At 55.6% G+C, this 131,609-nt stretch overlaps 4 protein-coding genes and 1 long non-coding RNA gene across 34 annotated transcripts in view; 3 read left to right on the forward strand and 2 right to left on the reverse strand.

The window, feature by feature from the left end:
- Positions 1-3,345, forward strand: part of COX19 (cytochrome c oxidase assembly factor COX19) — a 5,721-nt gene extending 2,376 nt beyond the window's left edge. The window contains exon 3 of the mRNA XM_020882330.2: positions 944-3,345. Coding sequence (XP_020737989.2) covers positions 944-1,015 — 72 coding nt within the window. The 3' untranslated portion in view covers positions 1,016-3,345. The remainder of the gene's footprint in view (positions 1-943) is intronic.
- A 6,740-nt stretch (positions 3,346-10,085) lies between these two features.
- Positions 10,086-48,934, forward strand: ADAP1 (ArfGAP with dual PH domains 1). 3 transcript variants are annotated; one of them, XM_020882325.2, is made up of 11 exons: positions 10,086-10,170; positions 25,780-25,910; positions 32,387-32,478; positions 35,350-35,432; positions 43,440-43,552; positions 44,026-44,172; positions 45,822-45,905; positions 46,200-46,262; positions 46,555-46,626; positions 46,797-47,025; positions 47,105-48,934. In XM_020882325.2, exons 1-11 carry the CDS (start codon positions 10,107-10,109, stop codon positions 47,131-47,133), a joined length of 1,107 nt encoding a protein of 368 aa, XP_020737984.1. In that variant the 5' UTR covers positions 10,086-10,106; the 3' UTR covers positions 47,134-48,934. The 3 variants fall into 3 exon arrangements, with proteins under 3 accessions (XP_020737984.1, XP_070316743.1, XP_070316742.1); XM_070460642.1 differs by lacking the exon at positions 10,086-10,170 and adding an exon at positions 10,309-10,631 and having other exon boundaries at positions 46,558-46,626; XM_070460641.1 differs by lacking the exon at positions 10,086-10,170 and adding an exon at positions 10,310-10,631.
- Positions 48,935-49,189: 255 nt separating this feature from the next.
- On the reverse strand, positions 49,190-62,067 carry GET4 (guided entry of tail-anchored proteins factor 4). 3 transcript variants are annotated; one of them, XM_020882327.2, is made up of 9 exons: positions 61,809-62,063; positions 58,246-58,324; positions 57,950-58,031; positions 57,432-57,581; positions 55,676-55,814; positions 54,350-54,490; positions 54,140-54,215; positions 53,821-53,893; positions 49,190-49,456 (listed from the first exon to the last, which is right to left on the reverse strand). In XM_020882327.2, the coding sequence occupies exons 1-9, from the start codon at positions 61,961-61,963 to the stop codon at positions 49,371-49,373; spliced, it is 981 nt and encodes a 326-aa protein (XP_020737986.1). In that variant the 5' UTR covers positions 61,964-62,063; the 3' UTR covers positions 49,190-49,370. The 3 variants fall into 3 exon arrangements, with proteins under 3 accessions (XP_020737986.1, XP_020737987.1, XP_070316741.1); XM_020882328.2 differs by lacking the exon at positions 61,809-62,063 and adding an exon at positions 61,119-61,668; XM_070460640.1 differs by lacking the exon at positions 53,821-53,893 and having other exon boundaries at positions 61,809-62,067.
- Positions 62,068-62,140: 73 nt separating this feature from the next.
- Positions 62,141-71,606, forward strand: LOC139032758 (uncharacterized). The gene is made up of 2 exons (XR_011485360.1): positions 62,141-62,579; positions 69,165-71,606. It is a non-coding gene; the product is annotated as an uncharacterized lncRNA (long non-coding RNA).
- Positions 71,607-71,694: 88 nt separating this feature from the next.
- SUN1 (Sad1 and UNC84 domain containing 1) lies at positions 71,695-115,338 on the reverse strand. Of its 26 annotated transcripts, none has more exons than XM_070460626.1 (24): positions 115,264-115,338; positions 106,074-106,210; positions 101,844-101,940; positions 98,233-98,382; positions 96,481-96,665; positions 93,996-94,052; positions 93,701-93,886; positions 88,950-89,150; positions 88,443-88,526; positions 88,154-88,264; positions 87,096-87,194; positions 86,490-86,583; positions 85,849-85,907; positions 85,557-85,702; positions 84,679-84,855; positions 83,942-84,028; positions 82,908-82,951; positions 81,478-81,613; positions 79,886-80,140; positions 79,262-79,346; positions 76,800-76,915; positions 75,518-75,685; positions 73,746-73,838; positions 71,695-73,390 (listed from the first exon to the last, which is right to left on the reverse strand). In XM_070460626.1, the coding sequence occupies exons 3-24, from the start codon at positions 101,918-101,920 to the stop codon at positions 73,277-73,279; spliced, it is 2,724 nt and encodes a 907-aa protein (XP_070316727.1). In that variant the 5' UTR covers positions 101,921-101,940; positions 106,074-106,210; positions 115,264-115,338; the 3' UTR covers positions 71,695-73,276. The 26 variants fall into 26 exon arrangements, with proteins under 26 accessions (XP_070316727.1, XP_070316720.1, XP_070316718.1 ...); XM_070460619.1 differs by lacking the exon at positions 115,264-115,338 and adding an exon at positions 114,718-114,805; XM_070460617.1 differs by lacking the exon at positions 115,264-115,338 and having other exon boundaries at positions 93,996-94,022; positions 106,074-106,160.
- Positions 115,339-131,609: the final 16,271 nt, after the last annotated feature.

Consider the following 131,609-nt stretch of genomic DNA (forward strand, 5'->3'; position numbering starts at 1 on the left):
ATGTGTCTGCTGCCGAGGGCGGGGGCTACGCTTCTTCACAGCAGCTAACATTGGGGTTGCACGGTCAGCAGAGACACAGCGAATACACGTGGGATCCGAGACCTTAAGTCCAGGGCCCGCCCTGGCATGTATGGTGGCCAGGCCTCCTGACCTGGTGCGGAGCGTGTACAGCGTCCGGTCCTGGGAGAGCGCCCGGCCCGACCAGGTGCGGCCCAGGCGCTTCCCTCAGGAGGGTCTGTCCTGACCTGTCCGTTCCCGGGCTTCCTGTCCTTGGCCTGTGGCCCATCCTGCATCCTCACGGTCCACAGTACTGTGTCTTCGGATCCTTCCTCCTCTTTACATTTTTTCTTTCTGACCAGAGGCACCCAAGGTTCTATGATTTTAAGATCCTGGGATTAGGTTGGGTCCCCTTGGATAATCCAAGGTGGCCTCCTCTCTTGAGTTGGCTGATGGTCAGCCTTGTTTCCTCAGCAGCCTTAATACCAACCCCCTTCCGCTGGTATCAGGTCTCACTCACAGATTCCTGGGGCTCAGGGCATCACCTGGGGGCCCAGGCCCTGTCAACCACGTTATGTCTGAGCGGCCGGTTCTAAGAACCGTGTTCTGACAAGGTGTAGTGGGAGTTCATCGTTACTTGCCTCCTAGGATTTTAGGAGCGTCCCGTGCATTCTGTCACTGTGAGGATAGTGTAATCTGTTGCCGGGTAGATTCCACAAACTGGTGTTTGTGATTCTGGGGATGTTGTCCTAAGGGCTGTTGCCAGGCCTCTGGGTTTTGTGGGCATGGCGGGCAGGGGCCTGCCTGCACACGGGAGCATGTGATGAGGAAAGTGGGGAGCACAGCAGGGTGCGGGTCTGAGGGTGCTGTTCCCAGGAGGGGGTGGGGCTGCCCGGTCTGAGCGGCCGCATGGACCCTGACAGTTCTCACTTTTCCTTTCAGGCAGCTGATGGCACAGGAACCCCTGGAAAAGCTGGGCTTTGGAGATCTGATTGATGGAAAATCAGACAAAAACTGAGCTGTGCTGGGAGGAAGCCCGAGGCTGTGTGGGGTCGCTCGGACTCCTCTGCCCCCACAGCGTGCTCATAGGTACCGTGGCTCAGAAGGGGACTGTGGGGGTGCCCGCGAGATGCTGCTTGGGACCACGCCAGACGCCCTCCCTGGGGACGTGCCTTGAGGCCAGGAAACGGCTCCTCTTCTGCAGCTTCTGAAAGGATTTTGGAAAAGTGGTATCCCTTTAGATTCCTGTTTCCCTCAGGCTTGTGAAGGTTTATCCTGAGTTCGTGTGGGTGACAGGGCTCCCGGGGAGGTGAGGTGTCAGGTGCCCACCCAGGGCACCGTGGGCGCCAGTGAGGTGCCGGGTTCACGTCGTCAGCTATGTGTGTCCTTTCTGCGCTGGTAGTGTTCAGCACAAACGTTACATGGAAGTTACGTAGACATTGTCAGGAAAACGTTCTTAGCAAGTGGGTTGCTCTTTGTACTCATAAGCCTATACTCTGTTTCCTTTTCTTTTTTTTTTTTTTTTAAGCAAAAACAGAGGATAAGCCTGGAAGGGGAAACTGGTTTTGACACATCTGACTTCTTGATTTTTTTCTGGTGATGCCTGAACACCATGTGTCTTTCTGATCCGTATCAGGTGACACTTGTACAGTCAGATGTTTAGTTTCAAGAAGTCGCCTGCTGTAACTGAGGAGCAGGTCGTCTGCCCTTGTCAGGCGACGTGCGCAGCGGCCTCTGGCGCTTTTCCTCTGAGGAGCCGCCGAGCCTGCAGCCAGCCCTGCTTCTTGGCCAGGAGGGCTCAGGGCAGCGTGGGCCCGTTGAGTGCTGCCTGAGTGCTATCAGACCCCAGGGCAGTGTTTCATGGGCTCAGAGCCTCAGCGGAGACCCTGCACCTGCCCGTGACTGCCTCCCTGGCCCCAGTCAGCTGACTTTTGTCCCAGTGTGGCCAGTGGCGGGGGGGGGGGCTGTGCCAGGAAGACCCAGGTGAGTGCCCTGACCCCCTCCTTCCCGGTGGCCCAGGCCGGCTGCAGGGAGCCCTCGCGCCTCCCCAGCCACGTCCCGTTGTCTGTGTGGCGGCCCTCCCCTCGGTCCTGCGGCGGCGCTGTGCTCACTCAGACCTCCCCTCGCTCCCTCCCGGGCCGGCCGTCTGCGGGGCTCTGGCACTGCTGGCCCCGAGGGGTTCCGGCCCCCGGCGCTCCGTCTGTGCCTTGTCACTGGACCATCGTCTCTGTCTACGCTTCTAGCTGGTTTATGAAAAGCCTTGCTTTTTATCCCCAAACCGAGCTGTGGAAGTGTCCAGTGTGACGTCGCACATGTACAGGGTTGTCCATTGCAGCGGCGTTTGTAGTCGTAAAGCGTTGGTGCGACCCGGCCACCCGTGCTTGTCCCCGAGGCAGGGCCCAGGCGGCTGCAGGAAGGACTGGGGGAGACCACGGTGTGCCCTGCATGGCCCTGCGTGAGAGGGAACTTGGGGCCCAGAAGGCAGCGTGGTGGGGGAGGGCCGTGGGTAGGGAAGCAGATGTACAGAAGCGTGTGCAGAAGTGTGTGCATGCACTCACCTGTGTTCATGCGGACATCGCTTCGCTCTAGGTCCCGGGGGCCTGGGGTCACTGACCCCTGGCAGCCAGGGGCTTGCCTGGCGGCTGACTCTTTGATTTGAGCCTCTCTCCAGCAGGAAGACCCAGGGCCAGAAAGTCCATTTGACCCTGGACCCTCTTGTGTTAGACAGTAGGGAGTTGCCGAAGCCTTGATGGGCTTGTCAGGAGCGCGCGACAAGGCTCCCAGTGGCCTGGTTGGCAGCAGCAGGAACAACCGTTGGGTTTGGCTGCAGCATCAGTTCTTGCCCGGGAGTACCTGCTGAGGGAGGGTAAATGTTCCAGCGCAGGAAGGGGACAGCCCTCTTCCCGACCCCGGCCTGTGTGGAAGGACGGGGCGTCGGGGCATCGGTGTGTCCGGAGGTGGGTGGGCAGTGTTAGGTGGAGCGGGTTCTGGAGGACACCCCAGGAAGCACTCAGCCATCAGACGAAACCTCTGGGATGTCACCGACGGCAAGGTCCCCATGGCACCCACCCTGATCTGCCCCAAGGAGGCGGCATCACTGCTGTTTTCTCTTGAGTGCATCACCTCCATCTCCGAGGACACACCGATGTGCCCGGCCCGAGGGCCGAGCCTGGCATGAGGATCAGCGGTGCCGTCCCCGAGGACGGGCGAGGGTCTGCGGGTTGGTTACATCACGTCATGTTCGTGCACACGGAGATGTCGTCAGGAGAAGCGGGCAAACTCTGGCCTGTTCCTGCAACTTTTTGGAAGCCTGGAGTTATTTCAAAATAAAGAATTAAAAAAATGGTCCATGCTCATCTCTTTGTAGTTGAACTCTGTACATACATGACTGGGTGAATTCGTGTTTTGAAACACATTTGGGAATCCCACAGAGAACTCAGCTGCGGTGGCGTTGGAGTGGGTGCGGGGCTGGAGGACACCCCACGTGGACCGAGGACACCCCACGTGGACCGAGGGCCGCTCACGGAAGCGCAGTAGCTCTTGCAACTGCTGCTAAAAGTACGAGGCTTCGTCTGGTCCTGCCAAAGCTCCCGTGAGGGATTTTTGGTTGTCATCATTTGTCAAGCAAAGAATGCATTTTACTTGTTGTATGTACTTGTCTCAGTGAGCCAGTGACATTACTAGAGGGCACCTGAAGGCAATGGGCAGAATGTTATCCAAGCGTCTTTAGGGTTATGCCAGGGCAGTCTGATGGCCACCGTCAGCCCTGGGCCCACAGCCACCTTCCCGAAGTGCAATGCTGACAGAGCCCCTGAGATGGGAGCTGGGGGCGCAGGGCCGGGCCCCCCGCCTTAAGAAGCACGCCAGCTCCTTGTAACAGCTCTGGGAAACTCAAGCAGAGGAAAACAAGGTGGTTGGAATACCTTTTACTCTGTATTTAGGGAGGTAATGCTTTTATTAAAAGCAAGTTAGGTTCCTTCCCCACTAGCAGATCAGCACAGACTCGGTGGCTTTGAACAACACATTTATGCTGCCTCATGTTCAAAAGCTACCTTGAGCTGGCTCCTTCCGGAGGTGCTGGGCAGGGTCCACTTCCTGCTCTCCCAATTCCTTGAGGTGCCATGCTCCGTGGCCCGACCTCGTCCTAAGCTGCTGGCTTCTCCCTCCCTGACTGCCTCCTCCCCTGTTCTCTCTCTGGCCCGGGGCCCCCACCTCCCTCCCAGAGGGTCCTTCGTGATGACACTGGGCCCCCTAGGCACGGGCAGCTTAGAACTGGGGGACACAACAGAACCCTGCTTGTTTCCTATACATGAACAGCTTAGAACTGGGGGATACAACAGAACCCCGCTTGTTTTACACACATGGCTGACGTGTTATCGTGTGCGGTGCTTTGCAGTGTGTGGTGGTTTTGATTACTCAGTAGACGTTCTTCAAAGGAAACTGAAGGGTGTGCACGTTGGCCTCTTCACTCCTGATGCAGAGAAGCCCGCAGCCTCTGCCCTCCCTGCGTCCTGGATGGCGCGGCCCTGGCCTTCAGGAGGAGTGGGTCTTAGGTGGCTGCTCTCTGCCTTGGGAAGCACGTGGGGGCAGCGGGAGCCCAGAGCAGGACAGCCCCCCAGCCCTGGGGTCTGGGAGGGCTTCCAGGAGCGTGTGGAGTAGGACCCGGGCGGCCCTCGGCAAACAGGGCCATCTCTGCACCGTGCACTACTGGCCAGCTGTTTTTCTTTGTAACTGTTTATAACAAGCATCTATCATTTTTATAGAAGCAATAGAAACATCAGCTAGGGGAACAGCCTTCTGAAGGTGCCAGGCCGTGTTACCAAGCTCGGGGGTATCACGTCGCAGGGGGTTAGGGTTGGCGTGTGCAGGGCGCCAGCCGCCCGGTAACAGAAGCCGGGTATGGGAAGGGCCCTTCTCCCTCTCCGAGGCCGCGGCCGGGCACAGACTGTGGTGGCATGGCGGCCCCTGCTGGCCGGCGGTGGCGCCGCAGTGCCTGGGTCACCTGTGGGAGGGCCGTCCCCTGGGGCCCCCAAGGGCGCAGCGAGCGTTCAGTGGCCTCCACACTCCGGGAGCAACACATCGGGCCAGCCTGTGTGTCTCTGAGGCCCTGGTCACTCCTGACATGGGGGCCAGGCTGGAGGCGGGAGCCCCAGGTGCAGTGGGGGCCCCAGCTGAGGGCCAGCCCCCCGCGCCTGCGCCCCCGGTCACCCCGGGCTCAGGGACCCGTCCACAGGGGCTCGCCGTCCACGCCTGAGGGCTCTGTGCCCAGGGCGCAGTGGAGCCGCTGCAGAGGGGACCACCCTGGGGCAAAGGCCCCGGGGCGGGGGCGGGGGGGGGGGGGGCAAGGGTCGGGTTTCTCCCCGCTCTGTGAAGAGAGTCCTGGGCGTGATGATGGGGGCAGGGTTCTGGAGAGGAGAGCCCTGTGCCTGCGCTGGTGGCAGCTGCCCCAGACTTGGCTTCTGACCCCAGCGCCTGATGGTTGCCATCCTCACGGCCCCGGATGGGCTGTGGTCAGATGGCGGCTGAAGCCCCTATGACAACCGTACCCGTGTGCCTGGCACAGGAGCCGGTTGGGGGGCGGGCTGGCGGTGGGGGACCCCCACGGGGCCTTGGCTGGTGGCGGCTCAGGAGAGACTCTGGGAGACGGCGCGCCAGCAGGAGCTGAGTCCTCTCCAAGTCTTGGAGGCGGGGGTACTGGGTCCTCCTGGGTTGGTGGCTCATGGCTCCCCGGCCCACACCCATCGGGGCGGGGCATCCGTAGGCCCCACCTCTCGGTGGGCGGGGCAGTCGGTAGGCCCCATCCCTTGGGGCGGGGCAGGTAGCTCCTGGGGGAGGGCCTGTGGGAGGCGGACGGGTGGACAGGGTGGGGCGCGGACACACAGACCCTGCCTGGGAAGGCGAGGACCCCTCACACCCCGCTCACCCCCCTGTCCGCGGCCTGACCTGACCTGCCCGCGTGTCACCCCAGGACCTGGCCTTGCCATATGCGCAGCGTGCAGTGCCTGGTGAGCTGGGGGGTGCTTCCACACGGGCTGTGGACTCCCGCCGCTTCGCCCTGCAAGACCTCGCAGCCTCGGCTCCCTGCCCTGAGGACCGCTGACCCGTCCATTCCTCGGGCCTGGTGGCTCAGCACGGGCTGGAATCGACAGGTCCGAGGCCTCGGGAGCACTCCGGCATGCCGTGGGCGTTCACGACCGGCTGTTCTCACTGACCATTTCGGTTTGTCCAGGCTGTAGCGTTGTAACCCTGCTCTCTTTTTCGCGGCCGAGTCCTGCCCCGCTGTATCCACGCCTCCGCCGCCGGACAGGGCTCACCCCACTTTGGCTCCTGTGAGGAGCGCTGCTGTGAACATTCATGTACACGTTTCTGAGTGTGTGCGTGCTTTCCGTCTCGGGTCGTACTTGGTGGAGTGGGTGATGCTCCGTTTATGGGTCTGCGCGGGTGCAGCTGTCCCCGTCTGCCGACAGCCGTGATGCTGGGCACCTGCACGTCCGTGTGTCTTCCTGGGAGAAAGTGCTGCTCCCACTGGCTTGTCAGAGTTCTTTGTGAGTTTCGAGTCGCACTCATTTGTGAACTTTAAGTCCCCGGCTGGATGTCAGTGCTCAAAGAGCTGGGGCCCAGGAGGCTGAGCATCACTGCGGCCGCAGCCCGCTCCCCAGACTGCACTTGGGCTTCCCCCGGCTCCCATACCCGCCCCAGGGAGGCACCCTGGGAGCCCAGGCCCTCCAGGAGCCCCAGGGGCCTGCAGACATGTCCCCCTGCCGCATACTGGTTCTCTTCGGGATACCAGACAGAAACTCTTTTTAAATGTCCCCACACCCACTGAACCAGCCCTGGAGCTCTGCCCCCACGGAGACCCCACCCCACCTGCCCCCTCTGGGGACCCCCCTGAGACCCTCCTGGGTCTCTAGAGCCAGCTCCGTTCATAGATGGAGACACAGTCCTGGTGCCAGGACCGTCCCCGCTGCCCTGGCTGTGGGGCAGGGAGGGGTGCACACCCCGCACACCGAGGGTCGCCTCTCTTTGGGGTGTCTCTGTTTTCCTTCGTCGGGTTGGAGGCTGAGGCTCAGGAATTACAAGGGTGAGGGCTTTAAAACAGGAACTGTGCCAGCCACACCGGAAGCCGCCGCTCGTGGCCAGGCATGTCAGCCGTGTCTCTGCGTCTCCCACATTCTGGGAGGTGCTTGCTTCCTCAGCCCCCGGAGTCCCCATGGGGACCTTGCCCTCAGCTGTCACCCAGTCCCCAATGGAAGACTGACCCTGACCCCCCGGCTCATCCACTCCTGGGAAGACCTGGGTTCCCAGCCCAGGTGCAGCTCAGAGTAGGCCCAGTGGGGGGGGGGGGGAAACGGAGGGTGCCGGGAAGGAACGCCCATGGCCCCCCCAGGCCCAGGAGGGTTCGGGCCCAGCCGGCTGCTGGCCGGGTGCCTGTCATGCTCCCATCTTGCCCAACACCACCCCGGAACCTTGCGGTTGCTCAGCCCCAAGCCACGATGTGGCCAGGAAAGGCTGGAGGGCAGTGCCCGCTCTCCCTCCCCCACGCACCCGAAACCCAGGTCTCAGGCAGGGGGGCTGGTGGGGGTGGTGGACATGGCCTGGGGCTCCCCGTTTTCTCCCCTTGGTAGACGGGTCCCCACTGCTCAGGGCTCTGCACAGAACAGGCACGCCGAGGAAGCTGTCGAGGGCCCAGCCGCCCTGCAGTCTCCTCTGGGCGCCCCGCCCCGCCCCACCCAGGCCAGAGTGCCAACCCCTCTGCCCTGCAGGCCCCTCTGGGCGCCCCGCCCCGCCCAGGCTGGAGTGCCAACCCCTCTGCCCTGCAGGCCTCTCAGGAGTCTGGGCACTGCTGCCAGGGGCTGGCGGCCGGCACCGCGTGGGGCTCCTGCCAGCGTGTGTCCTCTGCACCAGCACCGCGTGGGGCTCCTGCCAGCGCGTGTCCTCTGCGCTGGCACCCCGTGGGGCTCCTGCCAGCGCGTGTCCTCTGCGCCTGCACCCCGTTGCCCTGCAGCCCCTGGGGCTGGGATCCTGCCTCTCGGGCCCTCCCCTCCCTTGCCCTCCACCCCATCCTCGTGACTCCCCCACCTCCTGCCCGGCCCCCCTCTGCCCGGCCCTGCTGGGGGGCCCACCGCAGCCTCCATTGCTGTCAGCTGCCCTGGACTCTGTCTCCAGCCCTCAGGAGGACCCCTCCCCGGTTTCCCAGGTTCTGCGCCCTCCCCCATCCTCACAGCCTTCCTCAGGCCACGAGGCTCTGAGTCCTGGGTGTTTGCCTGTCCGCATGTCCCCCAGACCTCGGCGGGCACAGCTGGCTCCCATCACCCTCACGCACCCCCTCCCACAAAGCAGACAGAGTGGTCACTACCCTCGCTCCCATCCCCTCAGCATAGGGGCCCCCCAGGGCCCTGCCAGGACACTGTGTGCTGGCCTCCAGCCCCTCCGACAGCCCCCGGAGCCTGGGCAAGGGCCTGTCGGGCGTGGCCCGCCCGAGGCTGCGTGTGCCCTGCGTCCTGGGAGCCCCACGCCAGCCCACTGCACCCTGTGCTTCCCTTTGGCCGGGGTGCCCGGGTCGGGGGCTCCAGAGCTCCGTCCTGCCTGTCTCTTTAAGGCTCTCACATCCTGACCTCTGTCCTTGAATCCGCCCCCCTGGACCGTGTCATCACCCCCAGAGTCACATGGGAAGACACAGAAGCAGAAGGACCCGATGCCAGACAGGGCGCGGCTGTGTGCTCAACCGCCTGCGCCTCTCCTGCTCGTGCTCCGAGCCCCTCTGGCTTCCCTGGCCCCACCGGTCCCTCCTCGGCCCCCAGCATCCCTGCCGCTGGGGGCGGGGGGAGCGAGGGGCTCGGCTCTTTGTTCCCCAGCTGTGTGTTCATCCCAGTCCTTCCACCTAGAAGCCACTTGTGGCCTTGGGTGTGACTGAACACCTCTATGCCTCTGTTTTTCAGCATCTGTAAGATGGGGATTAAATGGGATGGGGTTTGACCTAATGCCTGATGTAGTGAAAGTCGCTCAATCATGAGCGACTCTGTGACCACACGGACTGTAGCCCGCCAGGCTCCTCTGTCAAGGGATTCTCCGGGCAAGAATACTGGAATGGGTTGCCGTTCCCTTCTCCAGGGGATCTTCCCAACCCGGGGACTGAACCTGGGTCTCCTGCATCGCAGGCAGATGCTTTACCATCTGAGCCACGGGTCAGTGAAGCAGTTACTGTTGTGACTGATGCCAGTGTGTCTTCGTGACACGCTGTTCCCCACTCTGCTCTGTGGCAAATTCTGACCCTGGCATGGGGACCCCGAGATGAGGACACCACCCATCCCTCCCAGAAGGGCGCCATCTGATGAGGGAGAGAGGAGGCCAGCTCAAGCACACGATGACGCAGGACCTGTGGTTTAGAAACTCAAGCCCAAGTGGGCTCCCGTGTCCTGCCCGAGAGACCCTCAGGGCTCTAGAAGCACCGCGCCCCCGTGCTGGCCAGAGTAGGCCTCGGTGGACAGTGCCCACACAGCCTCTGTGTAGGGCGAGGTGGCAGGCCCTTCCCCCTGTCCTGGAGGTGCTCTCCTGGTTGTGGGCCCCCCAGGACTCCGGCACAGCATCCAGCTGAGACCCTGGCAGGTGGCACACACCCGCAGTGCACCACCCACCGCGGACTGCCCGGCCGAGGACCGTTCTGGAAGAATGCTAGCAGTCGCTGACAGTGGTTGGCTCAGTCACGGGGTGGGGGGGGGGGGGGGAGGCTGTCTGCTGTTTCTAACCAGCTGCATCACTGCATTCGTAATTTAAGAAGAAAAGGGAAAGAACCTGGACAGAGACCTGTCCCCTCCTCTCCCCCATGCTGTGTGCTGGCCTCCTGACTCAGAAGGCTGTATCCAGAGCACCCTTCTCCCTGCACACCCCGCCCTTCCCGGCTGGGTGCAGAGCAGGGCCCTTCTGTGGCCTGAGCGCCCCCTGCCAGGCAAGCCCCCTGGGGCTTGTCACCTGCCAGCCTCTCCTCCGAGGACAGGGAGGTAGTCCTCAGGGCCGCGCGTGCACCCCTTCTTCCTGCATTCCCTGCTTGCCCGCTGGGCCTGGTGCACTGCCCCTGAGGGCACAGTAGCTGTCAGGTGCTGTCAGGGCGAATGACTGGGGACAGTCCCACCCTCAGTACCCCCGACCGTGGCTGCTGGTGTCTTGCCCCGCCAGGTGGGCCCGCTGCAGGGGGATAGGGTGGGCGGCGGCCCGGAGACCGCCCCTGCGGGTCCCTGGGCGGGTCCCGGGAGCGCGGGCTGGGGCGTCGGGCCGGCGCGGGAGGAGGCTGTTCGCCCGCCCTTCCGCCCGCGCCGCTGGGGGCCGCCCGCGGGCCGCGCCGGCCAGAGCGCGCCGTGCGCCCCGGGCCCCGCGCCGGCACACGCTCGGCGGCCGCGGCGGCGAGGAGAGCGGCGGCGGGGCCGGGCGGGCGGTAGGAATGCGGAACCGGCGCGCGGGCTGAGCCGCCCAGGATGGCGCAGGGGTGGCGGCGGCGGGCGGCCTGCGTGGGGCCCTAGTGCGGCGGGGCGGGCGCTCCCCACCCGGCGTCGCGGCCATGGCCAAGGAGCGGCGGAAGGCCGTGCTCGAGCTGCTGCAGCGGCCGGGGAACGCGCGCTGCGCCGACTGCGGCGCCCCGGGTAGGTGCGGGCCGGCCGGGCGCGTCGGGATGCTGTGGGCCCGCGTGGGTGCGGGCCCGGGAGGCTGCGGCCCGGGCCGGGTGCTGGCCTGGATGCCAGCCCTGGGCCGGGAAGGGGTGCTGCGGCGCCCGCAGGGCTGGAGGGCGCAGGCCGTGGAGCCTGGCCCCCGCTCCGGTGGGGCGCGGGCCCGATCCCCGCTGGCCCCCGGCCCCCGCCCCGCGGCTCTGTCGCCGCCTCCCCTCCCCCAGGCTGCGTGTCTTGTCAGCCGCCGGCAGCCGCCGCCTTGCGAAACCTGGGGCTCCGCAAAGAAAAAGGAAATCGCGGCGGGAGACCGGCGGCAGGGAGGGGATGGGTGAGCGGGGCCGCGGCTCCTCCGCGGGGATGGAGGGTCCGCCGGCGCCCCCACCTGCGGTGACGTCATGGCCCCTGCCTGCAGCCGCCCTCCGGCCCTGCGCTGGGAGCGGGGGAGGAAGCACCTGCCGTGGCCACGTGGACCCGCTGGGAAAGGGGTCGCGGGCCCCCCGCCCCCAGCCTCGCTGCCCTGAGCAGGTGGCCAGTTAAGGTGGGGCCCTGGGCAGGTGCAGTCTCCTGGCGGGCATCTCCTGGACTTCGCTCCTGGGTGGTGCTCTGGGGTGATTTCCAAGGCCCCGGAGTCCTGGGGCTACTGTTCAGGGATTGGCAGGAAGAGAAAAGGCTCTGCTCTCAGGCCCCGGGGACCCTGCTAGTGAGCTGGCGCCCCTGGCAGGTCTTGGCTGCAGTGGGGGTGGGGCTGGAACAACCCCAAGCAGCGAGGGCGGCCCCCTGGCCTGCAGGGACACGCTGGACGCGCCCCGGGGGCGCCTAGCCTGAGCCCCTCAGAGCAAGCCGAACAGCATGGAGTGGCTGAGCCCCCAGAGAGGGAAGGTGGGGACACGGACTGTGGACATTCAGTGCCCGGCTCTTGGCCGCTGCTTGCCCACTGGGCTGGGAGGGGTCTCTTTCCTCCCGCCGCCTCCTGTGCAGGGAATCTGGAGCGGAGCGGCCCCGAGGCGAAGCAGCGGCAGGCTTCCCTGGAGGCGGGCGGGCTGAGGGCCTTCCCCACGCCTCCCTCCCGAGCTGCCCAGGGCCTGCGGCTGTGCCCTGAGGCTGCATTGCCACTGCCTGCTGCTGCCCGCCTGGCCACCCCTACTTCTCTCTCCCGGGCCTGTGTTTCCACTTGTCAGGAGGGTGAGCTGTGCCAGGGAGTGGTCTGGGGAGGAAGGCAGTTCGCACCGTCTCCTGCCAGGCCTGGTCTGAGGAGCCGGGCCATCAGGCCACCCTGCCCAGAGGAGCTTCTTGGGACCCCGAGCCTCCCTGGCAGGAGGGAGAGGGGCCTCCTTGGCTTGGTGATCCTGCAGCCGCTGCACCTGCCCACCCACTCCTCCAGGGGCACTCCACCCCTGCCCCGCGGGCACAGGTGCTCAGGAGGGCCGCCGTCTGGCACTGGGCCACACCTCTGCTCTTCAGACTCTGTCCACGACCTCAGATGCTCGCCTCGTCTGTCTGGCAGCCTGAGGAGCAGCCAGGATGTGGGCCCCCATTTTACAGCTGGGGACGCCGAGGCCTGAAGACCTGGAGCTGACTCAGTGGGCCTGAGGCCTCAGGGGTGATCGCTGTCCAGGTGCCCGGCCCCCTGACCCATCTCTCGCCTGCCGTGTCTCTGCTGCAGCCCCGCGGCTCTGTCCGTGGTGGGGGCCGCCCTGGGTTGCTGCTGTGGCCTCCTGTCCCCGCCGCGGCCAGCTGGCCAGCTGGAGCCCTTCCTGGCCTCGGTGGGGCTGGAGGAGGACAGCGCCCTCCCACGGCGGCCGGTGCTCCTGCTTCTCTCCGCTGCAGCCCACCCAGAGTGGCGCCTCGGGGCTGGGGGTCCCCGGGGCCTTGGCTCTGCACGGCAGGACTCGGGTGGGCCCCGGGCCCCCAACCGCCAGGCGTGGGGCTGTGGGGATGGATCTGGGCAGGCCGCCATGCAAGGGCTGCCGGCAGGGAGGCTGTCTGGGGGTGGTTGCAGCCCCCAGACCCTCTGGTTGTCTGCCCCAGAGTGGGTGCCGCTGCCCGTGAGCACAGGGCCTGGTCTGAGGCTCCCGGAGGCGCTCCTCAGTGCAGGCCTGGATGGGAGGGTCTCCATCCCAGAGGGAGGGGCTGCAGTTCTTTCCTCTGGGTCACCCGCCTCGTCGGTCACCTGCCAGGTGACTGTTTGGCCTCCGATAGGCAGGACGGGCGAGGCCTCCACGCGTTCCCTGGGTGAGGTGTGGGTGGTCCTCCCATGGGGCTTTGATGCCTGTCACCTGCACCACCAGGTAAAAACAGTTCTGATTGGCGAGGTCTGGGCTTGTCAAGGAGCGCTTTCTGGGAGTGACGGTGGTGGGACGGTGGTGTGGAGACCCTGCTGGGAGCCCGGGGCTGGGGGCCAGTCCTCACTGCTCAGCCGGGGCTGGAGCGTCTGCCTGCCAGACCTCAGAACAGGAGGTCCGCACTCCGCCCCGGGAGGCTTCAAGGCAGAGGTGACTTTCAGACGTTGCTGTAAAGTGGGGCAGGAGTACCCGGGCTGGGAGGGGCTCTGCAACATGGCTTAGTTTGGGAGAGGGTCCCCTGAGAGCGTGGCCAGCAGGGGGCTGCCGAGAAGTGGGCTGGGCAGATGGTCCCCGCTCCCTGGAGCCGCAGCCTGCTTGGGTTTTAGGTCACTTTTTTTCCATTGTGGTGAAATCCATGTAAGTCACGCTTCTCACTGTTGTGCAGCGTGCCGCTTGGCGCCGTTAAGTACGTCCACGTTGTCATGCAGCCGTCACGACCGTCCGTCTCTCAGTCCATCTCGTGAGCTCTTTCCATCTTGCAAAACAGAGATGTGTCCAGTTAAACACCGACGCCCTCCTCTCCCCAGCCCGCACCCTTCCCCTTGCCGTCTCTGTGGTTTCGAGCCAGACAAGTAGACTCACACAGGACCTGTCCTTCTGTGTCTGACTTGTGTCGCTGAACATAACGTCCACAGCGTTTGTCCTGCTGCGTCAGGTGGCACGGTTTCCCACCTTTAAACAGTTGAGATGTCGTTGGCTGCAACATTGTATTAGTGTCAGGTGTAAACAGTGATGCAATGCTTGTGCTTACTGAGAAACAGTCACCACAAGAAGTCTAGTTAGCATCCCCCACGCAGGGTTTCTTCCTTGTGACGAGAACTTTTAAGATCTGCTCTCTTAGCAACTTCCTGGTGTCTGCCTACTGCAGTGCTGGCGGCTGCAGTCACCATGCTGTGTGTTTGTCCGCAGGCCTCGTTGATTCTGTAACTGGAAGTTTGTACTTTTTGACCCCTCTTCACTCAGCCCCACCTCTGAGAACTTACTTTCTCTCTGTGAGTGTGGGGTTTGGGGTTTTGTTTTTTAGATTGCACATGTTAGTTAATACAGCATTTGTCTTTCTCTGTCTGGTTTATTTCACTCAGTGTGATGCCCTCAGGATCCATCCACGTGGTCAGGAACGGCAAGGTCTCCTTTTTGATGGCTGAATGGTACCCATATGTGTCACACCTTGATCCAGTCATCCGTATCTCAGCTGTGGTAGATGGCGCTTCCGTAAACATGGGGATACAGATATCCTTATGAATTCATTTTCGTTTCCCTCAATGAAATATCTAGAAGTGAAATTACTAGATTGTATGGAAGTCCTATTTTTAATTTTTTGAGGAACCTGCATCCTGTTTTCTATCTGCAGTGTCACCCAAATGTATCCTTGTGTCCACTGCCACCCCTGGCTTGTTATTTCCTGTCTTTTTCTTGCTGGCTCTGCTCATGGGTGAGCTGATGCCTCACTGTGGATTTGATCTGCATTTCTCTGGTGGTTAGTGGTATGAGCATCTCTCCACACACCACGCCATCTGCATATCTTCTTTGGAACAATGTCTCCTCAGAGGCTGTGCCCAGTTTTTAATTGAAGTGTTAAGTCTTTTGTTGTTGGTTTGCTATCACATGAGTTCTTTGTGTATTTTGGATGTATTTAGACCCACTGTTAGGCATGTGATTTACAGATATTTTCTCCCGTGGGTTGCCTGTTTGTTTTGTTGAGGGTCTTCCTGTGCAGTCTTCAGTCCCACTGGTTTATTTCTGCTTCTGCTGCCTTTTCTTTTGGTGTCAGGCCCCCAGACTCATCGCCAGGACTGACGTCAGGGAGCTTGCTGCCTGCGTTCCTCTAGTTCTGTGGCTCCGGGCCTTGCACTCAAGTCTTCAGTCCATTCTGAGTTAACTTTTTGTAAGATAGTGGTCCTGGTTTTGCACATGGATGTCCAGTTTTCCTGTTTATTGAAAACACCGTCCTATTTCCATTGTATAATCTTGGTTCCTTCATTGTAGATTAATTGACCGCATAGGTGCGGGCTTATTTCTAAGCTCTCTGTTCTATTCCATTGATGTGTATGTCTGTTTTCACGCTAATACTATACTTTTTTATGTACTCTCTTGATTCCTATAGCTTTGTAATGTAGTTTGAAATCAGGAACTATGATGCCTCCAGCGTTGTTCCTCTTTCTCAAGTTTGCTCTGGGTGTTTGGACTTCGAGGTTCACAGAAACATTCAGATGGTTTGTTCTGTGGTGCTGCTGGGGTCTTGACAGGGATTTCTGTGTTGCCTGCTCTGACACCGAGGACGGCTTTGGGTGTGCGGATGCTTTAACAGTGTTAATTCTTCCAGTGCGTGAGCACGGCGTGCAGTCCCACCGGCCTGCGTCTTCAGCATCTTGTAGTTTTCAGTATAGGTGTCTTTCACCTCCTTGCCTAAATGTGTTCCTAGGTATTTGATTCCTTTTGACGCAGTTGTAAATGTGTTGTTATCTTTCTTTCTCTCTCTGATGTTTCTATTTCATTTGTCTTGCTTTTGGCTGTGCTGCGTGTTGTCGCTGCCTGGGCTTTTCTCTAGCTGTGGCGAGCAGGGGCGCCTCTCTGGTTGCGGCGTGCAGGCTTCTCGCTGCAGAGCGCGGGCTCCGGCGCGCTTGGGCTTCCGTGGCTGTGACTGCCCGCTCTAGTGCACAGGCTCAGTGGCTGTGGTGCTAGTTCCGCGTGGCATGTGGGATCTTCCCGGATCAGGGGTTGAACTTGGGTCTCCTGTGTTGGCAGGTGGATTCTTTACCACTGAACCACCAGGGAAGCCTCTAATCATTTGTGTCTGTGGGTTTTTTTTTAGTGTAAAGAAACACAATAAATTGTTGTATATTGATTTGTATCCTGCACCTTTACTGAACTCATGTTCTAACAGTCTCTCCATGGAGTCTTAGTTTTCCATGTATTATATATTGTCATATGCAGACAATGACAGTTTTACTTTTTCCTTTCTTGTTTGGATGCCATTTATTTCTTTTTCTTGCCTGTTTGCTCTGGCTGAGATTTCCAATACTTTGTTGAATAACAGTGGCAAGACTGGGCACCCTTGTCTTGTTCCTGATCTTAGAGGAAAAGCTTTCAGCTTTTCACTGTTGATTGTGATGTCAGCTGAGGGCTTGTCATTTATGGCCTTTGTTATGTTGAGGTGAACTCCCTTTATACTCACTTTGTTGAGAGCTTTTATCATAAATGGATGTTGGATCTTGTCAAATGCCTTTTCTACATCTATTGAGATGATCGTGAGTTTTATTCTTCATTTGGTGTGTGACATTGACTCTCTTGCTTCCCTGACTCAGTTGATAAAGAATCTGCCTGCAATGCAGGAGACAGAGGAGACTCGTGTTTGATCCCTGGGTCAGGAAGATCCCCTGGAGGAGGAAATGGCTAACCCACTCCAGTATTCTTGCCTGGGAAATCCCATGGACAGAGGAGCCTGGTGGGCTACAGTCCGTGGGGTCACAAAGAGTCAGACACGACTCAGTGACTAACCCACCACCATTGATTGATTTGGGAATACTGAACTGTCCTTGCATCCCTTGTGAGTGTTAGACCATAAAGAAAGCTGAGCACCGAAGAATTGATGCTTTTGAACTGTGGTGATGGAGAAGACTCTTGAGAGGCCCTTGGACTGCAAGGAGATCCAACCAGTCCATCCTAAAGGAGATCAGTCCTGGGTGTTCATTGGAAGGACTGATGCTGAAGCTGAAACTTCAGTCCTTTGGCCACCTCATGCGAAGAGCTGACTCATTGGATAAGACCCTGATGCTGGGAAAGGTTAAAGGCAGGAGGAGAAGGGGACGACAGAGAATGAGATGGTTGGATGGCATCACCTTCTCGAAGGACATGAGTCTGAGCAAGCTTTGAGAGTTGGTGATGGACAGGGAGGCCTGGCCTGCTGCAGTCCATGGGATGGCAAAATGTCAGACACAACTGAGTCACTGAACTGAACTGAATTTGCATCCCTAGAATAAATCTTAACTGATGATGATGATCCTTCTAATGCATTGTTGAATTTAGTTAGATAAAAATTTGTTGAGGATTTTGTATCGGGGATATTGGCCTGTGATTTCCTTTTTGTGTATCTTTATACAGAAAACCAGGTATCTTTATCTGATTCTGGTATCAGGGTAATGCTGGCCTTGTTCACTGAGTTTCAAAGTGTCCCCTCCTGTTTCTGGAAGAGTTTGAGAAGGATTGTTGTTAACTATTTTTAAGTGTTTGGAAGAATTCACCAGTGAGGCTGTCTGGGTTGCTGGGAGGCTTTTGATTACCCACTCAGTCTCCTCACTAGTCACTGGCCTGTCCAGATTTCTGCTTCTTCATGATTCAGTCTTGGCAGGTTGCATGTTTCTAGGAAATAATCAGTTTCTTCCAAGTTGTCCAGTTTCTTGATTTCTAGTTTCATACCACCATGGTTAGAAAAGACACTTGATGCAATTTCAGCCTTCTCAAATTAGCCTTGTTTTCTGGCCTAACGTGTGATTGATCCTGGGGAACACCCGTGTGCGCTTGGGGAGGGTGTGTGTTCAGTGTGGCTTCTGGACAGAATTTCCTACGTGCGTCCACAGCTTCATGTGTTGTCCAAAGCCAGAGTTTCCTGATTGGCTTTCTGTGTGGATAATCTAACCGCCGAGGAACATGGGTTTTAACGGCCCCTCCTCTTACTGTATCGCTATCTCTTTCTCCATTTACGTCTGTTAACATTTGCTCTACATTTTGGGGTGTTCTTATATTGGGTACCTCAGTTCAGTTCAGTCGCTCAGTTGTGTCTGACTCTTTGTGACCCCATGGACTGCAGCACGCCAGGCTTCCCTGTCCCTCACCAACTCCTGAAGCTTGCTCAAACTCATGTCCATCGAGTCGGTGATGCCATCCAACCATCTCCTTTGGGTACCTAAATATTTACATTGTCTTGTTGGGTTGACCTCTTTATCATTCTGTAACGTCCTTCTTTGTCTCTTACTGCAATACTTGTCTCAAAGTCTTTTTTTTCTGAGTATTTTTTCCTAAGAATAGCTATCCCAGCTTTCCTTTGATTTCCATTTCCTTCCATTTTACAGTCAAATCATATTCCATTGTATGGATGGACTATTTTCCTTACCCATTCTTCCATTGATGGACACTTAGGTTGCTTCCACATTTCAGCTGTCGTGGACGATGCTGCTGTGAACGTGGGTGAACAAACATTTCAAGAGTCTGCTTTCAGTTCTTCTGGATGTGTGCTGAGAAGTGGACTTGCTGGGTCACATGGTTAATTCTCTTTTTACTCTTTTGAGTAATCTTGTGCTGCTTTCCAGAGTGGCTGCGCCGTTCTCTCCACTCACCAGCAGTGCGCACAGGTGTGACTCCCTCCCCAGCCTCACCGTCTCTTGTTTGGTTTGGGGGGTAGCGGTCACCCTCATGGGTGTGAGGTACTATCTCATGGTGGTCCTGATTTGCATTTTCTTAATCATGCATCATGTTGAGGATCTTTTCATGTGCTGACTGGCCATTTGTATATCTTCTTTGGAGAAACGTCTTTTTAAACCCTTTGCCCATTTCGAAATTGGATTGTTTTTTGTTGTTGTTGTTGTTGAATTTTGGGAGTTCTTTTCTTATCAGATATATGATTTGCAAATGTTTTCTATGTTTCTGTGGTTTGCATTTTTACTTGGTAGATAGTATATTTTGATGCACAAAATTTAAAATATTTTCATGAGGGAATTCCATGGCAGGCCAGTGGTTAGGACTCCATGCTCTCGCTGCTGAGGGCCAGGGTCCAGTCTCTAGTCAGGGAACTAAGATTCCACAAAGCCGCGTGGCATGACCAAAAAAAAGTTTTTATTAATTTTCATGAAATCTAGTTTGCTGGTTTTTTTTCTTTTCTTGCCTTTGCCCTTTGGTTTCCTATCCAAGAAAGCATTTTCAAATCCAGTGTCATGAAGGTGTCATCCCGTGTTTTATTCTCAGAGTTTTATTGTCTTAGGTCTCACATTTAGGTCCTTGATCTGTTTTGAGTTGATTTTTGCATGCGGTGTGAGTCAGGGTCCAGCTCTATTCTGCATGTGATAGCCAACATCCCAGCACTGTTTCTTTCTTTTTTTTTCTCCCAGCACTGTTTCTTGAACAATTTTTCCCATTGATCTTGGCACCTTTGGCAAAAAATAATTTGACCATAAATGTGAGGGTTTATTTCTGGGCTCTCTGTTCTATTCTTTTGGCCTCTGCCTATTTTTATGCCAATATATTTTGATTATGTTTTGATTACTGTAGCTTTGGAGGTCCCTTCAGATTGCATAGTAATTTTAGGATGGGTTTTTCTATTTCTGCAAAAAAATATATTGCTTTGACTTTTTAGATAATTTTGGGTAATGATGGCATTTTAACAATATGAAGTTTCCACTCCATGGACATGCGATGTGTTTCCTTTTATTTGTTTCTTCTTTAAATTCTTTCAGGTATGTTACATTGTACAAGTCTTTCTCTTCCCTGGTTAAGAAAATTCTTAAGTACTTTATTCTTTTTGATGCTAATGTAAATGACATTGCTTTTGTGGTTTCCTTTTAAAATTGTTACATGTATATACATACATAGTGTGTGTATATATAAATTCAGTTGATTTTTTGCATGTTAACTTTGAATCCTGCTGCATTGCTTAGTTCATCTACTAGTTTCAGTAGCTTTTCAGTGGAGTCTTTACGCGTGTCTGCATGTAAGATCATGTAAGATCATATAAGATCATGTAAGATCATGTAAGATCATGTAAGATCCTTTCGTTGGCAAATGAGGTAGTTCTGCTTTTGCTTCTTCCTTCCTAGTTTGGATGACTCTCACTTCTTCTTGCCCGACTCCCCGGGCGGGAGCTCCCGGTCTGCTGAGCACGAGTGGTGCTGTTCCCACTGTTTTCTGCGTGTCTCGTGTGTTTTGTGGAACACCGGCCGTTTGAATCTAATCACATGGAGCCTCTGGGGTGGGTAGGCACTGCTGTGCTCAGAGCTGAAGCTATGCGGCACCAACGCCATTGATGCCAGGCCTCCCCTTGAAGCTGTGAGGCTTCCGCAGGCTCTGGCGCTCAGGACAGTTCTGTCGTCCCATTCTGCCAGCACCATGGTTCTCCAGGTGGAGAGACTCTGGGTGCTCCCTGCTCCACCAGCTTCCCGGAATCTTGTCCAGGATGGGCCCTCCACCCCGGCTGTCCAGGACAGCGTGTAGGCCCGGAGGTGGCCAGCAGGGTGCCAGCCTCGCCTGGCCCATGGCAGCCCTGCCCAGAGCCAGGGGCCGGCTGGGGCTGACCTTGGATCCACCCCAGAGCCGGCGCTGCCCGGCCCCGTGTGTGAGTGGTGGGGTGCCTTGCCCTGCGCCTCACTTGAGCTCTGTGCTCTGGTGGCGGTGGCAGGCGGCCCCGTGCAGAGGCCAGGCGGGTAACGAGCGCGGCGGCCCCCTCTTCCCGGAGGTCAGGGCAGATGCTGGCCGCTGGAATCTGGAGGATGAGCTTTCGAGCTGCTGGAGCCACTGCCCACCTGGCCATGTTGAGGCCGCTACAGGGACCTGGGGATGATGGGGGAGCTCGGGATCACCTCAGCTAAGGGCCGGCCTGGGGTGGGTTTAGTGGGGAGCAGCCTGAGCCGCGTCGGGGGGCCCAGGGCAAGGGGGCTGGAGGACACTGTGAGCCCCGGGCACTCCTTGTGGGGACCTAGCCAGCCGAGCATTCGCAAGACCTTGGGGAGGGGGACCCTGCTGTTACCAAGGGGCAACTCGGGGTCACCAGTTGGTGGGACCCGGTGTGGGAGCTGCCCCGTGGAGGGAGCAGGGCCCTCACCTGCTGTGACCAGGACCCCAGAGGCAGCGGCGCTGGAGGCGTTTCTGTCCGGGGGGTGGGCAGCTCTGATGGAGGGGCCGCATGCCCCTGCCTGCCTGCCTGCGCGCAGCCCTGGGTTAACCAGGGTGTCTCTTTGGGCTGGGCTTCCCCTGCCCATGGGCCCCCCACAGGCCTTGGTGCGTGAGAGTGGGCGGCATTGGGCAACGGGGGCCGTGGAGCCTTGGCCAGGCAGCGGTCAGAATGGGGCCCCCGGGTGGGGGTGAGTGGCCTCAGTGACAGGAGCAAGTGGGTGCAGCCGGGCTGGGGGCGCTCACTGGGGGAGGCTGTTGCTGGGGTATGACCTGGGCACAGGTGGGTAACCGTGGCTGCCAGGGTCCCCCAGTCACGGGGGCGCGGCTCCTCCCGAAGCGGGAACCCGCCGGGCCCCCGCGAGCTTGCTTGTTGCAGGGGGAAGCGGAGAGCCCGTGTGTCCAGTGCCGGGACGCAGGCTCAGGCGTGATGGCGGTGCAGCAGGGCCTCCGCGGGGCGGGGCGGCAGGGGGAGGCCGGAGGCCGTCGAGGGGTGAGGGGTGTGGGGGGACCGTCAAAGCTTGGAAATGCTTGGAAGTCTGAGGAGCTGGGTGTGGGCAGAAGGGCGGGAGTGGCTGCAGGAAAAGGGGCAGCCGTCCGGGCCCTGGGGACACTGTGGGACGGGACTGCAGTGGAGAGGCCCTGCGCTCACGGAGGTTCTGAAGCAGAGAGGGCAGGGGCGGGGGCGGCCGAAGCGGCAGAGGCTGCTTCCCCGTTCGCTTTCCTTCACCTTCGCTGTGGCGAGATTCACGCGAGGCAGAGCTGACCGTGGAAAGGGAAGACTTCCCGGCCTTTAGGACGTTCCCTGGTTGCGTGACCACTGCCTCCATCGGGCTCAGATCTTGGGCTTTAGAGCCACGAGCCCAGATGGGAAGCCAGAGGCCTGGCGGGGTGTGCATGTGGCCTCGGGGGCTGTGGGCAGGGGACCCAGGAGGGTCCAGGAGGGCTGGGCTTGGTGCCAGGGAGGCCAGGGTCTCAGAGGGCATCCGGGGAGCGGCGGAGGGGCGGCTGGGAGGCGAGGGGCCCTCGGGCCTGAGAGGGACTCTGACCGCTGGGTCTGCCTGCTGTTGGGGGCGATCTGAGAGCTGGAAAGACAGGCCCGAGATAGAAGGGAGCGGGGGCTTGGCGGGGAGGTCACGCCAGGCCCGGGTCCACTGCTTGCGTCTCTGGGGACTGGGCAGGAGGAGAGGCGAAGGTGTGGCCGCAGACAGGCGCTGAGCGCCTGCTGTATGCAATGCCATCTTTAGTGACGGAGCACCGGCCCCCGCCCAGAGCTCGGGCTCCAGTGGGAGGTGAGGGTGGACCCCCAGCGGCTCAGCAGGGGGCGCCTGCGATGGGCGTGGGCAGTGCACCCCCGAGGCCAGCGCCCGCCCCCTGCCTTGATGCCCCTTGGGCCCCCCAGCTGTCCCCTCAAGAGCTTAGCTCTCCGCGCTGCAGCCCGTGGCCTTGCCGGGGCAGAGGCCCTGGAGCTGGGCCACAGGCTCTGGCAACCCTGAGTCCCTCTGCGGCGTCCCCCGCATACCTGCTCCCCCTGCCTCAGCCCCAGGACGTGTCTCACCTGCCCTGGAAAAACCAGGGGCCTGAGTCACGCGGAGTGTCTAGGAGAAGACAAGGCAGGAGGGGCAGCTGGGGGGGGGCAGGAAAGCGGGGTGCGGGGCAGAGTCTGCCTGACCACGGGCCTGGCCACCCCTGTGCAGGAGCCTGGAGAAGCACAGGGCAGCCCTGATGTTTGCAAGGCCTGGGAGGAGTGCGGGGGGCTCAGGCCCGGCCCTGCTCCCACCCCTCTGCCACAGGGCCCTGCGCTCCGCCCACCCTGGCTGTGCCCTCGGCCAGAGCTGCTGACCCACGGCTTCTGCTGGGGACACAGGTCCTGGCGGCTGAGTTCAGGCCGTTGGGAAGGGGGTCCCTGCATCCTGGGTGCGCAGAGGGGCAGGACAGCCCCTCGCCCTTGGGGCTGGGTGGGGCGTGCCCCCAGAGCAGAGCCTGGGCCGGGGGTGGGGTCCTCTGCTTGGGACTGCGGGGCTGGTGCCGGGGCGCCCGACCGCTCTCCCGCCCTGTGCCCTCCACCCTGGGGCTCAGAGTGTGAGGCTCTTGCACGGACACGCACACCCCAGCCCTGGCGCGTCAGCCGCCCCCGGGAGCTGAAGGCCACCCCTCCCGCAACCGCCCCCACGCCCTGCCTAGGCTTTTGGCTGCAGGGTGGACATCGAGCCCCCCCAGGAGACTGTGCTGAGAAGCTGCTTCCAGGAGGAGGGAAGGGCTGGGCGAGTGACTTGCTGATCTGCTGAAGAGCAGACGCCCAGACGGACCGGAAGTGGTCATCAGTTATGCCCAGCGGGGCTGCAGAGTGCCGGCTCACCTGAACAGCTGCACACCCGCTCGTCTCCACTTCCTGCTCTGGTGGCTTCGGGGGTCTGGGGCAGTCCCTCTCCTGACCCCCGAGGCCTTAGTCTGCTGTTCAGTCACCCCCAGAATTCTTCCCCCAGGGTCTGAACCCTTCCTTCAATCACCTGACTGGAGCGCCTTCCCGGGCCCCCCAGGGATGCTCTGCGCTCCGCCTGGAGGGCTTGAAGCCGTCCGCAGTGAGCGGGCACACAGGCACGCACCCGGCCGGCGGGCGGCTTGAGCGCCCGTGCTGCGGGCAGGCGGGGCGGCCAGTGCCTTTCCGCCCAGAGGTGGGGGCACATGGAGGGGCACTCCTGCAGGCGGACCGTGTGCTCCGCAGGCTGTAGTGTGGAGGCTTCTGGCTGAGACACCCCTGCCTCCAACTAACTCAAAACCATCTCCCTGCCCCGGCGCCACCAGGGGACCCCAGGCAGGAGGAGGGCAGGAGCCGTCCGCTCCCGAGATGAGGACGGGCTTCCTCACGGGCAGGGGCCCCTGTGGACGCTGGCCAGTGTACCCTCCTGGCACCCGCCCGCTCTGAATCAGGAAGGTGGTTCTGGGAGACCCGGGCCAGCTGCCCGCTGCTGCGTGACCCCAGGGACCCTCCCTGGGCTTTGGTGTAGCCGCAGCGGGAGGCGGGGCCGCAGCCCGGCAACGTGGCCAGCAAGGGTGAGCAGGCCGCGGACCCCAGGACCCCAGTGGCTGGCACTGCATCCCGAGCGGGTGTGGGGATCCCGGGGAGGCTGGTACGCGCCTGCGGCTGCTCCTCCAGGCCCAGCTGCCCGATGCCCGTCCAGGAGGACACAGGAGCCGCCAGCCCTTCAGGCCCAACCTTCCTGCTTCTCTCTCTGTTGGGACGGGGCTGGGGTTTTCAACACACAAATGGCACTTTCTCGGGTGTGATCTGCAGAGGGTAAAGGGAGCCCTTTTGAGTGTGAAAAAGTGGCCACCATCACCCCGAAAGGCTCTGTGGCAGGTGTGATGGAGCTTCGGGGCCATGAGCTCTCCTGGGCCAGGTCCCAGAGGGAGGCCAGGCGGGCGCTCAGGCGAGGGAGCCTGGCCCTCACCCGCCCCCGCCCCGTGCACGTGGGCTCCCCATGAGGGCCCCAGTGCGCATCGTCCACCTGCACGTGCCCGCGGGCCTGCTGGCCTCCCCTCCCGGTTTCCTCATTCCCTGCGGGGGCCACACTTTGGCGTGAAGGGTGCGCTCCTGGACCCAGGGTGGGGGCACTGTGGCCGTGTGGGCTGGGCCCGGCGACGCTCGCGGAGAGCTCTGAGGCCCCAGGGCCCTTGGGGGGGCGCGTCACTTCCTGCAGATGGTCCCACCAGCCGATAGAGAGTGCTCGTGGGTGGGGCTCTTCTGTCCAGGAACCCTGGCTTGGAGGTCATCTGGGGGTCCCTGACGCACAGTGTTTCCTCCCACCGCTCCCCGGGAGGCTCAGAGCCGGGGGTCGTGGCGTTCTCCTCCCTCCCTAAGCCCGCTGTGTCTGCGCTGGGGGTCCCCACACGCCCGGGGGCCCAGGAGCTTGGAAGCCTGGTTCTGCCCGTGGGAAGGCTCTTGCCGCCAGAGCGCCTTCCTGGGTCGCGGTGGGGGCCGTGGGGTGGGGCCTGTCCCTGTCCCCCCAGCAAGTGCCGGGGCCCAGCGGGTGGTCACGGAGGCCTGGGGGTCACAGCTGAGTGGGACCTGGAGGCACAGGGGCTGTGCCTGGGGTGCCACCTTCCGGCTGGAGAAGTCCCCGGGGTTCCACCCGGAGAACTGACGTGATGTCTGTGGGCCCCACAGGCAGAGGTGCAGCTGGGGGATGTGGGCAGCGGACAGGAAGCTGGGGGTGGACGGTGGGTGTGGGGAGGATGGGGCCCCCACTCACGGCCTTCTGAGCTGGCTGAGGCCTCAGGTCTGGGCCGCCCCCGCACCGGCTCTGCTTGGGACCCGCCGACGTGCGGGGGGAGGTCAGGGCCGGGCTCCTGGTGGCCTCAGAGAGCCAGACCCTGTCCCCAGGCCAGGCACTCTCCCCCCAACCCGTTGCCCCAGCTGCAGCAGGAGCCCCTTCCCGCAGCCACCCGCCCTGTCAGTGGCCAGAGGCCCTTATTAGGGGTTGGGGCTCAGCCATGCCCCCAGCCCCCCAGCCCCCAGTGGAGAGTCTGCAGGGGCCGGATTGAGGGCCCTCGTGGAAACACGGCCGTCCTCCTCCCGCACCTTGCCTGTTCCGTGCACCGCCTGTGCCGCGGGTCTGGGGCTGGAGCCCAGGCTCCCGGCTTCCAGTCTCTCCCCTGGGGCCCTCAGGGGACAGCTAGCATGACGGGGGGTTTCTGGGATGACGGGGGGCTGGTCCTTTGTGGGGGCGGCCAGGACCCCTGCTCGGGGCCTTCAGACCCCATTCTCCTCCCATCACTCCAGTGAGGAAATGAAGCCCAGAAAGAAGGGTGGGCGTGCAGGCCTGTAGGCCATGGTGCAGTGCCCCCGTCTCAGGGGAGAGCCTGGGGGTCTGCCGGCCCCGCTGACGTCTGGCCTTGTCTTGCAGATCCTGACTGGGCCTCGTACACCCTGGGGGTGTTCATCTGTCTGAGCTGCTCTGGGATTCACCGGAACATCCCCCACGTCAGTAAGGTGAAGTCCGTGCGCCTGGACAGCTGGGAGGATGTCCAAGTGGAGGTACGCCTGGGCCGGGTGCCGGGTGGGGGGGGCCTGCCCGCTGCCACGGGGGCCTCAGACCCAGCCCGTGGCTCGGCCCGCGCAGGCCCCTCGTGCCTGCTGCCCCACCTCCTCCCCGGGGTGTCCTGGTGCCCAGGGAACCCACACGGGCATCTTGTCGTCAGGGTTTCGTGGGTAACTTACACAGAGTCGCAGAAGGTGACAGATGTCAAGGCCTTCACCTGCCGTCCACCCACCCAGAGTCCCGGGCCCAGCCCGGCCTCCATGCCAACTCAGAGTCCGCACGTACCCTGGCGAGGCCACGCTGTGTATGTGGACACGCACCACGTGGCTGGAAGCACCCTCACCCCAGGCCCAGGCAGCAGGGCGAGGCTGCCTTGACCCAAGCCAGCAGCGCATGCGCCTCATGAGCGGGGAGGGACAGGGAGGCCCAGAGAGGCTGGGCTGGGCTGGGGGTGAGGGGCTTCGGCCCCTTCTGCTGTCTGCTCGTCTGCTCCCATCGTGACTTCGAGGGGCCAGTGGGGCTGGACCTGCAGCATGCCGGACCCCCACCCGGGGGCCCAGTGGCTGTGGACGGGGCTGCTGGACCCCGCCCCGAGTCCTCGGCCGGCGGGCACGCGCTAGGCCGGCTCCCGGGAGGCCCAGGGTGTGGAGAGCTGGATGCGGAGACCCTTGTCTCTGCTTTGTTTTTGTCTTTTCACGTGTTTCCCTGAAGTCTGTATTTTTCTATAGCACATGCTTGAAAGCAGCTTTATTGAAATGTGACTCACAAGTTGTATAACTCGCTCTTCTAAGTGCGCCTCAGTGGTGTTTGGCACACTCGCCAGTCCTACAGACGTCCCCATCGTCAGCTTTAGGACATTCCCCTCACTTCAGACGGAACCCGGCCCTCCGCGCCACCCCTGCGCCGGGCCTGGGCCCCCGCACATGTTCCTCCCCCCAGTATGAGGCTGGGGACACCCACCACGCGGCTGGACCCGGGTCATGTCTGCGTGCGTGGCTCCGGGGGCGCGGGGGCCCTGCTGAGGCTCGCTGTGCTCCCGGGGTTGGGGGTGGCGTCCTTCCCAGACGACCCCTGGGCCAGTGGACAGCCCCATGGACTCATCGTCCCGCCGGGCAGCAAGGCGGCCTCCGTTCCTGGAGGGGAAGTCGGAAGGCTCTGACTGTAACTTTAAGGATTCTGCCCAGCTTCCCCTCGAGGCCACGCCCACTGGCCTCTGCCTGGCACCCTCACTCCTGAAGACCCTTCCCTCCGGGCTCCCCTTCTCTCCTGGCCCTCCCCCACCTCGGGAATGTGGCAGAACCAGGTGTGACCTCTGGGGCCCTGGGCCGGGCTGCTTGCTTTCGTTTTGTGGGGGTTTCACAGAGGTGGGTTCATGGCCCTCACAGACAGTAGGTGGGGATGTTTCTCGGAGGTTGTCCTGACTTTGCTCGTGGCGGTTTTCACGGTGGAAACTTTCAGATTTTGAAGTGACCAAGTTTATCAGCCTTGCCTTTTGTGGTTTCAGGGCTTACGGCACACCAAGATAGGCCTGCCTTACCCTCGATTATTTTTACTCAGAGCTGCTTGACTTCTGTCGTTCACACACCGCACCCCTCAGCCTTCTAAAGTCTACAGTTTGGTGGTTTTTGCAAATTCTCAGGGCTGTGTGACCATCGCCATGATCTAATTTGAGAATGTTTTCATATCCTCAAATGAGCCCGCACCCACGGGGGCCCCTCCCCGGCCCCCCGCCCCGGACCCTGCCGAGAGAGGGCCCCCGCCTGCCCTCGGGGGGCCGTCTGTCCTCGACACTGCGTGTCGGTGGCCTCACCCGTGTGGTCCCAGGCCTCTCCCTCCTCTGGCTGAGCCTCGGTTTCTAGACTCATCCCTGCCGTCGGGGTGTCAGCGCTTGACTTCTTGTCACGGCCAAGTTCACGTGGTCGCGTGGGTGGACCACAGCTTGTCCACTTTCACCAGCTGCACACCTGGGTTGTCTCGTTTTCCGAGGCCTTCAGAGCAGCGGGCTTCAGAGCAGTTCTGTGCCCTCAGCGCTCTGGGAGGGCGCGGCGCTGCCTGACGTCTGAGGGTCGGCTGGCTTTGCCCAGCACAGGGGCCTGGCCCGCCGGCAACATGTGAGGACTGCAGCCCCTCCTCAGCCCTCCTGCCGGGCGTGCGGGGCGTGCGGGGCGTGCGGGGCGTGCGGGGCGTGCGGGGCGTGCGGGGCGTCTCCTGGTGGTGTCGGCCCCATCTCCCTGGTGCTGGGTGATGCTGAGCGCTGTTCCATGTGCCTCCTGGCCATTTGTGTATCTTCTTTGGAGCAATGTTCATTCAGATCCTTTGCCCAATTTAAAAATGGGTTGTCTTTTTATTACTGAGTTAGGAGACTTTATTACTAAGAGCACTTTATATATTCTGGACACAAATCCTTTATCAGATTCAGTATTTGCAAATAATTCTTCTCATTCTGTGGGTTGTATTTTAACTTTCTTTTTGAAATGATATTTTTAAAATGAAAAAGTATGGTTTATATTTTTAAGGAGCTATCTATGTAATTTTTTGAATCATTGAGGGGTGATTCATATAAAATCCATTTTAAAGTGAACAAAGTGGTACATATATATGCTGGAATATTATTTGGCCATAAAATAGAATAAAATAACGCCATTTACAGCTATATCGATGAACCTAGAGATTACCCTACCAAGCACAGTAAGTCAGACAAAGACAAAATACCCTTTGACACCACTTACTTGCGGAATCTAAAACATGACACGAATGAATCTATCTACAAAACTCACGGACGCAGAGCACAGACTTGGGGTCGCCCAGAGCGGGTGGAGTGGGGAAGGCTGGGGAGTCCCGGGGCAGCATGTGCAGACTGGCACCTGTGGGATGGATAAACAAGGTCCTGCCGTGCAGCTCGGGGCTCTATGCAGCACCAGGAGAGTAAGGTGCATGTGGCCGAGGCCCCCTTACCTTACATCAGAAATCAATGCAGTGCTGTGAGTCAACTACACTTCAGTAAGATGAATGTTTAAAAAGTGAATAATCCAGAGGCAGGGACGTGCAGTGGGAAAGGAGAGTCTCTTCTATGAAAGGTGCTGGGAGGACTGGATGGCCCGTGCAGTGTCACACCATGTACAAAAAGTGAATCAAAAGGAATCAAAGACCTAAATGTTTTAGACCCAAAACCATGCAACTTGTAGAGGAGAGCACAAGCTCTTCGATGTTGCTCTTAGCAATGTCGGTTTTGGGTCTGCCTCCTCAGGCTGGGCTACAAAAGCAAAAATGAACAAATGGGACTGCGGCAAACCAAAACGCTTTTGCACAAAAAGAGAACTATCAACAAAATGAAAAGGCCACTTACTGAATGGGAGAAGTGTTTGCAGATGATACATGTGTTAGAAGGGTTATCGCACAAAATGCACAAAGAACTCATACAACTCAGTGTCAAAAAGAAAAAAACAAAAATTACCCAATTAAAATGGGCAGAGGACCTGAACAGACACTCCCCTAAGAAGACATACGGTTTGTCCACGGGTGTATGAAAAGGCTCTCAGCGTCACTGTTGGAGAAACGTTAATCAGAGCTGCACCGAGGGACCACCTCACAGTGCTGAGTGGCCTTCATTAAGAAGTCGACGAATAATAGGGACCTGCCTGGGGGCCCAGTGGTTAAGACCCCTCGCTTCCAGGGCAGGAGGGGGCGTGGGTTCCATCCCTGGTGGGGGTACTACTAAGATCCCCTATGCCATGTGGCCACACACAAAAAAATATTCTACAAATAACAAATGTGGAGAAAAGAGTGCCTACTGCACTGCTGGTGGGAATGTGGACTGGCGCAGCCACTGTGGAGAGCAGTGTGGAGTTTCCTCAGAAAACGACAGACCTGCCATGTGATCCAGCCGGCCCACCAGAATGAGGGCTCCCCTGGTGGCGCAGGCAGTAAGCAGGACGCCCGCAGTGGTTTGATTCCTGGGCCGGGAAGGTCCCCTGGAGAAGGGAACGGCTGCCGCTCCAGAATTGTGGCCTGGAGAATTCCGTGGACAGAGGAGCCTGGTGGGGACAATCCCACGAGAACACCTTTAATCAGAAGGATACATGTACTCACGCGTTCCCTGCAGCATGAGTTACAATAGCCAAGATGTGGAAGCATCTACAGGTGACTTGATAAGGAAGATGTGTACTTATACAATGGAATGTCCCTGAGCCAGGAGTGGTATTTTACAATCTGCGACGACAAGGGTGGGCCTAGAGGGTCTCATGCTAAGAGAAACCTGTCAGACACAGAAAGAGAGTAGGTCTGATCTCACTCCCATATGGAATCTGAAAAAGACAGAAACAGACACAGGCACGGGGAACAAACAGCGGTTGCTGGAGGGCAGGGGTGGGGGAACGGGAGACGGAGGTGTGACTCCCGTCCTAGGACAGAGAAGTCACGGGCAGTGACAAGAGCACAGGCCCCCAGCGTCTCAGACCTGAACGAGCGCCGCAGCACCAGGTCTCACGCCCAAAACCAACACTGCGCATCCGCCTCCCAGCAGTGAAAAGCAGATAAAGCACGTTCACAACCCGGTTCCGCCGTTGCCTCCGGCTGCCAGGACATCTGTTGTCCTCACCTCAGGGGAGACCCCTTCCTGAGACCCCCAGGCGGCTCTCCTGTCTGGATTCGCCCGTCTGGGACATTTCACACCAACGTGGTCCTCAGCTGTGTCTCAGGACCTGAGAAGTCTGCTTCTCAGGAACCTCATGTTTTTAAGGTTCATACATCTTTTCCCTTTCCTGATGGTGTCCCTAGAAGCACAGAAGTTTTAAGTTTTGGTGAAGTTCTGTTGATTTTTTTTTCTTTTGTTCCTGTGGTTTTGGTGTCACCTCTAAGAAACCTGAGAGGGACCTCAGGGCTTCCCTGGAGGCTCAGCTGGTAAAGAATCACCTGCAGTGCAGGAGACCCTGGTTCGATTCCTGGGTCGGGACGCTCCACTGGAGAAGGGACAGGCCACCCGCTCCAGTGTTCTTGGGCTTCCCTGGTGGCCCAGCTGGTAAAGGATCCGCCTGCAATGTGGGAGGCTCCAGTTCAGTCCCTGGGTTGGGAAGATCCCCTGGAGAAGGGAAAGGCTACCCACTCCAGTATTTTGACCTGGAGGATTCCACAGACTGTATGGTCCATGGGGTCGCACAGAGTTGGACACGACCGAGCGACTTGCACACTTCACAGACAGAGACCAAGAAACCATTCCCAACCCCAAATCCTGAAGATTTCCTTCCATGTTTTCCTTGAATCGTGTTTTAAATCACCCTGTGATTTTCATCTATTTTTTTTTAGCTGTGCCATGTGGTATACAGGGTCTTAGTTCCCCGACTAGGGATCGAACTGCCTTCTCCACTGGAAGCTGGACTGCCAGGGAATTCCCTTCGTCTACTATTTTGATTGCTTGACTTTGGAAATTCAGCCTCTCATGAAGTTGGAGTTTTGTTTTGCTGAAAGGCATACCCCCTTTTCTCTGACGGTTTCCAGTTTCTCATTGGTTATCAGCACCCATCGATCTGAGACGTTACCACTACTGTGTACCAGCTCGTCCTGCTGAACCTGCTGATACTGGATATGAGATCCCATTGGATCTGCTTCTGGACCTTTTAGGTTTTCTGGTTGGCGCTGTTTGACTCAGTAGCTTTATAACAGGCTTTAATATCTGCGAGGAAGCGTCTTCCTTCTCACAATTTTCTTCTGCTTGTTAACTTTCAAATGAACTTTAGAATCATTCTAGCTCTTGAAAATTCTATTCCTGGTTTTCTTTTTTTCGAATTGCTAAACATAGATGAACAAAGGAGACTGCGTGCTTTCTGTCCCCCTCACCTGGAGCATGGCCTGACTTTGTTCAGTGTCTTCTGCTCCTGGGGGCGCATGGAAGTTTCTCTGTAGAGACTGAAGGGCCCTCGTCCCGCTGGTCCTTAGCGATGATGGGCTGGCTGCTGTCCTCAGCCAGCTTTCTCTCCCGTCAGGCCTCTGACCAGATGGCGCTCTGCGTGGAGCAGCCTCTGCTTTGAGGATCCCATGTCGCTCCCAGCCTTTGCTGAAGGGTCTCATCGTTTGTGCTCTTCCTGGTCATCCTTCGCACCCTTGGCTGGACGGGCTTGGAGCCCCAGGGCCCACGCTCTTCCCAGCCCTTGAGTCCTGCGGGAAGCCCCCCCCCCCACCCCTGACACCAAGGGCCTCCTTCCGGCTCACCCAGCTTGCTCCACCTCAGGGCTGTCGCTCATGCTATTTCCGTGCCCAGACACCCCGCACACTGGCTGCTTCAGAGACCCCCGTCGCCCCCACCGCAGGGCAGCCCGTCCGCGCCCCGCAGGCTTGCTCTCTGCGCTCAGCCCCTGCCTGCTCTCTGCAGCCCGGCCGCCCCACAGCCCCTGGGCCTCTGCTGGGCCGGCCTGGCCTCCGTGAACCAGGGCCGGTGGGGTCAGCTGTGGGCCGGGCCCTGACGCTGTTCCCCTTGCAGTTCCTGGCCTCCCGCGGGAACGCCGTCGCCAGAGCCACGTTCGAGTCCCAAGTACCCCCGTTCTACTACCGGCCCTCGGCCTCCGACTGCCAGTGAGTACGAAGGGCCCTGTCTGCGTCGCTGGTCCGGAGACGGCTCTGGGCGACTGTAGGCGGGAGGGTGGGCCGGCCCATGTCCGGGAGTCCTGTCCTGGGGCTCTCCCGCTTGGTTTTGGTTCCTGGTGTGGTGGCGGTGGTGGGCAGCGTGGGGACAGCCGGCCTGGGCTCCAGGCAGCGCAGGTCTCCGCGGGAACCCCAGCCTGGGTTCTGGGGTCCCCATGGCACCCCCGGCCCTCTGGAGGGCTTGCTGGGCGGCTGTTCCAGCATGTGGCCGGCCTGGCTCGGTGCCCAGGGCATGGACGCGGGAGGGTTGGGGGCACGACCCCACACGACCCCAGTCGCCAGCCTCTCTGAGCCTCAGTGTCCCTGTCTGCCCACCCCGCGGGCACCCCTGGGTTCTGGAAGGTTCCAGAGGTCAGGGGAGGTGCCTGGGGTGAGGTTGGGACCCCAGCCCCTGGGGGAGGCCCCCATGTCAGGCTCAGCACCAGTGGGAGGTGCCCACCAGGGGTCTCAGGTACTTCGTGGGGACTGCCTGTCTCACGAGCCGCACCCTCGGCACGCCCACGGCGGTGCTCTGCCCCAGCACTTCTCACCCCCCCGATCGGCCTCCTCGTCCACCTCCCGCTGCCGTCAAGCCGCTCCTGCTGCTTGGAGAGGAGGGCCGTGTGATGAGGCTCCTCCTGGACCATCCCTTCCTTGGAACGGATGGTGGGGCCGCAGCCCAGCCTCCTCCCAGGCCCCCCACATCCGGCTCCCACCCCCGGGCGGCACCTCCTCCTTTTTGCCCCGCACTGTTGCCCCCTGACTCACTTGGTGAAGCCCACACCCCGGGGACCCTGCCCACGACACCTGGACCCGGGCTGCATGCTGGGCTTGTGTGTTTCTAGTTCTGCTCAAATGAGGGGTGGGAGACGAGGGGGCTGCCGGCCGCCACAGAGGGAGGGGCTGGGAGCGGTGACCCAGCTGCAAGCCTGGGAGGCGGGCCAGTTCAGACCCCACTAGACAGGTGGGGAGCCAAGGCTGACCTCCCTCTGCACGCTGCGTCCCGCCCTTCAAGCCCTCGTGGGCAGGCCCCTTGCCCGGCCCCACCCCTCCTGGCGCCCCATGCCCGGCCGCTCTGCCCGGCTGTGAATCCACAGGTCAGCAGCTATTCTGCGGCCTGACGGCCTCGCATCTGCACGCTGCCCTGTGGTTGGCCCACTGCCTGAGCCGGCGCCACGGACAGGCTCCCACAGGCCTGGTCCCTGCGAGGTGCCCCTGGCAGGGCTGTGTGGTCAGGGCCTCTCGGGTGACCTGGCGGCCCCAGCGGGAGGGTGCTCTGAATCCCAGTGGGCCCCACTTTCCGGAAACCTCTGCTGGGGGAGGGCTCACAGGAGCCAAGCCCACTCCACTCCCCAGACTCAGGTGCTTGGGTCTGCTGGGAGGGGTGGGGTCCTGGGAGAGGCCCCTCACTGGGCTGGTATCAACAAGGAAACCTGACCTGGCGGCCATGAGACCAGGAGGGTGTGGGGCTGACAGCTGAGCTCACCGTGGAGACCATGCAGCAGTGGAGGGGGTGTGAATGCCCGTGTACACTGTGGAGTGCCATGCAGGTGTGGAAGGGACGTGTGAATGCCCGTGTACACTGTGGAGTGCCGTGCAGGGGTGGAAGGGACGTGTGAATGCCCGTGTACACTGTGGAGTGCCGTGCAGGGGTGGAAGGGACGTGTGAATGCCCGTGTACACTGGCATGCCATGCAGGGGTGGAAGGGACATGTGAATGCCCATGTACACTGTGGAGTGCCATGCAGGGGTGGAAGGGACGTGTGAATGCCCGTGTACACTGGCATGCCATGCAGGGGTGGAAGGGACATGTGAATGCCCATGTACACTGTGGAGTGCCATGCAGGTGTGGAAGGGATGTGTGAATGCCCGTGTACACTGGCATGCCATGCAGGTGTGGAAGGGACGTGTGAATGCCCGTGTACACTGGCATGCCATGCAGGGGTGGAAGGGACATGTGAATGCCCATGTACACTGTGGAGTGCCGTGCAGGGGTGGAAGGGACGTGTGAATGCCCGTGTACACTGGCATGCCATGCAGGGGTGGAAGGGACATGTGAATGCCCATGTACACTGTGGAGTGCCGTGCAGGGGTGGAAGGGACGTGTGAATGCCCGTGTACACTGGCATGCCATGCAGGGGTGGAAGGGACATGTGAATGCCCATGTACACTGTGGAGTGCCGTGCAGGGGTGGAAGGGACGTGTGAATACCCGTGTACAGTGTGGAGTGCCATGCTGAGGTGGAAGGGACGTGTGAATGCCTGTGACAGTGTGGAGTGCCATGCAGAGGTGGAAGGGACGTGTGAATGCCCGTGTACAGTGTGGAGTGCCATGCAGAGGTGGAAGGGACGTGTGAATGCCCGTGACAGTGTGGAGTGCCCCTCCAGCTAGGCCCACTTAGTGCAGGGGCTGCAGCAGCCTCTCACAGGCAAAGGCTCTGGGGTGCCGCTGGGATGAAGTGAGGTGGTGAGTCAGGAGGCCGGGGTCTGGCCCGAGTGGGGTCTCTGGACACAGGGCCCAGCCCCGCCCCCTGGGCAGAGGGAGGACCGGGCCCCGGGGACACGTCAGCTCCAGCAGCAGGCCCGTGACGAGAGCGGCCGGGACCCGCCGCCTTCCCGTGCTCCTGGTGCCTGTCCTCGGGCTGCGGGAGGTTGGGCCGGCCCCTCCTGCGCCCTGCGTCAGTGGGCCGGGGGGGCCCCCTGCTCCTGGAAGCCATGGTCTGTGGTGCCCCCCTCAGTGGGTGTGCCCGGCCCACCCGCCCATCGGAAGTTCACCCGGGCAGCTCTGGCCAGGCATCGCCCAGCACATGCCCTCTCTCCTCAGACTCCTGCGGGAGCAGTGGATCCGGGCCAAGTACGAGCGGCAGGAGTTCACCCACCCTGAGCGGCAGGAGCCCTACTCTGCAGGTGAGGCTACCCACACCTGGGCGTCCTGCCCCGCCCCCCAGAACAGGAGCAGGACCCTGAGCAACCTGGGCAGCCGCTTCAGTGTTTGAGCCCGTGTCCATCCACCGGCTGTAGGCACTGGCTGGCTGACCTGGCCGCAAGGGCCCTACAGCTGCTCACAGCTCTGCCCTGAACCCTGGCTGAGGGTGGGGCTGCCCGGGGCCCTCTGGGCCCCTGGGGGCTGTGTCTTTGCCCCTGCAGGGTGGGCGGAGCTGTCTGCAGGGGTGTGGACAGGCCTGGGCCCGGGTGGGCCTGCAGAGGGTGGGCCAGGCCCCGGGGGCTCAGTCAGCACAGGGGCTTCTGCTGCTGTGGTGATCAGACACAGGCGGGAGCCGCGGGGCTCTGCGTGCGCCCTGCTCCTACGTGGCAGGCGGTCACAGGATTGGGTTGTGGCCTTGGTTCAATTACCATCCGCCCCTGAGAGCCACGAGCTCGCGGGCACAGGTGCCTGTTCAGCCCCAGCACTCCCACACTCATCCTGCCTGAGACCCGGCGCTGCTCTGGGGCCCCGGGACGCTCACCCCACAGCCTGCTCCTGTCTCCCAGGTACGAACACCTCAGGGGTCTGGAGCGTATGGCGTGTGACCTCGGTTCAGAGCCAGAGGCAGGGTGTCGTCTGTTCCTGCATCAGGACCTCTGGCTGTGGGGGTCCAACCCAGCGGGCGTCAGGCAGAGAAGAGGGTGGGCTCGCAGTGGCGCTGGCTCCAGGCCCAGCCTGACCCCAGGGCTCAGTCAGCAGTCAGTGCCCTGAGGACGTGGCCCGTCTTCCCCGGTTCCACCTCGGGTGGCACCAGCCCCCCGGAGGAGGCTTCTCTGCAGCGGCTCCAGACTTCCCACCTGGCTGGAAAGGCCGTCGGGCCCCACTTCCACCGGGTGAGGGAGGGGCCTCCGCTCTGGTCCTGACTGCTCAGGGGGCCCAGTCCCAGGGCCCGGGGGTGCGTGAGCCAGCCCCGCTCTGGAGTCTCCTGCGGCAGCAGCACGTTGACCCTCCGTCAGGGGCGTCTGCAGGTGCCGCTGGGTGCAGGGCCTGGGGCCCCTTGTTTCAGACCCCCGGTCCTGGGGTCCCCCGATGTTGCTGCCATCCCTCTCCTGAAACATCCCCCGGACCGCAGGGCGCTGGACACGGGCCTGTGGGGTGCGTGTGGTGGGGTGAGGTGCGGGCGGCCGGGTCGGCCTGCGGAGGCGCCCTCATCTCCTGTTCGGTGTCAGGCGTGCAGGGCCGTCTGTGGCGTGGGGGGCAGCAGAGGGTCAGCCCCGCTCGGGGCCACGTGCGGCGGGCAGGCTGCGCTGGCCCCAGGGGCACTGCAGCGGGGGCAGCTGCCATGGCCTGCCGGGCACGGTGCAGGCCTCGCAGGGGACAGGGCTGGCCCCACTGGGCGTCAGCTCCTCTCCGGGAGGCCACCCCCTTTCCTGAGCACTCGGCCCTGAGTAGGGAGGCCCTGACCTTGGCTGCGTCTCTGCCCCCGGGCTCAGGGCAGCGACCCCTGGCCAGGCTTTCTTCTCATTTATTCAAAGCCACCACCCCCTGAGGGTAAATGCCGCCGCCTCGAGCCCTGGGAATCGAAGCCTGTGGTCACCCACCCCCCTCACCCAGCGAAGTCCAGGGTGCCCTGAGATTCTCAGGAAGTGTCCTGGGTGTGCAGGACCCCATGACAGCCCTCCGCAAGCACCCTTGGGGTGAGGCCCCCTCAGGGCACTGTGGGGACGTGCCCTGGGGATCCAGAGGTGCCCAGCACTGCCCTGAGTGGCCTGTCTTGTGGTCATGATGGGGCTGCCCCTTCCCCACCTGCCTTCCCAGGCCTCCCGGGGAGAGGGTGGTGGCCAGGGACACTCGGGGCACTGCTCCCGCTGCCCACCTAGCTGGCCGGAGACCCTGAGACTGGAGCCCTGCCTGCGCTGTGCCCGGATGGAGGGGGCTAGGCCCCCATCTCCTGCCCCCGGGCCCAGCCGCATCTCCCCGTGCCCCCGTCCAGGGCGGTGGAGCAGCTGCCCTGGCTGGTCAGCCCCCTCAAGGCACAGCCCCCGCGAGGAGCGCCAGGCTTCCTGCGGGCCTCTGACATTCGTGGGGGGCTGACACACCCACGGCCGCCGGGAAGGAGGCCCGCGGCCCGGAGGGAGGGGGCGTGGGCTGAGCCGGGCAGCCTGAGCAGCAGCATGGCGTCGCGGGGTCTGCAGCGGGGGGACGCCGCACGTCCCAGCATCCAGGGACTCAACCGCGAGGGGCGGGGGCACCATCCCGCCCAGAAGCCACCGTGGACGAGGTGTCCGTGAGGACAGAGGGGCAGGGGTGACCTCCCGTCCCGGGTCAGCGTTGGCTCGCCTGGGGGTGCTGATGTGCCCCCGTCAGGCGGGATCCCCCAGTGTGTGGCCGCAGCCGTGGGGGGGACCGCAGGCGCCAGGCCCGTTCAATGGCTCTGCTGCGGCAGCAGCGAGACAGCAGGTGCTGCCCACGCTGCCCTCGGCCAAGGTCAGCGTGCGGGAGGCGCCTGCCCCGAGATAACGCGGCAGAGATACGTGGCGCCCGGGCCAGGCCGCGCCTCCCGCCACCCACAGGCCCCTCGGCCGGCTGACCCCAGGAACCGGCCGCTCCTGGCGCCGTCCCCAGACCGTCCCCGCCTGTACCGAGCCTCAAAGGCCGCCTTTCACAGGCAACAGGGCTCCTGTTGTCCCGAGGACCGCCCGTCACCCACACCCAGTGCTTCATGCCGTGGCCCAACTGGCCCAGCCTCTCGGGTCCATCCCTCAGAGACCGGGCGGGCCGGGGCCGTGCGTGAGGTCCATCCCCTCAGAGACCATGGAGCCCGTGGCCGTGCGTGGGGTCTATCCCCTCAGAGGCAGAGGGGCCCGGGGCCACGTGTGGGGTGCACCATTGATGGGGCAGCATGCAGTGATGTGGGGGGGGGGCACATGGGCGGAGGCGGCCCTGGTGGGGCGAAAACATGCAAGGCTAGTGAGTCTGTAGCACCCTGACACAGCCTGTGTGTGTTCACACAGGGCTCACATGCGTGGCCATACACAGCTGCATGCACATTCATGTGCATCCACGTGTTAACACGTGTTCCTGCAGTGCGTGTAGCCACAAATCACACATGTTCATGTGTGTGTGCTCACTCTGGGCTCAGATAGCCCAGTCGCATGCAGTTCTCAGGTTCACACGTGTGTCCACACCCAGAAGCAGACACCCTACATGTGGTCCCCAAAGCCTGGAACGTTCCCAGAATATCCCACGAGGGGGGCCCGCCTCCCACCTTTCCCTTTCCCCATTCTGGCTAAAGCAGCCTGGAACCCAGGTGGTAGAGGCCTGGACTCCCACGCTGACCTTCGGGGCACGGAACCTAGAAACCAGGTCCTGGCCCTCCTGGGAAGGCGGTGAGGCGGCTGTCCTGAGTGCCTCCTGCCTTGGGGCCCCCTGCACCTTGGCCCCCCAGACAGAAGTCACCGTGTGGGGACCCATCTACCCCCCAGTGCGGCTCTGTGCGCAGAATCCTGGCCTGGGCCCCAGCAGGCCTGTCTCCTTGGAGGAAGGCCGGGCGGTCCCTGCTGCAGTTTGTAAAGGTTAACATGTGGTTTACACCCTGAGGGAGAGGTCTGCCAGCGGGGAACACGACCCCCCACCCCCACCCCCGGTCTCCGCCTGCGTGCCCCTCTGCTCACAGACGGCCGCTCCCGGCGCCCCGCGTCCACGTCTGACCGGCAGCATCCCTGGTGGGCAGCGCCCAGGGTTGGGGGACCAGCTGGTCCCCAGCTGAGGGGCGTCTGTCGAGTCGTGTGAGACGCGAACGAGTGAAGCTGCTAAAAACACGTGAGCGTGTTTTCGTCGCGGTTGTGTTTTCACGTCTCCCGGGGTCGCGTGGGACGTGCGTGTTGAGCTTGATGAGAAGCTGCCCACTGCTTGCCCCCTCGGGGACAGTCAGCCGGGGAGTCGGCTCCCGTGTGCCACCCCCGGCGTGGGCAGCACTGGAGTCCTGGCCGCTCCACGCAGGGCTTCCGGAGCAGAGGTGGCTCTGAGTGGGGGGCAGCCCAGCTCCTCCCGCGGCCCCGCGTGGGGCACGCAGCTGGCGCCCAGCAATGCTGAGTGAACCCTGTGACCCCTGGCCCAGCACTGGCCAGTCCTTCGGGAGCAGACGGTCACGCTGCACAGCTGCGTTCCCGGGCTGGGCCTGCTGGCGGGCAGGTGGCCCGGGGCAGGGCCTGGGCTGCCGCGTCCTGCCTCTCGGGGCAGGGGCGCAGAGAGAGGGTGGCTGGGCCGCCGGCTTAATGCTGTGGCCGAAGAGCCGCCCATCCCCCGGGGGGCGTCGGAGGCTGGCGGGTGCCCACCCGGAAACACGGCTGCCACGTCACACACCCGAAACCAGGCCTCCTGGCCGCTCGCCGTCGGGCCTGGGAGCCTGCCCCGTTGCGCGGGCCGCGGCGGGTCAGCGGGGTCGGGGTGACCGGCTGGAGCTCCATCTGGGCCACAGCGGGGACGCCCCGGCCCAGGCCGGCCTGAGGCGCTGCTGCCCCCTGGCGGCCCCGGCCGGCAACTGCAGGCTCTCTGGCCGGCGGCCTTGGACAGGACCCCGGGCCGCCTCAGCCGCGTCCTCGGCTGGGGGGTGACCACAGGACTGTCCGGAGGCCCATCTGGGGGCCATGAGACAGCGGAGTGCATGCTTGGCCGGCTGTGTCCCGTGCGGACGGCGTGCCGGCGGGGATCGTCCTCGCAGAAGGGCTGCGCCGCAGGCACTGCTCTGTAGCCGACTCCGGGTCTGGGAGGCCGGCAAGGGGTCTTCCGGCCTTGCCCTGGGCCGAGCGCTCGTTTAGTCAGTCAACACCTGTGCCAGGGTGGGCCCGGCTTCAGCTGGGGGTGTGGACACAGCGCCACACAGGGGACACCGCTTCTCTGTGCAGGGGACGGGGCAGGGGGGCCTGTGCCAGGCGCCGAGGCGGCAGGGGCTGTCCGAGTTGTGGGGGGTGGGCGGAGGCCCCACCTGGCCCGTCACACTGCAGACTGAGGGGCCAGCGGCCCCAGTGCCAGGCCGCCACCTTTTTATAGCCGCCCGTCTGGAGCGCAGAGGAACGCCCCGTGGCCATGGTGTCCAGCGGCTGGCGGGCAGGGAGCTGGAGGAGGGGGTCTGCACCTCGTGGCAGCCCGACTGGGACAGCTGCAGCCTGAGGTCACCGCCAGCAGGGGGCAGCGCCAGGCAAGGCCGGCCCAGAGGGCCAGCTGGGGGCCCCAACCCGTGACTGCCCGTGACACTCAGACAGGGGCCCCGACCCGACCTGTGACACTCAGACAGGGGCCCCGACCCGACCTGTGACACTCAGACGGGGGCCCCGACCTGTGACACTCAGACGGGGGCCCTGACCTGTGACACTCACACGGGGCCCCGACCTGACCTGTGACGTGACTCACAAGGGGCCCCGACCTGACCTGTGACACACGGGGGCCCCGACCTGTGACGTGACTCACACGGGGGCCCTGACCTGACCTGTGACGTGACTCACACGGGGGCCCTGACCTGTGACACTCACACGGGGGCCCTGACCTGTGACGTGACTCACACGGGGGCCCCGACCTGTGACGTGACTCACACGGGGGCCCCGACCTGTGACGTGACTCACACGGGGGGCCCCGACCTGTGACGTGACTCACACGGGGGCCCTGACCTGTGACACTCACACGGGGGCCGTGACCTGACCTGTGACGTGACTCACACGGGGGCCCTGACCTGACCTGTGACGTGACTCACACGGGGGCCCTGACCTGTGACACTCACACGGGGACCCCGACCTGTGACGTGACTCACACGGGGGCCCCGACCTGTGACGTGACTCACACGGGGGCCCCGACCTGTGACGTGACTCACACGGGGGCCCCGACCTGTGACGTGACTCACACGGGGGCCCCGACCTGTGACGTGACTCACACGGGGGGCCCCGACCTGTGACGTGACTCACACGGGGGCCCTGACCTGTGACACTCACACGGGGGCCGTGACCTGACCTGTGACGTGACTCACACGGGGGCCCCGACCTGACCTGTGACACGACTCACACGGGGGCCCCGACCTGTGACGTGACTCACACGGGGGCCCCGACCTGACCTGTGACGTGACTCACACGGGGGCCCCGACCTGACCTGTGACGTGACTCACACGGGGGCCCCGACCTGACCTGTGACGTGACTCACACGGGGGGCCCCGACCTGACCTGTGACGTGACTCACACGGGGCCCTGACCTGACCTGTGACGTGACTCACACGGGGCCCTGACCTGACCTGTGACGTGACTCACACGGGGGCCCTGACCTGTGACGTGACTCACACGGGGGCCCTGACCTGACCTGTGACGTGACTCACACGGGGGCCCTGACCTGACCTGTGACGTGACTCACACGGGGCCCCGACCTGACCTGTGACGTGACTCACACGGGGGCCCTGACCTGACCTGTGACGTGACTCACACGGGGCCCTGACCTGACCTGTGACACTCAAACGGGGCCCCGACCTGACCTGTGACGTGACTCACACGGGGCCCTGACCTGACCTGTGACACTCACACGGGGCCCTGACCTGACCTGTGACGTGACTCACACGGGGGGCCCTGACCTGACCTGTGACACTCACACGGGGCCCCGACCTGACCTGTGACGTGACTCACACGGGGCCCCGACCTGACCTGTGACGTGACTCACACGGGGCCCCGACCTGACCTGTGACGTGACTCACACGGGGCCCCGACCTGACCTGTGACGTGACTCACACGGGGCCCCGACCTGACCTGTGACGTGACTCACACGGGGGCCCCGACCTGACCTGTGAGGTGACTCACACGGGGCCCTGACCTGACCTGTGACGTGACTCACACGGGGGCCCTGACCTGTGACGTGACTCACACGGGGCCCTGACCTGACCTGTGTCGTGACTCACACGGGGCCCTGACCTGACCTGTGACGTGACTCACACGGGACCCTGACCTGACCTGTGAGATGACTCACACGGGGACCCTGACCTGACCTGTGACGTGACTCACACGGGGCCCTGACCTGACCTGTGACGTGACTCACACGGGGGCCCTGACCTGACCTGTGACGTGACTCACACGGGGCCCTGACCTGACCTGTGACGTGACTCACACGGGGCCCTGACCTGTGACGTGACTCACACGGGGCCCTGACCTGACCTGTGACGTGACTCACACGGGGCCCTGACCTGACCTGTGACGTGACTCACACAGGGCCCTGACCTGTGACGTGACTCACACGGGGCCCTGACCTGACCTGTGTCGTGACTCACACGGGGCCCTGACCTGACCTGTGTCGTGACTCACACGGGGCCCTGACCTGACCTGTGACGTGACTCACACGGGACCCTGACCTGACCTGTGAGATGACTCACACGGGGACCCTGACCTGACCTGTGACGTGACTCACACGGGGCCCTGACCTGACCTGTGACGTGACTCACACGGGGCCCTGACCTGACCTGTGACACTCAAACAGGGCCCTGACCTGACCTGTGACGTGACTCACACGGGGCCCTGACCTGACCTGTGACACACGGGGCTGAGAACAGGCAAAGGGGAAAGAGAGGGCAGAGGGGTCAGGGTGCGCCCCGTGAGGGTCTGCCTCCCCCGCCCGCCGCTGCGGGCCCAACCGCAGGCTGCCTTCAAGCGACGTGACAGACCCCAGGCCGGGTGGTCAGGGCCGGCTCCCCGGTTGTTGGCCAAGGCCGCGTCTGGCGTCTCTGACCCCGCCCCCTCTCTCTGGGCCCGTGGTGTTCTGCGTCTGGGTGTTTGGCCGCCACCAGCCCCAGGCCCACAGAGCCCGTGGGCGCCACATGCCTCCCGCCCACCTAGGAAAAGGAAGAGGGCGACCCGCGGTCTGGAGACGCTCGGGAACCCCCCACCCCTGGGGGGCGGGCCCCTGGACAGGAGTACGACCACCCGGCCCCCCGTTGGGGCAGCCATCCGACCATGCCCTCCCCGCAGGGTACCGAGAAGGCTTCCTCTGGAAGCGCGGCCGGGACAACGGGCAGTTCTTGAGCCGGAAATTCGTGCTGACGGAGCGCGAGGGGGCTCTGAAGTACTTCAACAGGAGTGACGTGAGTGGGGTCCGGGGGCTGGCGCCACACCCCCAGCTGCCCCACGCTCTCCCGGGAGACACACTGCCTGCCCCACCCCCGTGGGGACCCTCCGCCCGCTGCTGCTCACAGCCATTTCCTCTGGCCCTCGAGGGACGGGACTGGCACCCTGCGGGCAGGTCAGGGGGACCCTGGGCAGCATGTGGAGGGGCTGGCTGGCCCTGCCCGAGGGCACCAGGGCATCTGCAGCCCCAGGGCAAGGAGAGGGGAGAGGTCAGGCTAGCAGGGTGAGGAGCAGGAAGGAGGCACCCGGCCTAGGGTGGGGTGGACCAGATGGCCCGCCCTCACACCTCCTGGCAAGGCGTTCCCTTAGATGAGGAAGCGCAGACCCAGAAAGGGTAAGTAAGTAACTTGCTCAGAGCCACACAGCACCCAAGTGTGGGGCCAGCACCCGCCCCGCCTGCCTAGTGCTGAGGCCTGGCCCTGCTCCCCAGGCCAAGGAGCCCAAGGCTGTCATGAAGATTGAGCATCTGAACGCCACTTTCCAGCCGGCCAAGATCGGCCACCCGCATGGCCTGCAGGTCACCTACCTGAAGGACAACAGCACCCGCAACATCTTCGTCTACCATGAGGACGGGAAGGTGGGCGCACGGCTGAGTGGTGGGGCCGGACCTCTACTGTCCAAGCAGAGTCTGCCTGGCCCCGGACCACCGGCCGGGGCTGCAGTGGGAGCCGGCTGGGCCCTGTGGGGGAGGGGACCTAGGAGCCCCGCCCCAGGGCCCGGCGAGGGTGGGCCTCTGGGCAGACCCCCAGGTCTGGCCTCTGGGTCACTCCAGCGTGGTCTCCGTGTGCTTGGCCGCTCTGTGGGCTGTACGCACTGCAGTCTTTTGATGCACAGTATTTCAAAATGTTTTAAAATGTGTTCCTTTGGCCGCATGTGCCTTTGGGCTCATAGTCAAGAAGTCACTGCCAAGTCCAGGGTCGTGGCCCCGTGTTCTTGTGAACTCTGCTGCTTTGAGGCTCACGTTTCAGCCTTTGATTCATGCGGTGTGAGTTAGGCTGCAGTCTCATTCTCCGGCGTGTGGACATCAGTTTCCCAGCACCGGCTGTTTGTTGCGGCCCGTCCTGGGCTTCGTGTTTTTGCTGTTTAGTTTCACTGAACTCTAGTCGCCTTAACTTGCTCACGTTCCCGTCCGCTGCGGTCTGCCACAGCGTGTGGATAGAGCTCCCTGAGCCCAGCAGACCGGCCCTACCCTTCTGCAAGCACGTCTGCCACTGCGCGGCCCAGCCTCCCCTCGGCAACCCCAAGTCTGCTCTCTGTGAGGCTATTTCTGTTCATGAAAGCTCGTTTCTGTCATATTTTAGATTCCACGTGTAAGTGGTATCAAATGGTTTTGTCTTTTCCTGACTTAGTGACTCTCTGGGTGCATCCACATTGCTGCAGATGGCATCCATCTCATTCTAAAATGGCTAATATTTCTGTGTGTACACAAATCTGCACCCATTCATCTGTCCATGGACTCGCAGGCTGCCCGTACGTCTTCAAACGAATCTGTCTGAGTCAGCTTTCTCTACTCCTGCTCCCAGGAGTGGGACCGCAGGATCACATGGTAGTTCTCTTGAGTTTTTTGAGGAACTTCCACACTGTTCTCCACGTGGCTGCACCAGTTTACACTCACACCAATGAAGGTGATTCCCTTTTCCCCACAGCCGCTCCAGCATGTTATTGGTAACTAACGACGGCCATTCTGACGTCTGATGGCGCCCCCCTAGTTTTGACTTGCAGTTCTCTGACCATGAGTGATGTTGAATATCTTTCCCTGTGCCTGTTGGCCACCTGCATGTTTTCTTTAGAGAAATGTCTGTTTAGCTTTCCTTCCTGTTTCTGGATTGGGCTGTTTTTCTGTGGTTGAGTTGAATGAGTTTGTGGGAATTAAACCCTCATGGGCGGCACTGTTTGCAGGTATTTCCTCCCAGTCTGCAGGCTGCCTCTTCATTTTGTTCAGTTTCCTTTCCTTTCAACTTTTATTAGGTCCCACTGTTTATTTCTTTTATTTCGAGTGCCTTGGGAGACTGACCTAAGAACACTGGTGCAGTTGGTGAGAGCAGGCTCTGGGTAGGTCTATAAATAGACGCGCCTCCTTCCAGGCCAATGTCCAGTCATAAAAACAGCCCCATCTGAGGAAAGGCCGGCGCACAGGGGAGCTGCTCTGAGGGCCGCAGGCGGGCGGGGCTGGGGGGGACGTGGTGGGGCCCCACAGCGTGGCCCTCACCCAGCCTCTGACTCCAGGAGATGGTGGACTGGTTCAACGCGCTCCGCGCTGCCCGCTTCCACTACCTGCAGGTGGCCTTCCCGGGGGCCAGCGACGCAGACGTGAGTGGCAGCTGCTCCCTGTGACTCCGAGGGGGGGGATGTGTGCCCTCGTCTGGGATGGGCGGCTGGGAGCTGATCGAGGGGCACGTGGCCCCCACCAAGTGGCCTGAAGTCCCTGGAGACTACTGGCGGGGGGGGGGGGGGTTGTTCCGGGGGGCTCAGCGTCACTGTGGGGAGGGGGGAGAGGAGGGATGGGAGGGGTGGTGGCTGGGGGGGGAGGGGACAGCGCGGGGCGGCTGCGACCGGGGCAGGGTGGGGAGGCCCCCAGGCCCACGCCGCCTGGTTCCGCCCTAGCTGGTGCCAAAGCTGTCCAGGAACTACCTTCAGGAGGGCTACATGGAGAAGACAGGGCCCAAGGTGGGTCTGACCCAGCGACCTGGACAACTGGGCCTCACAACGAGGTCCCATCCCCATCACCCGGGGCTGGGCGGGACAGGGTCGGGGATAAACAGTGCCAGCAACCCCCCGTGTGTTTTGTGAGCATGGGCTCCACTGACCCGCGCTCCTGGGGCTTTGGATCCGGTCTTGTCAGCTCCGAGCCCTGCCTCCTGCCCCCGTGCACCCGGGGTCTCCGCCGCGGGGGTGTGGAGGGCAGGCACGGGGCCTGGGGAGGCAGCGCCTCCAGCCGACCTGTGCCCTCGCCCCCCAGCAGACAGAAGGCTTCCGCAAGCGCTGGTTCACCATGGACGACCGCAGGCTCATGTACTTCAAGGACCCGCTGGTAAGGCCAGACGCGGCCCATGAGGCGTGGCTGTGCCCTCCCGTCACCGCAAGGCAGGCGGGCCCGGGTGGTCTGCTGGGTGAAGGGCCGGGCCGGACCGGGGGCCGCATGCAGCTGAGTGACTCAGGCGGGCGCAGCCGCCCCGTGCAGCCCACCCGGTTCTCCCCCAGGATGCCTTCGCCCGCGGGGAAGTCTTCATCGGCAGCAGAGAGAGTGGCTACACGGTGCTGGACGGGCTCCCACCGTCCACCCAGGGCCACCACTGGCCACACGGGATCACCATCGTCACGCCAGAGCGCCGGTTTCTGTTGGCCTGCGAGACAGAGTCGGAGCAGCGGGCGTGGATGGAGGCACTCCGGAAGGTGGTGGACAGGCCCATGCTGCCCCAGGAGTATGCAGGTGAGGTGGGCGGGCTGGCCGAGGGGGAGCCCCGCGGCCCCGCGTGGCCGTGACCCGGCAGGGCCCTGTCCTTTCGCAGTGGAAGCCCACTTCAAGCACAAGCCCTAGTACGAGAAGGCCCCGGCGGCCTGAGGACTCGACTGCCTGGACGTGGCCGCAGGAGGCCACGGCCAGTGGGGCCCGAGCTTCAGCCACGAGCACCCGTGTCTCTGGAACCTCAACGTGGGCTGGCCCAGCCTGACCCCGCCACGCTGCTGCCCACCCCCCATGGGACGCCCACAGCCCCCCACCGACCTCTGCCCGCCGGAGCCCCGTTCCTCTGAGGACCACCCCCCAGCTGCCACTGCCCACCTGAGCGGGAACCCCCCACCCGGAAGCTGGGCTGTGGGGACAGAGGGCCAGCCTGCATGCCCCCCTCCCAACACGTATTTATTGAAACCCGCTGTGTCTGTCGTGGGGTCCTGGGGGCCAGAGTGGCAGACGTGGACCCCAGCCTCAGTGAGCTGACCCGCACCGATGTGTGGGTCTGGGGGGTTGGGCCCCCACGGTGGGAGCCCCAGGGCCTCCAGCCTCAGGCCTGGCTGCCCCTGGGCGCCTACCATGCCAGCTTGGGACTCTGCGCTGACTGTGATCCCCCGTCTCTGCCCGCCCTCACTGTCTCTGACCCCTCGGAGGATGGAGCCTGGGCCCAGCTCACGTCTGCAGCCCAGCAAGCTGCTGGCCTGTGGTAACCGCCCCCAAGCCTCCCCATGTGCCCGGGCAAGGGGGACGGGGCCGTGGTGGAGCGGGACGTGGGTGGGGGTCACCCGCTAGGTCATCCAGGTGCTGTCCTGTGTGCCCACGACATGCTCCCAGGGGACCTGGACCAGCTGCTGGGACCGAGAGGGCGGGCGCCGGGCCTGGCCTGGCTGGTGGGCCCACAGCCAGAGATGGGGCCAGGCGCCCTCCCGTGAGCCTGTCTCCCCTCACACCTGCGTGAGCACCTACAGTGCAGACCCGTCACAAACCCGCACCCTGGGTGGGGGCTGCAGGCTCCAGCGGGGACCACAAGCCCCCCGCAGCCCCCACTGGGGCCACCGCCAGGGCTTGCCAGGTCAGGGGTCACCAAGATGGCTGCGCTAGGTGAGGACCACTGTGAGGTCACCCAGGGCCAGAGCCCCAGACACCCTGCCCCTGGCGCCTCCTCCAGCCCAGGTCCCGGGGAGCCCAGGTCCTCGACTTCCAGAGCAGGCAGGAGGGCTCGTCCAGGGTCCCCAGACCTTCCCGACCACGCAGGGCTGCCCAGCACGCACCCTCGCGGACTCAGCCTCGGGCCCTGGGTCAGCGTGGGCTCTGCACGTGTGTGTCTGTGTGCGCACACCCACGTGCTCTGCCAGAAGGCTGCATGAGGCGCCAGCAGGGAGGACTTCTCAGAAAAAGCAGAACCCACACGGGGGGGCGGGAGTCAGAGGCGCACGTCCTGCTCGATGAGACCAGGGCTCAGGGCACCCAGCCCCGCCGGCCGCTCACAGGGCCGGGGAGGCCTCACCTGTCCGCAGATTTAGATACGACACTGTTCATACCTAAAACCCTGACTCTCTCCCAACACGGCCACCTGGTGCCACCAAGGATGCAGTCCAGACAGCTGGAGAAACACTGGCCCCGGCGCCCGCAGGCCTCCCGGGGCGTCCGGCCGCGGCTCCCCGCCCACACCCGGCCCCAGGAGCTCCCTCAGAAAGGACCACTGCTGCTGAGCCCAGTATAAAGGATTTATTTAAACTCAACAATGAACACAAACCTTCCTTTAAATTCCATTTTTACAGTAAATAAAATTGTGTACTGCGTTCCTTCCCATGCATGATCACTGGGTATTAATCTACAACTCTTATTATAATTGTGAAAAAATAAAGTGTTTCCCCTTTTGTAACCATCCCGGGCATCTGGTGCAGCGTCAGTGACGGACAGGCCCTCGTCCCAGGCCGCTCACCTGGGTAAACCTGAACCGTCAGGTCAGGGCCTCAATCGCCCAGTGACAGTAACACTGCCCCACGAGGCTGGGGGTCCCGCAGCCTCCTGCGAGACCCGCTCTGGTGGCTGGGCGCTCGGCCGCCCAGCTGTTTCCAGGACACGGTGGCCAGGCCCCCCGCCCCGCCGAGCCCTCCCCAAGCAAACCAGACACAAGGGCGGGGAGGAGGCGCCGCAGGGCCTGTGCTTTATTGGGGTCATCAAGGTACACGGCCACGGCCCGGGCCCGGGACACCCAACACACAGCCACGGGGCCCTGGCCAAAGCCTGGGGCCGCGGTCTGGACTCGCGCTGGGAGCCTCCCCGCCACGGTCCCGGCCGAGTCTGCAGGTCTGCGGGCGTCAGTCGAGCTCAATGGGGCTGCTGTCGTCCTGACTGTCCTCACCCTCCTGCTCCGAGGAGCCCATGAGGCTGCTCAGAAGGTTCCCTGGAAGGAGGCGCACGGCACCGTCAGCCCACAGCCGGGCCCCGCGGCAGCCCCTGCCCCAGCACAGCCCGGGGTCACAGGTGACCAAGCAGCAGGTGAACTCACTCGCAGGCTACCTCTGCAGTGACGGTTCTAAAGCCACAGGGAACGACACTAACTGCTGTCACCTGTGGGCCTTGTTGGGCCAGACACTTCTTTTTACCTAATTTTTATCCAAAGAACCACTTCTCCATCAATACCAGAGCCAAGTTTATAAAGTGCCTGAAACCAACCCACACGGGAACAAGGAGGCAAGGGCGTGTGGTGCCCCCGGCCACGTCCAGCCCGCTGCAGCACTCTGGGACCCAGGACAGGTTCTGCGGGGAAAGCAGGGCTGCTGCTGAGGCCCGAGGCATGGGGGGGCTGGACGGGGCCCCCGAGCTGAGTGGCCACGGTGAGAGCCTAGGAAAGGGGAGTAGCCCCCACCCCACCACACAGACTCTACCTACAGGTCAAGTCCAACTTGTATCTAAGGGGAAACAGCTTCTCAAATGATTCAGGAGACAGGAAGAGCTTCCCCCACGGCAGCACCGTTTGACGACGCTCACCCCAGCCTCCCCGCAGAGCCCCATGGGGCAGGCTCGCCAGGGATGGCCTATGGGGCAGGGGACGCTCCGAGGGACTCGCTCTCCCAGGCCTGCGGCCCTGGGGCCCACAGCAGTTCCAGAGCGAAGGACACGGGCTGTGGGTTCATGGAGAAGGGGCTGTCTGCATGTCTGTGAAGTTCCCCCCAAGGAAGCTAAGAAGACAGGCTGCCTGGCTTGCACTTCCCCCGGGGACAGTGGCGGGGCCTGGCACATCTGGACTCTGCGAGACACGTTTTATCTACTCAAAAGTAAACCTAAAGCATTAAAGATGTCAAAACCCACGTCTGAGTGCAGGACTCTGCTGGTCGGCAGCTCAACTGGGAGTCGGGAGTCGAGACGGAGGCAGCACAGACAGCAGGGCAGGATGGGGAGAGGCCCGGCCCCGAGAGGCAGTGTCAGGGCCTGCACCCGCCAACGCCCAAGACACACACTCGTGACAGGCTCCAGGGTCAGGAGACTGACTCTGGAATCAGGCTCCAGCAAAGAAAGTCCCAGAACCTCACGGCTTCACTGGTGAAACTGCTTAAGTAGGACCACTTGTCTTTCAAATGCCAGAGTCAAAAGACACTACAATGAAAGAAAACTACAAACCAATATTCTTTATGAACACTGATGCAAAATCCTCAACAAAACACTAGCAAACCAAATTCAGCAGCATGGTGGAAGACTCAGACACCATGGCCAAGTGGGATCTGCTCCTGGAACGGAAGGATGGCTCAACATGTGAAAGTCAGTCAACATGATACACAAGAGATGAAGGAAAAAACCGATGATCATCAAGTGATGCACATAAAGCACTTGACAAAGTCAGCACTCCCACGAAAACACTAAGAAAGGAAACCATCTCACACCATACATGAACCCATAGCAAACATCACAGCAGTGACAGACTCGAAGCTCTTGCCCTGAGACCAGGCACCGAGCAAGGGTTGCTCCCGCCACTTCTGCTCCACGTGCTGCAGGCGACCCTGAACAGCACAGGGAGCGCCGCCCAGGCCCCTCAGGTGCGCACTTGTTTCCTAGGCTCATACTGTGCCACCTGCCCTGCAGCTGGCTGAGCCACGAGCAGGGGACCAACTCTGAATCATACACCAGCTTTCGACTGCTCGGGGGGTCAGCATCCCAACCTCTCCACATTGTTCAGGGTCAACTGAACTTGAAGTTACTAGCCAGAGCAATTAGGCAAGAAAATAAAAGGAATTACAAATTGAAAAGAAGTAAAATTATCTGTCTGCAAGTGGTATGATTTTACATGTAAAAATTTCCAAAGAGTACAAAATAAACAGAAACAATTCTATTTACAATAGGGTCAAAAAGAATAAAACAGTAACTAGCTGAACCAAGAAGGTGAAAGATTTCACAATGAAAAGTATAAAACATTTCTGAAAGACACTTTAAGTGAAGACACATCCCATATTCCTAGACAAAAAGACTTAATATTGTTAAAATGTCAATACTACCTAAAGCCGTCAACAGACTGAATGAAATCTCAAATCCCCAAAACATTTTTTGCAGAAATAGAAAAACCCATCCTAAATTTCATATGGACTCACAAGGGACTCAAATAGCCAAAACAATCTACTCTCAAGGCTCTTTGACTGAAGGAGCCAAAACAATCTTGAACAAAACTGAAGTATCACACTTTTTCATTTAAAAACTTACTACAAAGCTATAGTCATCAAGGTTGGGCTTCCCAGGTGGCACTAGTGGTAAAGAACCTGTCAGCCAATGTAGGAGACACAGGTTCGATCCCTGGGTCAGGAAGATCCCTGGAGAAGGAAATGGCAGCCCACTCCAGTGTTCTTGCCTGGAGAATCCCATGGACAGAGGAGCCTGGCGGGCTACAAACAGTCTACTGGGTGCAAAGAGACAGACACGATTTAGTAACTAAACAACACAGTTGTCCAAACAGTGTGGTCCGAGCATAAAGACATAGCTCAACCAGTGGAAGAGAGAACCCAGAAAAGAACCCTCAGATATGTGGTAAGAGATTTTTGACAAGCAGCGTATGCCCACTTGATAGGGAAAGGGTAGTCCTTCCAACACGTGCTGTTGGGAAACTGGAAATCCACATGCCAGACAACACAGCCGGACACTCATGTAAGTAAACCACCAGAGAAAGACCACCTCAAAGGGATCCAGGACCCACATGAAGGCCTAAACTAACACAACTCTTAAAAGAAACCACAGGGCAAAAGCTTTGTGACACCGAACTTGGAAATGACACCAAAGGCACAAGCGACAAAAAAAAAGTAGACAAACAGAATGAAAATTTTAACATCTGTGCATCAAAAGACATGCCAGGGGTTCATGCTGATGTGTGGCAGAAACCAATACAGTATTGTAAAGCTGTTATCCTCTAATTAAGAATTAAAAAAAAAACACTCCAGGGAATAACACAGTGATGAGGGAGAGGAGGCAAGAACAGGTGGGACAGCAGGTTTTCAGGGCAGCAGGACAGTAATGGTGTGTATATGTCACTGCACGCGCGTCCAGACTCAGAACACAGACGCCAGAGTGACCCTGATGTACTCAGCTCTGGGTGATGAGGTCCTGTCAGAGCAGGCGCATCATGACAGGTATACCTGGTGGGGGGGGGGGGGGGGATATTTTTGTGAAACCTTTGTACCTTCCTCTTAATCTTGCTTGGACGTAAAACTGCTTAAAAGCTTTTTAAAAAAAGTCTTAAAAAAAAAAAAGCCAATCCACAGAATGGGAAAAGATACTTGCAAATCATGTATCTGGTAAAGAAAGTACCCAGTATAGAGTATATGTACATACTCTATATGTATACAGAGTACTCAGTATGAAGAACTTGTACACCAACCAACCTGATTCAAAACCAGGGAAACGATAAGAACAGACCTTCACAAATGGCCGACAAGCACATGGAAGAAACACAAGGTGCTCAGTCACTAAGAAAACACAAATCAGCCCCGTCACGGCAGGCCCAGCGCCCACACACTAGGTCAGCTGCCGTCAACAAACAAAACAGCAAGTGCTGCCGGGACGTGGAGGTCCCGGATCCTCAGCCCCACTGGCAGCTGTGCAGAACACAACAGCTGCTCTGGGAGGAGGGTATGTGCTCAGAAATGACACAGATCCAGCAACTCTGCTTCTGGGTGTCCCAGAAGAACTGACAGCAAGGCCTCACAGAGATTACTTGCACACCCATGTTCACAGCGGGCAAAGGGGAAGAACCCATGCACCTACTGATGACTGAACAGATAAACAAGACGTGATCCATCTGCATGACGGGACACACATCACCTTAAAAAGGAAGATCACGGCAGCTGCCGCAGCCAGCACAGCACAGCCACTGTGGCTCGATTACACCAGGTGCCTGGAGGAGGCAGGGTCACAAGGACCGAGGGGAGGGCTGGGGCTCGGGCTGGGGACAGTGTCGGCGTGGGTCGTCGCCCAGCACAGGAGTCCACGGAAGGGCAGCCTCATGGCACGCGGCATGGCTGAGGTGGGGAACGGCACGTAATGTGCGTTTCACCACAACACACAGCTGGCTTTGACTCTGTGGCCAACAGACAGGAGCCCAGGGGAGAGCATTCACTGGGGGCAACAGGCCCTACAGCTCCGCTCAGGAGGTGGGGCACTGGGGCCACCAGGGTGGGGCTGGGGGCGACGAGCCAGCAACCCTCCTGCCAGCATCGGGCACGCTCCAGCCCCGGACGCGCCCTGTGCTCTGAGACGCACCCACAGGCCCCCACCCGTGAGCCCCCTCACCTAGCAAGCCTCCGTAGGATGACGTCTGCTTGGGTGGAACACCAAAGAAGAGCTGTCCTATCCTGTCGAGGTACTGGGGGAGGCAGACACTGAGCTGGGGCCACGCCAGTAGCTTCTCCCCATCCCTTCTCCCCACCCCTCCCCCAGCTTCTCCCCACCCCTCCCCCAGCCTCTCCCCATCCCTTCTCCCCACCCCTCCCCCAGCTTCTCCCCATCCCCGTTCTCCCCCCTCCCCCAGCTTCTCCCCATCCCCTTCTCCCTCCCCCAGCTTCTCCCCATCCCCCTTCTCCCCCCTCCCCCGCCCCGCCCTGCCCCTCACCTCATTGTACATGGGGTCCCGACGCAGGGCCGGCTGGTACTGCTCACACAGCACCGTGAACACCGTGAGCTTCCCCCTGTAACAGGAGCGGCAGCACACTGCAGCCACTCGGGGCCACGGGCACGGAGAGAAGCCACACGTCTCTGCACACACGCGTCTGCACACCTCCAGTGACTGTACACAACCACACGCCTCCACGCACACACTCACCCCTCCACGGCCAGCAGCAGAAACCAGATGAAGTTGAGCAGGGGCTGCACGAAAGGAGGCCCGCTCTCGATGGACGGGTGTTTCTGCGTGTACGTCGTGAACACCACCGATGCGCTGCTTTTGTTTTTCAAACAGAGAAACCTGGAAATAAGAAACATTCCAGTCAGCGGGTGCACCCAACCATAGGAGGAGGAGCGGAGGCCCCGCCCCCGCCCCGCCCCCCAAAGGTGCGTGCCAGGCCCTTGGCAGCGCAGGGAGTCGGGGTTGACAGCGTGGGGACTGACTCCAGGGGGCGCACGGCAAGGGCAGCAGAGCCACGCGCAGCGGCTCCGGAGCCTGGGCGCCGGCCTGCACCCCCAGCGAGCACACGGGCTGGGTGCCGCCCAGCACCAGTCTCCTTCCTGTGGGGGACGTGTCTGCGGCCAGACTTCAGCGTGGTGGGGGCCCACGACACAGCCAGATGGACAGGGAAGGGCGGAGGCCGGAGGGGATGTTGGCACCACGTGCAAAGCTGGGGTCAGGGCGCTCTGGACGGTGAACAGGTTTTCTTCTCGGAGTCGCAGATTCAGCAGCAAGTGGTGCGAGTGGAGCTCTGAAGCTCCCTGTGCCCCAACTCACGAGACACAGCCCGGCCTGAGGCCTGGCCACCAGATCTAAGTCCTCTTTGGGAAGACTAATCTCATTCACAACAGCGGTGTGTCTGCTGGGGGAGAGGCTGGGCCCCAGTCACCTCATGTGAGCTCCCCACCATGTGGGCCTGACACGGCGCTCACGCCTCCAACGACTCTGCTGTACCGCAATGTTCTTAAAACAAATGGTCCAAAGAACACAAAAGATCAAGACTCAACTGGGACAAAAGAGCAGAGACACAGAGCTGGGTGGGAAGCTGGCAGGTGTCGCCCATCACTGTGTCTGGACACATCAAACGTCTGGGAAGACAAGCCGCCTTTGAGCAAAATCCGTGTCATACGGACATGTCACATCCCAGGGTGGTGCTGAAAAGCCAGTAAATGTGTGTGTCCCACCGAAAAAGTAATTCTCTCCCAACTAGACGTGATGGATAAGTGGGAAAACAAAATTGACGGCAACAAAAAAGTAACTTAAAGCATAAAAAGAACTTCCACTGTCAACAGAAACATCACAAGTTGATCTAAGAGGGCAGGTCTGGAGTCCCCAGAGAACAGCAGCAGTCATGCTTGCGGACGTGAGCTGTGTGTGGGATGCCAAGTGACTTCAGACCTGTCCTTGCGTGAGGTTCGGCCAGAGGCCGCCCTCAGACCCCGGGAGACCACACACACGAAGGCAGGACAGCAAGTGGGTACCTACTGGAGGACAGCCTGAGCCACAAACATGTCCACCTCGCTGCGGAAGCCTCGGGCCGTGGAGTACTCCACCAGCATGTTGGCGCAGCCCTCACCGTCGCTCGAGTGCAGGAAGTGGTACCGCGACTCGCAGTAGTTCTGTTCTGCGGACAGAGAGCAAGGGAGGGGCCGTGAGTGCGCTGTGAGCACAGGGCCCCATGGCATCAGCACAGACTCCACCTGGGTGGTAGACCCGTGGGGACAGCTGGAAGTGAGTCAGGAAGGCAGAACCCGAGGTGCCCAGGAGCGGGGCACACAGGACGGAGCCCAGGGGCCCTCTGCCCACGTCTGCCACCCTGACGAGGAGCCAGGATTGGACGTGGGCTCTTTGGGGACCAGCCGTCCTCTGCCGCTCAGCTCTTCTGAGCCTCTGACTACACTGGCTACTGTTCTCTGGATGGGGGACCCCAGCCCCAACCTGCACTGTTTCAGTAAAGGACTGGAGCCGTGAAGGGCTCCTCCTCAGATACACAGGCCCCCCTGTCCCCTCATCCCACCTTCCAGCCAGCAGCTCCCACCCAGAGCCACTCAGCTCCTACCCCAGACACTGGGATGTCTGGAGCTACTGTTGGCCATCACAGTTGGGGGAGCCCATGGCACCCAACCCCAACCCTAGACCACCCAGCAGCTACAGACTGGGCGGGACGCCCAGGGTCAGTGGCACAGAGGCTGAGACCCAGCTACAGGGCAGGGACCCTAGGTCCCGCTGCTCACCCACCACACTAGGCCCCCCCTCCTCCAAGGGAGACTCCATGGCTTCGGGTTAAGCCTTCCCCACCCCCCAGCCCCAGGTCACGGCCAGCTCCTGGCTGCCTCCAATACAGTGCTAGTTCTGGGGTCTCCTCAGTCTCCTCTCCCTCCAACCCCAAAGGTTTCACAGCCTCCAGGTGAGAGAAGAATCCTGGCAAGTCTCCAGCACTCTCCAGCTCCTGGCAGGCTGCTGCGCAAGACCCCAGGGGGCCAGGGCTCCTGCGGCCCTTGCACAGGACGTTGGGCCTGCCGCACACCCCCCGGAGGCCGCCCATCGCAGGGGCACAGGGCGTTGGGCCTGCCGCACACCCCCCGGGGGCCGCCCATCACAGGGGCACAGGGCGTTGGGCCTGCCGCACACCCCCCGGGGGCCGCCCACCGCAGGGGGCTGCACACAGCCCTCAGCACAGCGTCAAGTGCGCAGCATCCCACCGACCCACCCACGGTCTGTGCCTAAGACCCTTCAAACGCCTGCCCCGGTCTTCAAATCCTTAACATACGCGTGCCAGAGCTGCACAGCTCCCAGCCGCAACAAGGCCTCTACGCCGGCGCCGGCCACACAAACCAGGCTCCACAGACACGGGCCGGCTGGGCACGCAGGCAGACGAGGCAGCGCAGAGGGGCCTGCCAGCCCAGCCAACCTGCGGGCAGAGCCCGGCCCGCGCGTCCACAGCAGTGGCCTCTGACCAAGGCCTTCTGAACTGCCACAGGCTGAGGCGGACGAGGCTGCCCGTTGGTGCAGTGTGACGGCACCTGCCCGCGGCCGCCATGCGTCCACCCAGCCCCGAGGGCTGCTGCCGCCGCGCTGATGGGGCAGCGACGCTCAGGCCACACCAGCCCTTGGAGACGCCCGCCCCGGCCGCGATCGCCCGTTTAGAAGAGAGAGGTGAGTGCGGACGGGTGGGTGGGGGTGGCAGACGCAGGGCCCAGAGCCCGCGGCCTCCTCGGGGCCACCCCCTGGGCCCACCTACCTTTCCACAGGGTGAGGGCCAGCAGCTGGTGGAGCCGGGGATGGCCCAGCTTCCCTGACCCGCCACTGGACCACTTGAGGGCTCGAGACACGAACGCCACTCGCTCCGGGGAGTTGGGGTCCATCAGGCTGAACAGCTTGGCCAAACTTTCTGCAAACGACAGCACATAGGCCTGACCCGGAGGCACGTGCGCCGCTTCGGCTTTGTACCTGGCGTCTCAAACAAGTGAAAACCCACCGCTTCAGGGTGCAAAAGCGAAGCAGCGCTGGAAAGGTGGTGGGGCCCTGGGGCCACCCGACCACCTGCCCTCACCAGGCGCCTCCCCAGCAGGGCCCGCGAGGGGCGCAGGTGGGCGGGAAATGGGCTGCGGATACCCGGCGCCCCCACGCGGTGTCCGTGCAGGCGTGAGTACATGAGCACGTGAATGCGTGAGTGTGCAGGTGTGAGTCTGTGAACGCATGCGTGCGTGCATAAGCGCGTGCGTCTGCGCACGCACGGTGGGGCTCGCGCCGCCTCACCCAGCAGTTCGTTGGCCACCTCGACCTCCGCCTTCTCCAGCGACTCCAGGACGAGCATGGACAGGTCAGCGGCGCTGTTTTGCTGTAAAGCATTAGAGAGACTGGTCAGTGGGAAGAGAGGCTCCTGCCAGTTTTCAAAAGGCGGGGAAGCTGGCCGGTGGCTCTGGCTGCCAGTTAAAAACAGCAACTGACCGCACCTAAGAAACAGCTCCGAGCACCGAGGCGGGACACGGGCGTGCCAGAGCCGCGCCCTCCAGACCTCTCCCCGGCCGCTCCTGGTCGCACTGATGGCTCACCTGGCCGTGGCTGAAGAACAGCAGGGCTCCGGAGCACATGAGTTCGCGGGCCTCCGCGTGCTTGCTCTGGGCCATGTACCTGCGGGAGAGAGGGCGGGCCGTCAGGTCCCACCACACAGGCCCGCTGAGCTCGGCTACCCACCACCGTCTGGGGACACTGACACCCTCTCTGACAAAGCAGTGCCTCCCTGGAGCAGGGCAGGGGTCTCAGCAGAGGTACCAGAGAGGGGCTGGGGGCCACTTCCAGCTGCAGGCACAGGTCTGACCATGGCAAAAGGCAGGGAGAACCTGGCCAGGGCCATGCGTAGGGGCCAATGGGCTGCTAGGCCGTCCCCTCCACCCTGAGTGCTTTCCACCGGGAGCGCGTCTCACTGGGGACAGGAGTTGGGAAAAGCTGGCTTCCCAACTGCAGACGGACAGGAACCTGATGGGCAACGAGGTGCACACAGCATAGAAAGGATGTTTCCTCCACAACAAGTGAGACAGAGATCCGGGGTGGCGGGACTGGGCCTGAGCTGAGCACAGGACACCAAGTCCACTGGCCACATGTCCTCTCAGGGACAAACAGGCAGGAAACCTGTCCAGCCAGTCAGACCTGCGTCCCAGCCCAGACAAGCCGAGTCAGAGATGTGAGAAGTGTGCGGCCAGCAGGTGCGCAGGAGAGGAGACACGGGAGCCCTGCTGCCCTCCGGCTCAGGCCAGGACCAACCACAGAAAAGGGCTTTTAAGCACCCAGCTCGGGAGCAGCAGCCTCAGCGCACAGGGTGGGACCAAGAGGAGAAACCCACAGCCTGAGAAGCACCCAGAGCACCTGTGGGCATGGGCTGGGCACGGACATGACACAGGGCTTCTGGAAAAACAAGCCCTTGCGCGGCCACTGGCACAGACGCTCACACAGCAGGCTCTGCTTCAGGGACATGACAGGCTCCGGATCCTCCCCCTGAAGCACAGCTAGAGATTAGCACCTAAAAAGCCAGGGAGGGACGGGAGGCCCGAGAGGCAGACAGGCCGCATTCCTGGGGCAGCAGCTCCGGTTCCCAGTGACCACAGCCACACAGTTCTGAGCAGCCCTGCCCGTGGGAGAACCGCCAGCCCCTTGGGTCTGGAGCCGCCTGCTGCTGGAAACCCCACAGCAGTGACAGGTGCCCCAAAGCCCAACGGGCTTTCTGGACACCGCAGAGGGACATGTCTGACCCCGCCTGTCCCGGCAGAGAGGAGGCCAAAGAGACAAGGGGGTGCCCGTGGGGGCACCTGAGACAGAGCTCAGCCTTCCTTGGAACCAGCAGGTCCCGCCCTCCTGGTGCAGCACACCCCCCGTTTGTCCAACCTCCTGGCCTACCCAATTCTTCTCCCCTCCTCAGGCTGCTGGGGACGCAGTGTAAGTGGATTAGAATAGCACAGATTGGTGAAGTTACCCAACAGGTGAATGGATAAGATGTGGTCCACCCACACAACGGAATACCTCTCAACAACAGTTAACTAATGACACATGTAAGGGTGAATCTTCAAATGATCATGCTAAGGAAATTCGAAGTCAGATAAAAACAGGACATACTATATTATGCTACTTACATAAAATTCCAGAAAATGCAAACCCATGTATTGTAACAAAAATCAGTGGATGCCTGGGGGCAAGGGTGAAAAATTCATTATAAAGGCAGAAGAGAAAGCTTCGGGGCATGAGGGGTATTTTCAGTACTTTGGTGAAATTTCTTGGGTGAATACGTATGTCAAAACCCATCAAATTGTACACTTACGTAAATGCTTAAAAGCACTTATGGCACCCTGCAGGCCGACTGAGCTGGCCCTCTGGACAGCCACTAGTGCCACCCTGCTTGGGTCCACAGCTGACCATTTACTTCTCAGGAGTCCTGAACTCCTGTAGGAGCCCCTCAAAGACCAAAGAGGAAGCCAAGACTTGGAGAAGAGGTTCAGCAAGTTGTCCTGGGTTACAGGTCACTGAGCAGAGAGGACATATGAACCCGAGTCAAGGCAGGTCTGGTGGTCACCACAAGCACACTTTGGGCACAGGGAGGCTTCTTGAAAGCTAATCAACAATCACGTTCCTGGTACAGCAGTGACTGCAGAACTGGCTCAAAACAAGGAACGCTGTGTTTATTTTTGGGACGATCCAGTTTTGCTGATTAATCATTGGGGAAAATATTTATATACAATTCCCTGAGAACAGCAAACACCGGACAAATCTCAAGCACTACAAAGCTCCCATCCTACAGATCTGAGTGGCTGAGCAGAAGGCTCAGCGTTAGAGACTTTAAACCTGCTCACACCTTTGGCTCATCCCCCGAGGGACAATTAACTCCCTCCTACCTGGTCCTCTGGGCCACTGCGCCGAAACACAGCCTGAGGCAGACGCACTACGTCTCCACCAACCTACAACCAAAGCAGAAGGCACTACCAGAGTTCCCAAGACCCTGATTCAACTTGCTGTTAAAAGAAAAAATTTATATCTAGGCCTAAATGGTGTAAGGCAGACCTGACTGCCCATAAACATCACAGCAAAGTATCTGCCGTCCTGCGACAGTTTAGGGAAAAAAACTACGCAGATCAGATTAAATCCTCCAAAATTATCTTTAAATGCTAACAAATGGCCCAAATGTTTTCTGGCAAGAAACCTGAAGGCTGATTGCATTTGTGTAATATACAGGGAAGCCTGACGCACGTAGGGACAACTAAGAAACTACAACATTAGCTTGTAGTGACAGCAGAAACCGTGTGACAGACTGAAGTCCAGAACAAAACTGAGCTAGGCAGTGCCCTGAGAGCTCCTAAGGCCACACTAAAACGACATCTTATTTAATCCAATACATCCAAGCGGCGCTTCACCGTGCAATCAGTACTTCCTGAAGAGTTACCTGACGTTTTCTCTGCGCTGAGTCTTTGAAGGCCGAGTTTTTACACTCACAGCCCATCCTGTGAGGGACTCACATTCCAGAAGCTCAACTGCCGCACGTGGCCAGCGAGCCGCACAGGTACAACAAAAATACTGGCTTTATGGAAGCAGCCGATTTAGTAACAAAACAAGGTGAGCAAGGGAGACACAGAAAGAGAAGCAATATGTTTACAGCCTCGCGGCCGGACCGGGAGGGAAAAGAATCGTGGGACTCCGAGCGAGGGTTTCAAACTCAACGGCGCTCAGGGCGGGGGAGGGGAGGGCGGCCCGGCCAGGGTCCGGAACCCTGGCCGTCTGCATTCTCGGTCAGGGTTTCGGGTTGGGTCTGGGGTCTCGGCCGGGGGTTGGGGTGGGAGCACGGGTGGGGGATCCAGCCTCGGCCGGGGCTCTGTGTCGGGCTCTGGAATCCGCGGGCCCGAGTCGGGGCCCCGGGGTTGAGTGAGGGGCCGCGGTATCTCTCCCCATCCTGCAGCCCGCCCCCGGCCGCCTCACCGCCGCCCGCTCCCACCGCCCAGGCGACGGGCAGTGGCGCGGGCCAATGGCGGCGCGGGGCGGCGCGGCGCGGCCAATGGGGAGCGGCCGGGGGCGGGGCGCCGGCCTCCACGGCCGGGCGGAAAGCCCTGGAAGGCGGCGGCCGCGGCGCAGCGACTACCTGAAGAAGAGGGTCCGGTACATCTGGTGCGCCTCGTAGTAGTCGCCCTTCTCGACGCTGGCCCGCAGCTTGCCCTCCACGCGCTGGACGCCGCCGCGGTTGCGGGCGCCGTTCCGGGCGTTCTCCTGCTCGGCCATCGCCGCCGCCGCCGCCATCGGGCCGGCGCTCCGCGCAGGGCTGACGCTGTCGTAGGCGCGGTCGGCAGCGCCTCTCGGCTTCCGTCCCGGCGGCCTCCGGATGCCCTCTACGGTGGCCCGCGAGGGGCCGCGCGCTGCCGGGGAGGCGGGGCCCGGGCGGGCACGTGACCACGGGGCGGGGCGCGGGGATGGCAGGGGTCCACGGACGACGCCGCGGGGCGGGGCGGCGCCACAATGGCGACGGCTGAGGCGCCGCATGCGCCGTCTGTCCCCGGTTGTGGCGGGAGGGCGCGTCCCGCCGTGACTGCGGCCGCTGAGACACCGAGGTTTTCCGGGGAAGACCGTGCTCCCAGCCCTTCACCGGGGTGCTGGCGGCTCGGGGTATGGGGACAGTGCTCGGCCCCGGCGCCCGACACCCGATCCCGCCGCTGTCTGCTCGCGGGTAGTTCGTGGGAAACCGTGGGAAACGCGGAGACACGTCTGCGACTGGGGCACGCGCCGCCAGGGGGACGCGCACGGCAGAGGCGCGCGTGCCGCGAGGCTCGCTGCCCGAGGACCCTGCCCCGAAAGGGTCGGGGGAGGGGTCGCTCAACGCGCTGCGTCTCCCTCATCGCCCGGGGCAGAGACGAAGCAGGTAGAGAAAAGAAACATACTGTTTATTGTAAGGCTGTCAGGGCTAACGCCATGACAGGCAGCCTAGATTAGGAGTAGGCCTGGTCTTCCGGGGTAACACGAGTATCAGGCCACCCGGAACCAGCCAATCAACATACGCCTAGTAAGAAAGAGGGAATCTATCAGGGGAAAGCTGAAAAGCCCGAATGCCCAAGTTTGAAAAAAGCCCGCGAAGGTTCGGGCCAATATGATTGCTTTGCGAACATGTAACTAATCCGCTTAAAGCCAGCTACCAACTGCTTATGCTCACACTATAAATTTGTGTGACAGCTCAGGCTTGGGGCTCTCTGACCCCGCACCACTGCGTTGGATGCGGCAGGAGCGGCAGGAGCCCTGACTCGAGTCAGCAATAAACTTCCCTTTTTTTTTTTTGCGAGTTGCATTGTCTTGGAGGCCTTCTCTCTTCCTGCTCGGGGATTCGGACAATCGGGCATAACATTTGGGGGCTCGTCCGGGATCCCTTGACCGGGGAAGGAGAACACTTCCAGGACAGAGGGGAAGGATAGATGTAGCACCAGTGCCCAGGCAGGACAGGAAAGTCCAGTGTAAATCCGAGGCCCTGCTGAGAAGCAGGAAGGTATCTGGCGCAGGAGAAAGCTTTCTATAAAGGGGGAACGGATTGGATGTTCCAGCCGGCGCAAGACCGAGGCCAGCGAGTGCGCTGGAAGGCAGCCGGCTCTGCGGACAGGAGAGCTCCTCTCCTGATTCCGAGTCTGGTGAACAGTGGACGCCATTCGGTAAGGTAAACCTTGTACCGGGAGGCAAGAGGACTCAGGGGGCCCGAAAACCCAGCGCTGTGTTGTCGGCCAACATTTGTCTATCTGTGTGTTTGTCTATGAATCTCCGTGTTTGTGTGTGTGCCGGCATTGTCTCTGGTCTCGTTCTCTTCTCTCTCTTCTGACTTACTCTCCTTTCCTCTTCTTCTCAGATCTGCCCTCAACTCCTTTTGTTTTCGGGAGTTTCAGTGAAAAGGCGAACGGTTGTGGGGGCAATCAATTGATGAGTCCCGGCCAGGGCTACACTCTGGCGGACTCTGAAGGCCCTACAATAAGTGAGCCTCAGTAACGGGAGCCCGATCGAGTGAAACTCTCCTTCAACATCCCTAACTGAGGACGTGGCCTAAAATTCTTCGTGTGGGCACAGGTCAGGCACTTAAAGGCCATTAGGGCGCCTGCCACTTGAAGACTCCCGTGAGAGGATAAGGGGGTCACGGAATGGGCTAGAAACCCCTAGGGTGCCCGGCCCCAGCAAGAAAACTTCCGTGCAATGACACAGGCGCATAAACAGTTCCAAAAGCAAACCATAAGCCCAATCTCTTGGCCGCCACCACTCCCGGTAGGATTTTTTGGTGGTCGTTCTCAGTGAATTCTTCTTTCCCTCTCTCCCCTACCACTTACTCCTTGACCATGGGTCAGGGCGAATCTACCCCACTTTCTCTCGTGACTGACCATATTTCGGATGTCAGGGCCAGGGCCCATAACTTGTCTCTGATAGTCAAGAAAAGTAAATTAATAACCTTTTGCTCTGCAGAGTGGCCCACTTTCCAGGTTGGATGGCTTCCAGAAGGCACCTTTCAACCGTCTATCATACAGGCTGTGAAGGGGAAGATTATGGCTCCTGATCCATGGGGCCATCCGGATCAGGTCCCCTATGTCATGGTCTGGCAAGATCTAGTGGAAAATCTGCCTAAGTGGTTAAAACCTTTCGTTCACAAACTTCCTAGTTCTTCCAATTCACAGGTCCTGGTGATGGAGACCCCCCCCCCGGAAGAAACCAAAAAGAAAGAGGACCCCAAACCAGTCCTTCAGGAATCATCTTGTCCAAACCTGATAGACCTAGAAACAGAGATGAGGCCTCCGCCTTATGTGCCCTCCTTGCAATCCCCTCCAAGGAGAGAAGCTCCCACGGGTGAACCGGGAGGATTAAGAGGGCCAATGGGAACCGACCATGATGGGGGGCCAGCATTGGGGACCCGGGGGAGAACTAGGGGTGATAGGGGTGGACAAGACTCTGGGGGCCCAGAGTTACCTTCATCCACTGTTCAGGCGCTCCCCGTCCGAGTGGGACCAGCTAACCCGGACGGAGAGCGAAACTATCAGTCCTGGCCCTTTTCCACGAGTGACCTGTATAATTGGAAAACCCAGAACCCTCCTTTCTCAGAGAAACCCCAAGGCCTCATTGACCTCCTAGATTCCATTTTGTTCACTCACAACCCCACCTGGGATGATTGTCAGCAGCTGTTACAGGTGCTCTTCACCACAGAAGAATGGGAGCGAATCCTGGCAGAGGCGCGGAAATGGGTCCCGGGGGTCGACGGGAGGCCAACCGCCCAGCCTCATCTCGTGGACCAGGGATTTCCTCTGTTGCGGTCTAACTGGGATTTTGAGCGAGCGGAAGGTAGGGAGCGTCTCTGAGTGTACCGCCAGACTCTGATGGCAGGCCTGTGGGCCGCAGCTAGAAAGCCGACAAATTTGGCGAAAGTAAATTTAGTAAGGCAGGAGCCCGCTGAGAGCCCGGCAGCCTTCCTAGAGAGGCTGATGAAAGCCTTTAGGCAATATACATCTATGGACCCCCAGGCTGAGGAGTCACGCGCTGCAGTTCTGTTAGCGTTTGTGAATCAGGCAGCCCCAGATATTAGGAGGAAATTACAAAAGATAGAGGGATTGGGAGAACAGACGATACAGGATTTATTGAAAGCAGCTGAAAAGGTATTTAATAATAGGGAGACCCCAGAAGAAAGGGAAGAGCGAATTCCACGGGAGGAAAGGGAATTAGCTGAGAAGATCAGGAAGGAAGATAGAGAATATAGAGCGAGGGAAAACCGGAAGAACCAGAGGGAGCTAGCCCAGATTCTTTTTGCGGGGTTGAAGGCTGGAACAGAATTGAGGGAGCCTCGAGACCCCCAGACGGGAGAAAAAGAGAAATCAAAAAGCCAGGCCCTAAAGAAAGATCAGTGCGCCTACTGCAAAGAACAGGGGCACTGGAAAAACGAGTGCCCTAAGAGGGACCCGAAGAGGGGAACAACCCAGAGAGAGAAAATCTCCCCTGGAACTCCAGTTCTATATGCGGGGGAAGACAGTGACTAGGGGAGTCAAGACTCGGCACCCCTCCCTAAGTCCTGGGCAACCATACATGTGGAGGGGAAACCCGTTGGCTTCATGGTAGATACTGGCGCCCAACACTGTTTTAAATTAAAGACTGGGACCAATGTCTAAGAAAACCAGCTTAGTGCAAGGAGCCACGGGGACAAAGAGATATTGTTGGACCACAGAACGAAAAGTAAATCTGGGGACCCACCAGGTGTCCCATTCGTTTTTGGTGAAACCAGAATGCCCAGCCCCTCTACTTGAAAGAGACCTGTTGACTAAAGTTAATGCTCAGATCCATTTTGACCCTGGGGGAATGTCAGTCACGGATGGACTTGGACAGCCGATACATGTCTTATCCCTAGCCTTAAGAGATGAATACAGACTTTTTGCGCCTAAGCCCTCAGAGACCATAGCACCAGATGTACAACTGTGGGTCACAAATACCCGTTGGCCTGGGCAGAAACAGCAGGAACGGGACTGGCCAAACAGAGACATCCAGCCGTCATAGAGCTAAAGGCTGAGGCGACTCCTGTGAGGGTGAGACAGTACCCCATGAGCCAGGAAGCTCAGCAGGGGGTCACTCCCCACATTCGACGGCTCATGGATGCCGGAATTCTCAAGTGGTGCCAATCCCCTTGGAACACCCCCTTACTGCCGGTGAGGAAGCCGGGGGGACAGATTACAGACCTGTCCAGGATCTGCGAGAAGTCAACAAACGGGTGAGTGACATACACCCCACTGTCCCTAACCCGTATACCCTCCTGAGCAGTCTGCTGCCTGAGTACACTTGGTACACTATGTTAGACTTGAAGGACGCCTTTTTCAGCCTACCCCTGGCGGCCCAGAGCCAGGAGATATTTGCCTTTGAGTGGACCGAGGGGGAGGGCCAACTGGTAGTACAATTAACTTGGACCCGCCTCCCACAGGGGTTCAAGAACTCCCCTACCTTGTTTAATGAGGCTCTGAGTGAGGACCTCTCCGAATATCGGGCTTGCCACCCAGAGGTCATTCTGCTACAATATGTAGATGACCTTCTGTTGGCTGGAACCATGGAGGAGGCATGCAGCCGTGCCACCGGGGACCTCTTACAGACCCTAGGCACCCCGGGGTATCGCGCTAGCGCAAAGAAGGCGCAAATAGCCCGGCAAGAGGTCATCTATTTGCGGTATAAGATCAGGCAGGGGCAAAGGTGGTTAACCCAGGCCATGAAGGAAATGATATTGCAGATACCAGAGCCCAAGACCCCCCGCCAGGTGAGAGAGTTTCTGGGGACTGTTGGATATTGCAGACTGTGGATCATGGGGTTTGCTGAGAAGGCCCGGCCCTTGTATGAGGGAAGTAAAGAGACCCCCAAACTGGACTTGGACTGAGCCAATCAAACAGGCTTTCCAGACACTCAGACGGGCCCTACTAGAAGCCCCAGCCCTTTCCCTGTCTAACCCAAATAAGCCATTCCAGCTGTTTGTAGATGAAAAGCAAGGAATAGGAAAGGGGGTCTTGACGCAACAATAGGGACCATGGAAGTGGCCGGTGGCATACCTTTCGAAGCGATTGGACCCGGTGGCCGCTGGGTGGCCCCCTTGCCTTCGCATCATTGCAGCCACTGCCCTCCTCGTCTGAGACGCTGACAAGTTGATGTATGGACAGCAACTCTTGATTTACACCCCCCACGCCATAGAAGGGGTTTTAAAGCAGCTGCCGGGCAAGTGGATCTCCAAAGCCCGCTTGACACATTACCAGGCCTTGCTGCTTGATGCCCCACGGGTGCGTTTTCAGACCCCTTGCTTCCTGAATCCAGCCACGCTCCTACCTAACCCAGAGAAAGATCGCCCTCTCCACGATTGCAGTGAGATACTGGCTGAGGCCCTGGCGGCACAAAAAGACTTAACTGATGTACCCCTAAACAACAGTGAGCTAGTATGGTTCACCGATGGGAGCAGCTATGTAAAAGATGGGCAAAGGAAGGCGGGGGCCACCATGGTTGATGAGTCAGGGCAAACGATATGGGCTGAGACACTTCCCCCAAACACTTCTGCACAAAAAGCAGAGTTGATTGCCATAATACGGGCTCTGGAGCGAGCCAAAGGGAAGAGAGTCACCACTGTCACTGACAGCCGATATGCTTTCAGCACTGCCCATGTTCAAGGTCCCATATACCAAGAAAGGGGATTTCGGACAGCTGAGGGAATGGAGGTCAAAAATCTGCCCGAGATTCGCAGGCTCCTGGAAGCTGTCCAGCTGCCCCGGGCAGTAGCTATAGTACATGCCCCCGGTCACCAGAAAGGAGAGGACCCAGAGGCACGGGGCAGTCGTGCCGCTGATGCGGCCGCTCGGGAAGCGGCTAGCCGGGACTACGCCGCCCCTTGTTAGCTGTGGGACTTCCACCTCCTCGTATGGGGGCCTTGCCACCAGTTCCCGAATATTCCCTCCCTGATCTCACCTGGATCCACGAGGATACCACCCTCCAGAAGGATGACAAAGATGGATGGTACCGAGACCAAAACAACAACCTGATATTGCCTGCCACCCTGGGTCGTCACCTGTGTGAACACCTGCACACAACTACACACCTGGGAGAAAGAAAGACCCTAACACTTCTCCAGACGGCCTGCCTGAGGTTCCCTCGCCAAAATACAACTGTACGAGAGATAATCCAGGCTTGCAAAGCGTGCCAGCTGATGAGGGCAGAGAAGAAGCAGCACTCGGGAACGAGGTACCGAGGGGAAAAGCCAGGGCAACACTGGGAGATAGATTTCACTGAGGTAAGGCCAGGCAAGTATGGGTACCGCTATCTGTTGGTTCTGGTAGATACCTTCTCGGGGTGGGTGGAAGCTTTCCCCACTAAGGGAGAGACAGCAATAGTGGTTGCTAAAAAGATCTTAGAGGAAATAGTGCCTAGGTATGGGCTGCCAGTGACTATGGGCTCTGATAATGGACCTGCCTTTGTGAGCCAGGTTGTACAAGGGCTGGCCCAAGCTCTGGGGACAAAATGGAAGTTACATTGTGAATATAATCCCCAGAGCTCAGGACAGGTTGAGAGAATAATCGGACCCTAAAAGAAACGTTGACAAAGTTGGCAATAGAGACTGGCGGGGACTGGGTGACCCTCCTTCCCTTCGCACTTTTTCGGGCGCATAACACCCCTTATAAGGTGAATCTTACCCCTTTTGAGATTCTCTATGGAAAACCTCCTCCTGTGTGTCCTATTTTCGAGGGAAAGTGCCTGCCACCCCGTACTTTGGGACAATTCCAGCAAACTGATGGCATTAAATAAGGTGCATAGCCATGTTTGGAAATTGACTCGAGAGATACACGAGGGCCAGAATAAGAGGGCCCTCCCCTCACATAGCATCGGCCCAGGTGACCGCGTTTGGGCAAAACGGCACCGATCTAAAGTATTAGAACCTAGATGGAAAGGCCCTTATGTTGTTCTCCTTACCACTCCTACCGCCGTTAAGGTTGACGCGATCGGACCCTGGGCTCACTGCAATCACGTGCGGCAAGCTACTCCAGAGGAACAGGAAAGAGCGCGAGCAGAATGGAAGGCGAGTCCTCACCCGTCAAATCCTTTGAAACTGAAACTCGTTCGACGGGAGGTCTCCTCTAATTCTTCTGCTGATGGCAGCTCTCATCGACCCAGGAGCGACCAGTCGAAGCTTCTCAGCCCAGAATCCCCATCATCCAGCTAACATGACTTGGATAGTCTATAACCCGGAGACCGGAGAGGTGATCAATTCAAGTTCAGATGTGGCCCCCAAAGGGACATGGTGGCCCCTACTGACCTTTGACGTATGCATCCTGGCGGCTGATGGATTCGGCCGTGGTCCCCACGGACTGCGTGACTGTTTTGCTCGTGGCTCCTATGGTTTATTCACCCATAATTGTGACGGGGAGGGCCCACACTATCATGAGCAAGTGCCTGTTTATGTTTGCCCAGGGGGAGGAAGGGATAGGAACCAAACTGAAAAATGTGGGGGAGCTGATTCCTTTTACTGCACCGCCTGGGGATGTGAAACGACAGGAACAGTCCATTGGCTCACCAATCCCGTCAGGGACCTCATTCAGGTAAAATCGCCCCCACACCTTCCAAAATGCAGGTTAGGAATATCGTCTAAACCAGGACAATGCTTTCCATTGCAGATTGAGTTCACAGACGAAGGGAAGAAATATACGAGGTGGGAAACTGGCCGGGCCTGAGGCCTACGTCTTTATAAGACCGGGTATGATACAGGGGTCCGATTTAAACTTAAATTAAAATTAGGACCCCTCTATCTAGCCCCCAAGGTTGCTTTGGGGCCAAACCAAGTGATAGCCCCGAAACCTTCCCCTCAGGAGGTGACCCCGAAGCCCTCCAAAAATGCAAGTTAAGAGATAGGCTCTACTCAACACCCCACTGCCCCTCACATAATCAGTGGACCCCCTATGGACCCCCTTATGAAAATGATCTCTCTAGCTTACCTGACTCTTAACGCCTCTCGCCCAGATCTAACAAATGGTTGCTGGCTCTGTTGTAACATTAGACTTCCCTATTATGAGGCAGTTGCCTTTTCGTCAGGATTCAATGACGGCTGACGTCTCAGCCTGTAGATGGCAGCAACAGCCTGGTGCGGGCCGCCTGACAGTAGGCTCCATTACGGGTATAGGCACCTGCATAGGCGCTGTCCCCGAAATTGATCAGCATCTGTGCAACCACACAGTCCCTACAGCTAACCCCACCAACCCCACCCATCAGTGGATCATCCCACCAGAGAACGGGTGGTGGGCTTGCTCCGCCGGACTAAGTCCGTGTGCCCATCAGGCGGCACTAAAAACCTCCCTAGACTTATGTGTCCTAGTCCATCTAAGCCCCCGGCTGAACTGTTGCTCAGAAGAAGAACTGCAACTAAGGTTGGAGACGCCAGGTCAGTACAGGGTAAAAAGAGAGCCCGTCACTGCCCTCACTTTAACCGTCCTGTTGGGATTGGGGACTACAGGAACTGGAAGTGGAATTGCAGCCTTAACGCTCCAAGATAAACAGTATAACCAGTTAAGGGCTGCAATAGATGAAGATACTGAACAACTCGAAAAGTCCATTTCCCACCTCCAAGAATCCTTAAGTTCTCTGGCTGAGGTAGTGTTACAAAATAGAAGGGGTTTGGATCTGCTGTTCTTACAACAAGGGGGACTATGTGCAGCCCTAGAAGAATGCTGTTTTTATATTGACCATTCAGGAGTAGTACAGAAATCTCTTCAAAAGGTTAGAGAAGGCCTAAGCAGGTGAAAACAAGAAAGAGAAAATGAACAATCGTGGTTTGAGTCTTGGTTTCAATGCTCCCCCTGGCTGACCACCTTAGTTTCCACCCTCCAGGGTCCACTTATATTGCTGTTATTGATACTCACGTTTGGCCCTTGTATTTTAAACTGGCTAGTGTCTTTTATTAAAGAACGTCTGAATACCATTCAGATTATGGTATTGAGACAGTATCAGATGGTAGCCCAGGATGAAGAGAAAGATTCCTCTACAGAAACAACAAGACAGGGGGGAATGTAAGGCTGCCAGGGCTAACGCCATGACAGACAGCCTAGATTAGGAGTAGGCCTGGTCTTCCGGGGTAACATGATTATCAGGCCGGAGCCAGCCAATCGACATATGCCTAATAAGAAAGAGGGAACCTATCAGGGGAAAGCTGAAAAGCCTGCAAATGCCCAAGTTTGAAAAAAGCCCGCGAAGGTTCAGGCCAATAAGATTGCTTTGCAAACATGTAACCAATCCGCTTAAGCCAGCTACCAACCGCGTGTGCTCACCCTACAAATCTGTGTGGCAGCTCAGGCTCGGGGCTCTCTGACCCCGCGCCACTGCGTTGGTTGCAGCAGGAGCCCTGACTCCAGTCAGCAATAAACTTCCCTTTTTTTTTTTGCGAGTTGCATTGTCTTGGAAGCCTTCTCTCTTCCCGCTCGGGGATTCGGACATCTGGCATAACATTTATTATTACTCTGAAATGTCACATGCACTTTTAAAAATTAAAACTCTTTATTTAAACATTTCGGTAGCGTCTTACCAATTTGGTGGCAGCAAAGAAGCTCTACCAAAGACAAATATGTTGAAAAGCATTTACAAAAATACATTGCACAAAGTCCTGTCTTGCATCTTTAAAAATAAATATTCAAAATATTTCCACCCCATCTCCCAAATTTAGCTTTATAGGAAATTTTGATTTATATATTTATCCTGTAATATATGAAACATATGTATATATTTTATCCAGCTTAACTACATAGGCATTAGTTTCAATTCTAACAAGAGTGAAAAAAAAAATGCTAGTTTATGTAGTTTTTGTATATTTGAGGACTGTTGTGCAATATACATAAAACTCTTCAGAAAACCAGTCAGCACCATCATTTTGTCTTTTTCTGAAAATACAACATTTATGGTACACCAAAAAACTGTCTTAACCCAAAAAAACTTAAATAATTTTTAAGGTAAAACATCTGTAACTTTAAGTGCCTTGCAGATACCTCATTTACAAAGTCTGCTCAGTAAAATAGCCTAAATATTAAATATTAATTATAACCAAAACAAAGAGAATGGCCAAGTCGTAATAAAAGGCGAATCCAACCAGAGCCAGTACAAAGTGCTGCTGTAAGAAAAACATCACCAAATGTCCTGGTGTCATGAATTTGCCACATGGGACAATCTTCTTTAATAACTGTAAGTGGAATAAAAACATAAGCCTCTGAAAGAGCATGTTAGTGTTTGTTTGCTTTTCAGCAAAATTCAAAACAAAACCTGAAAATATCCAAAAGATTGGATTTCTTGGTTCCTATTCATAGTGTGAAGTGAAACTGTAGGGAGAATCCGATGGGATGAGCCCAGTGGAGACCTGAGAACTCTATTTACATGTCTGTGTAGATCCAGACCATCCCCTCTCGAATCAGACACACTTCAAACGCGCAACACAGGGAAACTCTCCAGGGTTCCTGAATGGATGATGGGACACACGAAGCAGGAAATCCATTTCCATTACTTCCGCACCTGGTGATACTAAAGAGCCACTTTTGCCAACAGAGGAGTGTCTCGCCCTAAAGGGAGGGGGTTCAGCTCTCAGCTGTGGTGACGCCGCTCTTCCCTGAGAGGCGTGTGCTGGGCGAACACACATCTGCTCCCAAAGGCCCTTCCAAGGGGCTGGTGAAGGCTGCTGTCAAGGCTCCAAGAACACTCCAAACTTACTTTCTTTGCTTTGTTCCTGATGTCAAGCAAATAGCTTTATGTTCAAAATCAAATCCCCCCACCCCCAAAAAATAAGTGTCTGTGTGAACCATACATTCAAATGAATTTCCAGAGACCACCTGCAGCTGGCAGGTCTCTGAGCCCAAGCAGTCAACATGCAGTGTTTCCTGGGGACAGAATAGCAAGCTGGGTATATGCAGCTGGTCAGCATTCATCACTTGTACCCTGTGTCCTGCTGGCAGCTGGTACGTTTACTTCAGGGGTGAATTAATGCTGCACTCTCTATGCCCGAGTCCATGAAGGAGTCCAGTGTTCCAGGCTGTCCAGTATATACAAAATGTACAAGGATAGTGACTCATCTCTTTACTTGACAGGCTCTCCATGAACTCTGAACCGGTAAAGACACGTGTATTCAGGATGGCCCCAGTTAGAAAAAATCCGCAGTTCCACTATTTGGAAAGCTCTTTCCGGTTTTTTCTGCAATTGAGGGGAAAAGAGAAAAATCACACATTTCATATTAATACGCCCAAGCCCCAACACTTCCCCAGCTATGAGACTTGAGATTAAGTAGCCAAGTTGGAGATTAAGCTTTTAACATGAAATATATCATTATAGGACCCAAAGTTCAGGTCATTACATATGACACATTTGTGCAGAACAAGTTACATACTAAAAAGGCTCATTCTACAACAGAGAAGCTAGGAAGCTCGGGTCCACTTGGTCAGAGGCTGGCCCTCACGCCCCGTGGACAGTTCTGTTAAGTATCTGTGGGTCCTGAGGCCGGGACTGTGGCAAGGGGCCCTGGAACACGCAGGGAGTGCGAGGTCCTTACCAGGGCCACGAACATCTGGAGAGACTCCCCTTCCTGATCGTAGGTGAACTGTCCCAGGAGCTGCCCTTCTTCCTGATACTCGTTCTCTAACCCCTGAAACAGAACCATCTAGTCACTAAATAAAGGGAGAAGACAATGAGGTGGGGGGATTACGTTCCCATTAAAGCAGGGAGAAGCGCCCAGGAAGGCTTGCTGTCTGCTGGGCATTTTGTTAAGGGCTTCTCACAGACCACAAAGCCTGTGAAGCAGGCATTACTTTCCCATTACATAGATCAGGAAAACTGAGGCTGGGAGCGGGCACACTAACCAGGCAGCAGACCACACTCAACAGCCACGTGGCCCACTGTTGCCCTCCACACTCCAAAGTGGAACCCAGGGCACCTGATGCGTCTGGGAAAGGAGAGCCGGCCAGCAGAGTGTGGTGGACTCACTGCCAGAACGAGGACGGTGGGTGCCAGGGGCCGAGGGACGGGAGTCAGTGTCTGTGCAGACAGCCTCCGCTTGAGGTGAGGGAGCTCTGGAGATGCCGGTGGTGACGGCTTCCCACGGGGCCAGTGTGCCTAATGCCCCTAAACCGCACACTCATAGATGGTTAGGGTGCTAAGCTTACGTTCCGTGTATTTTACCACAGTAAAGAAGTAAGCCGGTAGGAAACAAGTGACTACTTAGATGTCTGTTTCATAAAAGGAAAAAGGACTTTCTAGGTGTAAAAATGCCATGGAAGAAATTACAGGTAATGAGCAGGTGTAACTAAATATGGAATTAAGACTGACAGTAGGAAGTGTATCTGTAACAGAATGACTCATGATCAATATTTTTATATTAGAAAGCTAAAATATTCATAAGGAAACTAAGATACCAAAAGATACATAGATAAAAACAAACCAGACTCTACAAAAAAAGGAAACATGCATGTGCAATACACAGTCATGAAGATCAAAACAAGAACCATCAGGTGAGTGGGGATTTAAAAAAAAGACTCAGAAAGGGAACCACGAGATGAGGACTGCCTCTCATACTAACACCACATGCGGTCTGATGAATCAAAGGCCCCTCGTGCCCCCGAAACATCACGCCGCCTGAGTGTCTTTCTGGGGACTCACTGAAGAGGGAAGGCAGCTTTGGGGAAGCTGGCACATGGACAGGGGCACTCTGGGGAATCGGCCCAGTGTGCAGTGGCAGGAGGCGATGCTCCAGTGTATCCAGGTGTCAGATGCTGCTAAAACTCGTACAGTGACGTTCACTGCCATGGACAAATTCTTAGGGTCAATTTGCTTTTTTAAGGTAGGAAGTGAAATTTTATGAATGGTGTTGTCTCAAACTGTGCACTTCTTTTGCCAAGCTACGCAGCTTGTGGGATCTTAGTTCCCAACTGGGGCCTGGGCCCGTCAGTGGAAGCACCGCCTACCCGTTGGACGGCGGGGAATTCCCTCAGCTGTGTGTGTTATGGGAAAATGCCAGTGTTAATGGTGACTGCTGAGGTGCTGGGATCTGGGTGTCCTTTTCCCAGCACCCTCACCATGTCCTCACATCGGAATCAGAACAGACTCCACGCTGAGCAGACAAGAGGCGAGTCCTCCCACAGCCTCCCTCCCTGGAAAAGTCTGGGAACGTCTCCCTTCACGTTTACTGGATACTCAGAGGTCAGCGGGCAGAGGGGAGGATGCGAGGGGCGACGCTGGCAGTATACTCGCGTCCCAGCCTTCTTGGGGCTCATCTCTGGAAGAGTCCCTGAGGGCTGAGGCGGGGTCTCGGAGTTTGGGTGCACTCACAAAAACCGCGAAGTCCTTGGGGGCGCTGGTGATGCTGCCCGTGGGCGACAGCGCTTTCGGTATGTGCTCCAGGGTGAAGGCGGTCGGGCGGATCGTCATTGACAGCCTCACCACCAGATACCCCTGGGAGCCTTTGAACGCCCAGCAGTTCCCTGGGTAGATGTCAGGCTGAGGAAAGGCAAACACTAACACTTAAAAGCTGAACAAGCTCCTAACCACTTGAAAAACAGGAGTAGTGAGAGAAAAGACTGGTTAATATTGAAAAAAACAAACCATAGAATTTTTGTTGGTAAGAAACGGTCATCCGTAAGATCAAAAATAGGAAGTGAGGAAAGGCACCCGTGACTTCATCCTCAACGGCCACGTGCACAGTGCGAGGTGACACCTGGCAGGTGAGCCTGAGAACAGGCGGCACATGGCGCTGCGAGCGCCTCGGACGCAGGGAGAGACTCCCCATTCCCAGAGCAACGCAAAAACCACAATTTAAGCAACACCTATGCCCCTCTCTCACCTAGCAGGCAGACAATAATCCCCACCAGACAAAACCTGCTGTATGCGCTGGGGATGCACACCCCACACACCAAGCCCAGAGCAGCGAGACGCAGCCCCTGGCATCACGGAGCAGACCATGCATGCCGCCACCCTCCGGCTGAACAGAGAGCCCACGTTCACGCCCTGTGTGTGGGGACAGCCCCAGACGACAGAGGCGGAGCACTCCCCTGAGAGAGGGCTTGTACTGCGGCGGAGGAGCCCGCAGCCCTCGCCTGGGGCGTGCCGTCCAGAGGTCAAGACCACCCTCCCGTTCATCCCTGTGTTCATCTCCGCCTCTCCAAGCGCACCAGCTGCCCGTCCTGTGCCTGAGGCTCCGGGTCCCCGGCAGGGTCCTTCCCGCCTGCAGAAAGGCCAGGCTCCCCAGGGGCAAGCCAGGCTGTGCCCTCCCAGACAGGCCTGGGTCTGAGCCGTAGGGGACACCCCTGAGAGACGGTGAAGCCCAGCACGGGACAGCACGGGCAGCCTCGCCTGCCCCGAATCCAGAAACAAGGAGAGCCAGCAGAGGCGTCAGAAATCGCCTCTGAGCGAATGGGGATGGCGGGGACCGAGAGGTGCATGCCTCTGCTCCTGGGTCTGGGGCCACTGCGCGGGGCACACCCCGGACCGTGGACTCAGGACTTGCATGCTCCAGCCTGCTCCTTTGTGGAAGTGGAACGCACACACCCCCAAACAGCGGCACACGACTGCTCAAGGCCGGGACACGCATGCGGCACCTGGATGGCCTGCTCACCTGGATGGCCACACGGGGCGACTGGGAGAAGTACCAGAGCGGCACGCCGAACAGGCTGAGGAGTGCGGTCTTGGTCTCGTACGTCTCGGAGCAGCGGGTACTCAAGACGCTCCCCCCTGTAGCAGAGCGGAGACACGACTCAGCATCTCATCCTGTTTCGGAAGCAGCATCACTCTCACCTTAGGGATCTGTTTGTAATGTTCTAAAAATTCTCATGTTTCTAGTCATGTAAATAATCTTACATGAAGAGCAGCTCCAGTCTTACTTTTTTAGTATTTATTTACGTGGCTGACGGGGTCCAGATGCAGCACTGGGGAGGTTCGTTCACAGCCGTGCTTGGCCCCCTGGTTGTGGTGTGCAGGCTCCAGAGCACAGGCCTTGCTGCTCCGCAGCACGTGGTCTTCCCAGACCAGGGGTCGCACCGGGTCCCCCGCACTTCGAGGTGAGTCTCTAACCACTGGGCCACCAGGGAAGCCCCTCCATTCCTAACTTTACTTTTTCCATATTCAGAGTCCACGGTTCACAAATGTTTTAGGACACACAGTCCTAATGCCAACAAGACACTGGGCTCCCCACCTGCCACGATGAGGGCGGTGACTCTGAGTGAACCACTGTTCTCATTTTAAAATAAAGAATAATGAATCTAACCAGGCATCAGGAGTTTTCAGATGGCCTACTTACTGCTGGGGTAATGGGAAGTGTCTGCTAACAGGACAGGACTTCTATTTGGAAATAAACAGAAATGTCCTGGAAGTAGATAGTAGTGACCGTTGTAACAGGATTAAGTATACTAAAAGCCACCCAACTGTACACTTGAAAATGGTGAAGTCTGTTACATGAATTATATCTCAATAATTATAATAATAAAAAGTGTTAAAAAAAGTCCAATTTGCCTCTCAGTAGGAAATGGGATAGGATGTTGGTGTCAAAACAAGTTGGTGCAGGAAGAAACATCAACTAAAATAAACTACAAAGGAAACAAGTGAGTGATTAATAAATCCAAGCAGTCCCGAGCCGTCTGTCTGCTAGGACCAGTGGCGCCTCAGCTGGCTGCACGCCACCACCCCGGGGACACCAGCAGAGGCAGCCCCAGCCCCTCTTGGGGCTTCTCACCTCCGAACAGGAGAGGCGCGCATGGGACAGAATTTTAAACAAGAAAATAATGCGATTTTGATCTAGCTGACCGGCAGGTCCAAACTTCTGAATTCTTTTAAAACATCTTATTCTCCATCTAAAAAAGTGTCTCCTTGGATACAGTGACTCAGTGTTCTCACTTAGGAGGAGCCAGTAAATGCTTTGCTCAGTAACAGAACATTCAGTTCAGCCTTCTGGGGATGATGAGAATTCTGAATCAGTGACATACCAACCTGTGAGGACTTACACCTCTAAGAAAACATGACAACTACTGGTCCCATCGAACTGGTAAAAATCACGTGCTGTCTCTGAGTTGTGAAAGTTCCCTCAGAAACCACTGAATTTCAAAACACAAAACTAAAATCATTGAATATTCTGAAACAGTCATTCTAAACAAAAGACACACAAGGAGCAGCTGGGCGCCTCACTGCTTTCCGATGCTGGAAGAACCTGGCTGCCTCTGGCAGGAGCAGCAGCCCCGAGAGGCTGCGTGAGGGGAGGCCCGCGGCCCCCACGGCCCCCCAGCCCCGCCCGCAGCCCGCCAACTGCCCTCACCCGTCCCACAGGTCCTCACACGGTTAATGATGTGTGTCAAGAACCTCCTTTCCTCCAACCAAGAGACCCTAAACATTCAGAAAACCAGGGTTTTCTCCAACGCGTCTGGTGCCAAATGCTCCCTGGACTGACGTGACGTCACTCCCGTTTTCACACGCATCCCCATGTGTGATCCCAGCTGCTGTCCTGCAGGTCACCGAGGCCTGGCGACAGAAGGCCATGAACATGCTGCCTCGCTGAACCACAGGCTGGCTCTTCCAGCACACCTGGCCCGGGGCCACGGCCATGCAGCACCTCCAACTGGCCTTCCTGAGAAGCCAGAACAGTGCCCATCCTTTCTACCCACCAGCTGTGGCTTCTGACACAGTGACGGCCATTGTTCTGTCGTCTGTCTCCCCGCTGGAGGGGAGGTTCTGGGGGGCAAAGTGTGCAATTCACTGTTGTGTCCCTGATGCCCCCAGTGGGCCCTGCACGTGACTGACAGGGAGCACTACTGTCCTGAGAAGCAGTCTGAAGAATGCTCTGCAATCAGTGGACTTCTACACTTTAAAAACCCACACACTTTACAACACACAAGACTGTAAGTGAATAATCAGTAGTTCTGGGGTTCCGCTGCGGCCTGTCATCTGGCTGCACCCACAGCCCGCGCTCCGGGGAGCGGCCGTGTCTGCAGCAGGCCGCAGGGACACACCTGCAGTACTGCTCCCCCTCAGGCTGTGGCGCGCTCGCCCACGTCCCCGCCCCTGCCCTTGGCTGAGGAGTCAGGCACTCACCCCCGGATTCCAGGGCGAAGTCCACCATGCCTGTCTTGTCCTGGGAGTACAGCTTCAGGGCATTGTTCACGATGACCCGTGCTTGCTGGGCAGAGGCAGCGCCCACAGGAGCAGAAGACAAGACTCGTGTTAGTGACAGAAACAGACTTTCAGTGAGCTCTATGTGGGGCATCTCAGCAACGCCAGACTTGAGTCCTGCTTGTGACCACAGGGACCCTGGCGAGGGGGCCAAAGCCAGACACCCGGGCTCAGACACGGCACAAAAGGCTCAGAGCCAGAACCCCTGGTGCCATAGAAAGTGGACAAGCAAGGACTAGCATTAGAGATGGTAACTGGGACTGCACTGTGGGAAATTTTTGTGTAATTCCAGAAGGTATGTGGCCACCCAGGTAGACAAAATCTTTGGGACAAAAAGATTAATGAAGTATGAAGTGTAACACTTCCAAGAAGTAGTCTGACAACACGAAGCCTACTTTCCCCACGCCCACCCGGAGCTAAGCACGCTTCACACGGTCGCCACATCCTTAAGAGACCATCGTCGGAGCAGGGCATCAGCGTCAGCCAGCTCAATGCCTGCACGGCAGTTCCGTCACCACGTGGCCTGAACGTTCCTTGTCTACTCACCGCTTCTGTTATTCCCGAAACGCCTGCTCCTCTCACAGCAGACACTACAGTTTCGGAGGTCGGCATCTCTCCTGTCACAGAAATGTGGTGCGTGATGTTCCTCAAGATCTGCAGCTCTAAATCTCGTAGCAAAACCTGCATGTCATCCTTGCTCACAAACTGATCAGACAGCTTCCGGAGCAGCCAGTTGACAGAAGCATCGTGCTCATCTCCAGAGAACATGAGTCTGAGCGCCTCTCTGATTTGGACATCCACCTAGAAACATCATTGGCAACTGTCATGTGAACGTACTGTTTTAGATGAATCTTTCCAACTCTCCACTCAATCACCTTAGACACCCTGGAAGGATCACACAGCTGATCAAAACCCATGGCAGAAATGCGACACAGTTTTTCCTTTCATACAAAACTTAAGAACCCTCCAAAGATACTGGGATACATTCAAGGGGCAGGGACAGAGGAGAGCAAGTCTGGGTGCTCTGGGTGCTGGAGGGGGCCCTGCCTCAGGTGAGGTGCAGAGATGATGGGGCCCCCAGCTTCAAATTCAGTCTGAGAAGCTAACAGTCCCATACACAACTGCAGATGTGACTTTACGCAGGGAGGAAGTATCCCGGTGCGGTTTATACACAGATACCCGGGAAAGTGCAGCTCCTGTCACGCCGCCAGCCAGTGACCTCCCCATCTGCACGCTCTGGAATGTTCCACCAAGCATGTCAGCCGCCGCCCCGCCTCGGGCCACCTCAGCACTAATGTCACAACTCTGCACGCGTGTCCACGGCCCCCACGTGGGCTCTTTCACCTCTGCACCCGCGTCTCCAGAGTGGGGCTGCTTGTCTTTGAGACAAAGTCTCTGCGGCCCATGGCCGTCTCAGGGCCTTCCCCTAGGAGGCTGCAGGCCCCTGTCCCCCAGGCCCCCTGCAGGGACGGTCACCACCCTGCCAACCTGAGGATCGAGGAGCAGGTGTTCCCGCAACCTGCCACCCACTCAGGGAGACGGGTCGCCTGCCAGGCTGGGCTGCGTCTGGCGTCTGACTAAAAACACACGGTAACAGTCCTATTTTAACACAGCTGTTGTGTGCTGTGAAAACAGTACACTGTCAGTTACAGTTGTTTACGTATTTATCGGTGTTTGTCAGCCTCAGGGCTCCCGCATCACAGAGGTGCCCGCCCCCGCCTGCCGGCCTAGCTCAGCAGCGCCTGCGCCTCTGCACCGTCCGTGCTCGCACCGCCCGCAGCTCTAAGCGTAGGCGCTTCTGCTTCTGTGTGAGGACGGGCGGCCCTGACCCAACGTCCTGACACGCGGCTGTGAGGCACGTGCGCCTGCTCTGGGGACAGACAGACAAACTGCTCCCCCAACCCACACACAGGCGTGCCCTCGGAGGGAAAGACAGGCCAGCATCCACACACCTCATGTCCCTGGAATGGAGGGAATTCGAGGGGAGCTGAATTTTTAATTATTTCATTTAAAATGTTCAAGAAACTTCAAATAAAGTTAAAATAAAATTTTTAAAGAAAGTTGAAATTAAAAAAACTTAAGGCACCAACTCAGTGTTTTTATTTTCCATGACAAAACATAAAAACTGAGGCACTGACCTTTTCATGGATGGCCTCCACCTTCTCACAGCTGGCTTGCCCATGCTGCCAGCTGGACAAGTCTGCTTTCAGGTGCCCCAGCTCCTGCTCCAGACGCCCAACCAAGGCAAGCAGGCGCTGCTCCTCACCAGCCCCGCTGCAGGGGAAGGACAATAGCGCCATCAGGGAAGAGGCCCCGTTACAGGCAGGGTGGCTGGCAACACCCCCCCTGCCCCCAGCACAGGGACGGTTCAAGTCAAGGGCCCAGAGACTGTTGCCACCTCAACGTCTGCACACACACACACACCACACACACCTGCCGTCAGCAGTGGTCACACCTCTGCTGGGTGGGGGAGGGCACCTCCTAAACATCATTTAATATGTAAAACCTACACCTATCTCCTTAAAATTCTGAGACTTCATAAACTCATAAATGAGACTATGTTTATTGGTAATCATCATAAAGTCAAGTATGAATTTTTCATGCTACTGGAAGAGAAAACTAAACTAAAAACATATGGCTTCAGGGTTTTAACAATCCTATTTTAATGCAGCCATTGTATGTTATATGAAATGGTAGTGTTATATTTATAGTTGTTTACAGGCAGGAACAGTTGTGGAGATACCAACAGTTCAAATCTCACAAGAGTGCCCTCGGGGTGAACCCTGCAGGGTCTGCACGGTCTGTCAGAGGGGCTTTGACACATAAAGACCCTGAAGGAGAGTTAAAAGGTCTGCCACTCACATCGTCCTGAGGCCTAAAATCACGACACAGGACCCGCAGACACACTGGGGCCAGAGACAGGAAGACTGGAGGTCAGAGCTCCCCACGTGTTCTCTCCCAAGTGAGTTACTGGAGTAACAGAATGGTAACAAAGGCGGGGAGAGCCCGGGTGACAAAACCAAGTGTGTGAAAAAGACGGCAGCTCTGAGGCTCATAGGCAAGGGAAGCGCCACGCGGCTGAGGGCATCGGGAAAACGTGTGGAGAAGGAGCAAGCAGGGTGTGAGGACCAAACACGGCACCCACAGAACTGCTGAGGGCCAGGGCTCAGAGGAGGCCCAGCCGTGCTGCGGCCACGCCGGCTCGGAAGGCAGGTCTCCTCAAGGGGCTGCCGCACTGCAGTGCCCCGGGGTGAGCAGAGGCCCCAGCAGGAGGCCCACTGCACCCGGCTGTGAGCCCATGGCCGCTCCTTACCCCAGGGTGGCCCTCCAAGCCGCGACCAGGGAAGGAGGCTCCCCAGAGCACACGGGCCCCGCATCTTTGGTGCGGCGTGCAGGTGGATGGCAACAAGCCTCCCCCAGCCTCCTCCATCCTCATGTGCCCTGAGAGCCTCCCAGGAAGACAGCAGCTGGAGCTGACACAGCCCGCCACTCCTGTGCTAAGACGGTGCGGCCCACGGGACACCGAGGAGCCCAGAAGGCGGGAAAGGAATTATGTGAAACATCCTACCTGACTGTTCTTAGCCTGGCCTGCTCTAGCTCCTTCTGGATGGCCTAAAATGATTGAGAAACAATGTTTAAATACACAAGTTATGCACCAACTTTCCAGGAAGTCACATACATGACTACATACATGTAAATAAAAACAAATACACATTTACCTGGGATTCTCCCCTTTAATTTAAAGCCCAGCCCAGGCTGCTGGTAGGCAGGTGAGGGATGTTTACTTTACTTTCCACAACAGACTTTAAAAGACACATAGTGTCCATTCAGAGAGGCACACAGTTCACCTGGGAGCAGCTTGACAGATTTTCAAACTAAGCAAGCAGCTCCTATAACTAGTACCCAGGCCACGAAGCCAGACTCCGTCAGCCCCACCAAGTGTCTTAAGCGTGGCAGGTCACGGAGGAGCAGATTTACACACGAAGCTGTGCCTCATTAACATGGTTTGTTCACAGCCGTGCAGGCACAGCTGGACAGAGGCCCCGCTCCGTGGTGGCAGCGACACGAGCGTGGGACAGCCGCGGACACTTCCAATCGATAAGCAACGTAAACCGCCGCCTCGATGCCGTCTGCAGCCAGCCCCACCCCGAGGACTACGGTCTCCCCTGAAGCAGCAGCTCCTTCCCCGCCTCCGCGACACCTGATGAGGCCAGACTTTCCCCCAGAAATTCCTCTGCAGACAGGTCAGAGCGCTGCTCCTTCTCCCCCAGGTCCACAGACACCGTCCCCCGTGGAGGCAGGAGGCAGCTAGTAGAGCCGTCCCCACCCCACACCTGGCTCAGACCCTTCCCCTCGAAAAGACAGATGGAAGCCCGTGAGCTGGACACACGTGGGAAGCACTAAAGCAACACTGGAACAACCCAGGAAAAAGGAGGCAGTCAGAAATACTGCTTTTTAGTCTCATGAAGGACGGCAGCAAACGCCCTAAAGCAGCACCTTCAGAGAGGCTGGGGATGTGAACACAGCGACTGCGGACTGCTGACTTTTGTCAAGGAAACCGCGCTGCGGGGGCTAAAAGTAAAAGGTCAAGTGTATGAATACCTCAGATCTTTCTGTCAGTTCTCCAAGTACATCTTCCAGGCTGGAGATGCGCAATTCATGCTCTTGGTGAAGTGTCACATAGTTCGTCTTGAAAGGGAAAATGAATGAAAAATGGCAGAGAAAATTAAGCAGCAAATAAGCCCAAACCTGTCAGCCAGGCCATGCCGTTCCTCCACAGCACCCCGCAGGGAGGACATTCTCTCTGGGTCTAAGTTCAGATGTCTGAAACCTGCCCTATGGTGGTTCTGAGGAAAATGGACTGACAATCCTTTCTTTGAGAACCAAACAGATGAGACATGAAACATATATAAATATATACAAGCTCACGGCTCCATAAGGACTAGTAGCTGCTCTTAACTATCTTATGATCTTGAGATATTTGAAATAACAGATTTGAGCAAATTTTCAGTTCAGTGACAGTAAGACTTCATGCAATTGTGTTCGATCCACTCACAAAATAAAATGCAGGCCAGGGACAGCCATGTGTCCAGCTGCAGCCTGCCCGCCCTCCTGGGAGACACCCACAGGCCTCCCCGCCTGCCCCACCCTGTCCTCAGATGGGGCTTCTCCTCAGGAGTGTCCGGAGCACCAGAGCGCCGGCCACTGCCCTCCCCGCAGCACCCACCCAGGGCCCTCCTGCTCCCTGTGCCTGAGAGCTCCCTGGCATCACTGTGGAGCCCGGGAGCCCGCCAGCGCCAGCCCCCTTGAGATGCTGCCCCCAGCCCCACACTCCTCACCGGGGGTGACCCCCCCTCACTGCTGCCTTCCGCCCGGTCCGCCCGAGCTTGCAGCTTCTGGAGCAAAGCCGCCAGCTGTCCAAGCTTCTCATCGTGACTGTGACACTGTCCCGACAGCGTGGCCATCTGCCTCTCCATCTCACTCACCCGACGCCAGTGGAAGGCCTCATCACCAACCTGGAGAGTAAGAGGTTCCAAAGGGGACAAAAAGACAGGACAAGTCCAGACAGCAAAGCAGAGCGCTACAGGAGAACGTCAGCTACAGCTCACACAGCCCGAAGGAAAAGACAGAAAGAGGCTCCTCATCACTGGTTCCTTTACATGGCAGCCTATGGGTGGTTTTTATTTTTTGCTTTATGCTTTCTACATTTTCCAAAGTAATGAAAGCTCTTTTTTTAAGTGAAAATGAACTGAATGATGAGATGAACTGAAATACAGAACTTCAATGAACTTCACAGGCACTGCATTTTCACAAGCGAAGGTCTGTCCATGCACCTTCCTAACCGCACAGAGGAGCCCGTGCTCCAGCAAAAACATTATATGATTCATTAAAGGCTTAGATGATGGTTCGCATTTGTTAACAGTGAAGTATTTTCAATTAAGGTCTGTACATTGTTTTTTTAGATGTAATACTATTATATACACTTAAAGTACCATAAGATAAACATAACTTTCATATGAACCAGGAAACCAAAAAATCTGTGTGATACTGGAGCAAAATCCACAGTACTTGAGGTGTGCCTGTATGCATTACTCCAACTGTTTCAGAACAGGTCAAGGGGCCCAGCTGAACTGCCCTGTAGTTTACAAGGAATGCAGAAACTCGCTTGGGACGACAGACTGGCAATGCCAGGGAAGCGCACCTCCTGACTGATTACCTGCAGAGGCTGGCTGGGGGGGGAGGCAGCGGGTATGAAAGTGGTCCTGGGGTCATCCACCCTCTGCACTCTGTGGCTTTGTGTCCAGTTTAGCACAGGCAGGAGCGAAAAGACGTCACCCTGGCCCCACAGTGAAACAGCTGCACCTCAGAGGAGAGAAGAAGCACCTGTACACACGCGCTCACCGCTCGTCAGACGACAGGTATCTAAGTGCTCTACTCTTCACTAATGCACACACAGATGCATGTGTACATACTAGTCATGGAAGGTAACAAAGTAAAACTGTACCTACCTAGTAAAAGTAATAATGGAATGATCAAGATTAAAAACTTGCAAATATTTCGAAGGCACCTAGGAATGAAAAGAAGTAACTTGGGAAAAGCTAAAAGCAGGGCTCACCATCATACCTGACCTTGCTAGGTAATTTTATATAAAACACACCCCCCCCACCCTCATTTTAAACTGAAAGTCCACAGGCCAAGAAATGCAGCTAGCTTTACGCACAAGGTCAGTAGATGCCTACAAGAGAACCTGCCCATGCAGGGCTGTCCTCAGGGCCCACGTGAACAAGCCGACAGGTCAACAACTGTCAACACGCTGGGCTGGGTGCACAGCAGGAAACTCAGGGACCGCAGGCGCAGACCCAGGGAGGCACCCTGGCGCCAGGGCGAGGGTACCGGGATGGAGCCGGGGGCCGGGCCCTGTCCTGAGCACCCTCCCAGCGGTGTGATCCAGGACGCCTTGCTGAACCGCTGCACCCCAGTTTCCTTGATGACACCTGCCTTTCCCTTTGCACAGGAGTGGTTTGAAAAATTACGTAACAATATGAAAGCACTTTGCAAAATATAAAATGGTTAAATCAAACGAGGTCATAAAATCAGCATAAAACCAGCTGTTTAAAACACCCAGCTGACATGGTATCGGTCTCCTTACCTTGTAAGAAGAAACACATTCAGCCAAGAGATCCAAGTGACAAACTGGTACCATCCAATCCCAAGCCACCAGAACACCTCAGACGCTGCCTTCCCTAGAAGAGAAGACACCGAAGGTCCTGTGGGGGTGTTTCTAGGAAGAGCGAATCCCTAATGGACAGTTTTGTGAAGGAAGGACAGAAGCACAGGAAATGTGTTAACAGACACTTGAAAGTATATCAAGATGAAGTTAGGGATGAAGTGTATAGGATGATGCTTAGTCATCACAGCAGGAATACCCGTAACTCAAACAGGAACATAAATAAGCCACAAAGCAACCTGTCACACACAAGACAAGATACCAAGCCCATGCACTCCCAACTACAGCGAAATTAAGCAGCTAGACTTACACAGAACCCCACACACCGAGAAGCAAAGAATGCCCATGCAGCTAAAAGCACAGGATGCTATTAAGAGCATTTCTAATAAAGGGCAGGACATGCTACACGGAGGACAAAGGCGCGGAGAGCGAAAATGAAATGTTTACTTGGTTAGGTAACCAGTTTACTGCAGGTGCTTAGCCGCCAAAAGCCACGGAGCGCTAACACGGGAAGGCCAAAACAAGCACCTGGGGCGGCCGCGGCCAAGCACAGCGCCGACAGCAGCGTCCGGGACCCACGCCATCCTGCGGCTCCGGCCCTGCGCAGCGCCTGCCCCGGGAGGCGACCTGTGCCGGAGAGGGCGTGGAGGAGGGGCACCTTCAGGCCCCAGCCCCGCTCCCGGGCAGAGCCGGCCAGCCCCAGTGCGCACCACACCCGCAACCCGCCCCGTCAGAGCCCACGGCCTCCCCGCAGGGACAGCTGCGGCTGTTTACGTCCAAGCAAGACGCTGACACTAACTCAGGAACACCCTGCCCTGGGTCGCAACAGTTTTCGTTCACTTCTGCCTACGGACACATAGGACATAAAATGCAGAGGTTTCTCGTAAACCCCTGGGGGGCTGGCTGGCGGCTGCCAGCGGTGGCGGCGGGCAGAACGTGTACCAGAAAGACACCACAGTCACATAAGGAAGCAAGTGTAACACTCGCCAGCAGTTAACAGGCTCTGGGCGAGACAATGGTCACTGAGACACCAAAATGAAAATCTTCCACCCTGGTGAAAACTGGTGGAAAATATCTTGGAATCACAACTGGCAGCCCCACTGGATGACAGAATAAAACACAACAAACTTGATGCCAAATGTCACACATTATATAAGGCAGAAAACTGCTTGTGAAATCACCTGTTCTCATTTTTTAAGAGTAACCACTGGAAGTTAAACACTCACACAGCATTTGTGTGTTGACTCCCGAAAATGTTAAGTAATTCCAACTCAACTGATGTGTAAAGACACACGGTGTTAGAGGCTTATCTTTTTTTCTTTTTAATCTATAGCTTTATATTTATTAATTAACAATGAGAGACAAAACCACTCAGTTCGCCTCAAATGTGCTCCTCTTCATACACTTCATTTACACCAGATACACTCGCAGAGAAGCTTTTGAAGAATGACAGTCTCTGTATTTTAAACAAAAGTTACTACTTTCCTGTCAATTTTACTAAGCCCTTGAATTTCAAGCACAAAGAAACAGTAAACAAGGAGCATTCGTGAAAACAGGACAGAACCAAGACAAAAGCGCCGGACGACCTGCGCGGGACAAGGCGAGCCCCAGGGTCCCTGCCAGCCCTCCTGGCCGCAAGAGCTGCGAGCGGGTGGTGACGTGCGTTTCCAGGCGCTTCCTCCCCTTACAGTCGTCGCCTGCAGGGGTGGGACAAGCAGTTAATCGGACAGATGGACAAACACACCCTGTCAGTGCGCATCAACGGCAGTTTGAAACAACCAGGAAACTCAATTCACGCAAACTCCCAGCCAGCGCCGCTGGTGCTGCTGGCTCCCGGCCCGAGGGCCGTGGGCCCGCGTGGCCTGCCATACTTACACAGCGACGCCCCATTTGCACGGAGGTGGCCGTCCTCGGCGAGGGGCGCTCTTGCGTCCATCCTCCCACAGTGACGGGAATGAGCTGCAACACAGGCGAGAGGGGCTGAGCCGGAATGGGGCTCCGCAGGGTGCAGAGGGGCGGGGGCCGCCTGCTGGGACATGCCCGCCATCACACAAGGTAGGCCTGCTTCAGTCACTTTTAAAACATCACTGTAAATGCCATTCAAATAATTTTTTTTACTTTAAAAAGGTCATAAGAATAAAAAGAGGAGCATGTTAACTTTTTATTTACTGTTTAAATGATGATCGACGTCCAAGAAACGTCCAGAACTGCAGAGAGAGAGGTGCAGAGCAAGGCTGCAAGCAATAGAGACAGAGAGAGACAGAGAAAGGCCGCACAGGTCAAAGGGAGGGCATGAGCTAAGCGTTGCATGGGGAAGAGTGTTTTCTCCACCTTGAAAGCGCTTGATTTGGTGGCAAAAGGAGAAAAAAATTATTTAAATACCTTTTGATTCATGGCTTTCTGACTCATAGCTTTTTGATTCACGATCTTTGGATTCATAACTTTTCAATTTGTAATTTTCTGATTCATAATTGAGCTTCATTAAAACCACTTGGAAAAGTTGCACTAAGAACGAGGCACAGGATGCTGAGGTGCACGCGGCCAGCGACCAGGTGCCATCCCCCCGGCGGGCGGCGTGGCCTGCTGAGAGACCATGAGCAGTTACTCTTCCAGCAAGGCGGAGTGACGCACTTCAGCTAAGGTGGGACTCACCTTTTTTTTTGGCCGTGTCATGCAGCTTGTGGGATCTTAGTTCCCCAACCAGGAACTCAACCTGAGCAGTGAAAAGTCGCAGTCTTAACCACTAGACAGCCAGGGCATTCCCTGGAACCCACTTTTAAGTGGGCCCCTGCTGGGCAGAGCCACAAACCAGCTGTCCCCGAGGGCACTGGCAGCGCCACACGCGTCTATCCACGGCCAGCTGTGGTGAACACAGGCTCTGAGAACACCAGGCCCAACACTTCACAACACACCACTGCCTTCAGGAACTGGCAAATGGCCTCTGCCCCAACCTCTGGCCCAGCAAGCCCACTGTGCTCCCAGCCACAAGAAGACCCTCAGAGATGAGCAGGCCCCTCAAAGGCTCTCCGACAGCTCGTGCAGCCGGGGACAGAGACCCCAACACAGACACTGAGGCTCTGGAAACTATGGTGAACCTGGTCAAGGGTGCCTTCCGTCCGTGGCTCCCTTTCCACAGCACCCAGCACGTGAGGACAGACAGTGTAACCCCTGTAACCTACAACACACAGGGCGGTGTCTACAAGTCACAGTGACTAGAAACGTCCATGACTAAAAGAGTTTCTTCACTGAGTGGCAGCTGAAGAATGAGGCTCGTGCCTGCCCCGTGACAGCCACAGGATGGCCTGGAGACGGGGCTGCCAGCCTGGGCCACCGGGAGCAGAGAAACGCGGCCCCGTCCATTCATCCCCACTCAGCTCTGTGAGGTCAGGGCACACGCGTGAAGCCAAAGGGACTGGAGGGATCTGAGCGCGAGTGGTTTAGAAGAAATAAGGTAGAGCTCCAGCCCTCTCCCCACACGGCCTGCGTGGAGCAGCAGGCTCCTTGTGACATGGAGATCTGAACCAAAAAAACAACACTGAGACCAGAAACCCGTCAGGCCCACTTTGTGTACCTCCACTCACAGTCCTCTGCGTTTGACACTGCAGTGTATACTTCATACAGAGATTGGTAAAAATAGAAGAACGTTAAGGAGGTTAATCCATGGCCTGTCTCACTGACACTCAAAACCACCAAAATCCATTTTTCATTCATCAGTTGGCAACATTTAAGAGAACAAAAATACAAAGACTCCTACTTAGCAACAGAACATGAATGGGACCCTCAGCTGGCCACACAGGAGAGCAGTCCTGGTCAGTCTGCAGGGAGGTCAACAGGAACAACCTATCTAAACTGACACTATACATCACCTGCTTTCAGCGGCGACGATGATGATTCAGAAGCTGCCAGCCGGAACAATTTTTAAGTACATTTAACTGCTGATGGTGGTTTCTGCAGAGGACAGGCTCAGAGCTGCTCCTCCTCCAAGCCAGACAGCAGCACTTCAGCTGCTCCGCAGAAGCCATGCCACGCCGTCCACTTCAACCTCAGCTGCTCGGGGTCACAGCTCTCCGACCCTGAAGTCGCCCGCCCCTCTCCCAGAAGCAGCAGACGTTCTGTCCTTCCTTCTCTAAAGACTAGGCCTGGTTCAAGAAATGAAGTTCTGCTCAAAGCAACTGAGATGACTGATAAATTTTCAAAGGAATGACTTTTCATTCATCCATCCATCCTTCTTTCCTCGGTTTACACCTTCTACTGGAGGACAGACGTGTCACCTTAGGCAAGAGAAAGAACACAGAAGCCTGTGTTTTCAGATTCCAGATCCCTGAGCCCTCCTCTGGGGTCAGCCCGGGGGCCAGGCAGGCCGGAGGGGCAGCAGGCACACAGGAGCAAGACCTGGCAGAGCCGATCTCCACGTCTCCAACACCACAGGCTTCTCACACAGACGCTGATCCTCACGGCAGAACTGAGTCTGCTCATGAGCACAAGTCTTAGCATTCTGCTCTGTTCAACACTGTTCAATGTCCAAGGAAAGCATGTGCAAGGCTTTTAAGGCCTTTTTTATGTAACCAAAAAAAAAAATCACATTTTTTCTACAATGCACTCACCCTAAATCAGAAGGTTTCAGACTCAGAAACTGCACAGCGCAGGCAGGACGTGCGGCATATAACACAGCTGTGCTGCTTTGGGCCTGCCTACCGTGAAGACTTGTGCACGAACTCATGTACACCCAAAGAAAACACAGTGTGTAGAAGTGTACAAAGAGCAGAGCCTGAATGTCCACCTCCACACCAACTAATTTCAATACAACCATAATGCAACATTAGGCATCAAAAAGAATCTAAGTTCATGACAATTACCATTTAAAATGAAACAAGTTGCAAAATCACCTATTGGAAGCAAAGACAAAAACATACTCCATGTTTCTGTAGGAACATGAAAGCAAAATTTAGACTGTTACACAACACTGAAATGATAGGCTAAAATCGTAGATGGTTAAGTCCCTGTTATGTGACTTTCACCTCCTTAAAACAGCAGGAGGTTCCATAACAAACAGGGTGAGGTGAAGGTCCCTCCAGAAGGGACACCGGACAGGAACTGGGGAGGAACAAGGAGGGGACTGAACTTATCTGTGCTACTTAAAGATTTCACAATGAGAATGTAAGGAAAAAAAAGAAAGAAATGTGTGGGTGGGGTTAACTTGTGATTGCTACGCATATTTTGAGTAAACATTCTCATATAACAGATTCCACACAGTGTGACCTAAACCCCTCCAGGTACAAGTTATTTTATTTTATTTTTTTTTTTTACAAGTTATTTTAATTTTCTTCCTTGTACCCCTCTGAGGTTTTTTAAAAGTTCTTTGATAAATGTTTCACTCAAATAATTAGGAACAATTTTTTTTCAAAGGTAGTAAGTTAGCACTGGCTCTACAGAGCACTGCCATGATGTAAAAGAACAAGGAGCACAGTAAGAATAGAAGCCCAAAGTATCCGTAACTGGTTTTCTCCCCAAAAACACTCAAGATCTTATTAAGCAGGAAGTGGGGTGAGTATCCAGAAGCTGCCCTCTGAAGACCCCGCCGATAGCGCAGCGGGGCTCAGGCCACAGTCCCCAGCTGTCAGGACGAGTGGCTGGCTGCCAGCGGCAGGGATGCGGCAGGGGGTGGGCAGCAGACACGACCACAGACAGGCGGCTCCGCCTGGCAGCATGTGGGGCACGCTTTCACCCTAAGGAGGGCGTTGCGCCCCATGCAGCAACGGCAAGCTTCAAATGCAGCCTCAATGCCCGACACGCGGCACATCAAGTGTGGGGCCCGGGCCCCAGCCCCAAGGGAGCTCCCAGAGGACCAGCGGCTCAGGGCCAGGTCCAGGCTCCATCACTCGCCGGGAAGCGTATGAAGCTGGCTGAACCCGTTTATTGGTCTGTACGATGGGGGTGATGATGCCAACAGCGACCACAACAAGGGGGACAGCTGTTCTGGAGGGCTGCTCTGAGGGCCGGGGAGGTCATGGTGCAGAGCCCTGGGCAGTGTGAGTGCACGGGACACAAGTCTCATGGCACCCACACACAACTCCGGGACCAATTCCCTGCCCTTCCCCTCACGGTGTCCCTGTTGCTCTGCCAGCCCTGAGGAGGGCAGGAACATGGCAACCGGCAGAACAGAGAACCCAGCCAGGGGCTAAGGTGCAGACGGAAATGGAACTGAGAGTCAGCCTGGGACCGTCCTCCTTCACGGTGAGACGGTCACTCGAGAAACAGGACCTGGGCGCCCTCATGCACAGGACCCCACCCCGCCCTCCCACACTGTCCCCTCCCGACCAGGTCCACCTGCACAGCGTGTCCCCCGGCCGTGCCAAGCAGAGCGCTCAGACCACACAGACGTGGGACCAAGGACTTGGAAACAAGGCAATGCATATTTCAAGTCAAGCACGCCCAGCCTCCCACACCTGAAGGCAAAGAGCAACTGCAGCGGCCGTGAAGCCACTGGAGGGGCACTGTGGCCAGGTGGCCCCCGGAGGAGCCTCTGTAGCTGCATTCTCCGTGGGGACCTGGCAGAGGCTGACTCCCTCTGGGCAGGTACTGATCAGAACCAATCAAGCACACGGGGGCCCAAGGGCCTCCCCCTGCCAGTCAGCGGTCGCCCCGTGAGACCCTCCGCCATGCCTGCCGCCCTCCCAAAAACGCTGGTGTGCCATGTGCCACCTAGAACTCTCTGGTGGGCTGTCCCACGGTCAGGACGGCGACCCACACAGAGACCAGAGACGGCCGCCGCCCCTTGGGGCACATGGAGCCTGTGCGCCCTTAAGAAGGAAGCGAGTGTCTGCGCGGCCGCAGAGCCCTGCAGGTCCATGTGGACAGGGCTTCTCTTGCTTACTCTTCTCTTACTCCGTCTGTCTGTTCAAACGGACAGACTCGCAAACACTCCCAGGTACAAGACCCACCACATCAAGCGCAGGCTGGGAGAGGGGGAGAAGGAACAGAGCTCATTTTTGGTGCATCTCTTAGAGAATAACTTTGAGCTCAAACATGGTGAAGACCGTGAGGCCTGTAAGACAAGGCTGATAAAAAGAAAATGAAATAGCTAGTATTTGGACATGAACCCTTTCCCTCACTTTTAAAAGAGCAAGACTTACGTTTCTGACTCCTGTCCCTGGAGTAGACCCAGGAGGCCGGGCCGCGTGCTGCAGAGCAGGCGGTGAGCAAGCCCCTGCGCTCGGAGAGGAGGCTGCAGTCGCTGCAGGTGTAGCCGTTGCTCCCGGCCGCCTCCGCGGCCCCCGCGGCCGCCTCCCCGTTTCCCTGAGTGGCAGCTTTATTCCCACCTGCAGTTTGCGAAAAAGAGACGGCACCTGCTTGTTATACAGTCTGAAGACACCTAACTAAAACCTCCATCTTGAGAAATGTGGGGGAGAAAAGGATGAAAATAATTACCTTTAAGATCTCCATCATCATCAAGACCTAAAAAACACACATTTTTTTGCTGTTGAGCTAAAATGATCAAAACAGGACAAAATGCACACAAGCAAAAGTAAAGGTTACAATGGTTCATAAATGAACATTATGGCCCTGGTCAAGACTGACTTCCTATAAGGCCTACAATTAAGGAAGATTCCTCTAGGTACCTGGAGACGTCTGCTTTCCACTCCAGGAGAAAGTGCATCTCTGAGGAAAATGCCTATACACACTCTTCGTCTCACACACACTCACATCCCCCCATCTCACACACAACACCCCCCACCTCACACACACTCACACACCATCTGACACACACTCACACACCATCTGACACACACTCACATCCCCCCACCTCACACACAACACCCCCCACCTCACACACACTCACAAACCTGTCTCTTATGCTCACACACACCCCATATCACAATGCTCAAAACACCCATCTCACAGTCACACCCCTTGTCTCTTAGTCACACACCCCCATCTCACGGTCACTCATCCCATCTCACAGTCACACACCTCCATCTCACACAGTCACACACACCCCGTCTCAGTCACACACCCGCCCCATCTCAGTCACACACCCCTCATTTTAGTCACAGCCCATCTCATAGTCACACCCGCCTCACCTCAGTCTCACATGCTCACATGCCATCTCAGTCACTGTACACCCCCCATCTTACAGTCACACACACCCGTCTCAGTCACACACTTCATCTGACAGTCACACACCCACGTCTCAGTTACACACCCCTCGTCTGATAGTCACACACTCCCATCTGACAGACACACACCCCCATCTCACAGTCACACTCCCCTCACCTCAGTCTCACATGCTCACATCCCATCTGTCACACATCCCTCATCTTACGGTCACATACCCCCGTCTCACAGTCACACACTTCATCTGACAGTCACATACCCCCGTCTCACAGTCACACACCCCTCGTCTGATAGTCACACACCCCCATCTGACAGACACACATCCCCATCTCAGTCACACTCCCATCTCACACAGTCACACATCCCCGTCTCAGTCACACCCCCATCTCACAGTCACACACACCTCCGTCTCAGTCACACCCTTCTCATCTCAGTCACATGCCTGTCTCAGTCACACCCTGTCTCACAGTCACACCACCGTCTCACACAGTCTCACCCGTCTCACAGTCACACTCCCCTCATCTCAGTCACATGCCCCTGCCTCACAGTCACACACACCCCCATCTCACAGTCACATCCCCCTCATCTCAGTCACACACCCCTCGTCTCAGTCACATGCCCCCGTCTCACAGTCACACACCCCCGTCTCAGTCACACACACCCGTCTCACACAGTCACACACACCCGTCTCACACAGTCACACACACCTGTCTCACACAGTCACATACCCTCATCTTAGTCACACACCCCTCGTCTCAGTCACATGCCCCCGTCTGTCACACGCCCCCGTCTCAGTCACACACCCCTCATCTCAGTCACAGGCCCCTGTCTCACAGTCACACGCCCCCGTCTCACAGTCACACACCCCTCGTCTGTCACACGCCCGTCTCACAGTCACACACCCCCGTCTCAGTCACACACACCCGTCTCACACAGTCACACACACCCGTCTCACACAGTCACATACCCTCATCTTAGTCACACACCCCTCGTCTCAGTCACATGCCCCCGTCTGTCACACGCCCCCGTCTCAGTCACACACCCCTCATCTCAGTCACACACCCCTGTCTCACAGTCACACGCCCCCGTCTCAGTCACACACCCCTTGTCTCACAGTTACACACACCCCACCTCACAGTCACACCCCCCTCATCTCACATGCTCACGCACCCCTGTGGGCAGAGGAGCAGGCAGGAACCGGAGCGCCAGTGCACTCGCCCCGCTGATGCCCAGGCACTACTCTGCTGGTGAGCAAAACAAAACCAACATGCAGGCAAGGCCTCCCCAGACCAGCACACGCTATTTCTAGAGCTGATCTGATCCCCGCATCTCCTCAGAAGGGGCAGCCTGAACGTCAAGGGGACACAGCGGCTCTCGGCCGCTCAAAGCCGCGGCCCCTGCAGCAAGGACAGGGCACACTGCTACTGCTCAGGGGGTCAGGTCACAGCCACACTGCCTCTGGAGTCCGTCTGTCTTCACCAGGTTCTTCCCGATGAATCAGAAACTGCGGCCCAGAACCTGAAACCACGCTGCTGAGTTTACCAGTGACGGCACGTCAACACCGCACAGAAGTCCCGCATTAGACGGTCGTGAGCCTGGCCCGAGCCCTCCACGCCACCTTCCGCAGCAGGACACACACTTGGCCATGGGAGGTCGTTTCCTGGCGTTTCCGATCTGATTCAGATGAAGGCCTCAAACATTCGCTGGGCTCCCCCCACCAGGAAGGGGCAAGGCAACAAACTGGCCACAACACTACTTCCTCTCAGGACAACCAGAGAAATCAGCAGAGAAAACTCACCCCAGAAGTGGTCCACTTTGGTCTGCTCACGGATCAGAGACTCATCCAGCACGGGAGGCCGTGGACAGGCTGCGGCCTGCACGGTGCCTGAGCCGCCATGGCTGACAGCCAAGGACAGGACCTTCCTCGAGCTGGGGTGGACACTAAATGCCGACTTGTGTGTGCTGCTGCGCTGTTTGGCTAGTCTAAAAAGGAAACAGTCAGGAACAAGTCTACACTGTCTAGTAAATATAAATGATTACGTTTTACCAACACAAAATCTTCGCCTGACAATGAATAGTGTTGTTAAAGTAACATTCTCTTACATCCTTCCTGCTGTAATAAGACACTTATTAATCTAAAAAAGGAACTGCTAAGCTAGGCTCCAAGAACTCCTTTGAAAACTGTGGCACAGGTACTTTGCAGATTACTTGGGGGCCCAGGACCCCTGATAACTCAGTTGGTAAAGAATCCTCCTGCAATGCAAGAGACCCCAGTTTGATTCCTGGGTCTGGAAGATCCCCTGTAGGAGGGAAAGGCTACCCACTCCAGTATTCTTGAGCTTCCCTCGTGGTTCTGCTGGTAAAGAATCCATCTGCAATGCGGGAGACCTGGGTTTGATCCCAGGGTTGGGAAGATCCCCCGGAGAAGGGAAGGCTACCCACTCCAGTGTCCTGGCCTGGAGCATTCCATGGACTCTACAGTCCATGGGGTCGCAAAGAGTTGGACACCACTGGGCGACTTTCACTTCGTGACCCAAAAGGGGTTCAAAACTTAAAAAACAAGTCACGGCACCACAGGCACATCCTGCAGTTTCTCAGTCACAGTGAAGGCAGAGTCGCGTCCAGCATAGCGAGGAGAGGCTGTCACCAAATCCTTTCTGCACTGGACCCACCGTGACAATGGACATGAAGCCCAGGAAGACGAGCTCCCTGCCCTGCTCCCCAGGGACGGAGCAGAGACAGGAAGGCCCCATGAGCACGCACACCAGGAAACCTGATCCTGGAGGCACCGGGGACAGAGGAGCAGCCTGTCGGAGCCAGGGTGCCCACAGCCACACCAGTGAGCCCTCGAACCAGGATGTCCAAGAACATCACTGCAAATGAACCCCACGTGGCCGCGGGGGGCCGCGTGTGCGAGTGGTCCTGTGGACGGCGAGGTGGCGCCACGGACACCCACGCCCAGCCCTGCTGTCAGGCCAGAGGCCTGTCCTCTCACCAGTCAGCATCCCCACTCCCGAGAGACAGCTACTCAGGCTGGAGACTCATCACTCTTAACACAAGCAATGCTAAAGGAGAGCTGTTAATTTCATTCTTCATCTCTAAATGGCACAGGGATCCTGCACACTCCTTCTTGGGCACAAATAAGTGATGGGCATGTGGAGAGTTCCAAAATCAAGTCAACAAGACAACCATAAAGACAGGTAAACATCTAAACTTAGGCATGTGCCCGTCAGTCCACACAGAGTTTGTGACCAGACTGCAGCACTGATGACAGAGACGCTGTAGGGCCGTGTGATGGCGGGCAGGCCCCCTCTCTCCCCACCGGGAGCCCGCACGCGGCCGAGCTGGGGACACTGGCCCAAAGGCAGGGGTGTCCTTGCCCTCTAGACCAACGCCAGACAACCTGAACACCCCAGGCCTGGTTTCAGCCTGGTCCACAGCCGAGCTACAGCCATGTGAGCACCCGTCTGTGTGCACACACGTAACGGCAAACCGCCAACAATAAGGTCTACAGGCCGGAACGCAGAGCGCCAGTCCCTGGCTCGCTCACCTGGCCGCGCTGTCCCCAGCGGCGCCGTCCCCGGCAGCGCGGGCTGTGGTGACCAGGCGCAGACTGCGGCGGGACATTCTTGGAGAATCAAATACAGGATCCAACTTGTGTTCAGTCTCGAAATCCAGAGCATCAGAAGAATAACTTGAACTAAAAGGAAAAAAACCTTGTCAGAGATAAACACCAATTACAGCACCACTTTTAAAGTAACAGAAAGTGCAATCTAGTGTGAATTTTTAAAAACAGCCATTAGGATGTGAAGCCGTTCCTACAAAGCAAAAGCAAGCTGGGACCAACTCGGCCCACAGCTGACACGCCCTCCATGGGCTCTGACTACAGCCCCTGCCTGGGGTTCAGGTCTAGGGCTGGCTCTAAGTGCGAGAGACGCGCTGAAGTCACCAGCATCCCTCCATGGGCCGTGAAGTCAACACTGTCAGAAAACTACAACCTTTGCTGTTAATAGTGGACCCTGCCTGATAACGCAGTTAATGAGACAGGGAGCCCAGGAAGCTGCTGAATAATCAAAGAAGAGGAAAGGAAAAGCCAGTGACTGAGCCAACAGCGCCACTTTGCGTCTAATTCATCGTTAAGTCCAAAGACGGATGGTACAAAGAAAACCCACTTCCATGTAATTTCCTTAAACCAAAACACAGGTCCTTCTGCGCTGTCAGAAAGCTTTCCAGATCCAGGAACATGAGAGGAGAACCTGCTCGGTGCCTCATGGGGGTGGGGGTCCTAGAGACAGTCCAGCAGCCAGGCAGGACAGTGAGGACTCCACACCTCCAGGAGGTGAGCTCACACCCGGGCAGGAAGGAGGAAGGTGAGGGAAAGGGCACAGCTGCCACAGGGAGCAAAGCAGGGGAAAAGTAAATTGCAGCCCAAGGCACAAGGGTGGGGCTGCATGAACTTGCGACTGGCTGCAAACAAAGGCCTTCTGGAAGCAGAGGGAGACCTGCTCCCCGGGAGGCCCTGGGCAGGCCCAGTGGTTTATCTGCCGGAGGTGGAGACTCTGGGGACACCTAGGGGCATGTCCACAAGGCAGCAGAACAGGCCCCAGTCAAGACAGCAGACCACTGGGCTAAGGATCTGGACATCCAGGGTAACCAGGAGCATCTGAGTAAAGTAAATGGGCTTTACATTTCTGCAATTTACTTTATATTATAAAAACATTTTCAGAAGCGCCCCTGGTGGCTCAGTGGTAAAGAATTTGCCTGCCAATGCAGGAGACACCGTTGGATCCCTGATCCTAAAGATCCAGTAGCCACAGAGCAACTAACCCCCTGCACCAAAACTACCGAGCCTGTGCTCTGGAGCCTAGGAGTCACAGCCACTGAGCCCACAGCTGCCGCTCCTGCAGCCTGTAGGCCACAGAGCCCACGCTCCGCTGGGAGACTTCGCGCCACAACTAGGGAGCAGGCTCCGCCCTCCACAGCAGAGAAGAGCCGGTGCAGCCACGGGGACCAGCGCAGCCAGGAATACAGAAACAACTACAGAAAGTGTTTCAGAATCAAGCGCATTATAAACTTAGATCTGACACTGTGCTTAGTCGCTCAGTTGTGTCCAACTCTCTGTGACCCCATGGACTGATGCCTACCAGCTTCCTCTGTCCATGGGATTTCCCAGGCAAGAATACTGGAGTAGGTTGTAATTTCCTTCTCCAGGGGATCTTCCCAATCCAGGGGTGGAACCCAGGACTCTCGCACTGCAGGCAAATTTTTTACCCTCTGAGCCACCAGGGAAGCCCACTGGTGGGCTTTGGGTCTGACACTGAAAAATGTTAAATCAACAGAAAATCAACACAAACAGCTTCAAGTTGCTGTATCTATTTGAGGCATCACCTATAACTTAAGGAAAAGGTTCTTAACTTTAGAGGCTGGAGTGGAGGCAGGACAAAGTCTGCACTAACCCACACTGTATAGTGAGGATGCTTAGCTCAACATAATTTTAATACAAAATAGTTATTACTCTTCCAAAATTACTTTACATAATTTTCTTAAATGAAAACTGTAATTATTTCAAGTCAGAATTCACCACGTAGATGTGGACCAACACCCCTCCACCAACTTCTTCCAAGATGTGGGCCTCGGCCCCCGGGGCGCTGGGGTTCCCACCTGGGCTGGCCGAGGGCCAGACGGGGCCTGCCGCCCGCAGAGCTCTCGAGCCTGAGCCTCACACCGCCTCCCATGAACTGGTCCTCTGCCAGGCCCTCCTCCTGTGCCCTCCCAGACTGCGCAGTCACCCTTGCCCCTCCCTCCCGTCAACCACAAGGCCTCCAGTGTTCCCTCCCAAAGCCCACACCCTGCCCAGCACTGCCCGAGCCCTGTCCCCACGGAGTCTCAGCTGAATGTCTGCCAGGCTCTGCAGAGCACCGTCCCCATTCTGAAGACCTGCACAAACCTGGTCCCACCCCTCTGGGTGGAAACCCTGTGCTGACCGCCCTCCTCCCACCAGCACACCTCAGCCTACCTGCCTTTCCCACTCCAGCCCTCACCCACCTCCGAGGCTCTGCTAGAGTGACCTGACTGAAACAAACAATGCTGCTCTCCCAAGGGAGAGATCCAGATAAAGGGATGTTTAAAGACTGTATTTAAAATGGATCATAAAAACAGATAAGTAACTATAAAAACAAAATTAAAATGGTTATAAAAACTAAAAATAAATTACCAAGAATTATTTTCATGCTCCACAAATACAGAATAAGGAAGAGTTTTACTTGAGCTGGCCCACTCACTTTGTTCTAAAACACTACAGACTTTCCATAAAAACAGTACATGTTACTATGGAAAAGCATGATACGATCTAAACTTGTGACTAAAAACTCAAATCATTAACCAGCAGGTTTGAGTAATGCTGCTACGAAGTATGTTTCTGAAAATATCTTCCAATTTTAAGTTTTGATCACATTTTTAATTTTTAGAAGACAAGCCATTGATAAAACTGACACTAGCATCTTTCCTGTGTGCTCTAAACATCTTGCCAGGATGCAAAGATTTTTCTGTCTGCTAATCAAATCCTCACCAACCTAGGAACATCATCCCTTTGCCATTGGCCCATAACTTTACCACACTTAAGTTTCATCTCAACTGTCCCTTCTACTTGGTAAACTAGAAAGGCAAAGAGCAAGTCAATGCCTCCTAAGACTCAGACTACCAGGCGCAGCACAAAATCACAACACAAATAAAAACAGGAGGCCAGCACCGCACCCGCCAGAAGCTGCGCTGCAGAAGCCGAGGCTTCACCGAGACTCTGTGAGGGCGCCTCCTCTCAAGGGCAGATCACTTTCCAGGCTACTTCTGTTAACTTCAAACTGCTCAGCCATCAGCGTAAATCACAAACCCCAACATGACCACACAGATGTGCTCTTGAGAGCACAGCCCCATGGGTGGAGGCTAAATCAGTCATTTGCAGTGACGAATCACTGAGTCATCGGAAACATTTGGTTTTCAAAAAAAACCCCTCATAATTTCCATGTCAGTTTAGCAGTTTTGTAAAACCAGAGCGTAACAAAGTTCATAGACATTTTCACTTTCAACACAAAGCAGCTGGGTGCAAGTACTATGAACCCCCCAATAACCCCCCGGCATTCAAGACAACGCACACGTGCAGCTCACCTGAGTGCATACGTGTAGCCAGTGTTCTCGGGCACACACTGGGGAGGAGTGTACATGTGGAGCCGAGAGAAGTCCATGCTCACGGTCTCAAAGCATACTGCAGAGAGTGGGAAAAGCAACGCAGGCTGTTAAAGGCTGGGACACACAGAGGAGCCCTGTACAAACTGACTCAAGAGCTGCCGTCAACACTTTGATCAAACAGGGCCAGTTAGAAGTTAAAGCAGGGTTGCTTTTTTCCTTTTAAGCAAAGGAGACAAGTTTTCTCATGGCTCTAAGTCCAGAGTGTAGTTAGTTGTCAGACTGAGTTCCCTAAAATGATAAATCTACAAAAGCAAAGGGGGAAATCCTAGACCGACTGACTAAAAATGAAGAGAAAACAGAGAATAGCTCAGAACCCTCTTCAGAGCGTATTTTTTAAATTCCTGAAGGTGTCAAAACATTCTCACACCTTGGGAATAAATTTTCGTTGTTATTAAGTAAAACAGCACTGACTCTTGTTCCTCGGTCAAGATCACTCCCGTGCTTTCCTCGAAAGTCAAATTTTTTTAATTATACAAGTGCCTCAGAATCAGGAAACTGCAGGCTGAATAAGAGATAAGCTACAAGCTCTGGCTACACTTTTATCCCCCCCCCCCCCCCGAAAAACACAGATTATTTTTAAATTTAAAAGTTTTGAACATATTGTTTTCAAGGTTGTCATCCAGATTTCTTTGAAATGACTCAAATTTTCCTCTGGCTAAAAATACACACTTCAAAAAAAAAGAAAAAAAAAAAACCACCACCACACCCTCATAGGAGTAACATGAATCCTAATCTGTTGTTCAAAAACCAAGGAAGATAAACCTGGACAAAATAAATCCACGCATAAATGACTGATTTCTATAAACTAAGCCAAAAGTACTTAAAATTCACCCCATATTCTTTGAAACAATCCAGATAGACTTTTAAAAACTAAGTTCCCACAGAAACAAACACCACACACACAGAAAAACAAACATCACTGTTTACATGTTAGGACTGTCACCATGCCGACTAACTTCGACACTGCCCCGCCGCGGCACACGCGCCAGACAAGGACACTCACTCCATTAACAGACACCCGGAGCTCCTGCTGCAAAGAGCAGCGACTGACGCGAGCCCACGTCTGTTCAGCACCTGCCCACGGGCCTCCCTGCGTCCCCCTCCGGCAGCGGAGCCCAGGCTCGGCTCGGGTTCCACGGGCGGGGCTGCACCCAGCAGAGGGTAACAGTGGCTCTGCCGGAGCTCCGCGAGCTCACCAGGCAACCAGGGTAGCCCCATCACGGAATCTGCTCCCAGCCCCAGCTTCATTCCCAAAGCCACCTTTCACTTGGCTGTCTACCACACGCTAAGTACCATCCCCAGGTTAAAGCGGTTCTCACTGCTGCTTTTTGTTTCAATGACGGTTTTATTTCATCATTTCCAAACCTGTACCTTTTTAAAAATTATTATTTATTTATGGCTGTGCTGGTCTTCGCTGCTGCAAGGCTTTCTCCAGTTGCAGCGAGCAGCGGCTGCTCTCGCTGCGGTCGGCACAGGCTTCTCACCGCAGCGGCTTCTCTTGCTCCGTGTGGTACACAGGGTCTCAGGTGCCTAGGCCCAGCAGCTGAGATGCACGGACACGGCTGCTCCTCGGCACCCGGATCAGGGGTCGAACCCGTGTTTCCTGCACTGGCAGGTGGATTCTACCACAGAGCCACCAGGGAATCCCCGCTGCAGAAGATTTTGACCAATGTGTCTACAACTCGTATTCAATACAACCGAGTGAACTGAGTATTTGGATCGGCTCACACAAAGTCGTTTGCAAAGTTACAAACGACTGAGTGGCAGGTGACCGAAAGCCAAGCAGCACTGAAGTATCACGACGATGACAGAGAGACGTCAGAACGCCCGGCTGAGAGCAAGGCTGGACTCCGATGGGTCTGGGCTCTGACCCCAGCTCCGCCACGAGCTGACCGGCCACCTGCGCCAGCCCCTCACGCTCAGGCAGCTCTGTGAGCGGCGGCAGAGCTCCAGGCAAGGCCAGCCCATGACTGAGAAGAGCAGAGCCCGGAGAGGAGGCCACTGGGAGAACTGACAGCCTTTCTACTTTACTCTATCTGCAACGTGTCTATAATACTTTCTAACATCATTTACTTGAAGTATAGTAGATTTACAAGATTTCAGGTGTATAGCAAAGTAATTCAGTTATACATACAAACACATACACAAAGTATTTTTTATCCTTTTCCATGATAGTTACTACACGATACTGAATACAGTCCCCTTTGCTGTACAATAGGCCCCTGTTGTCTGTCTAGTACAGCCTTTTTATTTTAGGAAAAGTTACATTAATATGTTCTCATCTACCTAAAAGAGAGGTTAATTTCTAATGGATAACAGTGTTTTCAAAGCTGTCAGAAGCAAAGGACCAGCTACAACCACACCACTCAGCCATGAGACAGATGAAACTGAGAGATACCAACCTTGTCAGGCTTAACGGAGGCCTTCTGCCACAATTCAAAAAGAAATGTGACTTCTTGTCTCTGAAATAAAATTCTACCCAAGCACCAAGTGCAGCTACTGGCCATCAGATGCGCTTCCTGCCACGAGCAGGGCAGTGTTACAGCAGAGCGACCGCGTAAACACCCTACAGGCGACACACAGACACAGGCTGGGCACAGACACAGGCTGGGCGGCAGGCACGTGGGAGGCTTTCGGCTAAATGTTTTATGAGGGGAACTTCAAACGTAAAACGCCCGAGGATGACACCGTGGAGACAACACTGCTGTGGACACACAGCTCTAGGAAGACCAGCCGCGGTCTGCAGGAAAGGCACATGGGAGACAGTGGAGGGCGGTCTTGGCCATGCTGGCTGGAGCTCAGCGGCCACAGGAGTGGAAGGAATGGGAGACCGAGGTCAGTGCTTTTACCTTTCCCTACTCACTCTGACTTCACTCCTGTAACCACAGACTTTGTGTTCAGTACACACGTGTAACATCTGCAGAATCCAGCCCTGTCTAATCAGACCTGCGGCTCAGGGAAATGCCGCCCTGGCCCTGACTGCCTCCAGTGCCCAGAAAACCACCTCCCCACGCAGACCCTCCCAAAGCAGCAGGTGGGTACAGAAGCTGCCGCAAGCTTGACTCAGAAGCGCACCGCAGAGGGAGGCGTGCCGCCCTGAGCTCAGTGTGGACGCGGCTCGGGGTGCGGGCGTGCTGCTCCTCTCCACACCCCGCCTCTCCTCTGCCGACTCTGCGGCCTCAGTCTGCCTCCCTGGACACATCACGATCTGGCTTCACAACACTTTAAAATTACTCTCTACTTCCTTTCATAAAACATCAACATTAGATAAAATTATGGAATAAAATAAAGCAAAGGAGAATTAAATGATGCATGTAAAGCAATGCCTGACACATGGAAAATACTCATCAAGTAAGCTTTAATTATTTTGTGGAATACAGTTACAAAGTCTGTTTTAATTATTTTTTAAAAAGATTTTTTTTGTCTTCTGAGTTAACAATCCCCGAGATTGAAGAGTCACTCACCTCAGTCTCAGTGAAAGAGAAAGTCCGGCGGCAGCTCAAATGGCCGCACCCCAGAGCCCTCGGGCAGAAGGCAACCCCAGCCTCGGCTCAGTAGGACCCCCAGCAGCGGTCTCCCCGCTGCAGGGCCTGGCGTGTCCCCAGAGCCGCTCCCGGCTCCTCTTACACCATCGCTACTTCAAGCCCGAGTGTAACCTTAGAACCTTCCCACTTGCAGCAGGGCCTGAAGGTGGCCTCAGCCTGTGACTTGAGGGAGATCAGATTTGCATTTATAATCTGAGCAGTATTGAAAGAGCAGGTGAAATAATGAATTGAAAATGTTTTCATCAGCATCAGAAAATCCTGAAAAGAATTCCAAGTCAACATTTTGCAAATATGTGCGTTTATAAGGAGCTGTCCTGTACAGGCTTCGCTGTCCTCATTTCTCTAGTCTCTTTCAGGCCACACCCTTCTCCTAACGGTGTCACCACCGAGCTGACCTCCTCACGGGCCATGTGTCCTCTGCGCCCCTAATGTGGACATGGCGGGTGCATGGCGGAGCCGGGCTCACACCAGGGCACCTCCAGGCCCAGCAGGCTAGCGTGGGGGGGAGGGAGGGGGTGCTCCCTGGGAAAGAGTGCTCTTGAACAGCGTTCAAACTGCCGGTCCAAGTGGAGGCGGTGGGGGTGGCGGGGGGTGCAGCGCTCACCTCGGCAGATGCGGCCCTGAGTGGAAAAGGAAGTTCCGGTGTCACCCTCTGATCGTGTCCCGGCGGCCACGCACACAGGCCAGCACACACGGGCGAGAAAAGGTCCTCTGTCTAGGCTGCAGACGCTGGTCTCAAACCTAGGAAATGAAATAAGTGTCGTTACCAACAAGCAGATCCTAGCGGGGCTTTAAAGTATGAGTTAAGATGCCTCATCAGTGATACTTGGCTTCTCCTTTAAAGCTCTCCCCTTGCCCAGGGCACACTGTAGTATTTACACCGTAAGGGAGAAGTAAAATAAAAAGTTCAGTTTTTGTTCTTGAATGTTTTGGTCAGAAGTGGATTTTAGTTCTACCACGACATATAATTTGAATCTCTACTATTTAGAATATTTGTACTCGTAACAATCTAGAAGACATACCTGAAAAATATTAAAAATTACAAGTCACATGGTTGAAAATAGAGACTGAAGCAAATGGCAATACCAAAGAAAGAAAATATAACTGTTAACAGCACTGAAAATAAATTAGCACAAAATATTTTCTTAGGAAATGCTATCAGTTCTTAAATAAAACTAGAAAAAATCAAACTTTAAAAATGGTCTGCAGCATTTCTTCTCATTATTATAAACCACAAGCATCATCATCTAGTAGGTAATTATTTTTTATTAAACCATGTATAAGGCTATCAGAATTTGCTCCAAAGGCACTGTGTTTGTAAAGACAAGCAAGTCACAAATCAAAGTTTCTATGAACTGATGGGGTTGCTGACCAAGTGGGCCGAGCCCAGAAGTGAGCCTGACGGACACAGGCTGACACGGCTTCCCTGCACAAATCCCCAGGGGCAACATGACCGCCTTGTCAGCCCTCGCCAGAGTCCCCTGTGAGCACCGCAGCTCGCCCTCAGGAAGCGCGGCCGTCCAAGTGGGTGCCAGACAGCACCCTCCCTTCTCTGGGCACAGGGCCAGACACCATCTGCCGCAGGCCATGTCCGAGGCCCTGAGCTGACAGCGGAGGCTGCACTGCCCACCCCAGGCCCTCGCGCCCGCACACAAGGCCCAGCCTCACTCCTACCAACCCTGCACCGCACAGGGTTTGGCTGTCAACACGCACCTGTGTGACCTGGTATTTCTTTATTACACGCCTTGTAGAGAAGAATTCTAAATCTGAAATTCAGAGGTGCCCTTTAAAAATTAGTACTATAGTGATTTTTTAAAAATCAGTACTGTATCCTATTGGTGATTTTGGCCTCACTGCAGGGCATGTGGGATCTTAGTTCCCTGACCAGGGACTGAACTCACGCGCCCTGCGGTAGAAGCGCAGAGTCTTAACCACTGGACTGCCTGGGAAGCCCTGAGTACTCTACTTTAAAATAATCACTTTGCTCAGACTTAATCCTGTTAAAACTACATAACATATAGATTAAAAATATTAGTTATATTTGTCTACAGATTAGAAGCAAATATAAACTGGCTTAGAAATGATTGTTTTCCAAAGATCCTATTCAATGTAATGACTTCCACAACATAATAAACAGGAATTGGCATTACCTACCTGTTTTCATTTTAAGGAAGCAAAACATTGCTAGTTTATGGAAAACTATGATTTACACTTGTAAAGAGTCAGACATGACTGAGCAACTTTACTTACTGAAAAAATAACCTCGTTATTTAAAACAGCGAATCAGAAACAAATGAGTATAACCTAAAAATATATGAAAGATCTTTACAGAATATTTGTTTTATATATATACTTGAATATATTTTTAAAACTTCAAGAAAAATACTACACTAAATTTAATTGTAAATTACAGAGAATGAGACTACCCTGTCTGGGACTGTTCAACATTTTTTTTTAAAAGAGTAGGTTTGCTAAATGGGACAAGAATTTGAAAAAGAACAGATACATGTGTATGTATAACTGAACCACTTTGCTGCACACCTGAAATTAACACAACACTGTTAATCAACTATATTCCAGTACAGAATAGAAAGGTTTTTTAAAAATAAGGAGTAGGTTTTGGTCTTATAATGTGAACAATTAATCCAGTAACTATTATTTTCAAAAAGAAAAAGAAGGCCGGTCTTCATCTGTGAAGCGGCGTGAGGTGGCCTGACCTAGGGTTGTTGCTCAGTGGTGGGAGCCTGGCCCTCGCGCTGCGGCAAGACTCAGCCAGTCACCACCCCCCGCCTGCCCAGCTCGAGGGTGAGAACACCCAACAGGAGTCAGGTATTAGCAGCAGCAACTCTGTACTGACAGCTTCCAGCCAAGATCTGAGGTTTCTTTTTTCAGAAATGATGAAATAGGAAAAGAGGCAGGCTAGAGAGCTTTGTTTACATAATAGAGGCGTTTTCAGGGAAATAACTCCTACATGAAGATGCATTATCACCTGCTTACGCGCTCCAAAAGGTTTTAATAAAACCTGTGTTTCCTCTCACAGGGAGATCTGCCTCAGTGTTTCAGCAAAGGCAAATTACTTACTTTCTGCCTATTATTGTAAAGGGTTTTTCTTTTTAGAAGACAGAAAACATGACCCCACAGTTCTCAGACCCAGAGTGCACTGAGTTTCCTTCCAGTGGTGCGGTCAGAAGAGCTGCGCCCGGCACCTCCCCTGCTAAGAGTTCGGTGACAGCAAGGGATGGAGGGTCTTCTGGGGCAACGCCGGGTGGTGGTTTGGGGCCCCCACACCCCGCAGGCTCCTCGGGACACTAGAGGAAACTCTGACAGGCGAAAGCCCTCTGTCTCATCCCACGGGAGGCTTGTCTCTTTCTCACTGTCGCACAGGAGTCAGGTCGCACATGCCTGGGCTGGCCCCCATCTGTTTCTGAATAAACGTGTGTGACAGGCCCAGGGGTCGGCCCTCCCCTGCACTCAGCACTCCTCTGGAAGGCCTTCCTAACCCAGAGCCTGGGAACAGGCTGTCATGGATTCTGCTGCCCACGCAGATCTGACCTCTGTACTCCCCACTATTTTTAACTCATCTAATCCATCTGTCGCTCCTTTGTATACCTGAGGCAGGCATCTGATTCTACTTCTGCACGTCACCCACTGAATTCAAGGGGAGCAAACCCCCCCAGAACAGCGGCGCCCTCCCTTGGGCCAGTCCCCCACCCCCCATCTCTCGCTGGCTTCCTGGGAGCGAGCACCCCTAATTTCCCTCTATCCAGTCTTGCCTCCTCAAGCCAGAAAACTGCCAGAATGGTCCTAAGAGAGATTCAACCATCTCCCTCCCTTCAGATCCCATGGCTTCTCAGCACCCACGAATGAGACCCCTGTCCGGGGCCCCATCTCCCACCACCACATCACAGCTTCACCAAGAGTCGGGCCCAGGCAGCCCTCTCCCTCTGCTCCATTTACCTACAGCTCTGATGCCCTTCTCTTGTCTGGGACGCCCTCCTGATCCTGATTCCCACTCCCTTGGTCTCCTGCCACCCCAACTGCTCCCAGGTAACTTCTATGCACCTTCCGGCTCTAGCTGAAAGACCACCTCCAGGAAGCATCCAACTTATGTGCCAATTTTAGAGGTCCTTGGTGTTTAACCACATAACAGAACTGTGGTATCTGTTGATTAATGAGTCTTTCTCTGCAACTAGACCGTGAACTCTCTGAGGGCAGGAGCTAACCCTGACCTGCAGAACCAATGACTATCACACAGGTGCCTAGAGAAATGGGAGAAGTCGTCGTTATCACATCGCTTTGCCTTTAACCTGAAAATACTCCTGGTTCCCCTCATCCCTCTCTTGGCACCCCCACCCCGTGTTGGATGAACTCCTAAAGAGCAGTAAGGGCTCTACACACCTGGTCCCCAAACTCCTTCTCCTAATTAACCTGAAGCACTTCATGTGTTTCCTCATCTAATCAGAACTGTGGTGTCTGCTGCTTCATTTCCAACTATAACTGGGAACAACCAGAAACAATAATTATAAGATTTTGCTGCTACTATAAAGAAAACACTTAATCCACACCATTTTGAGATCACCGTTTTTAATGCTCTGTCCTCCTGCATGTGAAGCACAGGGCTAAAAGTGACTGTTCACCAGTATTAACAGGGTTTGTACCATAAACAGCAAGTAAAGGAATCTTTAAATGGATGTTTTTCATATTTTAGATAAGGCTCCCATCTTCCAATAACATTAAAGATCAAACAAAGAAAACAGAATGACTAAGAGCAAAGCAACTAAGCAAAGCACTCTTGTTTTGAAGCTGTGTGTGCCCTGGGGAACCCCTCATGCCACCCTGGAAACCACTGATCTAGACTTAATTACTCTCACACGACTCAAGTCTTGGCCCTGCAGCTCTACTCTGCAAAAATATCTAAAACCATCTGTCCCAAGGTTCTTACTCCCTAAACTAAAATTCAGTCAATAATGGTTCACCGAGTGCCCCTATGCCACTAAATGAGGAACACAGCATTCAACTAACACGCAGGATTACAAATACAGCTCAAACTGCAAAACTGACTAACGAGTCACACAGGTCACTTAACAAAGCAGCGAATTACAGCACTGATTACAATGAACAGCAAGTTATAAACAGCAACACTGTGGTCTACACTTTTTCTTTGTCCATCCTAAATTTATTTTGGCCCAAAGGAAGTAAAGTTTCAAATGGAGCCGGTCTAGTCTCTTCTATCTGGACATCAAGTGGGCTAAGCTGTCCAAAATAGCAATGAGTTCCCAATTTAGGAAGAAAGGGAGGAAGCAAGTGCAGGTGTTTTCAGTCAACAAGATAATGCTGCAACCCTCCTGCAGGAACCACAGAGCACAACTACCCTCCAAAATATTCACAGCAACATCACGTGTGCTTGACTGAATTACTGTTTTGTTTCCACTGCCCTGCAAACCCCAATGTGGGTGCTCAAGTTTTGGATGTGTTCAGGACCACTTAGTTTGAGCCAACGTGGGCCCCATGAAATACCCTGCAGTTCTCTGGGTTATCACCTCTCCTTGAAATACAGCGGTACGGACAGGTGTTGCAATGCTGAGGCCGGCTTCATCCCGCCACCACTGCTACCAAAAGTGCCCGGCATTTACTGAACAGGAGAAAAAACAATAGGAAGAAACTTGGAAACAAGAAAACAAATGGATGAATGAAAACTGACACAGGCCAGAAAAAGCGGAATCATAAGCTTGCAATGAGGAACACTGAGAAATAACCCAGTTTTCATCATGGACCCCCCAAAGTCTTAAGATGGTGACACCTGTAAACACTTGGAAGTAAGGACGTGGAACGGAATCAAAATACAGGACCAGGACGAATCAAACCATGAAAGTCTGTTTAAGAAGCAACTAGGCAAAACCATGTGATCATCTCAACTGGTGCAGGAAAAGCATCTGTCAAAATCCAACAGTTCTTCGTGACAAAAGCATTGAACAAACTAGGAAAAGAGAACTTCCTCAATCTGACAAGGGGATTTACTAAAACTCACAGCTAACACCACACTCTATGGTGAAAGGCTGAAAACTTTCCCCTGAAATCAGAAACAAAACAAGGACATCACTTTTACCACTGCTATTCAAGATTGTACTGCATCTAGTCAGAGCAATTAGGCAAGAAAAAAAAAAAAGATGGCATCCAAATTAGAAAGCAAAAACTAGGACGTCCCCGGTGGTCCAGCGGCTAAGACTCAGCTCCCAATGCAGAGGACCTGGGCTTGAGTTCTGGTCGGGGAACTAGATTCCATAAGCTGCAACTAAGACCCGGTGCGGCCAAAATTAATAAATACATAAATTTAAAAAAAAAAGAAAGCAAAAACTAAAACTGCCTCTATTCACAGATGGCATTATAGAAAATCTAAAAGAATTCACAAAAAACTATTAAAACTAATAAACTGAGCCAAGTTAAAATTGCACAATACAAGATCAAGACACAAAAATAAGTTATATTTCTATTTACTACCAATAAACAATCTAAAAGCAAAATTAAGAAAACAACTGCTCTTAAAGTAGCAACAAAAAGAATAACAAACTTAGCCAGAGGTTGTGAGTTTGTTTCTCACCTGGAGCACCAAAAAAAAAAACCACAACAACAAACTTAGTTGAATAAGCTTAAGAAAGTGTAAGACTGGTACACTAAAAATGATAAAATATTGCTGAAAGAAATTAAAGACATAAATGAACAGAAAGAGAGCCCCATTCATATGCTGGAAGACAACATTGTTAACCAGACAATATTCCCCCCTAAGTAAGCATAGATTCAATGTACTCTCAAAATCACAAAGGCCTTTTTTGGTAAATATGGTAAAGCTTACACTTAAATTCATATGAATTGCAATGAATCCCAAACAGCCAAAAACAATGTTGAAAAAGAACAAATTTGGAGAACTCACACTTTCCAATTCCAAAACTTACTTCAAAACAGTATTCCCGTCATAATGACAGACATATAAACTAACAGGACAGAATTAACAGTCCAGAAATAAACTCATACATTTATGGTCAACTGATGTTCTATGAGGGTGCCAAAACTAGTCAACAGGGAAAGAACAGTCTCTTCAACAAGTGGTGCTGGGACATCTGGACATCTACAAGTGAAGCTGGACCCTTACCTCACCTCATATACAAAAACTGACTCAAAATGAATTAAAGGCCTACATTTATGAGCTAAAACTATAAAACTCTTAGATTAAAAACATAGAGATTTACCTCCATGACCTTGGATTTGTCAAGTCTCTTAGATAAGACACTGAAAGCATGAGCAAGAAAGGAGAAAATAAATGTGGCTTCATCAAAATTAAAAATTTTGTGCATCAAAGGACACTATCAACAGAGTGAAGAGACAACCCAAAGAACGGAAGAAAGTATACACAAATCATGTGTCTGAAAGGGTCTAGTATTCAGGAGATGTAAAGAACTCTTACAACTCAACAGAAAGGCAAATAACCCAATCACAAAATGGACAAAGGACCAGAATGGACATTTTCCGAAGGAAGATATATAAAAGGCGAACAAATACATAAGAAGATGATCAGCATCACCAGTTACTGTGGAAATGCAAACCAAAATCAAACTGACACGCCACCCCCCAAGTTCTAGGACGGCCATGATAAAACAAGATGGAAAAGAAGCGCTGGAGGGGACGCAGAGAGACCGGGACCCTCACACACTGCTGATGGGAGTGTAACATGGTGCAGCCACTGCGGAACACAGTTCGGTGGCTCCTCTACAAATCAAATACAGTTACCATGTGACCCGGCAATTCCACGCCCAGTTACTGATACATACCCCAAGAATGAAAACAGGTGCTCAAACAAAAACTTGTACACAAATGTTCACAGCAACACTATTCGTAATGGACAAAAAGTGAAACAACTCAAATGCCCACTAACAGATGAATGGATAAGCAACTGATATATTTGTACAATGGAATATTATTCAGTTGCAAAGAGGAATCCAAGTTCTGACACACTCTACAACATGCATAAACCTTAAAAACATTCTGCTATGTGAAAGAAGTCAACACAAAAGGTCACAGGCTGTAACAATCCATTTGTATTAAAAAAAACAAAATCCAGAACAGACACATTCATAGAAACAGAAAAAACCTTAGCAGCTGCCAGAGGCCAGGAGCAGTGGACAATGAGGAGTGACTCCTAATGGGTACCAGGCTTTCATCTAGAGTGATAAAAAAGTTCTACAACTAGGCAGTGGTGATGGTTGCAGAGCCCTGTGAACAAACTCCATGCCAAGGAACTGTACAGGTTAAAACATAAATTTTTTTTCCATTTATTTTTATTAGTTGGAGGCTAATTACTTTACATCATTGCAGTGGTTTTTGTCACACATTGAAATGAATTAGCCATGGATTTACATGTATTCCCCATCCCTAAAACATAAATTTTATGAGGTGTTTTTTACAACTCAAAAAAGAAGAAAAGCAGTTAGCTACTCAGCATGGATCCCCTTCCTGCCTCCCCCTAGAAAGACTGGAGCATAAAACCAAGGGCTCTCTAGACCCGAAAGTAAGAGGGGCAGTCGAGTTATAGAATGCCTTCCGGCAACGGGGGATAAGAGAGCATTTCCTCGCTAATTTGTGAAGCCCACAGCCACAGTCTTCCACCATACTTTTAAAATGAGGCAGGAGATTGGGAAGCCCTTCTCTGGACCTCTAGAAAGTCCAGTCAAACGACCCAAGGGCAGCGACACTGAGTATGGCTCAAGGAAACCCAAACCGTCCTCTCAGCCAACAGTGGCAGGACCAGCGCGGGTGCAGAGCTCCCCAAGGGCTGGGCAGGGTCCCACTCTCAGATACCCCGATGTTCAGAACAGGCGGACTCAAGCAAGCCAAAACTTAGGCCACGGACGAAGAATGAGACGCAGGGCATTCAGAAACAACATGACACAAAATTTTAGAGGAAAAAACAGTAACGATCAACAAACCCCTGGGAAATGTTAAAATCCGAAGGCCAAAACAAAACGCTCAACAAATGAATTAGGAGATTAAAGAAATCTAGAAAGTCAAACAAGAAGACAACGGTGGAAAATAGAGATAAAGATGACAAATCAAGAGGTCCAATGCCCAAATACAGTAGCATTTCCAAACACACAGGGGGTAAAAAAAGGAAAAGAAAAAAAACTATCAAAGCAAATAAATCGAGAAAATTAAAATTCTCCAGAACTTCCCAGTCACCCCGCGTTTCCAGACTTAACTCTGAAGTGTCCGAGGAAACGGATGAAAACACACCCGGACGGCTCACGTTTCGGAGCCGCAAGGGCGGGGCGAGGGAACGGGTCGGGCTCTGAGGACCCGGCGCGGTGCCGGGCACCAGGCCTGGCCGGCCCGACGTCGGCCCCCGCCTGCAGCGGCGGGCACGCGCGACCCCGGGCCGGGCGCGCGAGCCGGAGGCAGGCGGGAGGCGCGGCGCCCGGCGGGAGGCGGGCGGCGGACCGCGGAGCGGGAGGCGGGCGCTGAATAAGCGCCGCGTGGGGCGCGGGGCGCTCGGTCAACAGAGGGGACGCGGCCTGAGGAGAAGCAGCCTGAGGGGGTGGGGTCCGACCAGGGTCCGGCGGTGCCGCGCACGTCCCGCGGGCGAGGACGACCGTCTGAGGAGGGGGCGCGGGGGCCGCGGAGAGGCTGCGGCCGTTGGCGGCCTCGCCGGGGCCCGCGGCCGCCCCTGCCCCCGCCGCCCGGAGGGGCGCCTGGGCCCCGGGCCCACCGCGCCCGGCCCTCCCGCCCCGAGCCCCGCCACAGCTCACCTGCCTCTCGCCGCGCTCGCCGCCGCCGCCGCCGCCGCCGCCGCCGCCTGAGGCCTTGTCTGCACCGCCCAGGCCCGGGAGACCGTGCCCTGCCAGCCAATCGCGCGCCGTGCCGGGGAGCAACGCGGACGCCCACCAATCGCGGGCGCGCCTCTGGAAGCTCCTCGGCCAATACAGAGGCGGCCTCCCGAGGGGCCCACCCAATCGACAATGGAGGCCGAGCCGCGGGCGGGGAGGTGGGCGGGCCCCCGAGGCGGCGCGCGCGGGGACGGGCGGGGCGAGAGGGCTCCGAGGAGGCGCGCAGGGTTTTCGTGCCGAGCGGGACCTCGGGCGCGGGAGGACGTACGTTTCGACTCCGAGCAACCAGGCCGCCCTCCCTGCGACCCCCGTCCCCGCGCCTCGTGGCTGTCCCTGCGTCCCCGGCCCCGACACCCCGTACCCGTGCGGCCTCCGAGCTCCGCCCGCGTCCCTAGGCGTCGCAGGTGCGCTCCTCCGAGGCGGGAGGTGGCGGAGCCGGGCTCTCAAGCCACTGCTCCGGGGCCTGCGGAAGACACGTGCGCCTTCCACGCCTGCAGCCTTCTCCACCCACGGATAACAACAGGCCACTCTCCGGTGGGGTGTTGCGCTGTTTGATCCCGACCTTTATTATCTCTTTGAGTTTCAGAACCGATTTGCCAGGTAGATAAAGAAGCTATTATGATCCTACTTTACAAAAGAGGAAACGCGGCTCCAGCAGGTTAGCGGGCAGGTGAGGGTGAGAAGACTGCCAAACTGGCCTCTCACGGAAACACTTCCAGCGCGGCAAAGAAAAAACCAGTTGCAAGGGCTATTTTAAATGAGAACGTATTTATTACAATAATGGCAGTGGACTAATGCAGTGTTAGCTGGCTGTCCTTGTAGGGTTTATTAAGAGAAAGGATGGCCTTTTTCTCCTCTTATTTTTCTAACTCAGCACAGGGGCTGTGTCTTTAGGTGAGCTCGCAGGAAGTCACAGATGCCTTTTTATAAGCAGGGTAGGTGGTCAACAGGAGCAGTGCAGAGAGAGGAGAGAAGGGTGTGTTTTTTGTGTTGTGTTTTGTTTTGTTTTGTTTTTTTGTCTGACTCTTTGTGACCCCACAGACTGTACGCCACCAGGCTCCTCTGTCCATGTGATTCTCCAGGCAAGAGTACTGGAGTGGATTGCTATCTCCTCCAGGGAATCTTCCTGACACAGGGATCAAACCCTTGTCTCCAGCTTGGCAGAGGGATTCTTTACCACTGAGCCACCAGGGAAACCCAATATTTTGGATATGTTGGTTAAATAAAACATCTGTTGTTCAGTTACTCTGTTGTGTCCGACTCTTTGGGACCCCATGGTCTGTAGCACACCAGGCTTCCCTGTCCTTCATTATCTCCTGGAGTTTTCTCAAACTCATGTCCATCGAGTCAATGATACCATCCAACCATCTCATTCTCCGTCATAATATCAAATGAATTTCATCTGTTTCTCTGAGATTTTAATGCAGCTTGTAGAAGATGCAAGGTTTCATAGGTGACACGCATGGTGTCCCTAGTGGACAGTGGTGTGGACGTTGGGGGGACACTTCTGGATAAGGATTCCACATGGAAGGCAGGTCACAGAGTCCATCGTTTTCCTTCCAATAATTACAAAACGACTGAGGCCAATTTACAAGAAGTAAAAATATTTCACCAGCAACAACAGACCAGGAAGGATGCAAACCCACATGCCATAAGACCAGAGGAGGGGAAGAGGTCCTGGTGGGGCTCTGGAACCCCCAGTACGTAATGAAAGGGAGCTCGCAAAATCCTTAGGGTCCTGACAGGTAAGCCCCCACCCGCCAGGTCTGAGGGAGAGCAGCAGGCCCGGTTGGGAGAGGCACGGAAACCTCTGAGAGTAGAAGGCCCTGCTTCCCATCCTGGGCCCCGCCCCTACTGTCCTCAGCCTCGGTGCTCACCATTCAGACCTCCAGGCTGGGGAGCAGGGAGTGCCGCGTAGGGGTAGGGGACGCGAAAATGTTCCTAGCTGAAAACGATGGAAACACTCCCCAGTGAAAGAGTAAGCAAGCGGCCCCCAAGGGCGGAAGGAGCGCTGACAGCCGCTACCTCAGGCCCCGGTGATGGGGAAACGCAGGACTCCTCAGTCCCTGCCTCCTCCACCTGGTGGTGGTGGGCTGTGGAACCAGGGACAGATGCCTGGTGGAAGGAGGCTGAAACGGGGGACAGAGCCCCTGGTGCCAACTCAGGCACACACCTGGAGGTCTTCCCTGGAGGGACTGTGTCCGCCCTGACGGCTTTTCTAGTCTGTGCTTCAGCTCGTTGGTGTCAGCCTGTGGGTGTGAGTGAGTCCAGCTTGCACTGCAGCTGCCCCGCGACCTCCAGCACAGCCACAGACTCCTGCAGAGCAGCCAGCCCTGCCGAGGCCCAAGCGGGAAGAGACTTTGCCGGCACTGTCGGGGGCCATGGGAGTCCTCCCGTCTCGCTGTGCTGGCCGCGTCTCCCCTGCTTTCCGCCTTCCCCTGCAGGCCTCTTACTCCAAGAAGTCTTCCCCGCTCACCCCACCCACCTGTGTCTCCAGCGTGCCCACCCGGACAGCTGCTTGGGTGCTTACTCCCAGTCTCCCTTCTCATTGGGACTGCAATAATTTAACATGTGTTTACTGGATATCTACTGTGTGTCCCATATTTAGTAGGGGCTGGGATCCACCACTGAAAATCAAATTTGCTTGCCCACCTGACACCTGTATTCCAGGGGGAAGAGCCATGTGTAATACGTGTGTTTGAGCATGTGTCCTATGCTCACAGAGCAAGAATTCACAATTCAAAAAAGCAAAGGAACCAGAGATCAAATTGCCAACATCCATTGGATCATCAAAAAAGCAAGAGAATTCCAGAAAAACATCTACTTCTGCTTTATTGATTACGCCAAAGCCTTTGACTGTGTGGATCACAACAAAATCTGGAAAATTCTTCAAGAGATGGGACTACCAGGACACCTTACCTGCCTCCTGAGAAATCTGTCTGCAGGTTAGGAAGCAACAGTTAGAATTGTACATGGAACAACAGACTGGTTCCAAATCGGGAAAGGAGTACGTCAAGGCTGTGTATTGTCACCTTGCTTATTTAACTTATATGCAGAGTGCATCGTGAGAAATGCTGGGCTGGATGAAGCACAAGCTGGAACCAAGATTGCTGGGAGAAATGTCAATAACCTCAGATATGCAGATGACACCACCCTTATGGCAGAAAGCGAAGAAGAACTAAAGAGCTTCTTGATGAAAGTGAAAGAGGAGAGTGAAAAAGTTGGCTTAAAACTCAACATTCAGAAAACTAAGATCATGGCATCTGGTCCCATCACTTCATGGCAAATAGATGGGGAAACAATGGAAACAGTGACAGACTTTATTTTTTTGAGCTCCAAAATCATTGTAGATGTTGACTGTAGCCATGAAATTAAAAGTTCCTCAGAAGAGAAGCTACAACCAACCTAGACAGCATATTAAAAAGCAGAGACATTACTTTGCCAACAAAGGTCCATCTAGTCAAAGCTATGGTTTTTCCAGAAGTCACATATGGATATAAGAGTTGGACCATAAAGAAAGCTGAGCACCAAAGAATTGACACTTTTGAACTGTGGTGTTGGAGAAGACGCTTGAGAGTCTCTTGGACTGCAAGGAGATCCAAACAGTCCATCCTAAAGGAAATCTGTCCTGAATATTCATTGGAAGGACTGATGCTGAAGCTGAAACTCCAATACTTTGACCACCTGATGCGAAGAACTGATTCCTTTGATGCTGGGAAAGATTGAAGGCAGGAGGAGAAAGGGACGACAGAGGATGAGATGGTTGGATGGCATCACCAACTCGATGGACATGAGTTCGAACAAGCTCTGAGAGTTGGTGATGGACAGGGAAACCTGGCATGCTTAAGTCCATGGGGTCGCAGGTTTGGACATGACTGAGTGACTGAACAGAACTGAACTGAACTGAAAAAAGCAAAACAGGTGGAAACACTGATTTCTAGATGGGGGGTGGGGTGGGGAATGTTTCAGTCAGTGTAAGAGGATCACAATGAGGGAAGTTGACCTGGAACCTTTATTTATTTTTGGCTGTGCTGGGCCTTCATTTCTATGAGGGCTTTTCTCTAGTTGCGGTGTGAGGGCTTCTTACTGTGGCTTCCCTCGTTGCAGAGCACAGGCTTCAGTAGTTGCAGCTTCCGCTCCAGAGCAGAGGCTCAGTGGTTGTGGCGCTTGGGCTCAGTTGCATGTGGGAGCTTCCTGGATCAGGGGTTGAACTCGGGTCTCCTGCGCTGTCAGGCAGATTCTTTACCACTAAGCCACCAGGGAAGGCCCTGATGTCTTACAGTTAAATTAAGGGAGGGAAGAAACAGCTCCAAGAACAAAGCCAGTTCTCCTTGAAAAAGAAAACAGTGCTCACACTGTCATATCTGTGCAAAGACCAGGGTGTGAAATGTGCTCAGGAAATTATAAGCTGTTAACTGAAAAAGGTAGCTTCTCTGATTCCATGTGTGGGTAGACACACACACACACACACACACACACACACAGGGCACAGAAAAATGTTGCCAGTGATTCTATCCAAGTAGGGGCATCGTAGATTGTTTTCCTTTTCTTACTTGAGTTTACCTGTATTTTGCACAAAGTACTGAGAAATTTTTAGAAATTTTAAAAGTTTCTAAATGGTAACATTTCTAAATGTTAAACTATGGAAAAAGTACAGACTTGTACTGTACGTTAGGGTAATGACTTGTACTTTAATGACTCCATTATCCTACATTAACAACTGTGAATATTTTGCCATCCTTCCTCATTGAAATTTTATTTTTAAAGAAAAAATTTTAAAAGAAGTAAAACTAGATTCCAGATGAGTGACAACCTGAGAAGGAACACTACGACATGGAAAGAGACTGAAGGAAGCTGTTTACCGGCGGGGGGGTGGGGGGCAGCATTTCTTAAACCTCCAAAGCACAAACCTTATGGCGAAACATTGATGGGTCTGACTCCATCAAAGTGAAAGACGTCTGTTCAGCAAAAGATACTGTGAACAAGTAATCAGACAGATAACAGGTCAGAAGATATCTGCTGTCTTTAAAATAGACCAGGATGACTGGTTAGAATATACAAGAACCTCCTGCAACTCAACAAAGAAAAGAGAAAGGCAACAGGAAAATGGGCAGAAACGGAAATGTAAGTGCATGACAAGAACATGAAGAGTTGCTTTGACTCCTTAGTAACCAGCGAAATGCAGATTCAGGTAACTGCACAAAACTCTACCCCCATCACATGGCAACAATCAGAATGGACAACGGCAAGTACCGGCAGGCATGCGGAGGGCCCAAGCGAGCTCAGGGGAGGGTCCCTGGAGCAGTCAGAGTCACAGAGACAGGAAGGAGGAGGCTGGGCACCTGGGACTGAGGGAGGGGGGTGGGGTTACTATTTAATGGAGACGGGGTCTCAGTTTGGGAAGGCGAGAAAGTTCTGTCCATCACCACGGACAGTGGTGATGGTTGCACAACAGCGTGAATATTCTAGACACCTCTGAACTGGACACTGAGAAGTGGTTGAGATGGCAAATGTTATGTGAACTTTGGTACAATTTTGTGGATCTGGAAAGCAGCCTTGTCAAGGTACTTCCCATGGCAGAAATCCTCCCACTGACTATAAAATTCATCTGCTTGGGGGCTTTGACCTTCCTGAAGGGGAAGGCCAGCTTGAAAATAGCACCCCGGGAAGCCGGAGGGGCAAGAATGAAGGCCACTCCAAGCGTGGGCACAGTCGTCAGGTGTCCAAGTGTCCAGGCATCCAGGCTTGGGTGACCAGGCATCAAGGTGCTGGGAGGTTTCAGCTTCCCAAGGGTCTCTCCTGCACCCTCTGCAGCCCCCACCCCCCCTCTACCCCTTGTACCTGGCCCCTGGAAACCACTAGCCTGCCCTCTTTTTCTAAAATTTCATCATTTCAAAAATGTTTAAATGGTATCCTACGGTGTGTCACCTTTTGAGGTTGGCTCTTTAAGCCCGGCAAAATTCCCTGGAGATTCACCCAAGTTCGTGTGTTTATCAGTATCTGTATCCTTTTTAATGTAAAGGAGGCTGCACACACAGCAGGACTAATCAATGGGCGAAAACGTGAGTCCCCCTGTCCTGGTGAGCAGGAGGCCTTCCCTCTTGTCCCTCCCTAACAACACTTATCTGGACTCTGAGGATGCCCTTCTTTCTTGCAGCAGGAAACCGGATACAGATGAACATACACTTCACGCTGAGCAGCAGTTCTGTTCTTCTGAAGCCATGACACCCCGACTCCCAGCCTCACTCACGTGACGACGACATCCCTGTAGCACCAGGGTTAGGACTTGTGGAGGGCTGTTCCCAGTCTCAGAAAGCGCCCACCTGCCTGGTAGCTGCAGGCATGTGCTGGTGACTGGCTGTTTAGCATCAGGCCCTTTGCATATGTGAGTTTATCACACATGTTCCCATGTCCAAATGTCCATTCTTCAACACCCTTAGTGTACTGGAAGTCATTGTAAGGTGAACCTCTCCTTCCCGGGGGCGTGGTTGTAGAGCACAGAGGGGACTGGGATGGGAAACCACAGCAGAATCTTTTGAGCGCTGCAGCAATTCTATTGTCATACAGTGTTTGTTCCTGAGTCATTGTCAGCAGCTACAAAGAACGTCGCACAGCCAGGTGCAGCCAGTTCATCCACTTGTGGTCTCTTAAAGATCCTTCAAAGGCTGGAGAAAAGCATATAAAGCTCTGTCTTCGGGCAGGCTGTCTCTCTGTTCTCATCCCTGATGAATTTCCAGACCAGAGGCATTCCTGTCTGCACTGAGAGAGAAGCTTCGACGGCAGACCAGCATGCGAACGTCTTTTCTCTGAACGCAACAAGGACACGTTTCTTGAGGGGAGTATCTAAGAGGCTTCTGCTTCCATTTCTGTGAAGTCAGAAATCTCCTTGTTACTGCACATTCTGAGGAAAGTGAAAGGTGACCCAACCTTCACTATGAAAACCTAGTATCAGGTCAGCACGGCTCACCTTTATTCGCAGGGTTGTGTACACGGGCTTGAAGGGCATTTAGCAGCTATGATCTGTTTGTTTCCTTGGTAGGAAGATCACTGACTGATGGAGTTTGCTGGAATCTACCTTTGCACTGGCAACAAACACGTAGATGGAAAGCACAGTTGAGTCTGTCTGTGGACAAGATATCAACAGTCTTTATTCTGTGTATTCTGCAGTCTTGTTAAACTCTTCCCAGACATCAAGAGGATGATCTGGGACCTCCCTGGTGGTCCAGTGGTTAAGAATCTGCCTTCCAATGCTGGGGATGCCGGGGATGCCAGTTTGACCCCTGGTGAGGGAACTAAGACCTTATGTGCCGCGGGGCAACTAGAGAGATGCCTGTGCACCACATGAAGAGCCTGCACAGCACTTCTAAGACCCGATGCAGACAAAAAGGAACAAGTAAAGATTTAGAAAACAAAAAATACCTTTAAATAAAACAGGGCTTCCCTGGTAACCTAGTGGTTAAGAATCTGCCTTACAATGCAAGGGACACTGGTTCGATCCCTGGCCTGGGAAGATCCCACATGCCACGGAGCCACTAAGCCCCTGTACCATGATGGAGCCCACGTGCCTACAGCCTGTCTCCACCACAAGAGAAGCCCCCGCAATGAGAAATCCATGCACCGCAACAGCCTCCACTTGCCAGAACCAGAGAAAAGCCAGTGCAGCAATGAAGACCTAGCACAGCCTAAAATAATAAAATAAATCTTGAAAAAGATGATTTGAAACTCCTTACTTCCAATCAAAGTAGCCAAGAGCTGAAAGAACAGTGTTTTGGTGCCAAATCGTGCGGGTCTTAGGGAGCCCGTGGAAAGTCTCCTTGGGGTGAGAGGTGAAGAGTCAGCTCTCCTCTGTCAGGCAGGAGGCACATTTCTTAGCACAGTCTTACTTCTGGTCTCAGAATGTGGAAATGTCACTTTACTCAGCTCCATAGAGCATGAAGGGACAACGTGTCCCTGAGCTCACACAGCAGCCCCAGACTGTCTTGGGGAGACAATGAAGTTGTGGCTGGTTTACAAGAACTTTCCTGTCACACCTGGGACTTGAGGTCAGTCCCCACCTGTGCTCTCCTTCCTGTCCATCTGAAAATCCAGATCAGATCCATGTGACCCTCCCCTTCAGACACTACACAAACTGCCACACTCACGACCACAGTTTAGAAAACATGTGTTTAAAAAATTTAAAAAACCCATAGATCACTTTAACCCCATCACCCAGAGATAACTCTTACAAACATTTTTATGTCTATCCTGTCACTTTCTGTGTACATATGTGTATATTCAGAGAAGGCAATGGCAACCCACTCCAGTACTCTTGCCTGGAAAATCCCATGGACAGAGGAGCCTGGTAGGCTGCAGTCCATGGGGTCGTTAGGAGTCGGACAGGACTGAGCGACTTCACTTTCACTTTTCACTTTCAGGCATTGGAGAAGGAAATGGCAACCCACTCCAGTGTTCTTGCCTGAAGAATCCCAGGGATGGGGGAGCCTGCCGTGTATGGGGTCGCACAGAGTCGGACATGACTGAAGTGACTTAGCAGTAGCGTGCGTATATTTTTATTAACATAAAATACGTGCCCCGTATATGCCATTTTGCAGTCTGCTTCTCCACCTCAGCATGCACTTGTCTCTGCCCACAGAGGTCTCAGTGCAGAGAACTGAGTACACCCTGTCTCTTCTCCCTGAAGGCTTCTTCACGGAAAGGATCGGCAGAGACGCACAGAAAGGCAGTGGGTGGGCACGGGAGGTGTCTGCAGACGGGGGCATCCAACAAATTTGGGGAAGTGTGGGCAGAGGGAGCAGCATCCCAGAATAGGAGCGCTGCGCGGAGGCAGGGGCTTGTCTGTCCTGGTCTCAGAGGCTCAGGGTAGGTGCGGCTGGCACTGGGGATTAACCAGAGGTCCGGGGATGAACAACTGCTCCCTCACAAACCCAGGCCACAGAGCAGCTGGCAGCTGGCCTGGTGCCCTGGTCCCAAGGCCAGGCTTCTCTTCTCCAGAGAAACCAAGCAAACTGCTTTTAGAGTGGGGTGGGGCTCCCCAAGGAATTCCTCCCTCGGCCTGGCGCACCTGATAACACTGACCTCAACCTTTCTATTTAAGAGACAGGCCTGTCAAGGAAACTAAGTTACCTGGAGTGACTAAGTAAGTTCTGACCCCACTTAGTGATGAGAAAGATTCGGAGGCAATGGAACGCTTGTGAATTTCTGGTGGGACCATCAAGTGGTACAACTACTTTGGGAATGAGATCAGCAGTTTATTATAGAGTTAAACATACACTTAACATGCCATCCAGCGATTCCACCCTTTGGTATTTGCTTAGGCAATATACAGATGTATGTTCACACAGAGACTTGTAAATGAATGTCTTTAGCTATTATTCAAAACTGAACTGGATAAACTGAAATGTCCTTCCGCTGATGAACAGATAAAAAGCTATGATACAATGGAATATGACTCAGCAATAAAAATGGAATGAACAACTGATACATGTAAAAACGTGGGTAAGTCCCAAAAACACATGCTGAGCATGACAATAAAGAAATGATACTGTAATCTGTAATGACAGAAATCTGATCAGTGACTACCCAGGACCTGGATGTGGAGTGGGGTTTGACTGGGAAGGGGACCAAGAAAACTCTGGGGAAATGTTCTATACCTTGATTGTGATGTGATTACACAGTTGTATATATTTGTCAAAACTCATCAAAATATACACTTAAAAATGGGACCATTTCATTGTATATAAATTAAGCCTTAATAAAGTTCATTTATAGAAAAAGACCTAAAAGGTAAATGGTAAAAAATAAAAAGATCAATAAAATACTTAGAAAATAAAGTAAAAATTTATCTTAGGACATAGAAGAAATGACCCAAAAAGAAAAAGAAGAGGAAGAGGAGAAAAAATAGTTAAGAAATGATGGCGTTGTGGAGGATGTGTCCAGGATATTTAACTTCATGTACACAGAAGTTCCAGAAGAAGAGAATAGAGTAAATGGAAAGTTCTTAAATATAAACAAAAAATTGTAGAAAATGGAAGGTCCCCTCGAGCACAGAGAAGGGTGAATGAATTAAAAGATCCCCATTTAGACCTGTTCTTGTGAAATGTCAGAGTATTAGGGATAGAGGTTTCAGAAGCATCTGAAGATAAAACTCGTGACTCCTCCAAAGGGATGACTATCAAACTGTCAACTGTGAGATAATGACAGAGCTGGGCCTTCAAAATGCTGAGGAAAAATTTGGGATCTAGAAACCGATGCCAAGTTATGAGTGCAAATTAAAAGCATTTTTAGATACATAAAGACATCCCCTTCTGAGGACATGCTTAAAATGTACTTCAGCATATGAAGCTTGAACCAAGCGCAGAGAAAGCGAGGGACTGGTGGGCCACATGTGATGTCCGCAGTGACAGCCAGGCAGCAGGTCTGACAGAGACTGGGGCTCAGAGACAGACAACTCCAGGGGAAAAGACAGGCTTTGGGAGCTTCTACAATCTACAAGCAAAGCATGAAAAAGCATTTTCAACCCACTCAAACTGTAAAGACTAACCTTGACAATACTCAAGCAAAAGTTTGGGCGATGGAAGGTGGGTGGAAGTGGGAGAGGCAGGGGAAAGGACAGGACCCCTTTCTTCCGTTGGGGGGAAAGAACACCATGCCATCCAAAGCTTGTGGGACAAGATACAGAGGTCTAAGGATTGGGTATTGTTTAATGCCACACAGGTACTCGGGGAAAACATACAAGAATAACAGAATTATAATAAAAAGGACGTGGGAAGAGACATGAAGGGGTAGGGGAGAATATGTTCTCTACCCTCACCGGCTGTGGTCCTGATGGTCTGACCCATGCTGTATGTCTGATCTCACCTCTTACTGTCCTCCTCTCACTCATCTGTAAGCTCCTGTCCTGCCTCCTTGCTGTTCCTCAGAATTGCCAAGTTTGTCCCTGTTCACGGCATCCATAACTGCCAAGACAGTAGAGACAGGCTGGGCAGCAGAGATTCCACAGAAGCCCATCCACCCCAGCCGCTCCGAGACACAAGGGTTAGCCCCAGTTCTGAAGGTCCCTTGCTCACCTTGCCCATGAGAGCAGTGAATTTATCTTCACTCCCTTGTATTTTGTAAAAATGGTATGGAGTTTCCATGTACTCTGTCTCATTTCTCAGTGTCAACAATGTTATCTCTTATACCTTCATCACTTGGTTAAGGTATTTTGGTCAAGTTTCTCCACCATGAAGTTACTATTAATCCCTTAGTAATTAAAAGATATCTTGGGGGAGATATTTGAGTAATAAGCTGTCTCAAAACTTTTGGCCACTAATCTTAGAAATCATCAGTAGATCTTGTTTGGGACAAGTATTACTGAGGTGTTTGCCTAATGTTGATTTTCTATTTTTCTTATTCCTATTATATCTATTGGAATATCTTTGTACAGAAGGCCTGTCCTTCCACCCTCACTTATTCTTTTTTCTTTTTGGCCGCACCACATGGCTTGTGGGTCTTAGTTCCCCAACCAGGGATTGAACCCAGGCCCTCTGCAGTGAGAGTGTGGAGTTCTAGCCACTGGCCCACTAGGGAATTCTCTACTTATTTTTTTTATATCACTAGGGACTCGTGGATATTTACATTATTCTGTAACTCACAACCCAACAGTTTTGTTATTAACTTTGCCAGGCACATAGTTCCAGCTTTGGTCACTAGGAGAACCTTCAGGTTGGCTCCTGAGTCCCCATCCTTTTTGGAGCCATTCCTTACTTTCTGGCAACGCAGGACTTTCCAGGCTCACCTTGGACTTTCCCTGACCTAGCCCTGGAATCAGTCACTTCTTCAAGAAGCCCAGGTATGTGTGTGGGTGGACTTGCAGCGCTCTCTACCCTAGGCCCGAAGGAAGGAAAGAGGGTGTGGTGAGAAGGAAGGGCACTCCTGTCTCGCCCACTTCTCCCGCCCTATTCTTCCCTTCAGGAAGGATGTTGCTAACAGGTGCGGTGGGCTCTTCACGGACTGCGCCCCTCTGGGCCCCCGTCAGGACCCCCAGTTGTGTTTGAGGTACAGAGTTTGTACTCGGAGGGGCAATGGCTGGGTCTCGGAGCGTCACCAGAAAGGGATACCTGCCAACTGACAAAGGTATCTGTGAGCAGCACCCCCGCCCCTGTCCTCTCCCAAATCTCTGGGGGCTGGAGGACGGTGGGGGGGGGAGCCCAGTCGGAGGAATGGGAGTACAGTTCCTGTCGGCTCGAAGACGTTCTTAGTGAGTCACAAACCTAGGACATGAAAAATGAATTTTTTTCCAGGTCGTTCTGGTAGTATTTGTTTCAATCTGACGTTTTATCGAGCAAGTATCAAAACGTGCAGCTCACACTGGCTTAAGCTAAACAGGTTTCAGCGACTCAACCGAAAAGACGTGGTTGGACCGCAAGTGCAGTTTGCCGAGGTTTCAGGCTCCATTTCTCCACAAGAAAGCAACATCAACCCGCCCTGACTGGAAGACCGGCCACTCAACACAGTAGACGTCAGCGCGGTGCGCCGCTAATCTGCAGGGTCCGGGCTGGGGCGGGGGGGGGGGGGGGGGGGGTGGGGTGCGGCAGGCCACGTGACCCAGATACGGCCAATCAGGGGCCCAGCTGCCGCCGGAACGCAATGCCGTAGGGGGCCTCTGCGCCGCTGGCGCCCCCGATTGGCCGAGTCCTGGTCACGTGGCCGCGCCCTCGCCGCAAGGGCCGCTGGGAGAACCGCTGTCTGGGCTTGGGTTGTCTGAGTCGCGGAGTCGCGGGGGCGTTCGGTGCGGCAGGGACGGGCGCAGACGTGGAGGTCTCGCGAGCCCGGGGGAGTGCGGCCGCCCGCCGGCGCGGATGCGGCGCCCGTCAGCGGCCGCGGTGTTGGTCGCACTTGTTTTTCAGGCGGCGGCGCGCGCTTGCCTGACGCGGAGCTGCGGACAGACAGGAGGGGTGGCCGCGCACCCCTCGTGAGGACCGGGATCGCGGGTCCGAAGCTCGTCAGCTCCCGCAGCTGGGCACTGCGCACAGCTGCTGCGCGCCCCGGAGCCGGAGGCCGGCCGCCGGGACCTCTGGGCTAAGACGGAGCGGCTGGAGAAACCTTGTCGCTGAGTTGTTGGGCGATACGGTTGTCCTGTAGGTATTTTATACACCAAAGCGAAATTCCTAATTTTGGTTTCGCCATTAGATGTCATCAAGGATTTCAAGCCATGTGAAAAATTCACAGTAGTTTCTGAAAGGTTAATTCTATCTCGTTAATCACGGGAAGAGGTACAGGCTAAAGCACTTCCATGCGAGGCCATGAGAAGCGTTAGTTCCTAAGGTGTCATCACACACGGAGACCAACGCCACCAGGAGGGTCGTTTCCATTGGGTTTGCCCGCCGCAGCCTTGGCCAACTGGAGCCGGGCGAGCAGCGAGACCGATGTGTGTGTGCTTGTGAAACCCCAGGTACACAGGGCCTCAGACAGTTGATCCGGAGGATGAAGACCCCAGCTCAAACGCCTGTCACTGGGAGGCTGGAAAAGGGCCAGTGTTCTGCCCCAAACCCAGTCCCCCTACAGTAGTTTAAAAGGCCACTGTTGTCCCCATTTTTACATTTGCCAGTTTCACCACTTTTGTTCACTCTCAATCTTAGCCAAAACTGTCAACTCAGTTTTTCAAGAATAGAAATATAAAGGAACTAATGTAATCCTGGAGGATAGAAGCGCCATCAGTTAGGCAGGACGAGAGCACCTAGACTTCTAAATGGACTCTCTTGTCTGTAGTTACCATGTGTTGTCAGCCAACCAGGGCACTGGTTGCCTCTTCAAATTATACTAAGACATTGCGAAAACTCTTAAGAACAAAGGAGCAGGTGCTTTTGCGTTTGGGACCGGTTCCAGACCTGTGTCCCAGCCAGCTTCTGAAGCCATCATTTGCTTATAGGAAGAGTCATAGAAAAGCAACTTACACCATTGAGGGTTCAGGGCCAAAGGAGAAGGGCTGAGAGGGTAATGCTTGAATGGAGGCTACAGTCCCTGGCTGAGATACCAATTGTCATGTACTACAACCCTGTCATTAACATTATAAATGATTCAAGTCTGGAAAACAAAGAAAAAAAGTGTATCCAAAGCCGGTCACCCGAAGTACCACCCAGTAATTGCTCCTCTTGTCTGCATCACACAGGCAGTGCCTGGGTGTCTAGACATCATTGACTGTTTATAGAGTCCTGGAAAATGGGGAAAAATCAGGAAGAAAGATTTATCTTTAGAGAGGATTTAATTTTCCAGGCTGGTTGTAAGGTAACTGGTAGTGGAGAGGCAAGCCTTTGGTAACGCAACACCATACTTGCTGTTCCTGCCTGGAGGAGGCAGCCTCTGAGAGCACTTAATCTTAGCTTTTGACTTCCAAACTCAACCAATGATTGTTTCTAAAGTTTTGATACTTTCAGTTATGAAAAAATTCACACAAGATACACACACACACCAGTAGAGCAGACAGGAACAGGTACCTAAACATCCGTCACTGATTCAGTGGTTAAGAGAGAATCGTTGAACGGCTTTGCCTGTTCTAGAAATCCAGCAAAAGAGGCACTCTTCACACCTGGCTGGCTGCAGACTAGAGTCTGAGTGCACCACCCGCCTGGCAGTGCTCGGTGCCCTTTGATCGCTGTCTTCTGTTGTGTGGACATACTACAGTTCATCCATTCACAACATCAATGGACATTTGGGTGATTTCCAGTTGGGCTGGAATAAAGCAGCTATGAACACTTGGGTACAAGTCTTTGCGTTTTCATTTCTCAACGAGACAAGTTTTTGGTAAACATTTTGCTTCATCCTGAATGTCCTTCCCTGGACGTGTGCTGACAGGAGCCAAGATCATCACCCAGTCAATTTGGATTACTGATTTGGCAGTTAAGTGTCAGCTGAGATGTGCTTTCAACTAATGAACACGTGCGTAAGAAAAGTAAATGAAAAGGTATCAAAAGGCACAGACCCAACTTCCACTCCAGTCCCTCAGCTCTACAGGTGCCCTCCTCAGATGACACCAATTTGATGTCATCAAATGGTAAGATGACACCTTACCAATTTCTTTGTAACCTAGAAATGTCTTCTGCACATAAAGCACATATAGGCAGTTCCTTCTCTCCTTTCATGTATGGTGCATTTGTTTTTTTAAAAAAATACTTATCTGGCTGGCCCAGATCTTAGCTGTGGCTCCAAGATCTCTGATATTCATTGCAGCACATGGGACCTTTAGGTGTGGCGTGTGATCTCTTGGTTGCAGCATGTGGGATCTAGTTCCCTGACCAGAAATTGAACCCAGGCTCTCTGCACTGGGAGTGCGGAGTCTTGGCCACTGGACCACCAGGGAAGTCCCTACATACGGTGCATTCCATACACAGTGTAGTGTTCCTTGATTGTTACAATTTATTTTAGAAGTTTAATTCCATACTGGCACATATCCGGCTATCTCTGGCTACTAAAAGGTAAGTGTTTCATCTTCAGCCAACCAACTCAGCCCTAGAAGGATGTCTTATTTTCATGTAGGTTCTGGAAAGGAGACTTTAAAAGGAAATAAAACTTGTTTTTGAACCACAGCACGGGTTGAGGCAAATAGATAAATTACCTTTAAGAAAATAACCTTTTGAGCTTCTTAAATTCAGGAAGTAAAACCTTGAGATGAGCAAAAATTTCCTAGATAACAGCATCACGGCAAAATCCATTAAAAAAAGATTGAAAAATTAGACTTCTGGGAATTTCCTGGTGCTCTAGTAGTTAAGACTTGGCATGGTCACTGCAGAGGGCCCAGGTTCAATCCCTGGTTAGGGAACTAAGGTCCCACAAGCCATGGGGTGTGGTAAAAAAAAAAAAAAAAGATTACTACCCCTTTATAGGCTAAGATTGTGTTGGGTGTCCTGATTCACTGCCATGTTGCCTCCGCATAGTTCCCTGAATGATGCACAGAAGCACACGCACACTGCTAATGCCGCGATGGCAGCCAGGCCGGACAGCAGTGGGGGCCACCCAGCCCCGGCCGTGTGGGAGGTAAGGGGTTGGGCATGTGTTGTCCTCCTAGCCAAGCTCTCTGCTGTTTATTTTTGGCTCCTGTGACACCGACTGACCAGAGGCAGAAGATGGGGCTTCTTGCTGGATGTGAAAACGCATGCTCTCGGGGCAGGAGTCCCCGGCCCGTTGTCTCTGATTCGGTAGGTCTGGACCGAGGCCAGATAACACGCATCTCTGACAGGTTCCAGGTGGTGCTGAGGAAGGACGCCCAGAGGCACCAGAGGGCAGCCACGGAG

The sequence above is a fragment of the Odocoileus virginianus genome, chromosome 33 (assembly GCF_023699985.2).
Source record: "Odocoileus virginianus isolate 20LAN1187 ecotype Illinois chromosome 33, Ovbor_1.2, whole genome shotgun sequence".
Classification (NCBI taxonomy): Eukaryota; Metazoa; Chordata; class Mammalia; order Artiodactyla; family Cervidae; genus Odocoileus; species Odocoileus virginianus.

Coding starts and splice junctions, on each gene's coding strand:
- ADAP1 (XM_070460641.1), top strand. CDS start 10,550: ATGGCCAAGGAGCGGCGGAAGGCCGTGCTCGAGCTGCTGCAGCGGCCG. Junction 45,906..46,199: donor CGGGGGCCAGCGACGCAGAC/GTGAGTGGCAGC, acceptor GTTCCGCCCTAG/CTGGTGCCAAAGCTGTCCAG. Junction 47,026..47,104: donor GCTGCCCCAGGAGTATGCAG/GTGAGGTGGGCG, acceptor GTCCTTTCGCAG/TGGAAGCCCACTTCAAGCAC.
- GET4 (XM_020882327.2), bottom strand. CDS start 61,963: ATGGCGGCGGCGGCGGCGATGGCCGAGCAGGAGAACGCCCGGAACGGC. Junction 57,582..57,949: donor GGTGGCCAACGAACTGCTGG/GTGAGGCGGCGC, acceptor TGTCGTTTGCAG/AAAGTTTGGCCAAGCTGTTC. Junction 53,894..54,139: donor GGGACCCCATGTACAATGAG/GTGAGGGGCAGG, acceptor TGCCTCCCCCAG/TACCTCGACAGGATAGGACA.
- SUN1 (XM_070460626.1), bottom strand. CDS start 101,920: ATGGACTTCTCTCGGCTCCACATGTACACTCCTCCCCAGTGTGTGCCC. Junction 94,053..96,480: donor CAAAGTGGACCACTTCTGGG/GTGAGTTTTCTC, acceptor TGATCATTTTAG/CTCAACAGCAAAAAAATGTG. Junction 84,029..84,678: donor GTGAGGGGGGGTCACCCCCG/GTGAGGAGTGTG, acceptor TTCCCTTTCAAG/ACGAACTATGTGACACTTCA.